At 56.8% G+C, this 102,934-nt stretch overlaps 2 protein-coding genes across 2 annotated transcripts; both read right to left on the bottom strand.

Annotated features, from left to right (window-relative positions):
• Positions 1 to 2,202: 2,202 nt before the first annotated feature.
• Scg5 (secretogranin V) lies at positions 2,203 to 45,257 on the bottom strand. Its single transcript, XM_048332473.1, has 6 exons — positions 45,222 to 45,257; positions 44,395 to 44,627; positions 13,671 to 13,820; positions 11,155 to 11,267; positions 5,344 to 5,397; positions 2,203 to 2,549 (listed from the first exon to the last, which is right to left on the bottom strand). The coding sequence occupies exons 2-6, from the start codon at positions 44,618 to 44,620 to the stop codon at positions 2,454 to 2,456; spliced, it is 639 nt and encodes a 212-aa protein (XP_048188430.1). The 5' UTR covers positions 44,621 to 44,627; positions 45,222 to 45,257; the 3' UTR covers positions 2,203 to 2,453.
• A 2,931-nt stretch (positions 45,258 to 48,188) lies between these two features.
• Positions 48,189 to 63,748, bottom strand: Arhgap11a (Rho GTPase activating protein 11A). Its single transcript, XM_048332472.1, has 12 exons — positions 63,570 to 63,748; positions 61,151 to 61,221; positions 59,355 to 59,451; positions 58,516 to 58,772; positions 57,582 to 57,745; positions 57,269 to 57,415; positions 56,510 to 56,584; positions 55,177 to 55,344; positions 52,178 to 52,307; positions 51,385 to 51,493; positions 50,618 to 50,756; positions 48,189 to 50,312 (listed from the first exon to the last, which is right to left on the bottom strand). Exons 1-12 carry the CDS (start codon positions 63,696 to 63,698, stop codon positions 48,739 to 48,741), a joined length of 3,060 nt encoding a protein of 1,019 aa, XP_048188429.1. The 5' UTR covers positions 63,699 to 63,748; the 3' UTR covers positions 48,189 to 48,738.
• Positions 63,749 to 102,934: the final 39,186 nt, after the last annotated feature.

The following is a 102,934-nucleotide window of genomic DNA, read 5'->3' as shown; positions in this document are numbered from 1 at the left end:
TGTGCACCCTCAGCTGTGTGACTGTGCACCCTCAGCTGTGTGACTGTGCACCCTCAGCTGTGTGACTGTGCACCCTCAGCTGTGTGACTGTGCACCCCCGCGCTGTGTGACTGTGCACCCCCGCGCTGTGTGACTGTGCACCCTCAGCTGTGTGACTGTGCACCCTCAGCTGTGTGACTGTGCACCCTCAGCTGTGTGACTGTGCACCCTCAGCTGTGTGACTGTGCACCTCCGCGCTGTGTGACTGTGCACCCTCAGCTGTGTGACTGTGCACCCTCAGCTGTGTGACTGTGCACCCTCAGCTGTGTGACTGTGCATCCCCACGCTGTGTGACTGTGCACCCTCAGCTGTGTGACTGTGCACCCTCAGCTGTGTGACTGCACCCTCAGCTGTGTGACTGTGCACCCTCAGCTGTGTGACTGTGCACCCTCAGCTGTGTGACTGCACCCTCAGCTGTGTGACTGTGCATCCCCACGCTGTGTGACTGTGCACCCTCAGCTGTGTGACTGTGCACCCTCAGCTGTGTGACTGTGCACCCCCGCGCTGTGTGACTGTGCTTCCCCACGCTGTGTGACTGTGCACCCCCACACTGTGACTGCGCACCCTCAGCTGTGTGACTGTGCACCTCCGCGCTGTGTGACTGCGCACCCCCATTCTCTGTCCATCTGCTCCGGGAGCCTCCCGCCCGCTGCCGTGCAGTGCGAGTGCATTCAGATTGGCGGCTGGTGGCGGCTCCCGGGCCTTATAGTCTCGCCGTGGTGCCTGGCATTCTTTTGTTCTTTTCACCACAGGTGCCAGGGTGGATGCATCCACCTTCCTGGTTTCGAGGCGCCCCGTCTGCCTCCTCAGGGAAGGACCCACGGGCTGAAATGGAGCCCCAGGAACTGCAGTGTCCCCGGTGTGGGTTTGGCTCGGCCCTCACCCACGAGGACTGGTCACAGCCCCACGTGTTCTCCACTCAGAGGGGCCTTGGCAGAGCCCCGCAGGCGCCCAGTCCAAGGTCTTCCTGCCCCGTCTGTCTTGCCCTGGCCATGGAGGTCACCCGCCCCCATCCAGATCCTGCCCATGAACCTGTGCTGCCCGCTTCTCCCCCAGTGCCAGGAAAGCGGTCCTCAGCCCCTCTGCAGCCCTGTCCACGCTTTCTACCCCCACCCCCCACGCCGTTTCCACAGCCTCTGCCCACCGTAACCCCCTTTACCGCGGAACCACGCTTGTGGTGCTCGTTTGGAAAGGTTCAGCTAGATGCAATCACAGACAGAAGGACTCCCACGGACTCACGGCCCAGCGGCCCCCCTCCCCCCCGCCCCGGGCCCAGTCCCGACGCACTGCGTCAGAGCCGCCGCCCTCCGCATCACTACCCATCCACGCTGACGCCACAGCCGAGCCATCGCGTCCTTCCACCTGCAGAGCGCGGTGCTCACCCTGAAGAGCTACGGGCGCTCAGCCATCCTAACACCCCGAAGCCAAGAGCCAGTCACGGCTCACACTTCCCCAGCTATCCAGTTAATGATACTTTTGTCCGGGTACGAATCTGACTGACGTACACACATTTTATTTGGCTCTTACGTCTCTTTAAAACCTGTTTTTCCCACCCATCGGCATATTGAAAGACTACTCACCCCGGTATCGCACTGGCCATCATCAGATCTGTGAGGCGGGCGTAACCCCGTCCCCATGTGCTATGCCGCTTTGCTGTCGAAATCAGAGACGGTCACGTGTGTCAAGCTCTTCCATTTAAAAAGAACTTGTAAGCCAGGTGCCAGTGGCTCACACCTACAACCCGAGCTACTCAAGCGGCTGAGCTCTGAGGATCACAGTTCAAAGCCAGCCCAGGCAGTGAAGTCCATGAGGCACTTATCTCTGATTAAATACCAAAAGCTAGAAGCGGCGCTGTGGCTCAAGTGGTACAGCACTAATTAGCCTTGAGCACAAAAGTTCAGAGACAGCGCCGAGGCCTTGACTTCAAGCCCCAAGACTGGTGTGCCTGCGTTCACGTGTGTGTACACACACACACACACACTGTATTTTATAATGCTCTTAAAGCCCTTAAATCCACTCATGCTTGTACCACAGTTATTAAGAAGCAGTCAGGTAAGATCTGTCAGCCTCCTCTTGAGCACAGACTTGGTAATCAAATCAAATGCCAGCTATTACACATTTGGCCCAAACACCATATTAAACTGCAAGCGAACCGAGCATTTTATACTGTTGGTTTTTATTGTGCCTGACATACACATTTTAATTTTAATGCTTACTGCAGACCCACATTTTTTTTGAGGAAAGACAAAAAAGAGCTCTTATTCTAAGTCAGCAGAGAGCAGAGTCACCGGCGGCAGGGAGGGTCGGGACAGCCGCGTTCCAGCCTTGGTCACGGCACGGAGGGTGCTGCTGTGCCCGTGGCTCTGCGGTACATGCAGGAGGGTACGGGGAGCCGGCCGGCCCGCCTCGCCGCTCTACTCCGGGTTTTTGTCCTCTTCTGAGAAGTGCGGGACGGACTTCTTGGCCACCACGTTGTCCAGCCTCTGCCCTTGTAGATAGGGATTGACGCTCTGGAAAACATTACGGCTTGGGGTTACACTGGCGTCAGAGATGGGCGTCTCTGGTGGGGTTCACGGCAAGGCAAGTGGAAGCTACCACCAGCAGGCAAGGCCCGCGGGACTCGAACTCACACAGCCCCGTGGAGACGTCACTAATTGTCCTTATCAATTCAACATGGTCTCCTAAAAAATGATTCTTTGGGGCATAAACATTTTGAGGGGGAGACAAACGGCTCCTACGCTCTTGCTGCTAACTTAGCTACCAGACCCCTGTGGCCTCATTCAGGCGGGAGAGAGAATGTGAAACGCACTGAATTATTTTACAAGCAGAATGTTGCCGGTGGAGTAGACAGGGAGGAACTGGCATCTCCGCGTGGCTGCGGCAGGGGCGTCCCTGCCCGTGTTCAGGGCTCTTGCAATCTTTCCCGGCTTCTCCTAGTGACACTCCAAAGCTGGGGAAGGGACGTGTCGGAAAGGACTCGCTGTGCTGCGGGTCAAAACTCTGCACTGTGCAATCTCTTTCATCCATGGATGTTCTGAATGACTCAAGGTTTTTCCATTCATTCTCTAAATGCGTATCTTTTTTTTTTTTTTTGAGGTTTGGATTTGAACTAGTAATTGGAACTTTCAGCATAGTCGTTAGCATGCAAAAAAAAAATTCAAGATATTGGAAGGCATTTGTTTACTGAAGTTGCCTTCCAGAAATAAGCACAAATACAAGGACTAAGCTGTGGTCATAAACGATGATGGGGCAGGCTCCCGAGTGGATGAGCTGAACCGGCTCCCAGCTTGGCCTCTCTGGGCCTTGGCACACGAGAGCCCAGGCTCCCTTCAAACGTGAGCAGACATCCTCCATGCGAGAAGGAATGGAACCTGTGCTGGGCATTTGTGAGCATCCTTTCTTATTCTGACGAGTAAAAATAGGAGCCATCACGAAAGATACACTGAGTGTTCTGCAAAACCTGCATCCCAAATAAGGTAAAAGTTGCAACAGCCTTACAGGCTATAAAAGTGACACATCACAAAAAGTAATGCTGAATATACTCAAAGTACTTTTCCTGCCGGGGAATGCCAGTGAGAGAGGCCTGGCCTACCCACTAGCACGCTGGGCTGGAGAGAGGAATGTGCTGGAAAGGTAGGGATCATCGGTATCACAAGTAGTTCTCTACTTAGTAGAGACAGTCATCTCAAACTCTAAAGTTGAAAGAGCATGTAAGATGTTCCTGTTTATCAACTGTGGGGTTGAAATGCCATAAACAGCATCTCAGATATTAGTAAGATACAACTTAAGAGTTAAAAATCTTGCAAAGTCATTCGAAAGTCATCTGGGGCCGGGAATGTGGCCTAGTGGCAAGAGTGCTCGCCTCGTATACGTGAAGCCCTGGGTTCGATTCCTCAGCACCACATATATAGAAAATGGCCAGAAGCGGCGCTGTGGCTCAGGTGGCAGAGTGCTAGCCTTGAGCAAAAAGAAGCCAGGGACAGTGCTCAGGCCCTGAGTCCAAGGCCCAGGACTGGCCAAAAAAAAAATTTAAATTAAAAAAACAGCCAACTGGTGTCCCCTCTTGGAGCACACAGGGGTTCACGTGGATTTGAGTAACTGAAAGACTGCGCACAGCCCGACCCGGGGTTCCTGCAGCCCGCTGGCCAGGGTTTCTGGGAGCGAGTCCTGCTCCCCCAGGCAGACCTGCCCACGGGGGCGGCGACTGGCGAGGACTCCGGAGCAGCGCTCAGCCGCCCAGGCCCCCGCTCTGTGGCAGCTCCGAGGGTGCCCTCTCCGGGGGGGGGGGGGGAAGAGGGGGGGCACAGCCGCCCAGGCCCCCTGCTCCGAGGGTGCCCTCTCCCGGGGGGCACAGCCGCCCAGGCCCCTTGCTCCGTGGGGAAACACTCACGCCGTCCTCCCCGGTCAGTTGTGTGCTCTGAGCTCCTAGCGGTCCTTCACGTTCTCTCATGAGCACGACACCCTCCGCTACCGTCCGCCACCGGAAGCCGTACTCACCGGGAACCCCGCGTAGCTCCGCGTGCCGCCCGAGGAGCTGCTGCTGACTGCCCGGGGCAGCGGCAAGGCTCTGGGACTCACTGGGGTCGGCACCGGGACCCTCAGGGGCCCTCGAGGTCGGCACCGGGACCCTCAGGGGCCTCACGACAGCACCGGGACCCTCAGGGGCCTCACGACAGCACCGGGACCCTCAGGGGCCTCATGACAGCACCGGGACCCTCAGGGGCCCTCGAGGTCGGCACCGGGATCTGCAAGCCCACCCCTCTCTGAGAGCTCTGACTAAACCGGGCACCGATATTGAGAATGGCTGCGCCTGGCGCTCTCGGAGCCCGCATCGCCCCGGGGCGCAGGGCGCGGCGTGGCCGGGGCTCGTCTGTCTGAAGGCGGCAGCTTCCGTGGGGCAGAGGGCGCCCCGTGCACTGCGTGGGAGGCGCCAGCGGGCGAGAAGGCCACACGAAGGTCGGCGTCCCCGAGCGGCGTGCACAGGGGCTGGGGGGGAGGCTGGCCGGGCTCCTCCCCTCCCCCCGCTCCTCCGCGGCTCCCCGTTCCTGTCTGCGGTGGACAGGGACTGATGCGGGCACGGGACTGTCACGGGCGACCCCTGCACCTCCACCCCAGGAGGGGCTGCAGGGGGGTGGGAGGAGGTCAGGGGTCACCACAAAGCTGGGGGAGGGGGGACAGAGTCCCGGGCTCCAAGCTTTCCCGACGCCATGGGGATCTCCTGAGCACGACCCGCGTCGCACACGCAGCCGAGGACTCCCGGCCCCCGCGTCCCCGACCCCCGACCCCGCGGCCCGGCCGCCTTACCCTCCGCCTCCGCCTCTGTCCGCCCTTCATCTTCTCCAGCAGGAGCTTCTTGTTCTACAGAGGGGAGGAGAGACACACACGCACGAGGATGCAGCGAATTCGGAGAGCGTTTTGAAAGCAACCCAGGCTGTGTCTCCTGGATATTTGCATATTTTGGAAACGCAGCTGCATGAAAGGAATGTGGTGTCAGGGACGCGAACCACAAGGACCAAGACGCGCTGCCGGCGCTTCAGCGAGCCCCTGCGAGGACGGCCAACGCCAGCGCTCACAGACACCGGCACGCGGGGACCTGAGCCCACAGACACCGGCACGCGGGGACCTGAGCCCACAGACACCGGCATGCGGGGACCTGAGCCCACAGACACCGGCACGCGGGGACCTGAGCCCACAGACACCGGCACGCGGGGACCTGAGCCCACAGACACCGGCACGCGGGGGACCTGAGCCCACAGACACCGGCACGCGGGGACCTGAGCTCACAGACACCGGCACGCGGGGACCTGAGCTCCCCACAGACACCGGCACGCGGGGACCTGAGCTCCCCACAGACACCGGCACGCGGGGACCTGAGCCCACAGACACCGGCACGCGGGGACCTGAGCCCACAGACACCGGCACGCGGGGACCTGAGCTCACGGGGACACCGGCATGCGGGGACCTGAGCTCCCCACAGACACCGGCACGCGGGGACCTGAGCCCACAGACACCGGCACGCGGGGACCTGAGCTCACGGGGACACCGGCATGCGGGGACCTGAGCTCACGGGGACACCGGCACGCGGGGACCTGAGCTCACGGGGACACCGGCACGCGGGGACCTGAGCTCCCCACAGACACCGGCACGCGGGGACCTGAGCTCCCCACAGACACCGGCACGCGGGGACCTGAGCTCCCCACAGACACCGGCACGCGGGGACCTGAGCCCACAGACACCGGCACGCGGGGACCTGAGCTCACAGACACCGGCACGCGGGGACCTGAGCTCACGGGGACACCGGCACGCGGGGACCTGAGCCCACGGGGACACCGGCACGCGGGGACCTGAGCTCCCCACAGACACCGGCACGCGGGGACCTGAGCCCACGGGGACACCGGCACGCGGGGACCTGAGCTCCCCACAGACACCGGCACGCGGGGACCTGAGCTCACTGGGGACACCGGCACGCGGGGGACCTGCGCCCACAGACACCGGCACGCGGGGACCTGAGCTCACGGGGACACCGGCACGCGGGGACCTGAGCTCACAGACACCAGCACGCGGGGACCTGAGCTCACAGACACCGGCACGCGGGGACCTGAGCCCACAGACACCGGCACGCGGGGACCTGAGCTCCCCACAGACACCGGCACGCGGGGACCTGAGCCCACAGACACGGCACGCGGGGACCTGAGCTCACGGGGACACCGGCACGCGGGGACCTGAGCCCACAGACACCGGCACGCGGGACCTGAGCCCACAGACACCGGCACGCGGGGACCTGAGCTCACAGACACCGGCACGCGGGGGACCTGAGCCCACAGACACCGGCACGCGGGGACCTGAGCTCACAGGGACACCGGCACGCGGGGACCTGAGCTCACAGGGACACCGGCACGCGGGGACCTGAGCCCACAGACACCGGCACGCGGGGACCTGAGCCCACGGACACCGGCACGCGGGGACCTGAGCCCACAGACACCGGCACGCGGGGACCTGAGCCCACAGACACCGGCACGCGGGGACCTGAGCTCACGGGGACACCGGCACGCGGGGACCTGAGCCCACAGACACCGGCACGCGGGGGACCTGAGCCCACGGACACCGGCACGCGGGGACCTGAGCCCACGGACACCGGCACGCGGGGGACCTGAGCTCACGGGGACACCGGCATGCGGGGACCTGAGCCCACAGACACCGGCACGCGGGGACCTGAGCTCACGGGGACACCGGCATGCGGGGACTGAGCCCACAGACACCGGCACGCGGGGACCTGAGCTCACGGGGACACCGCACGTGGGACCTGAGCCCACAGACACCGGCACGCGGGGACCTGAGCTCACGGGGACACCGGCATGCGGGGACCTGAGCTCACGGGGACACCCGGCACGCGGGGACCTGAGCTCACGGGGACACCGGCACGCGGGGACCTGAGCTCACGGGGACACCGGCATGCGGGACCTGAGCTCACAGACACCAGCACGCGGGGACCTGAGCCCACAGACACCGGCACGCGGGGACCTGAGCTCACGGGACACCGGCATGCGGGGACCTGAGCTCACAGACACCGGCACGCGGGGACCTGAGCTCACAGACACCGGCACGCGGGGACCTGAGCTCACGGGGACACCGGCACGCGGGGACCTGAGCTCTTCTTCCAAGTATGAAAAGCTGGAAGGAGACGAACTTCAAGACATGAAAGAAGAACAGCCCGGATAAAACAGAAGGGGAACAGAATACGGGGAGGAAACGCAGAAGCGCAGGGAGCCCAGGGGCACCGCTTACGGGGCTGCCGAGCCGGGAGGACGATCCCACCGACGAGCTGTGGACGTGGGACGGGGGGTGGGCGACGCTTTGACACCAGGAACACGCGGACAGGAGCGCGCGCAGGGCCAGCAGGACCTGGAGGACCTGGAGGACGGGAGGAGGGCCGGGCACGGGGCTCGGGGAGGGACAGCCCTGCCCGGCAGCACGGGGGGGGGGGCACAGGAGTGCTGGGCGCGCGGGTCTGTGTCCACGGGCCACGCCACGCCTCCCAAACTCAGCGACGGTCAGGCCTCATCACGCGGACTCCCGAGAGACGCCCACCCTGAAGCGCACGCGACCCTTCCGACGGGCCGCAGAGGCGGGCAGGGGAGCGCGCGGCCGTCGGCTCTCCCGCCGCGGGCCGGGCTTGACCGAGGGCCGGCGACAAGACCGCACCGCCCTGGAGAAGAAGCGACTTCTCCCGGAGAGCCCCCTCCTCGGCAGTGAGCGTGCGAGGGGAGGACGGAGACCACAGGGGGCCAGCACTTTGCACACTACGCGTGTAAGGGGAGGGCCGAGGTCACGGGTCAGCACGGGGTCACCCGCCCCCCGGGAGCACAGTCCTCTCCACACACCGTCTACACGCCCCCCGTCTTCCATGGGACCTGACAGGACCCGTGTGGGGACACCGACACGTTCGCTCCTTCCTCGGGGAACTCGGGTCAGGTGTGGGGTTCAGCGCCCCGCCCCACGGCAGCGGCCACCGTCTCTGTGGGCTTGGCCCCCTCCTGGAATGGCGCGGCGAGGAGGGGCGGGCTGAGGGACGCCATCGGGGGGAGGCTTCGCCCGGGGCCTGGAGCACAGCGCGCACAGCAAAACAGTGCGACTGGTGACCGAGTTCTACGGCACGGTGAGCACCGTCCATCGGTGCAGTCCCTTCCCAAGCACGGGGCCCAGAAAGCACGGGACCCACATTTCATAAGTGTTCTGATGCAATGAGAGAGAGAGAGAGAGAGATGCAGGGAGCAAGACAGACACTGGTATCTGTAGCATGTGAATCACGGCTACAGATGCAGCTCAGCTCCCGCTGACCCTGGCCCGGGAGGACGAGGCCCACGTGTGCAGCTCCCCTGGGGGCCCGTGTGTGTGTGTGTGTGTGTGCGTGTGTGTGTGCGTGTTTGCACGCAGCTCCCTGGGGGATGAGTGGCAACTGCTTTGCAGGCTTAAGGACAGAGCTGCGGACCAGCCTGGGGGACTCCTGGGACCCCCGCTATGTAAACACCAGGAAAGTTTGTGGATCCTGGCTTGGAAGAGCAAGACTCCTCCATTCACACTTCCCTGTGAAGATCAAGCAAATCCTGTTTTACTGCCAGTGGTAATGGAAAATCAGCAAGGGAACCTACACTTAAACCAACACCTGATCGCCGCTGATAAAAGGCAAGTCAACACAGTTGCTGGCCATTGATCTGCGATAGCACCTCTGTCCCTCACAGATGGGGAGCGCTGATGCGGAGGAGGGCAGGGCAGGCGGAGCCCGGGAGGAGGGGCAGAGACGGGGGGGGGGGGGGGGGGGGGGGGGGGGGGGGGGGGGGGGGGGGGGGGGGGGGGGGGGGGGGGGGGGGGGGGGGGGGGGGGGGAGAGGCCTGTGAGGATGTCGAGGAGGTAAAGGAAAAAGGAGAGCTGCAAAGGAAAAAGCTGACCCCCCCCGCCACCACACACGGACGGGGCGCTGCCTTCCTGGCGCCTCGACTCGCATCCGTGTCTCCATCGGCCACGCTGGCCCTCGGCGTGGTCCCTGCCGGCTCCTTTTCCAGCCGCTGCCCCTGGGACGGGAGGCCGGGGATGCCAGGGTGAGCCAAGTTTCCTTTGGCGCCACTCATCGCCGCGGCACGACCGCGAGCTCTTGGAAGACGCTCTGTGCCCGGAGCCCCTCGCGCGTCCTCCCCTCGGCAATGCCGGGCGCGCCTCCCTTCCCGGGGCGCCTTCCCTGCCTTGCTGTGCCTCTGGTCGAAGTTCACACACATCCCTGTCACTCGGTTTCTCTCCTCCTCACGCTGCTCCTGTCGACGTGACACTTCTAGCCCCCCCCCCCCCCAGATGCGCCTCCCGCCCTTCCTCCCTGAGTCCGGACCTCGCTGCTCCTCCCTCGGGGTTACTCCGCGGCCACCATGTCGCTGCCGCAGCGTCTCACAGCCGCCACCTCCCGGCCAGGCACTTAGGGCTGTTTTCCTGTGCGGTGTGACGTGCTTCAACTCTGCGAGGAGGCGTGAAGACACTTCCACACCTCTCCTCCCCAGCCGGCTGCTTGTTAGGGAGGAGGCGGGGGGGGGGGGGGGGGGGGGGGGTCTGCAAGCTGGAGATGTGCAACTCGGCCGCAGTGCCGGGGCCGCGGGCACCGAAGGCCGCGACTCCCGGGCTGCTCTGCCGCCCGTCCTCCCCGGGCCGCGAGCCCGCGGAGGCCCGGGAGGCGGGAAGGCCGCGTGTGCGCCGGTGTGTGAACCGACTCCGTGCTATCGGCGCGTGCCGGGCGCGTGTGCAGACGTGGATGGTAGGAATGGAGTGAGGCGGCACTGGGCATGAGGCTCCCGCCCCCCTGCTGCGGTGACGGTCTGCTCCTGAGGCCGTCTCCCCCCTCTCCCCCCCCTCCCCCCCCCCCAGATCGCGGGAGATCCCGTCAAACACTGCTGAACCCCCGGGGCGGGCCTCGCCCCTCACGGCCCCCCAGTCCGGCATGTGGGGCACCCGGAGACCTCAGGCACGCGGGAGGCGGCACCTGGCGTGACCACGCGGCCGCCCTGCCCGCGCGACCGCCCCGCCCACGCGACCGCCCCGCCCACGTGACCGCCCCGCCCACGCGGCCGCCCTGCCCACGCGGCCGCCCTGCCCACAAGGCCACCCTGCCCACGCGAGCGCCCTGCCCACGCGGCCGCCCCGCCCACGCGGCCGCCCCGCCCACGCGAGCGCCCTGCCCACAAGGCCGCCCCGCCCACCCGAGCGCCCTGCCCGCGCGGCCCCCCCTGCCCGCGCGAGCGCCCCCGCCCACAAGGCCCCCCTGCCCACCCGAGCGCCCTGCCCACGCGGCCCCCCTGCCCGCGCGAGCGCCCCGCCCACAAGGCCCCCCTGCCCACCCAGCGCCCTGCCCGCGCGGCCCCCCTGCCCACCCGAGCGCCCTGCCCGCGCGGCCCCCCCTGCCCACCCGAGCGCCCTGCCCACGCGGCCCCCCTGCCCACCCGAGCGCCCCGCCCACGCGGCACCGGCACTCGCTCAGAGCTCCCCGCCGCGGGCTCTCGGTCCTCCCCATCGGCGCCGCTGCGCTCCGTCTACCCGGGGACGGCGCCCCGCCCGGCGTGGCGGGGAGGGTGGACTTACCCACTTGCCCAGGCCGGGGTAGTCGTGCTCCGGGTCGAACAGGTGCTGGTGCAGCTGGAACTCGCGGCTGAACTCGGCCGTGTCCGGGGCGTTCTCCAGGCAGCCGTCCTCGGCTGCAAACGCAACGGGCACAGCGCTGACCCACGCGGCCACGCCCCTGGCGGCGTGGGGCCGCGGGCCCGAGTCCCGAGCAGAGCCCCGCCCGCGGCCAGGTCACCCAGCCCGCCTCCCCTCGCTCCCGCTCTGCGAGCGGGGAAAGGGGCGCCCGCACCCCCAGACCCTCTGCAGGCTGCCGACCCTGGGCGCCCAGCAGGCCCAGGGGCAGGCCCGGCGCGGGCCCCGCCCAGCCCGGGCCCCGCCCCCGCCCAGCCCAGGCCCCACCCCGGCCTGGACCAGGCCCCACCCCCGCCGGGCCCCGCCCCGCCCGGGCCCCGCCCTACCCCACCCCGGTCCCGCCCAGCCCCCGCCCCACCCAGCCCCCGCCCGGCACCGCCCCACCCAGCCCACGCCCCGCCCCGGGCACCGCCCAGCCCGCCCCGGCCCCGCCCCAGCCCCGTCCAGGCCCCGCCCCGCCCCGCCAGGCACAGCCCCGCCCCTGGCCCCGCCCCGCGTCCCGCCCCCCACCCTGCCAGGCCCCGCCCCACCCCGCCCAGGCCCCGCCCAGGCCCCCGTTACAGGCACGCGCCCCACCGCAGCTGCTGGGGCCGCTCTCTACAGTGTGCAAGCCGTGTTTCTTCTGTGTCTAATGTGTTTTTGGACATCTTTCACAGTGGGGGGGCGGGGGCTGGTTCAGTGCTAGAGGGCCTCTGAGGGGGCGGGGGGGGGGCCGGGGGGCGGCCCTGGCTTGAACCCCCGCACAGCGGAGGCAGTGAGGGGAGAGAAGTTTCCTCAGAGAGGGGAAGAAGGAGGAACACTGACCCACCCACGTGGACGGTGTGGACGGTGTGGCGGGGCCTGCCGTCCACCAGCCGGGCCACGTGGCTCTGGGGACGGAGGGGGGGCCTCCGGTCTAGCCGATTCAAGGAAGTCGGTGTGGACGCGGAGCCTGCCGAGCCACCCCCGACTGGAAAGGGCTGCCAGCCATGGGGCAGTGTCAAGTGCGCGCTGATCACACACGTGGGATCTTGGCTCCCGCGTACTTCCGCGCGGACACCGGTGAGGATGTGGAGAGGAAGCTACACCAAACCACCGGGAGCCACTCGAGCTCCCTGCCCTGCGACCCGGGGCGTGGAACGGAGGCCTGGAATCCACCGCCTGCCCCCCAGGGGTGCACGCGCGGGCGCTGCGGGGGGCAGGGGGGCAGGCCAGTTCCCAGCGCGTGGAGGAAGGTGTGACGGGAGAGGGACGTCAGTCTTTCCTTCTCCCGCTGCTCTGCCGTGCCGCCTGTGTCCTTTGCGGGGAGGCCATCAAGCAGCTTCTCAAACAGTGGCCAGACCTGGCGCCTGATATCGCTTTCAGATGACAAACCGTGACAGAGCGAGAAGCCCACGCGCTCCGACACCGGCATCCGGGGTGGGGCACCTCTCGTGGCTCACTTGGTTCTCTAAGCACTGGGCTTGGTTTCACATTTTGTTTTGTTTTGCAGGACAAGTCGGACAGACACTGTGTCTCTTTCAGGCATGGTCTATGACCGACACTGTGTCTCTTTCAGGCATGGTCTGTGCCGTGCTTTTACAGGAGACGAGAGCAAAGCCACACAGGCAGAGGACTGGCTCTGCCGACAGGAGCTTTTGTGTCTCCATTCTTCTGACAGCAGCCTGCAAAGCTGCCGACTCCACAGACGCTGCACCCCGGCCCGGAGTTTCCGGGGCAGAGCCTGGGCCCTTCCGTTCCCACGAAGCCCACACGTGCTACGGGTGCTGCTGGTTTTCAGACCCACTGTGCTAGTGGACGGCAGCAGCTCACACCTGTCACCCCAGCCACGTGGCGGACAGAGACTGTGAGGGTCACAGTCTTAGAGCAGCCCAGGCGGAAAACTCTGGGAGACTCGACTCAATGAAAGAAGTAGGGGTGCTGGCGCACGGCGCCTGCCTGGCGTCTCCCCTATGGCTGGAAGCAGAGAACAAGATGGAGGTCCAGGCACATGCCCGCACGGGAAGCACCACCCTACCTCAGAAGTGCCCCGTGCAAAAACCAAGGGGCAGCTGGAGGGGTGGCTCCGGAGGATAGTAAGCACGGGCCCTGAGTTCAAACCTCAGCGCTGCCACGTGGAGGGGGGAGGAGGGAAGAAGGGAAGGAGGGCTCCGGCACCCCGCCACACTGGAGGAGGGAATCCCTTCAGCCTGTCCTGATGTGCGTGTGGGGGGGGACGGGGGGGAACAGCGTTGTCCGCCTCTCTGCCAGTCCTCCTGCCTATCCACCTGCAATCCCACAGACAACTGACAGGAAGCTGAAGTGGCTGGCGCCAGGCAGGCGGGCCACCCCAGGAGGAAAGCATCCTCCCGAGAGCGCCAGGTGACGGGTGTTAGAATCCCAGTGTCTGCGCCCTCCCCCCCCCCCCGCCCCACGCTCATTACCTGTCTTCCCAACAGGGCAGGGGTTGGGCGGGTCCGGGTAGCCCTGGTCCTCGCTGAAGTCCTTGGGGACGTGGTCTCCCGTCAGCTCTGCCACGATGTTGGGGATGTTGCCCAAGGGCCCCAAGTGCTGCAGCCCTTCATGCGCTCCACCTGCGGAGCAGTTAGATCACGTTGGCCGGGAAGACGGCGCCCCGTGCCCCACCCCTCCGTGAGAGAGGAGTGAGGATCCCGCGGGGCCCACCGATGCTGAGGAGGGAGCCGTTCTGCTTCCTCACGGAAAGGCTGGGGAGGGGGGCGATGGACTCGTGGAGGGCAGAGCGCTCTGGAGCACGCGGGGGGGGGGGGGGGTTCTCGCCAGGCTGGTGGGATGGGGGGGCTCCCTGGCGGCGCTTGCGGGGCGCGGACGGGTGGGCAGGACCCCGGAAGCTGGCAGGGAGTGTGGGGAGGGAGAGTCGCTACCCGGCGGGCTGAAGCAGCATTGCGCACAACGCAGTGACACAGGCCAGGACCCTCTGCCCCGCCAGCCCCGCCCCGGCCCTCCTCTTCAAGTCCTTCTGAACACCCCATTCCACACTCCATCGCCAGCGCCTTTCCGTGTGTCCAGAGCACTCTGCTCCCGTCACTACCCACGGCCACGGCTGCGCGGGGGACGTATGACCATTCCCCAACTGCGAGACGCCGTGTTGCCCAACTTAGGCCTTTAATCTTTTCCATATTTTGGATTAATTTTCTCCAGGATAAATTCCCAGAAGTCAAATGACTGGGTCAGAGACTATAAACATTTTTATGCTTATGATCTTGGACTGCCAAGTGTTTTCCAAAAAGGAGGTACTAATTTACAAAATGTCACCAAGCCAGCACCATTTTTACAACATCCTCACCAGCACTGGGTTCCATAAACATAAAATTTTATATTCTCTTTGCTATTTTAAGTTTAGCGAAAAGCTCAGCGTCTTTGTTTACCAGCTCCAGCATGCTAGCCCAGGTGCGTCGACTAGCTCCCGTTTCCTGTTGCTTATCATCTTGGATGGGTCTCGCCACACAGCTCCGCTGGCTGAACTGGGGGACCCGCTGGCTGAACCGGGGGGACCCCCGGCCTCGGCTCAGCTCACAGGCACAGATGCGCTGCTACATCTGCTTGACTTATTTTTTTATGACTGGTCTGTTTGTACTCAGAAGTAGAATGTTTCTCTGATCAATTTGTACCAACGTTTTACATAATAAAGATATCAGGCCTTGGCTGTCACATTGTCTGCAAATATGTCCCTCCGTTGTCTGTCTGTGAATTCTTGCTGACACCGTAGTCTTTTTCTAGCATAAGTTTTCATATTTGTGCAAGCCAGATTTTCCTGTCTTCATTCTCCTCTCCAACTTCTCCTTGCACGGTTGTTGCCCTTTCAGAAGTTGGTACCAACCTTTGCATTATTTTGTTGTGGGTTGTGGGGCTTGAACTCTGGGCCTGGGTGCTGTCCCTGAGCTCTTCCGCTCAAGGCTGGCACTCTACCACGTGAGCCACAGCGCCGCTTCCGGTTTCCTGGTGGTTCATTGGAGATGAGTCTCATGACTTTCCTGCCTGGGCTGGCTTTGAACCTCGATCCTCAGATCTCAGTCTCCTGAGTAGCTGGGAAGACAGGCGTGAGCCACCAGTGCCTGGTTACATTTTTTTCCCCTAATAAACAGTCTAATCTATAGCTTACTTCCTTTTATGTAAAACAGTGAATTTATGACCCGATGTTTGTTCAGTGATTGAGTCCTTTCCCCGCCCCCACAGCAACCTTCTAAGCGCCTTCCACAGGCCCGGGCGACTGCGGGGAAACAAGAGCAACCAGCACTGCGCAGCCTGCTGCACTGCAGAGGTCCACGCGAGTCCCTTCCGGACTCTTCTCTACCTGTCTCGCTTTATCATTTCAGGGCAAGGGTAAACACGCTTCGCTGCCACTGTGTTGGGGATCGGTGGCTACACAAAAGCTAAATCCCGAGTCTCGCGTCCATCCCCCGTTCCCCTGGGGCTCCAGTGCCTCTTTCCGCCGTGCTGCCCTCATCGCTGGGCCGGCTGCTCTCAGAGCCCGCTCTGGGGGCGCACAGTCGCGACCCCCCGTTAACGCCAAAAGCACACGGCTGCCGGGGCGCGCCTGGTGTGCACGCACGGCAAGCGCCCGGGCCGCCACGGCGCTGCCGGAGGGCACGCTCGCCGGTGTGCCACACCGCACACGTCTCCAGGGGCCTTAGGTGCCAGGAATACCCAACTTGGCCCCAGGGGACGTGCGTCTCAGTGCTCCGTCCGCAATTAACGAAGGAGGCACACGCGGCTTCCTTCTAGAAGGTCTGCAGGGCTCCGCTTGCCACTGAGCCAGCGCCAGGTAGATGAGCACAGCACTCGCCAGCCAGCCAGCAGCAGAGGGGGAGGCCCGACGGAGGGGGGCGCGCAGGCGGAGGGGGGGCGCCAAGCTCTTCCAAACATCATCCTCCGTTAGGGGCCGTGGAGGTAAAAATGCAGAAGGCGTCCTTCTGGCCCTCTAGCTGGTCCTGCGGTTGACTAACATGCGAAGCAGGTGCTACTGACAAGATACTTTCCCCAGAACCACGTAGCAGGGTGTAGACAGTCTGTGAGGATGGCTAACACCCAGCAAGGAGGCGATGAGGCCGGGGCTAGGTGGGGGCCACCTGAGCAGAAGCAAGAATCTAGCGTGGGCATGGGAGGTGAGTCGGGCAGTCCAGGGGTGGTTCCCTCCCCCTACAGGCCCCTCCCCCTACAGATGCGATTTCATTCAGAATAAGCACGTCCCGTAGGAGATTTCAGTTATCTGCTCCCTCCATGGCCATAGCATCCTACAAATGTCTCTAACGAGAAAACGTCATCAGACTGAGCCTTATGCCTGTTTTGCTTTTATAAACAACGTATCGGGAAACAGTGCACTCCACACTCACTGGTACACTTTCTTGGGTGGTTGTGGGAACGGAATTGGACTCGCTTGCAATGCTCAGAGGCAGTGGGGCAGCGGTGGGGGTGGAGGAGAAGGAAACGGATTCCTGAGCCGCTGTAACCTGGTCAGAGCCCTTGATCCCCTTTTCCTAATGACGCATGGCGCCTAAGGAAAATACAAGCCAGCCTCGGGCCGGCCTGCCCTCCTCCCGTGCGCTGTACCGCAGACTCGGGGTGACTGGGGGAAGTGCAGATTGTGACGGCTCTGGTCTGCAGCTCCAGCACTCGGAGGCAGAGACCGAGGCGGGTTCACAGCCAGCCGGGACCCCCACGCGCGAGCAGATCGTCCGCGGGGGAGGCAGAGACCGAGGCGGGTTCACAGCCAGCCGGGACCCCCCACACGCGAGCAGATCGTCCGCGGGGGAGGCAGAGACCGAGGCGGGTTCACAGCCAGCCGGGACCCCCACGCGTGAGCAGATCGTCCGCGGGAGGGCAGGGGGTCCTCCCGAGCGCTCACAACCGCCCTGCCCGCTCGCACTCCAGCACGGCCGGCTTTCCCACAGCGCCACAGAACACAAGGCTCCGTCGGCTCCGATGCCAGGGGGCGTGGCTCTGGCTCTGTGGTGTGGTGTGGTGTGGTGTGGTGTGGGGAGCGTGGCTCTGGCTCTGTGGAGGGCATGGTGTGGTGTGGTGTGGTGTGGTGTGGAGGGTGTGGTGTGGTGTGGTGTGGAGGGTGTGGTGTGGTGTGGTGTGGTGTGGTGTGGTGTGGAGGGTGTGGTGTGGTGTGGTCTGGTGTGGTGTGGTGTGGTGTAGTGTGGTGTGGTGTGGTGTGGTCTGGTGTGGAGGGTGTGGTGTGGTGTGGTGTGGAGGGTGTGGTCTGGTGTGGTGTGGTGTGGTGTGGTGTGGTGTGGTGTGGAGGGTGTGGTGTGGTGTGGTGTGGTGTGGAGGGTGTGGTGTGGAGGGTGTGGTGTGGAGGGTGTGGTGTGGTGTGGTGTGGAGGGTGTGGTGTGGAGGGTGTGGTGTGGTGTGGTGTGGTGTGGAGGGTGTGGTGTGGTGTGGAGGGTGTGGTGTGGCGTGGTGTGGTGTGTGGTGTGGTGTGGTGTGGGGAGCGTGGCTCTGGCTCTGGCTCTGTGGTGTGGTGTGGTGTGGTGTGGTGTGGAGGGTATGGTGTGGTGTGGTGTGGTGTGGAGGGTGTGGTGTGGTGTGGTGTGGTGTGGTGTGGAGGGTGTGGTGTGGTGTGGTGTGGTGTGGTGTGGTGTGGAGGGTGTGGTGTGGTGTGGTGTGGTGTGGAGGGTGTGGTGTGGTGTGGTGTGGTGTGGAGGGTGTGGTGTGGTGTGGTGTGGTGTGGAGGGTGTGGTGTGGAGGGTGTGGTGTGGTGTGGTGTGGAGGATGTGGTGTGGAGGGTGTGGTGTGGTGTGGTGTGGTGTGGAGGGTGTGGTGTGGTGTGGAGGGTGTGGTGTGGCGTGGTGTGGTGTGTGGTGTGGTGTGGTGTGGGGAGCGTGGCTCTGGCTCTGGCTCTGTGGTGTGGTGTGGTGTGGTGTGGTGTGGAGGGTGTGGTGTGGTGTGGTGTGGTGTGGAGGGTGTGTGTGTGGTGTGGTGTGGTGTGGTGTGGAGGGTGTGGTGTAGTGTGGTGTGGAGGGTGTGGTGTGGTGTGGTGTGGAGGGTGTGGTGTGGTGTGGTGTGGTGTGGAGGGTGTGGTGTGGAGGGTGTGGTGTGGTGTGGAGGGTGTGGTGTGGAGGGTGTGGTGTGGTGTGGTGTGGGTGTGGAGGGTGTGGTGTGGTGTGGAGGGTGTGGTGTGGCGTGGTGTGGTGTGTGGTGTGGTGTGGTGTGGGGAGCGTGGCTCTGGCTCTGGCTCTGTGGTGTGGTGTGGTGTGGTCTGGTGTGGAGGGTGTGGTGTGGTGTGGTGTGGTGTGGAGGGTGTGGTCTGGTGTGGTGTGGTGTGGTGTGGAGGGTGTGGTGTGGAGGGTGTGGTGTGGAGGGTGTGGTGTGGTGTGGTGTGGAGGGTGTGGTGTGGTGTGGAGGGTGTGGTGTGGCGTGGTGTGGTGTGGTGTGTGGTGTGGTGTGGGGAGCGTGGCTCTGGCTCTGGCTCTGTGGTGTGGTGTGGTGTGGTGTGGTGTGGAGGGTGTGGTGTGGTGTGGTGTGGTGTGGTGTGGAGGGTGTGGTGTGGTGTGGTGTGGTGTGGTGTGGAGGGTGTGGTGTGGTGTGGTGTGGAGGGTGTGGTGTGGTGTGGTGTGGTGTGGAGGGTGTGGTGTGGTGTGGAGGGTGTGGTGTGGCGTGGTGTGGTGTGTGGTGTGGTGTGGTGTGGGGAGCGTTGCTCTGGCTCTGGCTCTGTGGTGTGGTGTGGTGTGGTCTGGTGTGGAGGGTGTGGTGTGGTGTGGTGTGGTGTGGAGGGTGTGGTCTGGTGTGGTGTGGTGTGGTGTGGAGGGTGTGGTGTGGAGGGTGTGGTGTGGAGGGTGTGGTGTGGTGTGGTGTGGAGGGTGTGGTGTGGTGTGGAGGGTGTGGTGTGGCGTGGTGTGGTGTGTGGTGTGGTGTGGTGTGGGGAGCGTGGCTCTGGCTCTGGCTCTGTGGTGTGGTGTGGTGTGGTGTGGTGTGGAGGGTGTGGTGTGGTGTGGTGTGGTGTGGAGGGTGTGGTGTGGTGTGGTGTGGTGTGGTGTGGTGTGGTGTGGAGGGTGTGGTGTGGTGTGGTGTGGAGGGTGTGGTGTGGTGTGGTGTGGTGTGGAGGGTGTGGTGTGGTGTGGAGGGTGTGGTGTGGCGTGGTGTGGTGTGTGGTGTGGTGTGGTGTGGGGAGCGTTGCTCTGGCTCTGGCTCTGTGGTGTGGTGTGGTGTGGTCTGGTGAGGAGGGTGTGGTGTGGTGTGGTGTGGTGTGGAGGGTGTGGTCTGGTGTGGTGTGGTGTGGTGTGGAGGGTGTGGTGTGGAGGGTGTGGTGTTGAGGTGTGGTGTGGTGTGGTGTGGAGGGTGTGGTGTGGTGTGGAGGGTGTGGTGTGGCGTGGTGTGGTGTGTGGTGTGGTGTGGTGTGGGGAGCGTGGCTCTGGCTCTGGCTCTGTGGTGTGGTGTGGTGTGGTGTGGTGTGGAGGGTGTGGTGTGGTGTGGTGTGGTGTGGAGGGTGTGGTGTGGTGTGGTGTGGAGGGTGTGGTGTGGAGGGTGTGGTGTGGTGTGGTGTGGAGGGTGTGGTGTGGTGTGGTGTGGTGTGGTGTGCAGGGTGTGGTGTGGTGTGGTGTGGTGTGGAGGGTGTGGTGTGGTGTGGTGTGGTGTGGAGGGTGTGGTGTGGAGGGTGTGGTGTGGTGTGGTGTGGAGGGTGTGGTGTGGTGTGGTGTGGTGTGGAGGGTGTGGTGTGGTGTGGAGGGTGTGGTGTGGAGGGTGTGGTGTGGAGGGTGTGGTGTGGTGTAGTGTGGAGGGTGTGGTGTGGTGTGGTGTGGTGTGGAGGGTGTGGTGTGGTGTGGAGGGTGTGGTGTGGTGTGGAGGGTGTGGTGTGGTGTGGTGTGGTGTGGAGGGTGTGGTGTGGTGTGGAGGGTGTGGTGTGGTGTGGTGTGGTGTGGAGGGTGTGGTGTGGTGTGGTGTGGTGTGGAGGGTGTGGTGTGGTGTGGTGTGGTGTGGAGGGTGTGGTGTGGTGTGGAGGGTGTGGTGTGGTGTGGTGTGGTGTGGAGGGTGTGGTGTGGTGTGGTGTGGTGTGGTGTGGAGGGTGTGGTGTGGTGTGGTGTGGTGTGGAGGGTGTGGTGTGGAGGGTGTGGTGTGGTGTGGTGTGGAGGGTGTGGTGTGGAGGGTGTGGTGTGGTGTGGTGTGGAGGGTGTGGTGTGGTGTGGAGGGTGTGGTGTGGCGTGGTGTGGTGTGTGGTGTGGTGTGGTGTGGGGAGCGTGGCTCTGGCTCTGGCTCTGTGGTGTGGTGTGGTGTGGTGTGGTGTGGAGGGTGTGGTGTGGTGTGGTGTGGTGTGGAGGGTGTGGTGTGGTGTGGTGTGGTGTGGTGTGGAGGGTGTGGTGTGTGTGGTGTGGAGGGTGTGGTGTGGTGTGGTGTGGAGGGTGTGGTGTGGTGTGGTGTGGTGTGGAGGGTGTGGTGTGGAGGGTGTGGTGTGGTGTGGAGGGTGTGGTGTGGAGGGTGTGGTGTGGTGTGGTGTGGTGTGGAGGGTGTGGTGTGGTGTGGAGGGTGTGGTGTGGCGTGGTGTGGTGTGTGGTGTGGTGTGGGGAGCGTGGCTCTGGCTCTGGCTCTGTGGTGTGGTGTGGTGTGGTGTGGTGTGGAGGGTGTGGTGTGGTGTGGTGTGGTGTGGTGTGGAGGGTGTGGTGTGGTGTGGTGTGGTGTGGTGTGGTGTGGAGGGTGTGGTGTGGTGTGGTGTGGAGGGTGTGGTGTGGTGTGGTGTGGTGTGGAGGGTGTGGTGTGGTGTGGAGGGTGTGGTGTGGCGTAGGTGTGGTGTGTGGTGTGGTGTGGTGTGGGGAGCGTTGCTCTGGCTCTGGCTCTGTGGTGTGGTGTGGTGTGGTCTGGTGTGGAGGGTGTGGTGTGGTGTGGTGTGGTGTGGAGGGTGTGGTCTGGTGTGGTGTGGTGTGGTGTGGAGGGTGTGGTGTGGAGGGTGTGGTGTGGAGGGTGTGGTGTGGTGTGGTGTGGAGGGTGTGGTGTGGTGTGGAGGGTGTGGTGTGGCGTGGTGTGGTGTGTGGTGTGGTGTGGTGTGGGGAGCGTGGCTCTGGCTCTGGCTCTGTGGTGTGGTGTGGTGTGGTGTGGTGTGGAGGGTGTGGTGTGGTGTGGTGTGGTGTGGAGGGTGTGGTGTGGTGTGGTGTGGTGTGGTGTGGTGTGGTGTGGAGGGTGTGGTGTGGTGTGGTGTGGAGGGTGTGGTGTGGTGTGGTGTGGTGTGGAGGGTGTGGTGTGGTGTGGAGGGTGTGGTGTGGCGTGGTGTGGTGTGTGGTGTGGTGTGGTGTGGGGAGCGTGCTCTGGCTCTGGCTCTGTGGTGTGGTGTGGTGTGGTCTGGTGAGGAGGGTGTGGTGTGGTGTGGTGTGGTGTGGAGGGTGTGGTCTGGTGTGGTGTGGTGTGGTGTGGAGGGTGTGGTGTGGAGGGTGTGGTGTGGAGGGTGTGGTGTGGTGTGGTGTGGAGGGTGTGGTGTGGTGTGGAGGGTGTGGTGTGGCGTGGTGTGGTGTGTGGTGTGGTGTGGTGTGGGGAGCGTGGCTCTGGCTCTGGCTCTGTGGTGTGGTGTGGTGTGGTGTGGTGTGGAGGGTGTGGTGTGGTGTGGTGTGGTGTGGTGTGGAGGGTGTGGTGTGGTGTGGTGTGGTGTGGTGTGGTGTGGTGTGGAGGGTGTGGTGTGGTGTGGTGTGGAGGGTGTGGTGTGGTGTGGTGTGGTGTGGAGGGTGTGGTGTGGTGTGGTGTGGAGGGTGTGGTGTGGAGGGTGTGGTGTGTTGTGGTGTGGAGGGTGTGTGGTGTGGTGTGGTGTGGTGTGCAGGGTGGTGTGGTGTGGTGTGGTGTGGTGTGGAGGGTGTGGTGTGGTGTGGTGTGGTGTGGAGGGTGTGGTGTGGAGGGTGTGGTGTGGTATGGTGTGGAGGGTGTGGTGTGGTGTGGTGTGGTGTGGAGGGTGTGGTGTGGAGGGTGTGGTGTGGAGGGTGTGGTGTGGTGTGTGTGGAGGGTGTGGTGTGGAGGGTGTGGTGTGGTGTGGTGTGGTGTGGAGGGTGTGGTGTGGTGTGGAGGGTGTGGTGTGGCGTGGTGTGGTGTGTGGTGTGGTGTGGTGTGGGGAGCGTGGCTCTGGCTCTGGCTCTGTGGTGTGGTGTGGTGTGGTGTGGTGTGGAGGGTGTGGTGTGGTGTGGTGTGGTGTGGAGGGTGTGGTGGGGTGTGGTGTGGTGTGGTGTGGAGGGTGTGGTGTGGTGTGGTGTGGTGTGGTGTGGAGGGTGTGGTGTGGTGTGGTGTGGAGGGTGTGGTGTGGTGTGGTGTGGTGTGGTGTGGAGGGTGTGGTGTGGTGTGGTGTGGTGTGGAGGGTGTGGTGTGGAGGGTGTGGTGTGGTGTGGTGTGGAGGGTGTGGTGTGGAGGGTGTGGTGTGGTGTGGTGTGGTGTGGAGGGTGTGGTGTGGTGTGGAGGGTGTGGTGTGGCGTGGTGTGGTGTGTGGTGTGGTGTGGTGTGGGGAGCGTGGCTCTGGCTCTGGCTCTGTGGTGTGGTGTGGTGTGGTGTGGTGTGGAGGGTGTGGTGTGGTGTGGTGTGGTGTGGAGGGTGTGGTGTGGTGTGGTGTGGTGTGGTGTGGAGGGTGTGGTGTGGTGTGGTGTGGAGGGTGTGGTGTGGTGTGGTGTGGTGTGGAGGGTGTGGTGTGGAGGGTGTGGTGTGGTGTGGTGTGGAGGGTGTGGTGTGGAGGGTGTGGTGTGGTGTGGTGTGGTGTGGAGGGTGTGGTGTGGTGTGGAGGGTGTGGTGTGGCGTGGTGTGGTGTGTGGTGTGGTGTGGTGTGGGGAGCGTGGCTCTGGCTCTGGCTCTGTGGTGTGGTGTGGTGTGGTGTGGTGTGGAGGGTGTGGTGTGGTGTGGTGTGGTGTGGTGTGGAGGGTGTGGTGTGGTGTGGTGTGGTGTGGTGTGGTGTGGTGTGGAGGGTGTGGTGTGGTGTGGTGTGGAGGGTGTGGTGTGGTGTGGTGTGGTGTGGAGGGTGTGGTGTGGTGTGGAGGGTGTGGTGTGGTGTGGTGTGGTGTGGAGGGTGTGGTGTGGTGTGGAGGGTGTGGTGTGGCGTGGTGTGGTGTGTGGTGTGGTATGGTGTGGGGAGCGTTGCTCTGGCTCTGGCTCTGTGGTGTGGTGTGGTGTGGTGTGGTGTGGAGGGTGTGGTGTGGTGTGGTGTGGTGTGGAGGCTGTGGTGTGGTGTGGTGTGGTGTGGTGTGGTGTGGTGTGGTGTGGTGTGGTGTGGAGGGTGTGGTGTGGTGTGGTGTGGTGTGGAGGGTGTGTGTGGAGTGTGGTGTGGTGTGGTGTGGAGGGTGTGGTGTGGAGGGTGTGGTGTGGTGTGGTGTGGTGTGGTGTGGAGGGTGTGGTGTGGTGTGGAGGGTGTGGTGTGGCGTGGTGTGGTGTGTGGTGTGGTGTGGTGTGGGGAGCGTTGCTCTGGCTCTGGCTCTGTGGTGTGGTGTGTGTGGTGTGGTGTGGTGGGAGGGTGTGGTGTGGTGTGGTGTGGTGTGGAGGGTGTGGTCTGGTGTGGTGTGGTGTGGTGTGGAGGGTGTGGTGTGGAGGGTGTGGTGTGGAGGGTGTGGTGTGGTGTGGAGGGTGTGGTGTGGTGTGGAGGGTGTGGTGTGGCGTGGTGTGGTGTGTGGTGTGGTGTGGTGTGGGGAGCGTGGCTCTGGCTCTGGCTCTGTGGTGTGGTGTGGTGTGGTGTGGTGTGGAGGGTGTGGTGTGGTGTGGTGTGGTGTGGAGGGTGTGGTGTGGTGTGGTGTGGTGGTGTGGTGTGGAGGGTGTGGTGTGGTGTGGTGTGGAGGGTGTGGTGTGGTGTGGTGTGGTGTGGAGGGTTTGGTGTGGTGTGGAGGGTGTGGTGTGGCGTGGTGTGGTGTGTGGTGTGGTGTGGTGTGGGGAGCGTTGCTCTGGCTCTGGCTCTGTGGTGTGGTGTGGTGTGGTCTGGTGTGGAGGGTGTGGTGTGGTGTGGTGTGGTGTGGAGGGTGTGGTCTGGTGTGGTGTGGTGTGGTGTGGAGGGTGTGGTGTGGAGGGTGTGGTGTGGAGGGTGTGGTGTGGTGTGGTGTGGAGGGTGTGGTGTGGTGTGGAGGGTGTGGTGTGGCGTGGTGTGGTGTGTGGTGTGGTGTGGTGTGGGGAGCGTGGCTCTGGCTCTGGCTCTGTGGTGTGGTGTGGTGTGGTGTGGTGTGGAGGGTGTGGTGTGGTGTGGTGTGGAGGGTGTGGTGTGGTGTGGTGTGGTGTGGAGGGTGTGGTGTGGTGTGGTGTGGTGTGGAGGGTGTGGTGTGGAGGGTGTGGTGTGGTGTGGTGTGGAGGGTGTGGTGTGGAGTGTGTGGTGTGGTGTGGTGTGGAGGGTGTGGTGTGGTGTGGTGTGGTGTGGTGTGGAGGGTGTGGTGTGGTGTGGTGTGGTGTGGAGGGTGTGGTGTGGCGTGGTGTGGTGTGTGGTGTGGTGTGGTGTGGGGAGCGTGGCTCTGGCTCTGGCTCTGTGGTGTGGTGTGGTGTGGTGTGGTGTGGAGGGTGTGGTGTGGTGTGGTGTGGTGTGGAGGGTGTGGTGTGGCGTGGTGTGGTGTGTGGTGTGGTGTGGTGTGGGGAGCGTGGCTCTGGCTCTGGCTCTGTGGTGTGGTGTGGTGTGGTGTGGTGTGGAGGGTGTGGTGTGGTGTGGTGTGGTGTGGAGGGTGTGGTGTGGTGTGGTGTGGTGTGGAGGGTGTGGTGTGGTGTGGTGTGGAGGGTGTGGTGTGGTGTGGAGGGTGTGGTGTGGCGTGGTGTGGTGTGTGGTGTGGTGTGGTGTGGGGAGCGTGGCTCTGGCTCTGGCTCTGTGGTGTGGTGTGGTGTGGTGTGGTGTGGAGGGTGTGGTGTGGTGTGGTGTGGTGTGGAGGGTGTGGTGTGGTGTGGTGTGGTGTGGTGTGGAGGGTGTGGTGTGGTGTGGTGTGGAGGGTGTGGTGTGGTGTGGTGTGGTGTGGAGGGTGTGGTGTGGAGGGTGTGGTGTGGTGTGGTGTGGAGGGTGTGGTGTGGAGGGTGTGGTGTGGTGTGGTGTGGTGTGGAGGGTGTGGTGTGGTGTGAAGGGTGTGGTGTGGCGTGGTGTGGTGTGTGGTGTGGTGTGGTGTGGTGTGAGCGTGGCTCTGGCTCTGGCTCTGTGGTGTGGTGTGGTGTGGTGTGGTGTGGAGGGTGTGGTGTGGTGTGGTGTGGTGTGGTGTGGTGTGGAGGGTGTGGTGTGGTGTGGTGTGGTGTGGTGTGGAGGGTGTGGTGTGGTGTGGTGTGGAGGGTGTGGTGTGGTGTGGTGTGGTGTGGAGGGTGTGGTGTGGTGTGGAGGGTGTGGTGTGGCGTGGTGTGGTGTGTGGTGTGGTGTGGTGTGGGGAGCGTTGCTCTGGCTCTGGCTCTGTGGTGTGGTGTGGTGTGGTCTGGTGTGGAGGGTGTGGTGTGGTGTGGTGTGGTGTGGAGGGTGTGGTGTGGTGTGGTGTGGTGTGGTGTGGAGGGTGTGGTGTGGTGTGGTGTGGTGTGGTGTGGAGGGTGTGGTGTGGTGTGGTGTGGTGTGGAGGGTGTGGTGTGGAGGGTGTGGTGTGGTGTGGTGTGGAGGGTGTGGTGTGGAGGGTGTGGTGTGGTGTGGTGTGGTGTGGTGTGGAGGGTGTGGTGTGGTGTGGAGGGTGTGGTGTGGCGTGGTGTGGTGTGTGGTGTGGTGTGGTGTGGGGAGCGTTGCTCTGGCTCTGGCTCTGTGGTGTGGTGTGGTGTGGTCTGGTGTGGAGGGTGTGGTGTGGTGTGGTGTGGTGTGGAGGGTGTGGTCTGGTGTGGTGTGGTGTGGTGTGGAGTGTGTGGTGTGGAGGGTGTGGTGTGGAGGGTGTGGTGTGGTGTGGTGTGGAGGGTGTGGTGTGGTGTGGAGGGTGTGGTGTGGCGTGGTGTGGTGTGTGGTGTGGTGTGGTGTGGGGAGCGTGGCTCTGGCTCTGGCTCTGTGGTGTGGTGTGGTGTGGTGTGGTGTGGAGGGTGTGGTGTGGTGTGGTGTGGTGTGGTGTGGTGTGGAGGGTGTGGTGTGGTGTGGTGTGGTGTGGTGTGGTGTGGAGGGTGTGGTGTGGTGTGGTGTGGAGGGTGTGGTGTGGTGTGGTGTGGTGTGGTGTGGAGGGTGTGGTGTGGTGTGGTGTGGTGTGGTGTGGAGGGTGTGGTGTGGCGTGGTGTGGTGTGTGGTGTGGTGTGGTGTGGGGAGCGTTGCTCTGGCTCTGGCTCTGTGGTGTGGTGTGGTGTGGTGTGGTGTGGAGGGTGTGGTGTGGTGTGGTGTGGTGTGGAGGGTGTGGTGTGGTGTGGTGTGGTGTGGTGTGGAGGGTGTGGTGTGGTGTGGTGTGGAGGGTGTGGTGTGGTGTGGTGTGGTGTGGAGGGTGTGGTGTGGAGGGTGTGGTGTGGTGTGGTGTGGAGGGTGTGGTGTGGAGGGTGTGGTGTGGTGTGGTGTGGTATGGAGGGTGTGGTGTGGTGTGGAGGGTGTGGTGTGGCGTGGTGTGGTGTGTGGTGTGGTGTGGTGTGGGGAGCGTGGCTCTGGCTCTGGCTCTGTGGTGTGGTGTGGTGTGGTGTGGTGTGGAGGGTGTGGTGTGGTGTGGTGTGGTGTGGTGTGGAGGGTGTGGTGTGGTGTGGTGTGGTGTGGTGTGGTGTGGTGTGGTGTGGAGGGTGTGGTGTGGTGTGGTGTGGAGGGTGTGGTGTGGTGTGGTGTGGTGTGGAGGGTGTGGTGTGGTGTGGAGGGTGTGGTGTGGCGTGGTGTGGTGTGTGGTGTGGTGTGGTGTGGGGAGCGTTGCTCTGGCTCTGGCTCTGTGGTGTGGTGTGGTGTGGTCTGGTGTGGAGGGTGTGGTGTGGTGTGGTGTGGTGTGGAGGGTGTGGTGTGGTGTGGTGTGGTGTGGTGTGGAGGGTGTGGTGTGGTGTGGTGTGGTGTGGTGTGGAGGGTGTGGTGTGGTGTGGTGTGGTGTGGAGGGTGTGGTGTGGAGGGTGTGGTGTGGTGTGGTGTGGAGGGTGTGGTGTGGAGGGTGTGGTGTGGTGTGGTGTGGTGTGGAGGGTGTGGTGTGGTGTGGAGGGTGTGGTGTGGCGTGGTGTGGTGTGTGGTGTGGTGTGGTGTGGGGAGCGTTGCTCTGGCTCTGGCTCTGTGGTGTGGTGTGGTGTGGTCTGGTGTGGAGGGTGTGGTGTGGTGTGGTGTGGTGTGGAGGGTGTGGTCTGGTGTGGTGTGGTGTGGTGTGGAGGGTGTGGTGTGGAGGGTGTGGTGTGGAGGGTGTGGTGTGGTGTGGTGTGGAGGGTGTGGTGTGGTGTGGAGGGTGTGGTGTGGCGTGGTGTGGTGTGTGGTGTGGTGTGGTGTGGGGAGCGTGGCTCTGGCTCTGGCTCTGTGGTGTGGTGTGGTGTGGTGTGGTGTGGAGGGTGTGGTGTGGTGTGGTGTGGTGTGGTGTGGTGTGGTGTGGAGGGTGTGGTGTGGTGTGGTGTGGTGTGGTGTGGTGTGGAGGGTGTGGTGTGGTGTGGTGTGGAGGGTGTGGTGTGGTGTGGTGTGGTGTGGTGTGGTGTGGTGTGGAGGGTGTGGTGTGGTGTGGAGGGTGTGGTGTGGCGTGGTGTGGTGTGTGGTGTGGTGTGGTGTGGGGAGCGTTGCTCTGGCTCTGGCTCTGTGGTGTGGTGTGGTGTGGTCTGGTGTGGAGGGTGTGGTGTGGTGTGGTGTGGTGTGGAGGGTGTGGTCTGGTGTGGTGTGGTGTGGTGTGGAGGGTGTGGTGTGGAGGGTGTGGTGTGGAGGGTGTGGTGTGGTGTGGTGTGGAGGGTGTGGTGTGGTGTGGAGGGTGTGGTGTGGCGTGGTGTGGTGTGTGGTGTGGTGTGGTGTGGGGAGCGTGGCTCTGGCTCTGGCTCTGTGGTGTGGTGTGGTGTGGTGTGGTGTGGAGGGTGTGGTGTGGTGTGGTGTGGTGTGGAGGGTGTGGTGTGGTGTGGTGTGGTGTGGTGTGGTGTGGAGGGTGTGGTGTGGTGTGGAGGGTGTGGTGTGGTGTGGTGTGGTGTGGTGTGGTGTGGAGGGTGTGGTGTGGTGTGGTGTGGTGTGGTGTGGAGGGTGTGGTGTGGTGTGGTGTGGTGTGGAGGGTGTGGTGTGGAGGGTGTGGTGTGGTGTGGTGTGGAGGGTGTGGTGTGGAGGGTGTGGTGTGGTGTGGTGTGGAGGGTGTGGTGTGGTGTGGTGTGGTGTGGTGTGGAGGGTGTGGTGTGGTGTGGTGTGGTGTGGAGGGTGTGGTGTGGCGTGGTGTGGTGTGTGGTGTGGTGTGGTGTGGGGAGCGTGGCTCTGGCTCTGGCTCTGTGGTGTGGTGTGGTGTGGTGTGGTGTGGAGGGTGTGGTGTGGTGTGGTGTGGTGTGGTGTGGAGGGTGTGGTGTGGCGTGGTGTGGTGTGTGGTGTGGTGTGGTGTGGGGAGCGTGGCTCTGGCTCTGGCTCTGTGGTGTGGTGTGGTGTGGTGTGGAGGGTGTGGTGTGGTGTGGTGTGGTGTGGAGGGTGTGGTGTGGTTTGGTGTGGTGTGGAGGGTGTGGTGTGGTGTGGTGTGGAGGGTGTGGTGTGGTGTGGAGGGTGTGGTGTGGCGTGGTGTGGTGTGTGGTGTGGTGTGGTGTGGGGAGCGTGGCTCTGGCTCTGGCTCTGTGGTGTGGTGTGGCGTGGTGTGGTGTGGAGGGTGTGGTGTGGTGTGGTGTGGTGTGGAGGGTGTGGTGTGGTGTGGTGTGGAGGGTGTGGTGTGGTGTGGTGTGGAGGGTGTGGTGTGGTGTGGTGTGGTGTGGTGTGGAGGGTGTGGTGTGGTGTGGTGTGGAGGGTGTGGTGTGGTGTGGTGTGGTGTGGAGGGTGTGGTGTGGTGTGGTGTGGTGTGGAGGGTGTGGTGTGGAGGGTGTGGTGTGGTGTGGTGTGGTGTGGAGGGTGTGGTGTGGTGTGGTGTGGTGTGGAGGGTGTGGTGTGGCGTGGTGTGGTGTGTGGTGTGGTGTGGTGTGGGGAGCGTGGCTCTGGCTCTGGCTCTGTGGTGTGGTGTGGTGTGGTGTGGTGTGGAGTGTGTGGTGTGGTGTGGTGTGGTGTGGAGGGTGTGGTGTGGTGTGGTGTGGTGTGGAGGGTGTGGTGTGGAGGGTGTGGTGTGGTGTGGTGTGGTGTGGAGGGTGTGGTGTGGTGTGGTGTGGTGTGGAGGGTGTGGTGTGGCGTGGTGTGGTGTGGTGTGGTGTGGTGTGGGGAGCGTGGCTCTGGCTCTGTGGTGTGGTGTGGTGTGGTGTGGTGTGGTGTGGAGGGTGTGGTGTGGTGTGGTGTGGTGTGGTGTGGAGGGTGTGGTGTGGTGTGGTGTGGTGTGGTGTGGTGTGGAGGGTGTGGTGTGGTGTGGTGTGGAGGGTGTGGTGGGGTGTGGTGTGGTGTGGAGGGTGTGGTGTGGTGTGGTGTGGTGTGGAGGGTGTGGTGTGGAGGGTGTGGTGTGGTGTGGTGTGGAGGGTGTGGTGTGGTGTGGTGTGGTGTGGTGTGGAGGGTGTGGTGTGGTGTGGTGTGGTGTGGAGGGTGTGGTGTGGTGTGGTGTGGTGTGGAGGGTGTGGTGTGGTGTGGTGTGGTGTCGAGGGTGTGGTGTGGAGGGTGTGGTGTGGTGTGGTGTGGAGGGTGTGGTGTGGTGTGGTGTGGTGTGGAGGGTGTGGTGTGGTGTGGAGGGTGTGGTGTGGAGGGTGTGGTGTGGAGGGTGTGGTGTGGTGTGGTGTGGAGGGTGTGGTGTGGAGGGTGTGGTGTGGTGTGGTGTGGTGTGGAGGGTGTGGTGTGGTGTGGAGGGTGTGGTGTGGCGTGGTGTGGTGTGTGGTGTGGTGTGGTGTGGGGAGCGTGGCTCTGGCTCTGGCTCTGTGGTGTGGTGTGGTGTGGTGTGGTGTGGAGGGTGTGGTGTGGTGTGGTGTGGTGTGGAGGGTGTGGTGTGGTGTGGTGTGGTGTGGAGGGTGTGGTGTGGCGTGGTGTGGTGTGTGGTGTGGTGTGGTGTGGGGAGCGTGGCTCTGGCTCTGGCTCTGTGGTGTGGTGTGGTGTGGTGTGGTGTGGAGGGTGTGGTGTGGTGTGGTGTGGTGTGGTGTGGTGTGGAGGGTGTGGTGTGGTGTGGTGTGGTGTGGTGTGGTGTGGAGGGTGTGGTGTGGTGTGGTGTGGAGGGTGTGGTGTGGTGTGGTGTGGTGTGGTGTGGAGGGTGTGGTGTGGTGTGGTGTGGTGTGGTGTGGAGGGTGTGGTGGGGTGTGGTGTGGTGTGGTGTGGAGGGTGTGGTGTGGTGTGGTGTGGTGTGGTGTGGTGTGGTGTGGTGTGGTGTGGAGGGTGTGGTGTGGTGTGGTGTGGTGTGGAGGGTGTGGTGTGGAGGGTGTGGTGTGGTGTGGTGTGGAGGGTGTGGTGTGGAGGGTGTGGTGTGGTGTGGTGTGGTGTGGAGGGTGTGGTGTGGTGTGGAGGGTGTGGTGTGGCGTGGTGTGGTGTGTGGTGTGGTGTGGTGTGGGGAGCGTGGCTCTGGCTCTGGCTCTGTGGTGTGGTGTGGTGTGGTGTGGTGTGGAGGGTGTGGTGTGGTGTGGTGTGGTGTGGAGGGTGTGGTGTGGTGTGGTGTGGAGGGTGTGGTGTGGAGGGTGTGGTGTGGTGTGGTGTGGTGTGGAGGGTGTGGTGTGGAGGGTGTGGTGTGGTGTGGTGTGGAGGGTGTGGTGTGGAGGGTGTGGTGTGGTGTGGTGTGGTGTGGTGTGGAGGGTGTGGTGTGGTGTGGAGGGTGTGGTGTGGCGTGGTGTGGTGTGTGGTGTGGTGTGGTGTGGGGAGCGTGGCTCTGGCTCTGGCTCTGTGGTGTGGTGTGGTGTGGTGTGGTGTGGAGGGTGTGGTGTGGTGTGGTGTGGTGTGGTGTGGTGTGGAGGGTGTGGTGTGGTGTGGTGTGGTGTGGTGTGGTGTGGAGGGTGTGGTGTGGTGTGGTGTGGAGGGTGTGGTGTGGTGTGGTGTGGTGTGGTGTGGAGGGTGTGGTGTGGTGTGGAGGGTGTGGTGTGGCGTGGTGTGGTGTGTGGTGTGGTGTGGTGTGGTGTGGTGTGGAGGGTGTGGTCTGGTGTGTTGTGGTGTGGTGTGGAGGGTGTGGTGTGGAGGGTGTGGTGTGGAGGGTGTGGTGTGGTGTGGTGTGGAGGGTGTGGTGTGGTGTGGAGGGTGTGGTGTGGCGTGGTGTGGTGTGTGGTGTGGTGTGGTGTGGGGAGCGTGGCTCTGGCTCTGGCTCTGTGGTGTGGTGTGGTGTGGTGTGGTGTGGAGGGTGTGGTGTGGTGTGGTGTGGTGTGGAGGGTGTGGTGTGGTGTGGTGTGGTGTGGTGTGGTGTGGTGTGGAGGGTGTGGTGTGGTGTGGTGTGGAGGGTGTGGTGTGGTGTGGTGTGGTGTGGAGGGTGTGGTGTGGTGTGGTGTGGTGTGGAGGGTGTGGTGTGGAGGGTGTGGTGTGGTGTGGTGTGGAGGGTGTGGTGTGGAGGGTGTGGTGTGGTGTGGTGTGGTGTGGAGGGTGTGGTGTGGTGTGGTGTGGTGTGGAGGGTGTGGTGTGGTGTGGTGTGGAGGGTGTGGTGTGGTGTGGTGTGGTGTGGTGTGGTGTGGAGGGTGTGGTGTGGTGTGGTGTGGTGTGGTGTGGTGTGGAGGGTGTGGTGTGGTGTGGTGTGGTGTGGAGGGTGTGGTGTGGTGTGGTGTGGTGTGGAGGGTGTGGTGTGGCGTGGTGTGGTGTGTGGTGTGGTGTGGTGTGGGGAGCGTGGCTCTGGCTCTGGCTCTGTGGTGTGGTGTGGTGTGGTGTGGTGTGGAGGGTGTGGTGTGGTGTGGTGTGGTGTGGAGGGTGTGGTGTGGAGGGTGTGGTGTGGTGTGGTGTGGCGTGGTGTGGTGTGTGGTGTGGTGTGGTGTGGTGTGGTGTGGTGTGGAGGGTGTGGTGTGGTCTGGTGTGGTGTGGTGTGGTGTGGAGGGTGTGGTGTGGAGGGTGTGGTGTGGAGGGTGTGGTGTGGTGTGGAGGGTGTGGTGTGGCGTGGTGTGGTGTGTGGTGTGGTGTGGTGTGGGGAGCGTGGCTCTGGCTCTGGCTCTGTGGTGTGGTGTGGTGTGGTGTGGTGTGGAGGGTGTGGTGTGGTGTGGTGTGGTGTGGTGTGGAGGGTGTGGTGTGGTGTGGTGTGGTGTGGTGTGTGGGGAGCGTGGCTCTGGCTCTGTGGTGTGGTGTGGTGTGGTGTGGTGTGGTGTGGTGTGGTCTGGTGTGGTGTGGTCTGGTGTGGTGTGGAGTGTGTGGTGTGGTGTGGTGTGGTGTGGAGAGTGTGGTGTGGCATGGTGTGGTGTGGTGTGTGGTGTGGTGTGGTGTGGGGAGCGTGGCTCTGGCTCTGGCTCTGTGGTGTGGTGTGGTGTGGTGTGGTGTGGTGTGGTGTGGTCTGGTGTGGTGTGGTGTGGTGTGTGGGGAGCGTGGCTCTGGCTCTGTGGAGTGTGGGGTGTACGGAGCTCTACGGGGAGCCCGGCGCGTCTCTACCAAAGGCCCCGAGGAGCCCGGGGCCCCGAGGCCGCCCTGCTGAGAGGCTCTCCCTCACGCTTCCCACCCAAGCACCCGGACACGCCACTGCCCATCCACACAGATCCCTCCGCGTGGACGTGGGGCCTGACCTGACCTCGTGGGCAGGCTGGGGTCCGCCACGCAGGGACGCCCCACAGAAGCCCCGCTGCTGGGGTGTGAAGGGCACTGTGAGCCCTGTGTTTCTGCGGCTGTGGCTCTAGGACTTTCAAGGAGCCCTGCTGTCCTCGTGGGAATGCTCGCGGGGCTCCGTGGGGTGCGCCTGTGAGCCCCCGGGCACGGCCAGTCCCACGCCTCCCCCCAAGCAGCATGCTGGGGCCCCACAGGCTGCCACGGCGCTGAGCCCACGGCTTCCCCAGCACACCCCCTCCCGCGGCCCCCGTGACCCCCTCCCCCCTTGCTCCCAGCCCGGCTCGCTCCACACCCGCTGCCCTGGGAGAGTAACGGGGGCTCACTCAGCAGGACCCACAGGGTCACAGCCCGGGGCCTGGCTACCGCGTGTCAGCCCCACGCCCACGGAGCCCACGGTGACACGCCAGCCCCCGTCCTCTGTCCCGTCCCAGCCCCGGGGGCCCGGCCTCCCCGCGGCCTCACCACCCGGCTACGCCCCGACACGCCACGGCCACGCAAGCCTGCGGCGGCCTCGCCTCGCGCAGCCTGGAGCCCAGGAGACGGCCAGCGCCCCGCGAAGCGGAGCCCTGCGAGGAGGGGGGCGGCCGTGGCACAGCCGGGACTGTCGAGGCCGGGTCGCCACCCGTGACGTGTGACCCCAGGGAACACAGCACCGGGTAACGGATGAGAGCAGTGCAATTCATTTACACGAATCAAAACAAAACACCAGGCGCGATTCTATCAGGCGGAGCTGGCTCGGTCCTTGCCTCGCCTCAAGGCAAAAGCTGGGCAGTTGGCTGGTTCGATCCTGAAGCCCTGGGTTCGAGTCCGACCCTTCGCCCGGAGCGCCACGGCCCCCGCCCGGGCCCCGCCCTGCACTCTGCGCCGGGACGCGCGGGCCCTCTTCAAAGCATTTGTTTCCATTCCCCGCCTGCCGTCCGCCGGTTCCCCTCGGGAGATCCGAGCGGCCGCTCCTTCCAGAGCCCTGGGCGGGCACGCGGCTGGCCGGGAAGGCGGCCCGGGAAGCCGGCCGGGCATCCGCAGCCTCCGCCGCCACATGTGGTCCCAATTGAGGATCACAGGCGGGCTGTTTATTTTAGAAAAGCTTTTTAGTTCACTTTTAAGGTATTTTGCTCAGGCACCGCTTGCTTTTCAAAAGAAGCAAATGTGTATTGTTTCCCCCAAAGTGTGTTTGTTTTGGCTGTTTACTTATTTGCAAAAGTTCACATTTGAGTCTATGAATTTAATTTTTCCTGCAGCCCCCTCGAGCCCTGCCCACTCATCCTCGGTGCGTGCGTGTGTGTGCGTGCGTGTGTGTGCATGCGTGTGTGTGTGCGTGCGTGTGCGTGTGTGTGCGTGCGTGTGTGTGTGTGCGTGAGCGTGCGTGTGCGTGTGCGTGCGTGTGCGTGTGTAGTTACTGGGGAGTGAGGCATTTTCAGGGTGATTCTGGTGGGCTTTGAAGATTGATTTTTCCCTGGTGATGGTGCTGGATTAGAACCCAGGCCTTTGTGCCTGCCCGGCAGAGGCCCTGCCATGCGAGCCCCGGCCCCGGCCTGCTTGCTTTGGTGGAGATGGGGCCCGGCTCTTCTTTTCCTTCTGTCCTCCCTGTCCCGCTGGCCGCGGCGGGGATGCCAGCGTGCGCCGCGGCACTGAGCTGTCCTTGGATGTCTGTGAACGTGGCGCCTGGCCGAGCTCGGGTCTGCACCTCCTCAGGAGCTGGGACTGGAGGGGGGAGTCCTCCCCACCTGGTGAGGAAGGCATCGGGGAGAGCCCAGTGCCCGGGCCCTGAGCGCCAGCCCCCGAGCCAGCACGAAAGAGACAGAGAAAGAAAGAGGGAAAGAAAGACCCGCGGAGGCTGCACACGTCGGAGAGAGGGGAGGGAGGGAGCTACATCCCGGCCAGACCCCATGACCATCTGCCCCGCGCCCGAAGCTCTTCCCAGCCGGCCTCCGGGTTGAGGGGGCGTGGGTGCAGAGGAGGCACCGCGGGGAGAGGCTGAGGTGCGGGGTGCCCGGGGGAGGGGCAGCCCACGCCTCCCGTCGGCCATGACGGGGACAGGGCTTGGGAACACGGCTTCGCTTCCTCCGCGCCCTTCGGGTGTCTGGAGCCTGGGCCGGCTTGGCGGGGGTCGGGAGGGCCGCTGGGCCGTCTTACCGGACCTTACAAACCGGCGCCTGCGTCAGCTCCCGTTGCTCCTCCTCCGGGCAAACTCGCCGTCCATCGCTCAGTGTCCTTTATAAACGGCGAGAGGGAACATTTGTTCTGAGCAAACAGAGCATTCTTTTCTGCTTCTGAGTTCCTAGCAGCTATTTTCTTTTCCTTTCTTTTCAATTCCAGCCTGAGGAAGAGCGGGCCTGTGGCCTGTGGGCCGGGGAGGAGAGGGGGTGCTCACAGTCAGCCCTCTGATAGACCTCGGGAACGGTTTGTCTAGCTCGTGGTTTTCCATCTCACACGAGTATTCCCAGCCTCTTCCTTGCGCGTCTATGTAACCTCTGCCCGGCAACAGGCGGGAGGAACCAAAGATGCCAGCTACGCCTCAGGGCATCTGCTCTCGTGGAGAGAGAGGTACATGGAGCTGGAGGCCTGTGAGACACTGCAGGAAAGGTCCGCAAGGGGCCAGGGAGCACGGTGGGCAGGGAGCACACTGCACGGGCGCGAGGAGAGCACCACGCAGGCAGAGGGTGCGCCCCATTCAAGTGGAAGGACATCTACGTACACAACTTGATGGGTATAGCACTCCATAGAGACCATGAGAAAACCACACAGAATTCCTTGGATCTGTTAAAATGGCAACGTCTCTTACCCCAAGATGAGAATGGGGTACAGAAGAATCGAGTAACCAAATTCATACATAACAGCACTTACATTTAAGGCTGGTGACAACCCTCCACCTGCGCCTGACCAATTCTTTGAACTAGTGATGAGAACCCATCACATCAGAGTGAACTTCAGGCCAGATTGTATCGCATATTCTAGAATAGTATATAAAAGTGCTATCCTGTGAGCCTCCTATCCGGTGCTAGACTGTCCTGCGGTCTCCTTCCAGGAAGTAGACACGGGCAGTGTTCAGTCCCCTGGTCAAGAAGTGGGACCTGGGGAAGGGAGCCCTACTTTGCTTATGGTGAGATTCAAAATCCCGAGTGCTGGCGACCTTGACGGCCTTCCTGCTCAGAAGCTTGTGTTTTCATTCTTAATGTGGCTCATGAAGGATTTTGGGAAGGAACACTTAACATTCTTAATTAAAACCTTGTTTCAAATACCCATCTGCTCCTCTGAGTGTCTGTTTATTTTCCCCCCTTAGGATCCACTGGTGAAGAGTTTCGGGATTGGCAGGGAAAGAACTTTTGAAGATGTTTGAAATCCATGATTCAAAACAGGGAAGGACTCGTGAGCGAGAGAGCCTGGGGCTATTGGCACCGGCACCCACGCCCAAACCGTGGGCTCTGGAACCTTCTGCCCCACACTTCAAGGACCGGGGGGTCCCCGGGGTTAACGCCCTCTGCGCCCCAAGGGCTCGGGGGCTCGTGTCCCAGCCACAGTGAACCTGCCCTGCCGAGCAGTGACTCAGATGCGCGGAGCCGGAGCCGGGCCTTCCCGCCGGCACCGCAGGGCGCACGGGTTACGGGACAGCGCTCGTTCTAACCAGCGGGGCTGAGGATTTCTCAGCCCTGGCCTCGTTCTTCTACCCAGGAATTCCATAAGATAAATGCGACAATAAAAAATGGAATCGTGGGCTGGGGATATAGCCTAGTGGCAAGAGTGCCTGCCTCGGATACACGAGGCCCTAGGTTCGATTCCCCAGCACCACATATACAGAAAACGGCCAGAGGCGGCGCTGTGGCTCAGGTGGCAGAGTGCTAGCCTTGAGCGGGAAGAAGCCAGGGACGGTGCTCGGGCCCTGAGTCCAAGGCCCAGGACTGGCCAAAAAAAAAAAAAAAAAAATGGAATCGAATTGGCAAATATAACCCCACTGCCCTTCTCTAGCACCAGCTGCCATCCACCAGAGCCTAGTTCTCCCTCTCTCCTCTCTTTCCCTCTCCCCCTCCTCTTTCTCTTACAACGTCTTTCGTTCGGAAAGTGGCAGGCAGGCCCTGTGAGGAAAGGCGGAGAGGCGCACCCGCTCATAGCTGGTCCAGGTAAAACGTCCGCAGGAAGCGAGCTCTCGGGACAGGCCGGGCCACTGGGGGCCAGGGTCCGAGGAAGGGAAGGAGCGGAGCAGGGCCAGGCTGATGCCGTGGAGGTGATAAAAATGTTCTGGAATGACTGAGCGAGGGGGCTCAAGCCTACAACCCTGGCTTCCAGGGAGGGGGTGGGCCAGGGACCAAGGTCACCACCGGGGCCACACAGGAAGCACAGGCCGCCGGGGCAGACCGGGGCAAGTGACAAAGAGCATGCTGGAGGCCTGGAGGCCTGGCCCACAGGGCAGAGCAGCGGCCAGCTGGGGGCCTGGGTTGCCAACGCCGGCACTGATACCCACAGCCCCGACCCTGCTTCCCCTCTCTGCGGCCTCGGCCAGTGGAGGTTCATTACGGACCACACCACACAGCCAAAGCTGGCCTCGGCACCAGAGAAACCCGACTGTCGCACGCCGATGTCGCCACCTGGTGGCCACCGCGGGGACCCCTGCCCGGGTCCCCTGGGGCCTCCTTGCCCCCCCCACGAATGTCCTGTGCAACCCCACGCTCGCGCTCGCTTAGGTAATCTCCACTTTCTAAGAATCCCCTTCCTTCCATTTCTTCCCCCACCTCCTGTCCCAAGCTGAAGGAACTTCAGTTACAAGTCTGCATAAGCAAAGGCAACGCAGGACAACCTTAGGGTAGCGAGAGACAAGGGGTCTGGTAAAAGAAGCATGTCAGAGATGAAGAGAAACTAATGGCCATAGAATAGAAGGTGACAAATTAAAACAATGAGGTGTTCTTTTCCCCTGGGTTGTCATGTGCAGATATGTACATTGCAGCCGTGTTTGTGATGGGAATAAACTGGAAAAACATTGTGTCTGACATTTCAGGCAAGCTTAAGTAAACTGTGGCAGACACATATAATAGGACCCAATACAGTTACTAAAAAAATAATCCCACGAGCTGGGCACCAGTGGGTCACGCCTGTAATCCTAGTTATTCAGAGGGCTGAGCTCTGAGGATCACGGTTCGAAGCCAGCCCAGGCAGAAAAGTCTCCATGAGACTCTGATCTCCAATGAACCACTCACAAGCCAGAAGTGGAGCCGTGGCTCGAAGAGGTGGAGTGATAGCCTTGAACAAAACAGCTCAGGGACAGTGCCCAGAGCCCTGAATTCAAGTCCCAAGACCAAAAGGAAAGGAAGAAGAGGAGGGGGAGGAGGAGGAGGAGGAGGAGGAGGGGAGGGGAGGGGAGGAAGAAGAGGAGGGCAGAGGAGGAGGAGGAGGGCAGAGGAGGAGGAGGAGGGGGAGGAAGAGGGGGAGGAAGGGAGGAGGAGGGGGAGGGGGAATGAGGAGGAGGAGGGGAGGAGGAGGGGAGGAGGAGGAAGAGGAGGAGGAGGAGGGGGAGGAGGAGGAAGGGAGGAGGAGGAGGAGGGGAAGAGGAGGAAGAGGAGGGGGAGGGGGAGGAGGAGGGGGAAGAGGAGGAAGAGGAGGGGGAGGGGGAGGAGGAGGAGGGGGAGGAGGAGGGGGAGGAAGGGGAGGAGGAGGAGGAGGGGGAGGAGGAGGAGGGGGAGGAGGAGGAGGGGGAGGAGGAGGGGGGAGGAGGAGAGGGAGGAGGAGGAGGGGGAGGAGGAGGGGGAGGAGGGGAGGAGGAGGGGAGGGGAGGAGGAGGAGGGGGAGGAGGAGGAGGAGGAGGGGGAGTAGGAGGAGGAGGGGAGGAAGAGGAAGAGGAGGGGGAGGAGGAGCAGGAGGAGGAGGAGGAGGAGGGGGGAGGAGGAGGGGGAGGAGGAGGAAGAGGAGGGGGAGGAGGAGGGGGAGGAGGGGAAGGAGGGGGAGGAGGGGGAGGAGGAGGAGGAGGAAGGGGAGGAGGAGGAGGAGGAGGAGGAGGGGCCTCTGTATATATATATATATATGTGTGTGTGTGTGTGTGTGTGTGTGTGCACTGGGGGGAAAGACATTGGAAGCCAAATTCAAAGTTACAAGTGGGTATGTACAGGTGGTAAAATGACAAACAATCTTTATGGCTTTGAAATGATTCATCTTGGCTTCTATCTCTTTTTATACTAAGAAAAATATATAAATATAATCCCCACTGTCCTTAAAGTTACAGCGTCTACCACCTGCCTTTCCTTCGAGATGTCCCCTCGGCGGCAGCTCCCGCTGGCACGTGTTCTTGCTCAGTGTTATCAGGGATGCGTTCCCCCCTCTCCGTTCCGCTTCTACTGTCCACTTCCGACAGACCTGTGAAGCCGGGCAAGCTCTGCCTACTCTCCCAAGGTTCCAGGGCTTGGATAAGGAAAGGAAAGAAGAAAGAAAGAGGGGAAGGAGGGAGAGGGAGGAAGGGAGGGAGGGAGGGAAGGAGGGAGGAAGGGAGGGGGGGAGGGAGGAAGGAAGGGAGGGAGGGAGGGAAGGGGGCATGTCCTGCCCGCCCATGTCTCAGACCCCAAGCGCCCAAACTCTGCACGTTAAGAAACAAACAAACAGACCGAACTAGAGCCGCAGCAGGCTACGTGCGCTGAATATGGACCTGGCTAAATGAAAGCCCCTGCCGAAAGGTCCACCCGCTGACCACAAGTTTAAAAACCTCCGCAGTGTGAGCAAAGTACCGCGTGTTGTCAGAACAGCGGCTTCTCCGCTCCTTCCGGATCATTCTAACCGCACCTAGCTCCTGCCGTGACTGTGCAATGACAACCAATGACAACTCAGCAAACGGCCCTGCTGAGCATTAAAACGAATGGCTAAGGAAAAGGGAAAAGGAGAAAGACAGAGAGAGCCGCTGGCTCCCCTCGGCAGCTGCCAGGGAGGGTTTTTCCTGTGCACAGCGCTTGTTGACACAGGCCTGCTGAGCTGACCTAGCCGAAGGCGGTGTCAGGAAGGAGCCCGGGGCCTGCACGCAGCTAATAGTAGCCCAACAGTGTGTTTCCTCTCATTTCTCCCTGTCTGAACCTGAATCTTCCTGGTGGTCACCGCACCGGCCCTTTCTCCAGGAAGCCCGGCTCACGTGGGGCGGATTGGACGCTCTTGCCGGGTCCGCGGCCCGGCGCTCTACAAGAGCTGCCTCCGCGGGGGCTTTGTTAGGAGCTGAGGGCCTGAGTCGGCCCGGGGTTCGGGGTTCTCGTGGCTAGCTGCCCTGCAGCGCTTGTAGCTGGGAGGCAGGCGATCTCAACTCACCTGCTGGGCCTTCAAGGGTCGGTTCCGTTTCAAGGAGCAAGTACGTCAGCTCTGGTGGCGTCTGTTATTTTCCTGGCTCTTTCTAAGCCATGTAGACACAGATAGGAAGCCAGGCCAGGTCTGGCAATGCCGAGTCGCACGCTGTCCATGAGCAACCAAGAACCTTCAGCGAGGCGCTCAGAGTGAGCCCGGGGCACCTCCAAAGAGAACCGCGGCCCACCGCGTGGCCTAGGCGCGACCCTGTCTCCATCGATGCAGAAGCGGGGGGTGGGCCGGGCAGCACAGGGCTAGCTCGGGCTCCGAGCCCCCGCACAGCGACTAGCCCTGCGGTGTGGGGGAACTCCCCGAGGTGATGGTATGAGCCCCGACACAGGGCCCGGACAGCGCAGCAAGGACAGAGGAGAACACACAGCCTACAAACCCACCGAAGGGAGATAACCTAGAGCCCGACCGCAGCCAAGACACCCACGCCACGCGAGAGCCAGCCCCCTTCCTTCCTCAACTACAGAAAGAGACCAGCCAGAAACAGAGTAAGGCTGGCTATTAACCTCTGCCTTCTCCCTGGCCGCCCTGCTCCAACAGGAAGCAGCCACTGCCACCTCGTGGCGGTGGGCGGCACTGCAGCGCCATTAGCCTGGCCCAGGGACTTTCTCTTACAAAGGACTTTGTCTTTGATACTTATCAGGAATGTAATTTTGGTTCTCTCCGTTTTGAAATTTTTAAAAATTGGAAGTCTCATATTTGGAATTACATATAAAAATAAAATAATGTTGGTATTTTTACGCTTGGCGATACAGGTTTGGTTTTCGGCACCATCAAATGCTAATGTATACATTTCCACCTCGATGGTCATCTCAGTGTTCTGTATCTGGTGGCCTAGAAAGGAACAGCTGGCACTTAGCAGATCAACTTTTATTGGAGGCTGCCAGCATTCTGGAAACTAAAGCAGTTTTTCTGGTTGACTCATCTAAAGCAATTGGCAGGGTCAACAGATGGTCAGTTTTGTCTCCCGGGAGACCCCATCCCATAGCAAATGGCTCGCTGGGTCAGCCTGTTGTTAAGCTGGCAGCTTTCCTTGTGTCTGGGGATAAAATAACAGCAGCGGCCATTCAGCTCTGCCACGGGGTCAGTGAGCAGCCCTGAATTTGGGGGAAGATGGGCACTGCCGAAATCCAAGATGTACGTGTCACACAGTCCAGGCCGGGACAGGCAGCTCGGGAGTCATCGGTGCTGTTGCCCACAGAGCGGGAAACAGGCCCGGGAGCTGGTTATTACGCGCCCCAGGCAGACTGCGCGAGGCCAGGAAGGGTGGGCAGGAAGCCCCACCTGACAGCAGCGAGGGTACCCAGGCTCGCCCTGGCCGGCCCAGAGCGCGGGCGGGCGGCGGTGACGCTGACCCGGGGTCCTCGCCAGTGAAGCACACACGCATCTCTATATGGTTGCCGTGCTTTTGTTTTCTGTAGATGCTCCTCACACAGCAAGGGGTCCACAGGGAAGTGGGAAAATAGTCCCCAGCGCTCTCAAACAGGGGGTCTTTTTGCACTTCTAGAACAACACCGGCAGAGGGCTGGCTGGCCGGTTTTAGAGGAGTCCCCAGCAGCGTCTAGAGCTCGTGGCTCTCGCTGTTCCCTGGGACGCAATGTCAGCTATGGATTGAGAAAAGACTTCGTGAGCACCTGTGCCCAACTCCGCCATTCTCAGCCTCCCAAAGAGCCAAGCTTACAGGCCTGAGTTATTGCTACACAGGTGGGAACCTCCCTATTTAGTGATACATGACCTCACTGATCTAAGTGTCATTTATATTAGTCTATTTCCTACACCAAGATGCTAGTTTTTTTTTTTAATAACCCTATGTTTAAGAATGAGTCTATTTCAATAATGAGAATAAAGTCTATGGAACATACAATTAGTTAACCAGAATAGACAATATGAAACAGGTACCTTCCCTCATTTTTCTGTGTTTTGGTCAATAAACACCCTTTCCTGCAAGAAACAGTCTAAGATGATGACGACAATGATGAAAGTGGTGAAGATAGTGATGATTTGTGCAGTGATATACATCTAACTCTTTTTGCTTCTCTGCATGGGCATATTATCAGCTTATCGCTAGTTATATTTGAACTGCGCAGAAGCACAGAGGAGTTTGCATTACAACAGAGCAATAATGGGACAAGCCTCCCTCTGAAGAGACACGCTGACTCTGAAGAAGCTCCACGAGTTGTGTTGTTCCAAGAGCCCCAGCACGTGGCTTAGAGGGAAGCAAGGGTGCTCGCTAAGGGGTGAGAGGAGCCCCAGCTCACAGCCATCAAAAGACAAGGGGGTCTCGGTCCCACAACCGCAATGAACAGAATTCAGCCAAGAACCTCCATGACCTCAGAAAACCCTGGGGCCAGCTGAGACTGCCTCTCTGTTCAAGGCCTGAACACAACCTAGCAAGACTCGGAACAGAGTGTGCGGCTAACTCACGCCAAACTCCTGACCCAGAGTAACGGGTATTGTGTTAAGGGGCTCGACCTGTCATATCCTAACAGAGACTGAAACACCTGTGAAGACACAGAGAAGGGAGGCTTGAGATTGCTAACCGTAGCACATTACTGGAAACTGAGAGGGGTTAACCATGGAAACCAAGACTGTACTTCTGATGCCACTGGAGTTTAGGCTCAAGGCGTCCCACTTTCCAGGCGGGTGCTCTTCTACTTGAGCCAAGTTCCCACACGCCTTGCCTTTCCTTGCCTTTCCTTTCCTTTCCTTTCCTTTCCTTTCCTTTCCTTTCCTTTCCTTTCCCTTCCTTTCCTTTCCTTTCCCTTCCTTTCCTTTCCTTTGCAGACAGGCTCTTGTGCTTCCACTGGGTCAGGCCAGGCCTGGGACCCCCTCCATACATCTCCCAGGTGGCCGGGAGAACAGGTGCATGCCGCCACCCCTGTGACTTGGAACCGTCCATGCTACCATGCCTTGCGTGGGGGGTCCCTGGGGAGTCCCTGCGTGGATTCCAAAGCCCTGGTCCAATGTTGCTCCTTCAAAGAAGCATTTCCTGCCCAGCACCAGAGGCTCACACCTGTAACCCTAGTTACTTGCTGCTCGGGGGGGCTGAGATCTGAGGATGGTGGTTTGAAGCCAGCCCAGGCAGGAAAGACTCATCTCTAGTAAACTACTCAGAAAAAGCCAGAAATGGCGCTGTGGCCCAAGCGGTAGAGCACTAGCCTGGAGCAAAAAGAAGTCCAGGGACAGCGCCCAGGCCTTTAGTTCAAATGCAGGATCGGGGCATGTGCACACGTGCGCGCGCGCACACACACACACACACACACATTTCCTTAAAGCACCCCCCCCACAGTCTCCTCCGCAGTCTCTCGCTGTTTCCATGGCAGCAGCAGGTGCACACATACCACACGTCTGCGGGGGTGAACTGCAGACGCTTTCCACGATGAGGACACCCCTGCCTCCCACACCCAGACTTGACTCCTAGGTATCCTGCCCTGTCCCCAGCAGACCCCGTGCCGCAAACCGAGTGGACGGAACAAGGCCCTGGATAAACACAGGTGTTGACGTCGGCCAGTGGCCGTTCCTTTTCCAGCACAGCGGAGCAGGCCTGCGTGTTGATGGAAACTCGGGAGCCTTCTCCATGGCAACAGGGGTGCAGCTGTGCAAGGGCAGGTCTCTACTGTCTCCATCACACTGCTCTGACATGGACAGGTGTGCTCAGAACCCAGGCAGCCAACCAGTGCTGCCAAGGACTGGGATCCTCCCTAAGAGAACGGCAGGAAGCACTCTCTGGTGGGTCACGACCCCAGCGCTCGGCTAGGTCTGATGCCTGCTGACTCCAGATACAGTGGAGTGTCCTCCACTCCTGAAATCAAATGCCATCCTGAGTGCCTGGCGATCTCAGAGACCATGAGACTCAGTTATCAAACACAACGAGCCCACGAATCAGAAGTGACAACCGCACCGCAGTAATATTCATGGCCTTCACAGAATCCTGGGACAAGCTGCTTTTGGGAAATCACAGCCGGCAAGTTGCGTACAACCAATTCGCTTGGGCCACAAAGAGCATTTGGTAGGCGTGTATTTTGAGGAAATTCAGAGAAACGTTGCATTTTTCTTTACTTTTTCAAGCAAGTATTTTCTGCTAGTCACTCCCAGCGGCTAAATCCTCTTTATAAATTACTAAAAAAAAAAAATGAACAAGCATACTGCCAGAAACTTAGGAGCTAACTCAGGAGAGAGATGGCCTCTCCCCACCCCCCCACCCCCCCATGCGGGCACCTGCATGTACGTACCATGGAGCCAGACAAGAAGGAAAAATGAAGACAGCACCGGACTGATGGTTTAAGGCGGTGGGGGATCGGGGACACAGCGCGTACCTTCGATGCTCTGGGGACCCACGAGGTTCATGGCCTGGTGGGCCGCGTACTCCACGCGGGGCCTGGCGATGCCCAGCTGCTCCATGACGCCGTGAAGCAACCGCTGCACGTCCGTCTCCGAGACTCGGTCGGGGGTCCTCGGGCTGTAGGCCAGGGCCGGCGCATCTCCAAACGCCAGCCACAGCAGCAGCCCAGAAAGCACGGCGGAGGCCACCCGGGGGGCCATTCTCTACCTGGGGGGGGTGGCACGCGTGAGCCCGGGGGGGGGGCGCCCCCCCACCCCGGCCCCGTGCAGGCGGGACGGCCCCGGGAGGAGGTGGGGGAGCGCCCCCCCCCCCCGCGCTGGCTCGGCTTGCGGGGCGCCCTCCCCCCCCCCCCGTGCCCTGGAGGGCCTTGGGGGTGGGTGGAGTTCCATCGGGCCTGGGGGGTGGCGAGGGTGGAGGATAGGGGGGCGCTCGGCCCCGCCCCGCGAAGCGCGGTCCTCCCCGGCCTTGCGGGGCCGCACCCGTAAGGCGGCCCGGGGTGGGGGGGGGGGGTGGCTGCGCAGGGCCGGGCCCCGGGCTGGGGTGCGGAGCGGATGCCCGGCAGCCCCGGGCTGAGGGCGCGGCCGGGGCCGGGGCCGGGGCCGGGCCGCCCCCACGCGCCCCACGCGCCCCTCGGGCCCGGGGCCTGGCTCCGGTCGGCGGGGGACCGCGCCTCGCGCCCCGTATTCGCAGCCGCACCCGCTCCCCGCCACGCTCCCTCGTCCAGCCCCGGCCCAGGCTCTGCGACTCGGGGTGGGGGTAGCGGGGACGACGCCCCTCCAGCCCGGCACACTCCCCACTCACCGGCGCGGCGCGGGCCTCGGGCACAGGGCTGCAGGCCGAGCGGTGGACAGCTCCCGAGGCCCCGCCCTCCGCCCTCCAGGGCCCGCCCTCCCGCGGGGCCCGCCTCCGGCCCCGCCCCTCCGCGCCAGGCCCCGCCCCCCGCGCCGAGCCCCGCCCCCCGCGAGGCCGCCCGCCCCTCACCGCGCGTCCCCACGGCCGCCCCTTCCCGCCGGCAGCTCCGGCGTTGCTCCTGAGGCGGCGGCCAGGAGAGGCTGTGCAGGCGCACCCCACGCCGCGCGCGCACTCGGGACGTGCACCGGGCACGCGCGCGCACGCACACGCGCACACACACACGCACACACACCGCGCGCCTCCCCTCGCCTCAGCCGCCTCCCCGCGCGCCCTTTGTCTTCCCCGCAAGAACCGCTGTCAACACCCTGGTCCTCATCCATGTTTAATAGGCTTCGCCTTGATTGTCTGCTCTGCTGGCCGGCTGGGAGCCAGGGCCGCGCGGGGGGCCATCTGGACGCGGCCTGGAAACCAACGACGCGGGGACGACGGAGGGGCCGGGACGGGGGCAGCCACCTCGGCGCTGACCCGGCCCGGCCACCCCGGCCACCTCGGCGCTGACCCGGCCCGGCCACCTCGGCCACCTCGGCGCTGACCCGGCCCGGCCACCTCGGCCACCTCAGTGCTGATCCAACCCGGCCACCTCGGCGCTGACCCGGCCCGGCCACCTCAGCCACCTCGGCGCTGACCCGGCCCGGCCACCTCAGCGCTGACCCGGCCCGGCCACCTCGGCCACCTCGGCGCTGACCCGGCCCGGCCACCTCGGCCACCTCGGCGCTGACCCGGCCCGGCCACCCCGGCCACCTCGGCGCTGACCCGGCCCGGCCACCCCGGCCACCTCGGCGCTGACCCGGCCCGGCCACCTCGGCCACCTCGGCGCTGACCCGGCCCGGCCACCTCAGTGCTGATCCAGCCCGGCCACCTCAGCCACCTCGGCGCTGACCCGGCCCGGCCACCTCAGTGCTGATCCAGCCCGGCAGGTCCTCCTGAGCACCTTTCATGCCCAGCTACCCACCTCAGTGCGCGCTGCGCTGATCCGACCTGCAGGGTCTGGTCTCAGACAATCCCAGCGCTCATTTATTGATGGGTACCGAGCGTTTTCTATCTTCATTTTGTACTTAGAAAATGTAGTAGTTACATTTGTGTTGTGTGCAAAATGGACTGAAATACATCAAGATGTGTACATTTCCCATGAGCTTTTTTTAAGTCTGTAAAATGTTACTCACCTTTGGCCTACTGTGACAGGCTACCAGAGGACAGCAGCTTCAAAGCTTTCAGAAAACAGTCCTCAGCCACAGCGGGGCAGGTCTCAAAGGCTGGATGCAGAGAGGGCCACCCTGTGACCCACTTCCTCCAACTAGACTCCACCCCCTCAAGCTTCCAGAACCTTCCTAAACAGTGCCACCAGCTCAGATCAAACATCCAACACATGACCCTACTCAAACCAAAGCCTGCTGTCACTCAAGCTAGCTGGAACCTCTGGGCTCAAGCAATCCTACCTACATCCAGCTAAAATATACTCTTAAAAACAAAACGGGGCTGGGGATATAGCCTAGTGGCAAGAGCGCTTGCCTCCTATACACGAGGCCCTGGGTTCAATTCCCCAGCACCACATAGAAGGAAAACAGCCAGAAGTGGCGCTGTGGCTCAAGTTGCAGAGTGCTAGCCTTAAGCAAAAAGAAGCCAGGGACAGTGTTTAGGCCCTGAGTTCAAGGCCCAGGACTGGCCAAAAACAAAACAAAACAAAAACAGCATGTCTACCTGGACTCGATGACAATCAAAATCCTCTACTAAATGCTTAGCAATTGCAGGGGTTACCAAATTACATTACTTTTCATAACAACCCAATTAATAATATTTTACTTAATTTTTTAAAAAGTGAAAGTTGTTCATGCCAGAGGGCTGCACCCCCACCCATGAGACTAGTTTATAGTTTGGCATTTAAAAATGTGTAGCCCTTGTTCCTCTCTGTACCTAGGTAGCAGCCATAGTGACGGATTGTAAAAATGATCATAGTAGTACATTCTAGAAATAACCATGGTAGTAGTTACAGAAATGCCATGGCGACTGTCCAGTTGGTCCACTTATGATTGAGTACTGGATTGTTTTAGCCGGCTCATGCTTGCTTAGCTGATATTAGGGAAACATGGTAGTAACTGCTAAAGTTGATACTAGGTCAGCCTGACGCAAAATTCTGCTTGTGTGACGGGCTTGCTTAACCCGCTTGTGACTTGCTCTGACCCCCTGCATCTGTGCTATGTGACCACCTGCTGTAGAACGCACAGCTTCTGCCTTTAAAACCCCAGCCCTGCAGTGGCTCGCTGCTGTTCTTCACCATCTGGATGGTGGAGAGCAGACACGGTGCACAGCTAAATAAAGACTCCTCGTCGGATGGACTAAGTGCTGGTGATGTTCTTGTCATGGGTGCGAGTCCTGGATGGCCAGTTATAATATCAAACACGATAAGTAGTCAATACTTCTGAGAAGGTCAATTCCCACATAATGATAGAAAACAGGACACTGCTATAAAATAAAACCGATGTACTACCTCCAATTAGAATGTCAACGGAAACTTATGATGGTTATCTTGGTTGCTCAGAGTGGTTGCTTTGGATTCCATTAGTTTCAGGCAAGTCATTTTCCAGAAGTTATCTTTAATGTTTATGTTAAATAAATAACATTTACACACAAGATAAAACTATCAGTTTTTTATCTAAGCAAAATGTAGAGACATTCATCAACTATTCAAATCTTAAAATCAAGCATTTAATGGGGATAAAAAAAATCACCTTAACTTTTTAAGCCTATTCTTCCTTAATTTCATTTCTATATAGGATATAACAGACACAAATGTATTTGTGCAGATAACCTTTGAAGACATAGTATGGCTTCAAGAATCAATGACCTCTACATCTTAACATATGACATAGAGTCACTTATTCCTGATTCAACACTTGGCACAACTAGGGAAGAATGTACCAAACAAAAAGCATGAGGGGACCATCCAATCAAATCCATTTCTAAGAAGTTTGATATTCAAGAAACACTAATTCAAGACCTAAGATCGGCGAGGCTAATCCTCTTTCCCTTTATGTAGGAACATTTGTTATAGAAACCTTCTCTGACTTGGAAGAAAATCAAGTGATAGGCTTAATTGCTGCTCCATTCTTCCTATCATTTGTACAAAATAAGAATCATGATAGTTCCAGAGGTGTTTTGTTACTTTTATAATTCTAGCCAGTGATCTATTTAACACAGTAAAGGGTAACCTCTCCTTTAAGAGACTGCAGATAAATTTAAAGACTGCCATCATTAAGAAAAAAGTCATATGCACAAATATGAAAATTCAAACTGTTCATGTGGCAAAAATTAAGTTTCTGGGAAAATTTACTACTTAATTCGTCCTGAGCTACAAACTCGCAGGTGTACTGCCCTGCAAGTCACTCATTCTGTTTACACGGATGACGGATCACAAGTCCACAGGTCTACTTGTGGGTAACAGCTGAGCCTTCCCAATAGGATTTTTTGGAGATCCTTTGTACCAGATCCTTTCTCTTTCTGATGGTTTCCTAAGGACCCTTGTTTTCATCCCAGGAGAAAAGCCCTTGTTGTGTACAACAGATTTTGATATATCATGATTAGTCAGGTCATCCAAGGGAAGCTTCATTTGGCCATCAACTACAGCTTCCTGTTTACAGACTCTACCCGACTGAAGAGAAACATTTACAGACTCTGGGTGTCTCCTTAGTTTTGAGAAAGATCTGGAAGATAGCCCTGCGCTTGACTTTGAAATTCCATCAGCATCCGACTGTCCACACGATGAAGCCCTGTCCCCCTTAGGACCTGATCTGGACCGTGACATAGAGGACTCCACTGGCACCCTTCCCGTGTAGCAGGGAAGAGCACTGTCACAGCTCACTGACTTGACCAGGGGAGAAGCAGTGTCCAAAGGGATGACCAGCTTCTGCCTAACAGGCTGTCTGTTGTATTCTAATAGAGAATTAATTCTTCGAACAGACTGACGGACAGGTGTGCGCTGAAACTTCAGAGGTGACTTTACTTTTGTTCTATTCGGCTCATTTAAAGACAGCTTATTAAACCACTGTATGTGATCTGAAACCTTTCCAGGCTCTGCCATTTGTAAGCATTCAGAAGCAGTCTTATCACAGCTTTCTACCAGTACCTGCTCTTCAGCAACTCCCACAGGCCTAAGCTTTGACCGGCCTGATGCGCTCTGCTGTGAGGAAGAGGGCTTAGCCTCGGCTGGGCTGAGAGCTGTGTACTTCTTCTCTTCACCCTTGTCCTCAGTGTCCTTTGACTTCATTGTCACATTGTCCCCCGGGGACTGTTGTTCCTGGATCTGTCCATCATTGGGGAGTAGTTGGCTTAAGCCATCTTTGGGTGTATCTGAATGGACCTCATCTTCTACCCTCATCTGAGCTGAGTGACACTCTGCAGTTGCTTCTCTTCCAAGTGTGTCACTTGGGCGGAGTAAGACATCTCCTTCTGCAGAGTAAGTTTTGTCTTTACCACTGCAGTTTCCACGCTTTTCTTCTGACTCTCTCACGGGGACACCATCAGCTTCAAGCAGGCTTTCCTCGGGGTCACCTTCTAGGCACAATGGTTCAGTTACCTTTGCTTCCTCCTCAGTAGTCACTGATGACTGACTGTCACTTATCAGTGCATGAAGATGACTTCCGGACTCGGCGAATGCTCTTTGAACTTTCAACACCGTCTCTGAGGTGACACTATTTTCATCCCCACTGAGGGAGCCCCCCAGGGTGCTGCTGGGAGGCCGGCCCAGCAAAGTGGAAGAGCTGAGTTCACAGGATGGAGACGGAGCGGGTGACTTGTCAACCGTGATACTGGGCTCCAAAGAAAAGTTCTCCACCTCAAGATTTCCCATTATTGGAGACGCTTCATTTGCATCCATTTCTTGAAAGCTCAAATTACTGCGTTCTGTCCAAGACATTCGGTAACTTGGTCCATCCATTTGCTCTGGAGTTAGTAAGTTTTCCTCAGACTTACTGATCTTTTTAGGACCTAAAATGAAGTAGTTCAGTGCTTTTAATACTTTGTATCTGACCTAGTTTTGAAATACTATCCATACATGGCAAGTTAGAGTACTAAGCATTTACTTCAGAAAATTAACGTGTTAAGACATAATTTAACATAAAAATGTCAAACATTTACATTTATAAACATCCCAATTTTTGATTAGATAGATGTTGCCAATTCAAGTATTTTTCCCTATCAGCATGAACCTCTTTTAATTTTTAAAAACAGCAAATTATTTAACCATTAAAGGATCTGGGGGTAAAATTCTAACATATCATATACGAGGGTACCTTTCTTTGGTAATCTTTCACCAATATCTGGGCTAAAAAGTAGACCTGTTTTTACAGATTCGATCCCAGTTTCTACACTCTGCTGATTTGCAAGTCGCCGACCAACATGCTCGGATCTATTAACACCAGCACACCCATTCTGTGCAGAAAAAAAAAAATTGAAAACGTTTTAAGAAGAAATTCTAGTTAATTCAAAATTTTTAGACCAAATAAAATTCTGTGGGTTTTGAAAACAACAACTTGACATAAAAACATACATAACTGGGAAAACAGAGTAAACACAAATATTCCTATGATATTCTGAGATGTAACAAAAATAGCCTTGCATGTTTAGTTAAGAGAACAAGTTTTTGTGCTGTTTTTGCCAAGGCCACAGACAGTGTGGGGGGAAAGATGAGACTCTGATCTTGGTGTAATGGTGTAATTTTCATGCTGGATGAGGAGCTTCAGATGAAGAAGGCAGTGGTGAAGAGGCAAGGGAAGAACAGCGAAGAGGACCGAGGACCAAGTGACTGGCGGTGCTGGATGCTGTTAGCAGGTCAGATCCACGAAGGACTAGTATATGCCTGCTGTTTTGAGCAACTCTGGATTCATGGGCCACCTAGACAACGGCAGTTCTAGTGCAGTGCTGGGAAAGGAGTATGGCTATGAAGAGTGGAGACAGGACAGTAACTAGTTGAAAGGGCCTTTTAGTAACAAGCCTACTGCTCTATGGTAATATAGCACAGATTGTGCAGGCGGATCTATCTACGAGGGATAACACTTACTGCATCTCTGCTACTTTTCCCCAGGCTAAATTTCAAACGAAGAGATCTTCGAACTTTTTCCTTACGGTTGATTTTAGGAGAGAAACAGCCTGCTTTTCCAGATTCTACCCTAAAAAGAGTGGAATTTAAAATGTTAGTTTATAGCATATACAAGCATATTATAAAGTGAAATTTGAGAAAGTCCATAGCAAATCATATTGCTGCTAAAAACTGAGTGATGTTCTTTTTCAGTACTGGGGTTTGAACTCAGGGCTTCACACTTGCTGGGCAGAAACTCTACTATTTGATCATACCTTCAGCACTATTTTTTTTTGGTTTGGCCATTCGTGGGGCTTCAACTCAGGGCTTGGGCACTTTCTCTGAGCTCTTTTGCTCAAGGCTAGCACTCTACCACTTTGAGCCACAGCGCCACTTCTGGTTTTCTGCTGGTTAGTTAGAGGTAAGAGTCTTGTAGATTTTCCTGCCCTGGCTCGCTTTGAACTGTGATTCTCAGATCTCAGTCCCCTGAGTAGCTAGGATTACAAAATGTGTGAGCCACCAGTACCTGGCCAGAAAGCACAGTCACCTTTTAAACTATTAATGAGTATATTACGTTTGCATATAAAATGGTTTGTATAAAAGTGAATCACTTAAGTGGTCACTTATAGAACTGCTTTTAAAAATAGCAGTAAAATTTAAAGTTACATCAACAATATGTAGACTTTAACTAGGCAAAATAGACTTAAATGATGATTCAACCTGATTCTTGGTAGCATGACCTCAATATGTAAGTATGTATCTATAGATAGATTACCTGTAAAGTCTTTTGTTTGCAATCCTTTTACTCCGTCTCAGCACATCTGTATTGACCAAACCATTGCCACTCATGGCTACAGGGGAGAAGGAACTCTGAGACGACCCCTCTGGGCTAGTATCAAAGTGAACTATAAAAACAAAACAAAACAAAACACCATAGATATGACTGTACCTACTGTCAAAGTGTAAATCATAATTTCTGGTCAAAGGCTGAGGTCAAATAACAGTCAACTAAAGAAAGTACTGATTTCTTACTTTTTAATTACCAAATAAAGGTTGTGTAAGCAGGCAGTAATGTGCTTAGACCCTTGTAGTCATTTGAAGGAGAAGAGAACATGCTCAAACACACTGGAGAAATTGTCTTATACTCTGAAAACAGATATCCTGATGAACATAAATATCATTGTGAATATATACGATATCCCTAGCACATTATCTGGTATAATAAATATATAATATATATTATATATATGGTAAAATAAATATATAATAAATAATAAATATATAATAAATAATAAATGCTATTATAGAAAGTTAACTGACAAAGTTGGCATCTGATTATTCAAAATGTAGTGGCTAGTCAACATGTCCACCTGACTCTAAAATACATACATACATATATATATATTTTTTGTCAAACAAAACTATCTGTAAGAATGATTAGTAATCATTTTCAACTTTGCAACTGCCACATAGTTTCAAGAGAGCAAAATTAAATTGTTTAACAGCATTGATAACATGAAATCAACTACAGCAAATTAGTATGCAAAAAGTGAAAAGTTATGAACAAAGGCTTGCTCCATTCCCACTATTCACGCAACAAATACCAACAGTCCATCAGTGATTAATAAAGAACTCACAAAGCTCTTCAAATAGATATTCTTGGGTATTTCAGGTCATGAAAACAGAAAAAAAAAAATAAGACATCAAAATGACTTCTGGGTTTACTTGGTTAAAGAAAACTTGAGAGACAACATAACACACCGGACATGGCTCATCGTCTTGAGAATGTATCATAAAGAGGTACAGTCAGAAAATAAAGACTGATACATTTGTCACACAAATAAGAAAACTATAAATAGCTACATGGTAACTGATTAGTCTTGCTGCCTTTATAAACTGAGAAAGTAGTAATAACTCAAACTTAATCTATTTTCAGTCTTACAGATAGAATGTTATGAATGACAAAGGTCAAATAAAAATGATTAATTAAAAATACTGGAACTATGGCTGAACTTTTTTATAATAAAATTCACTCACTGTGAAAGAGAAGGAAGCAAAGAGAAGGAAGCAAAAGTTCATTCTTTGTTATAATGCTAACAAGCAAAGGCAGGTAAAATGTTCTAAATTGTAACAACACTATTAGGAAGTACTGGGAAACCACTGTTACTTTTAGGGAGTTTAAGTCTAAGAAGCTCACTGACAGAACTATAGTTTTTGTTTTGTTTTTTGCCAGTCCTGGGGCTTGGACTCCGGGACCTGAGCACTCTTCCTGGCTTCTTTTTGCTCTACCTCTGAGCCACAGAGCCATTTCCGGCTTTTTCTGTTTATGTGGTGCTGAGGAATTGAACCCAGGGCTTCATGCATGCTAGGCAAGCACTCTGCCACTAAGCCACCTTCCCAGCCACCAGAACGTCAGTGAGTGCGAAGCACCAGTGAAGGATTTTTCCTCTGGATAAGCACAGCTGTGGTTCAGGTCAGCTTCAACAAGAAGCACTAGCCTTCAAATAACAGGCAAAAGAAAACACTTTGGGGGGACTGGGAATATGGCCTAGTGGCAAGAGTACATGCCTCGTATACATGAAGCCCTGGGTTCGATTCCCCAGCACCACATATATAGAAAAAGCCAGAAGTGGCGCTGTGGCTCAATTGGGAGAGTGCTAGCCTTGAGCGGAAAGAAGCCAGGGACAGTGCTCAGGCCCTGAGTCCAGCCCCAGGACTGGCAAAAAAAAAAACACACAACCCACTTTGGGGAAGAAGAGGTCACAGGCTCAGCACTGGGCTCAAAATAAAACTTCCAGTACTACCTGAGATAAACATTACCTGACACACAAACAGGCTGGAAACAATCAGAAATCACATTTTGATTAATGTGATATGAGATGGAAAGACCTTGGGCTTAGTCAGATTTTCATGTTTAATCAAAGTTTATATGGGCAATTGGCATAAACCGTACATGCTAAGAGAATCAATTAAATCTAAGCGTACAGTAACAAAACTGTGTATTTAACTGCTAATGGGGCAGGGCACTGGTGGCTCACCCCTGTAAGTCCACTCACTCAGGAGGCTGAGATCTGAGGATCACGGTTCAAAGCCAGTCCAGATAGGCATGTTTGTGAGAGTTTTATTTCCAATTAACCACCAAGAAAGCCAGAAGTGGAGCTGTGGTTCAAGTGGTAGAACACGAGTCTTGAGCACAAAAACTCAGTGATAATGTCCAGGCCCTGAGTTCAAGCTCCAGGACCAGCAACAAAAACAAGTAAATAAATAAAAATAGCTAATGGAGAGGGTTTTAAATAGTCCCAAAACCAAGAACTGGGAAATGTCAGGAATAACACGCAACTTCCTGCACTAGCCAAATGTACACATAGTGAAAGAACACAACTGTTTCCCATAAATATGTGGTTATCACACACAGCCAACTAAAACTAAAAACTGTAACAGGGGTAACAACCACTTTGTCCAGCAGTGGTCATTTATGGGTCCAGAAGTAACGAAAGTAGGACTCAAGATTCCAGTAACACAAAGCCTGAGTGCCGCTGCTATCTGTAGAAGACCAAACGCTCATGAGTTATTTTGCCACTTTCAATAGCCGTGGCTAACACAGACACATTAAAACGGTATCTTCATTAAAGGCAGTAGATCTTACAGATTTGATAAAAACACAGAATAAAAAGCTGGTTCTTAAGAGTGGTAATAATTTGAAATAGCTCATTGCTAAGAAGAGAAATTCATTATTAGTGTTTATGACTCCATTTCTTAAGTTCTGTTTGCTACCTGATACTGGTGTAGAACTGCTACTGAAGAGATTGCTCGGCAACAGCTCAAAGTTAAAACTGTGCTTGACAGACTTCCTTTTCTTACTTGAACAGCAATGAGAAGAATCTACTGGCAATTTACGCTTAGCATTGGGTGTAAAAATCACTGGTGATACAGACAGCTGAGCTGAAAACAAAGAAAAAACAATCCTTATTTCTCCCAGAGTTGATTACAAAAGCTTTTCTCAAATATAAAGCTATTATTTAGAGATAACAAAAATGCAAGAGATATATTTTCATTGTAAAATATGTCATATGACTAAATACTCTTCAATTATTTAAGATTAAAGAATACTAACATGAGGAAATTATACTCAAGATGTTGCTTCTCATCACAACTGAGACTTAGTTCATTTCTTTACTACAGAATAAAAATGAGGTCTTGTTGTCTGATAGCCTGACAGGCACAGGATAAAATAGAACATGTAACAAGAAATTCCTGGTTCTAAAACAAATGAGGTTATTATTACAAGTTCAACAGCATCCAAATTACATCCAAACTGAAGATCATGACTAAGAAAATTTTAAATGTGCACAACTAAAGATAATGATAAGAATTTAAGGGCTGGGAATATGGCCTAGTGGTAAAGTGCTCACCTCGTATACATGAAGCCCTGGGTTCGATTCCCCAGCACCACATATATAGAAAAAGCCAGAAGTGGCGCTGTGGCTCAAGTGGCAGAGTGCTAGCCTTGAGCAAAAAGAAGCCAGGGACAGTGCTCAGGCCCTGAGTCCAAGCCCCAGGACTGGCAAAACAAAACAAAACAAAACAAAACAAATAAAGTGGATAGTTTTGTTTTTAAAAAAGAATTTAAGGGGCTGGGGATATGGCCTAGTGGCGAGAGAGCTTGCCTCGTATACATGAGGCCCTGGGTTCGATTCCCCAGCACCACATATACAGTAAACGGCCAGAAGTGGCACTGTAGCTCAAGTGGCAGTGTGCTAGCCTTGAGCAAAAAGGAAGCCAGGAACAGTGCTCAGGCCCTGAGTCCAAGGCCCAGGACTGGCAAAAAAATAAATTAATTAAATTAAATTAAATTAAAATATGACAAAAGACTAAAAGAATGTTTTATAGGTTCACCTTAAACAAGGTAATTAGCAATATCACAATACAGTATATACACAGTACAATAGCTCCATGGAAAATAACAGGCTTTGATTAAACTTGGTTAACTAATGTCAGGTATTTATTGTTGTAATTTTTTTTATACATTGCTATAGTTAACTTTCTTTGAATTAGATGTACTGAATACATATGCCACATAATAACACATACATACAATAACACATACCATTTCTATCCTGTTGAGGTGTAACAGAAGGTGTTCTGTTATATTTAAGTTTATTGAGGGCTCCATTAACAAAATCTGAAATGCAAGGTACATATAATCACATAAGCAATTAAAATATAATCTTGGGCTGGGGATATGGTTTAGTGGTGCGAGTGCTTGCCTGGCATACATAAACATGAAGCCCTAAGTTCGATTCCTCAGCACCACATATATAGAAAAAAATAGAAGTGGCGCTGTGGCTCAAGTGGCAGAGTGCTAGCCTTGAGCAAAAAGAAGCCAGAGACAGTGCCCAGGGCAAAAGTAAATAATGAACATTTACCTTTCAATGCTATTAATTGTCCTTTAACCTCTAGATCAGCTTAAGATGTTTTTGTATGTATGTGCTGGTCCCAGAGTTTGAACTCCAGGTCTGGGCACAGCTTTTGTGCTCAAGGCTAGCACTCTTACCACCTGGGCCACAGTTGCCCTTCCAACTTTTCAGTGGTTAACTGGAGATAAGAGTCTCACAGATTTTCCTGCTCTGGCTGGATGTGAACCCAGATCCTCAGATCTCTGCCTTCTGAATACAGGAATTACAGGTATGGGCCACAGGCATCAACTCATTATTAGAATCTTTTAACATGCCCATATCTGTTTTTTCTAACTAGGCCATGAGCCTCCAAAGACACACACCACAGCTATGGTTATTTATGCTTAAAGACAGGCTCGATGAAAGCAAATCAACAACCCCCCACCCCCTGAGGTGAGACAGCCACATACCCCCCACACTCTGTCTCCTTTTCCTCTTGCATTCACCAGGAGTTTCACTTTCAACTTCTTCAAAGCCTTCCAGTGATGGAGTAGCATACAGACCATCAATTCCCAACATGGCCGGCATCTTTTCCAAGATGAAGTCTGGTACACGTCCTTAATAAAAAGCATCATAAGACAACTATTATCCCTCCTCATTCCCCTCAAAGTGTACAGACAGTAATATTCCAACTTTCTAACAGCTGTTTTCACAGTTCATTTGCAGCTGGGATTGCCCTCATTCCAATAAATCCCACTACTCAATAGTGTAGCTACATCTTACCAATGTCAGGCGCATAATCAATAAGCGTCTGTACTACTGCAACCTGTAGTCGTAGCTTTTTTCCCGTGTTAGCAGACATCTTCTCGTGTCCCTCATTTGTCTGAAGAAGATTTGGTGCAAATATTACAGCAAGGTTGCTGCTATCCATCTTATTCTCACTGGCTCTTCAATTAATAAGGGATTATTAGGTAGAGAAAAGGTAAAAGCACAGAAAGTTAAAATAACACTATCAAGCACATTATCGAGACACTTTTATCAGTAGCATACAAGTCAAAATCATTTATCTCTTCATCAGTTCATCTACACAATTAGCTTGAATATTAAAAAAAGGCAAAAAAATAAAAACACTAGGGGTGAAGCTCAGTAGAACTTGCCTACAATGCACAGTCCTGGTTTGAGCCCCAGCAATACAGATCAAAATAACAGAAAAAATGTCAGAACCAAAAACACATGGCCTCTCTAAGCTTAAGTATGATCCACAAAAAAACTATGCCAAGGGAAGTTCACATGGGCTCCTCCACACAAACTGAACATGTACCAGGTTCTTAAAGTCACACATAGAAAACTGTAACCATGAGAAGGTAGCAAGTATAGTAAAAGCAAGTGTGCTCATTAATAGCAAAAACATAAAAACCAAAACACAGTGACCAGCAGCTGCCCAGTGGGTAGTCCAATTTATAAATTATGTCATTAAGGCATTGGTACACGAACTCCAAGATAGCAAAAAGACATTAAATAACTTGCTTCTTAAATTACATAAACAAAATATACAGGCTAGCATTCTTATATATAGTAAGAAAGTAACTCCTTAGAAAAACTTCCATTCCAAATAAATTTCATTTATACATGGCATGAATAATTTCATATAGCAGTATACCTTTAGGCAGTTGAGAAAATTAAACTCTCATTCTTAAGACTTTGAATTACCACTTACCTAAGAGAAACATTCCTGAGAAAGTTGAAGAAGTATCTTAGGATATCAACTGTATGGTCAGTCATAAGACAGGAGAGCAACAATGTAGCTTTAGTCTTCTCCTCCGTTTGTAGCTGTTGAGCTCTGAAAAGTGCTTCATGCAGATCAGCTGGGAGAATGGGCTCTGGCAATTCCCTGAGGAACTGCTTAAGAAGCCCTGCAAGGTCACACGGAAGTGCAGAAGACAGGCAGCCTGCATCGCCACAATCCACTTTGTTCTGAAATGAATATGATAACCTTGAGCATGCCCCTCAGGCATAAGCTCACTACAGAGTAACCAAGAGCATCGGTAATTAACAAGCTTTCTTAAGCTCCTCTTCACTTTGCTTTTCTAGAAGGCTACAACTAAAAAATTTAATTCCTAACTTTATAGAGATGAGAACACTGAACCTTAAAAGTTCTCTGCAAACTTTGAAAGCAGTATATAAATGATATACAATTTCTAAAAGAAAAAAGAAAGATTGTTCTACCAGGAATAACAGCTACTTTTGCAAATTCAATTTCTATCAACTAAGTTCTAAATATCTGTCATCAAGAACCCAACCAGATAGGGCTGGGGATATGGCCTAGTGGCAAAAGTGCTTGTCTCGCATAAATGAAGCCCTGGGTTCGATTCCCCAGCACCACATATATAGAAAACGGCCAGAAGTGGCGCTGTGGCTCAAGTGGCAGAGCAAAAAGAAGCCAGGGACAGTGCTCAGGCCCTGAGTTCAAGCCCCAGGACTGGCCAACAACAAAAAAAAAAACAACCAACCAGAAAATGGTACAAATAAAGTATGTAAGTCCAGGGAAATGCTTACCTTTAGTGCCTTTAGACGAATAACAGATCCTGATTTCCTGAACAATCCTTCGGTGTGAATGTGGGCTTCCAAAGAAGTGCAGACATCCACAAGAAAGCTGCAAGAGAAACCTCTGCCTGTAGCAGGCCAAACACTGACCACATACCCATGATCCTGTCAGAAAGAAGCCTTTTCCCCAGTCCCTTTAACCCTTTTGATAGGTTGCATTCAGTGTCCTCCTGGCTCCTAACTTCTTCTCTGAGATCCATCTTTCTCTAGTGCCAACTTCAATGCACTGGATTCAATACTACTCCTCATTCTGCTTCCTGTCACAGCACTATGCCAAATCTATGGTTAATTCGTTGTCTGTACGAAGTCTGACCCATCAGCATTTGACACATCTGACCTAGTCTACCAGCTGCCTACCTCCCTAACAGCTCCTTCCCAAGCTCCTGCTCTGGCTTCTCACACTTAGGGGGGTACAAACTCCTTTTTCTTTTCTTTTTTTTTTTTTTTTTTTTTGCCAGTCCTGGGCCTTGGACTCAGGGCCTGAGCACTGTCCCTGGCTTCTTCCCGCTCAAGGCTAGCACTCTGCCACTTGAGCCACAGCGCCGCTTCTGGCCGTTTTCTGTATATGTGGTGCTGGGGAATTGAACCTAGGGCCTCGTGTATCTGAGGCAGGCACTCTTGCCACTAGGCTATATCCCCAGCACTCCTTTTTCTTATTCTAAACAATAACCTCAACCAACGTTAGCTTTAGAGCCTTATACATTTAACATCTTGTACAAAAAAATTAGAATGTATGTCAGGTAAAAACAAATGTAAGCTCTATCGGTGCATAGTAGCTAAATGTCAAGCCAAGCTTACACACAGTTGGGGTGTTGTGTGTGTGTGTGTGTGTCTTGCACAGCAGTCCTGGGGCTTGAACTCAGGGCCTGAGTGCTGTCCTTGAGCTACTTTTTTTTTTTTTTGCTAGTCCCAGGGCTTGGCCTCAGAGCCTGAGCACTGTCCCTGGCTTCTTTTGTTCAAGGCCAGCACTCTACCACTTGAGCCATAGAGCCACTTCTGGCCGTTTTCTATATATGTGGTGCTGAGGAATAGAACCCAGGGCTTCATGTATGTGAGGCAAGCACTCTTGCCACTAGGCCATATTCCCAGCCCTGTCCTTGAGCTACTTTGCTCAAGGCTAGTGCTCTACCACTTAAGTCACAGCCCCTCTTCCAAGGGTGATTAATAGAGATAAGATTCTCTTGGACTTTCCTGCTCAGGCTGGCTTTGAACAATGATCCTTTTATCTTAGCCTTCTGAATAGCTAGGACTTAGGGGCATGAGCTACTAACACCCAGCCATTTTATATAAAGAGATCAAGAAATAATAACAAAGATTGTCATTCCTAGTTTTAAGATTTTGTGATTCCTAACGTTGAAGTTAATATAGGTTGGTTTCCATTATGGGAAAATCAAGCCGTTTTTAGGTTATATAAAAAGTAAAAATCAGTAGCTAGGCTCATACCTGAAATCCTACTACTTAGGAGGCTTAGCTACGAGGATCACTGTTTAAAGCCAGCCCAGGCAGGAAAGTTGGTGAGACTCTTATCTCCAATCAAGTACCAAAAAAGCCAGAAGTGCAGCTGTGGTTGCAGCACAAGTTATATACTTAAATTATGTAAAAGTCCTAGTTTGTATTTTTACATTAGCTAATGTTAAGAAATAGATTAATTTGCTAGTTTGGAACACGTGTGTGAATCTGCTAATGATTTATTTCTAAGTCCCCTAAAGCAAGGCTGACAGGCTTCATTCATTTCCAGCTCTGCTTACCTTGGAATATTTCCGTATTCCGGTACAACAGAATGAGGCAAGGCACGAACAGGAACTCCAAATATTTTACCCTGAAAATGACAAACTCAGTATTGTACCAGTTTAGACTGGCAGCACTGGACAAGTTAAAATACTAGAAATAAAAAACTCAGAGCTTCATGCTTGCTGAGTGCTCTACCACTTCAGCCACGGTCCTTGTGTAATACTTTTGCTTTTAGTGTGTTTCCTGGATAAGTTCTTGCACCAACTCTGGATGAACTTTTGCCTCTTGAGTAGCTGGGATAACAGGCATGCACCACGATGCCCAGCCATTCCGTCATTATTATGTAATCTCATAAATTCATGTCAAATTTTATGTACTAGAAAAGCACAATTCGTTATTTTTAGAGCTTTCTAATACTTTCAATCCAGGCAGAAAAACCCTCCGGGCCTAGAGTTTAAAGCCCCAGGACCAGCACCAAAAACAGCCCCTCAAGAATGACTGTTGGCTAACAAACACCAGACCTAATTAGCCATTTCCAGTAAGGCATCTGTGGCTCACACATACAATCCTTACTACAAGAGGCTGAGGTCCGGGGATATGTGGTTTGAAGTCAGCGCAGGCAGAAAGAAAAGCCCATGAGATTCCATCTCCAAAATAATCAGCAAAAAACAGGAATGAGGACATAACTCATGTGGTAGGGGTGCCAGTCAAGCAAGTAAGCAAGCCCAGCAAGTACAAGACCCTAAGTTCAAACCCTAGTACTACCAAAAATAAAATAAACCCATCTTCAAATGACTAGACCTGATGTGTTGTAAATCCCCTACAAAATCCTAGGAATGATAACATCAATACCACTTTCACTTTATACTTATGGCAGTGGGGCCTTACACACACTAGCCAATCACTCTACCCCTGAACTACATCCCCAAAGCTTAAATATCACTTTATAGAAAGGAACACTGGGGCTGGGGATATAGCCTAGTGGCAAGAGTGCCTGCCTCGGATACACGAGGCCCTAGGTTCGATTCCCCAGCACCACATATACAGAAAACGGCCAGAAGCGGCGCTGTGGCTCAAGTGGCAGAGTGCTAGCCTTGAGCGGGAAGAAGCCAGGGACAGTGCTCAGGCCCTGAGTCCAAGGCCCAGGACTGGCCAAAAAAAAAAAAGAAAGGAACACTGAAGCTTTGTGAAGTGGAGTAAGCAATTGAGGCTTAAAAAGTAAATGTTAGAACACAATTGAAACTGAAGTTTGGATGTCTCTAAATCCATCCAAGTGTTAGTTTTTCTGGTTAAGAGGTTTAAAAAAAAAATCTACATGTAGATTCTTCCATCTACTTAAATGCTAGACATGGGAAACCCAGTTTTACACTGAGAATTACCCACAGTAATGTTTAAGCATAAAATAAATGCATATTATTAGTTTGCAAACAAAATTCCTCCAGAATTTACAAGCTGTCAAATGTCGGGCAATTATTTTAAGTAGTTTTCATCACCAAAACCTTTTTATTTTTCCAGAAAGTATAGACTATGAAGAGCTATGCAAGCTAAATTTTATTAGTTTCTGTCTCCAAGTATCAATAAAGTAAGCACATACATTTAAAACAAGGTGCCTGTTAGTCAACTTATTTTTCACAATCACATGCTTGGTTATGCAAATACGGTATTAAAATCATCCTCCAAATCCTCTTATCTCCACCACCAACACATCACCAAAAGCTTTTAAGTGTTCCATTCTAGCCTCTCAACTTTCTCATTTTTTTTTTAAAGGAGTGTGTCAGCTAAAGATTTATTTAGGTCAGTAGCAGACGCCTGCCTGCCAGGCAAAGCCCTAGGCAAGGCCCCAGGCTGGTCCCCAGCACTGCGGAAGGGGGTGGGGAGGCCCTGTCTCCTAAGTTTAACGTGGTCAGGCAGCAGGCTGGCGCTCTCAGACTGGTGAGTAGAGTGCTTACTTGCTGACTCGTTTAGAAATGCACAGGTCCCCCTGGTCTCTTGCAAAACCAGGTAGGGCAGAGCCTGGTTCCCTCTCCGCATACTACTTGCTCAAAGCCAGAGACTGTTCCACCCCTAGCTAACTGGCACCATCTGGACACCTACCTCACTATCCTAACTGGGAGATGCAGCTACACGGGAAGACACTGGAATGCTTCTGAGCATCTTTCAATTCACAGAACCGCCCCTCTACCTTAGAAACAACTACCTGGTCCACACTTTCAGTAATGCTGAGATTGGAAAATCCTGCAGCTTTCGAGGGCCAACAAGCCCCCGGCAATTAAAAAGTCGAAGCGCTTTAAACATCAACCAACAAGCGCTCGCAAGGACGGCATCTCTTTCTGACGCCCCCGGGGGGTGGGGGGCAGTTTAGCACGCCCTGGTCAGAGACTGAAAGGGTCGGGGATGAGAACCTGGCCCGGGAACAGCCCCTTCCCCAGCACTTACCCCCGTTCCCGCGGCTGCCGCGTCTCGCCGCCTGCGGTCGCCCGGCCCGCGGCCACCCTTGACCTTGATGCCGTAGACGGCCCGCAGCTGCTGCGACAAGGCCAGCCTGACCAGCCTCGGATCCCACATCCTGGACACGTCGCCCCCGCTCCGGGGCCGGCTCCGCGTCCCGACCCGCGTCCGCCCGCCCGTCCGCCGCGCCCGGCCTTCCCCACGCCCTCTTCCCACCTGCACAGACCCTCGGCCCCACGCCCTCGCCGGCCCCGCCTCAGCCCGCTCTCACGCTCCCGCCGCCGCCGCCTTCCCGCCGCCCGGCCCCTCCTCCTCCGCCGCCGCCGCCGCCCTTCCGGCCTCGCCCTTCCCGTTCCCACCGCCCCGGGGACCTCTTTTCCAGTCCGCCCCCGGGGGTTACCGAGGCCGACGCCTCAGCACTTCCGGCCGCCTCCCACCATCCTCCTCCCGCGCGGCCCCGGCCCACGCGCCGAGGCGCCGACGCCCCTTCCCCGGCGGCCCGCCGCCGGTCCAGCCGGCGGCCCGGCCCGCTCCCGGCCCCGACCCCGGCCCGGGCTGGTGGCCGCCGTCACCCCGCCTCACGGGCCGCGGCCCGCGCAGCCCGGGGACGCGCCGCAGACCCCGAGCCGCCCCGGCCCGGCTCCCGCACGGACCCCGAGCCGCCCCGCCCCGGCCCGGCTCGCTCACGGACACCCGGCCGCGCGCCGGCACCGACTACACACAGTCAAACGGCAGCGCCAACCAGCGCTCCGCGTCGGATTGGTCCGCTGCTCTTTTCAAAATTAGGACCCGCCCGGGGCTGTCCGGAGGCCGCCTGACGGCGAGCCGCGGGAGGATGGGAGCCCGGAGGGCGCGGCGGGAGCCCTGAGACGGGGGCGGCGAGGAGCGTGCTTCGCTCGCCCTGCGCCGTGCTCGAGAGCCCGGGTCACGGCGGGCTGGGCCGCGCCCCTCAGACAACGCGCTCAGGCAAATGCGACGGACACTCGCGTCATTTTCCCCTCCGCAGGCGGAAGCCGAAGGCCCCCCAGCGGCCCAGCGCCGCCTACGGACGCCGAGGAGAGACACGTCCGGCCGGGCGCCGCGCGCCGCGTGGTCACCGCCACTCACATCGCTGGAGCCCACGGACGACACCGGCCGTCGCCGCGCGGGGCCCCGCCGTGTGGGACGCCCGCGGGCGCGTGGAGCGGGCCTCCAGGGGGAGGCTTCCCGGGCTCCGAGCGGCCTGCGGAGCCGGGACAGCCCCGCCACCGGGGGGGACCCGGGCTGGGCCGCCGTCCGAGACGCGCCTCCACCCCCCCGCCCGCAGCCGGGGGGGACCCGAAGCCACTGGATCGAGTGTGCCGTGGTCGGGCCGCACACCCCGACGTGGCTGTTGGGAGTCGGAGGGGCGGAGAAAACGGTTCGCCACCCCCACCCCACCCCGTCACGGTAAGCGGCCGCCGCGGGGCCCCGCTCAGGCCCGGGCGTGAAGCCGGCCCGGGGGGGGGGGGCTCCGATGGGGGCTCCGGGAGGCCGGCCCCTCCCCACGCGGGAAGCCTCACTCGAGTGTGCCCCCCGAGGACCCGGTAGCTGGGGCTTTGACTCCCCGAGAGTCAAAGCTATCAGCGGTTTCAGGCCCGTTCTTTCCTGTTTTTCGTTGTGGGTCCCGAGGCCTGCACGAAGCTAGCGCACCACCACCTGAGCCGCAGCGCCACTTCTGGGTTTCTGGTGGTTAAGGGGGGGGGGGGGGGCTTTCCTGCCCCTGCCTGGGGCTTCAGGCGCTTTATCTTCTACAAAGAACCTGGCTCTATCAGATGATGGGTTAGCTGAGGAAAAGAGAGGTGATCGCACCGAAAGGGGACAGCAGATAACATGAATCTCAGAATTTTCCTTCAGGCTTATTCCAGTGACTGTTTGGGCATTTTAGGAAGAATAAGTTGTAGATTGTAGACTGTGCCTCCCTGTGTTGAGGGAGAAAAGGGACAAATGGAAAGTCTTGATATAAATGAGGTAAGTAGGGTAATAGTTCAGTTTGTAAGGTAACTTAGTTCTTACGATGAAATAAATCTACTTTCTGTTCCACCTAGCCCCATTCTTTTCATCGTGCATCCAATGCAAGTTGAAGCAGGAGACCAAGACAGTATCTGGACACAAAATGCATATGCCGTTGACCTGCTCTAAAAATAACTATTTAAAAATTTTCAGAAATAAATGTGTTCCAGGAAAAGCCTGAATATATCCTCAATATATTCAATCTTATTTTCTTCTATATTTTAACAAATCAAATTGGTGTTTTCATCACTGACCTAAAAATAATTAAGAATTATATTAGAGTTTGCCAGCAGAGGGGAGTAAAGGAACACAAAGCAGGATTAATTTGTGCCTAAGTAGAGCAACTAGGTCCTAAAATCTGTACTTTTAAAAAAATTAGCCAATTGGATATCACCGTAATAACTTTTATCAACTGCTCAATGAATAACAGAGGCAAAAAAAAAGGCTTTACTAATTATACAAAATGAAGTGTTTTTGCTTTTGTTTGTTTCAGACATTGTCTTGCTATGTAGCTCAAGCTAGCCTTGAACTTGGGACTTTCATGCCTTGCCTTCAGGAGTACTGGTATTGCAGGCAGATGCAAGCTACCACTCTGGGTCTTTCAATTTCATTTTTTGTACAGTCATGTTTCCCCAATTTGCATTTTATTTTCATATTTCTTGAAACTATAATGAAATCAGTTTTCTGTACTGAAATTTCTTTCTGAAGAAAGAATATTGAAATCTATTTCTAGAATAAATTTGGTTTGTACACCAGTTTTTCTTTCTTTTTTTCTTTTTGGTGCCAGTACTTGGGCTCAAACTCAGGGCCTTGGCTTTTTTGCTCAAGGCTGGCACTTTACTCCTTGCGTCACAGGCTCAGGTTCCTGCCACAGAACCTCTAGGTCTGAGGGCAGGGGACTTTAGCCGCCTCTCTCGGTGCCCCCTTCCCCCACCACCACTCTGTTTTCTGTCTCCAGTGACTACTTGAGTCACATCATATGAATCACATAAGTAGAATCCCGCAACGATCACCTTTTGTGACCACTGTATTTCCTTGGACATTTTATGTCCCCAAGGTTCATAGTGGTATAGCAACTGGGCAGCTCGCTGCCTCTGCCCAGCATCTTGGAGTAGTATGTTACTACATATTGCTAGTCTGGAGAAAGATCAAAATTTTAAGCACAGCTTCTTCTGAATGTGGGTGACTTTTGCACCCACCCCCATATAGCCAAAAAAAATTGAACATCAGACTTTTATTTTAAGTCAGAAGCCGGATGTGTGCCCCAAACCCCATGTCCTCTGTGGTTATGCTTTCAGCAGACACAAGAGAAGTCATCTGAAAAGCTTCCCGAGCTGACCAATGTGGTCATGCATACCTTTAATGTCAGCACTTGGGAGCTTGAAGCAGGAGCATTGTGAGTTCAAGGCCAGCATCAACTACACAGAAAGAAGCCTGTCTCTAAAACAAAGCAACAGAGCCAAAACAACTTGCAGTTCCTCTAAGAATGCATAGGAAAGCGCTTGTATACTTGTGCGTAAGCACACATGCGTGTGCGCGCTAGGGCGCATAAGAATTTTTGAATCAGGTTTTTAAATATTGAAGTAATGTTGAGAAAATTAAATAATTCCCTGGAAGGTTTCTATTGAGAAGATGTTTCTAAAGAAAGTGGCAGGGAGGAAACACGGAGTCTATTGATCTTCACTAACTTTTAAAATTTGACTTAAATCCAAATAACAATCACCATTCATGTGATAAAGGGACCTGAATTTGAGCCAATTCTTTGGTCTTTTACAGCAGGAAACATCTCAAATCCTTCCCCAAGGGCTTCGGAAATTTCCTTTTTTCACTTTAATCTCTCCCGTGGTGAGCATAAACACCAGGAGTGAAATGGAATTGGGGTTTTTCAGCGATTCCCTCTCCTAATAAGCCTCATTTTCCATCATTGCCCCTTGGTGGTTACTTCAATAGAAAAGCCTCTTAACCACTAAAAATGGAGCCATTGATTCCAGATGGGAACCCGGACAAGAACAGGGCCTGGCAATGGCCACTTGCCTGGGGTTGCGGGGAGAGGACCTCCCTGGGGTTCCCTTCTCCTCTGCCTGCCTCTGGGGACAGCCCCATCCCCAGCCTGGCTCCTGGTCCCTCCTCAGTCCTGAGCCCTGCCGTTTCCGAGTTGCCTTGCAGCTATGGGAGACATCATTAACTCAGTCTGTGTTACTCTGAAATGCTGCAAGGAAACGCAGCAGCATCGGGGAGGCCACTTCCCGAGACCCCTGTTGTTTCATATAAAGGTTGTATTTTTCCTTGAGCTGCTATTGCTTTCTGACCATCTTCCTCAGGACTGCGGCGCTTGTAAAATCTCCTTGTCCATCCAGATCTGGCTGTCAGTGACTTGCCGGGGAGAGGCGAGTCTTGTGTTTCCTTCGATGCAGAAGCAGGGGATGAGAGAGTGTGTCCATCACACTGTGCATCCCTTCTCCGGGCATCAGAGGGGGTTTGCGCGGCACCCGGTAAGAGTGAAGTCCTTAAAAAGTCAGTGTTTCCTAGGAAAGGGAACTAAGCAACTCATGGGCAGGAATGGGAAGGAAGGAAGGAGTGAAGGAGGGAACAGAGCTGCCAAACAAAAGGACCGTAATGTACAAACCACTCAGAATGGATAAAGTGATTTTATTGTGTAGAATGACAGTTTTTCATCATTTTGAAAGTTAAAGTGTATACTGTGAAAAATACGTAATAACAAACCCAATAAAAAATAAAAATTTTAAAAAGTCAGTGTTTGTGGGAGAAATTGCAGAGGCTCCAGCCTTTGGAAGAATCTGCTGGAAGAGGCCAAGGATGTTAGCAACTCTGGTCTCAGGGAGCGTGTTTGTGTGCAAGACAAATGCCTGTGCCAATCACGAAATCTCACACAGTGAGAAAGGGGGTGTCACATGACTGCCAGGACCCAGGCTTGGCCTAGTTCAGGACCTCACAGGACGGGTGGCAGGTGCCCCCTCCCCCCAGGCCCTGGAAACAAGCATCAAACCGTGAGATCACCACAGCATTGTTTTATGCTCCATTAAAAAACAAAAGGCCTGTTCATTGCATGCTTGCTTCCTGTCCACACTTGCCTGTCTTGGTCTCTCCTGCATCTCACCCCTCCTGGCTGCACCCCTGCCATCTCTCCCCTCATGGAACATCCCCCTTCAGACTCCTGCCCACCAGTTCCCACTGAAGGCAGCGTGATGGAGCATGGGACAGTGACATGCCCAGGACCCTGCATACCCAGGGAAGAGCACGGAGCATGGGTGCAAGAACTGAAGAACAGGGCTGGGGATATAGCCTAGTGGCAAGAGTGCCTGCCTCGGATACACGAGGCCCTAGGTTCGATTCCCCAGCACCACATATACAGAAAAACGGCCAGAAGCGGCGCTGTGGCTCAAGTGGCAGAGTGCTAGCCTTGAGTGGGAAGAAGCCAGGGACAGTGCTCAGGCCCTGAGTCCAAGGCCCAGGACTGGCCAAAAAAAAAAAGAACTGAAGAACAGGCACTGTCCTGGATGGACTAGACTATGACGTCAGAGCCTAGAACGCAAACCTGTCCTAGTCCTGAGTGCTCAGGATGATTCCGTGGGGCAGCGATGTGCTGGGGCTTGAAGAAAGGATCTTCCGGGTCCGGAAAGACTGAGCGCAAATGACTTAGGAAGAGAAATAAGAATGGAGGATGGGACTCAGTGATACATACTGTCAGAAAACGTTATCGAAAGAGAAGTGACTGGAAGAGTAGTGGGAGGCAGACAGGAGACTTGGGAGTGTGACACTGGCTTTGAAGGTCCTGTCACGTGCGGGCCGTGTAGCTGTCGGCCTGAGGGAGGAGAGGGATCTCTTACTGTGGTTCGGTGGAAAGAAAACGTGGCCCCGCTAGGCTGCTGGTTGGCCGTGGCGGGGAGTGTGTTTGAAGAATCTCCTTGGCACAGGAAAAACAATCCCACCGCAGTGTTAACTCTGGGTCTGTCTTCCCCCACACTTGCGTATCCACCAGGTGCACTTTCTGATCTAGCTCTGAAAACACCTGTGCCGGCGGCTGCGTGGCTTCTCCTTACTTGCTCTTGCCTTCCCTGAGGAGGGGTGCACCGGTTCTGCCTCACGAGACCACCCCCCCCCCCCATACACACACAGCCTGCGGATTCTGCCGACTTTCCACCTCCTCTCAAGCGGGGCCTTTCTAGACACTTGTGCCATTCTTCTGTTTCCTTCCATGCACTCACCTCCCAACTTCTAGAGGTGACCATATGCTATATAAACTGTGCCCATTCAAAGAGGGGGACACAAAGGAACAGCTGGTTGTGTTTTCTAAGGGGGAAGCTAACCTGGGAGAGAGGTTTGGGGCCAGGTCCAGACAGGCAGTGTGGAGGATGCTGCCCGCTCACTGCTGAAGAGAGCTGGGGACAGGCGTGCAGGCGGAGAGCGTGACTGGCGGTGAAATGCGTCAAGTGCGAGCAGAGATGGAATTCACCTAGCAATCAGCAGTCGATGTGGGCGGATGTCAGGTGGCGACTGAAGTGATGAGGGAGCCCCAGGCAGGTACCCCAGGCCGCGGGAGCCTAGATGCATAGCTAGTGTGTCAGCTGCGCGTTCCCCCGGGGGGCTGCAGGAGCTGCTGGTGACATCTCACTCTGTATGAAAGGCGGCGTCCTAGCTTTCCCTGACACAAAAGTGAGCCGGAGGAAGAGAAAATTTGTAAAGATTCGGGAAAAGTAATTTCGCTTTCAGGGTAAGCAGCATTTATGAGCTAAAGGTAATTCAGTCTAGCGATAAAGGTCATCACAACTGGAGAGACACCCCGAGGCTGAGCTCACCTCTGTGGACTGAAGAAGGGCTCTGCAGAACCGTGGCCGGCACAGCGATGGACTAAGGGACCACTGTGGCCAGCTCGGGTTAGTGGGGCGGAGTTCCCCACCCGCACGGGGGAGGAGGTGCAGGTAGGGATTGTGTTGCACCAAGGAAAGGTGTGTAAGAGGCACAAGCCAGGGTGCAGAGGGAAGGACCTGGGATTGAGCGATTTGAAGAAGAGTTCTAGATTTTTCTTTCAAACTACAAAGAGGCAGATTCAGGGCTAAAAAGCTGGAAACAGATTATCAAGTGTCTTTCAAGCCCCCCACCCCCAATAAAACAGACACCAAAGAAATGGACGGGAGTTTGGGAGCTGTGAGTGTAAACCCACTGGTGACGTCAGCAGCTGCACTCAGGCAGATGTGTCCTGCGTGTCCATGTGGGAGGAAGAGTTACATTGCCTGCTGAGCAGCCGACTGCCCAGCAAAGACAAGAGGGCCTGCTTTCTTTTTGTTTTTAAACTTACTTTTATTGCCAGTCCTGGGGCTTGGACTCGGCCTGGGTGTCGTCCCTGCGCTTCTCTGTCTCAAGGCTAGCTAGCACGTTACCACATGAGCCACAATGCCACTTCTGAAGGGCCGACTTCCTTCCCTAGAGTCGGATCCCGTTTAAGAGCCTGGCCCATCTCCTGGCGTCAGCAGAACCGGGCCTCCCCTTGCTGAACATCTCTCCCCTTCTTCACACTCCCGGAGTACTCCCCCCACACACAGCCCAGGCGCTGCTCGCAGCGAAACCCACGGGCACACCACCCAAAGCCGAGCACTGGCTCCTCCGTGCTCACATGCCTTCACGGGACTGTGCCTCACATGATTCCAGACAACACTTTTTCTCTCAGATTAAGACATTGCCCTCCCCCCAACCCCCAGGCTGGGACTGTGGCTCTAGTGGTAGAGTGCTTGCCTAGCATGCACAAAGCCCTGGGGTTCAATTCCTCAGTACCATAGAGTGCTAGCCTTGGGCAAAAGAGGTCAAGGACAGTGCTCAGGCCCCGAGTCCAAGCCCCAGGACTGGCAATAAATAAATAAATAAATAAATAAATAAATAAATAAATAAATAATGTCCCCGGTTTGGACCTCTCACGTGGCATAGGTTCTGAACAGTTTGGCATCCCTGCAGAATGCCCCAACCCGGAGCTGCCAGCCCAGGTCAGTTCAGAAGTGGTGACGGGAGCGAAGCGAAGACCAAGAACTGAGGACCCAATGAAGAGTCACTCCCGAGTCCCCACATTCAATGAAAAGAGAAAGAGTTCAGCTCACGCTCCTCATTAGAGAAATGGCCTTTGACCTGACTTCGCTTTACCTGAGGTCTTTAACCCACGGAGCTTTGTTGTTTCCCACAAAGGTTATCTCCCTAGCAACCATCTCGAGTGTGTTACTTCTGTACCGAAGAAGATATCCTTTACAGTTACAAACCAGTCCCAATAGAACACGCATTTTTCAAAGCAAATGAGTCAAGTGTAATTTTAGCACCAAAACCCTATGGATGAAATTGCTGTGAAGTATCTACAAAATGGCCAAAAGTTAGACTCCAAGGAAAGGCAGACAGAGAAACAATAGCTGGCCACTCCAGTAATGGCTCTGTGAATTTTCTGGAGAGCTCAGTCTTGACATTGCGGAGTTTCGTGTCTGCTGTAAACGGAGGTACTTTCTTCTGAGAATGGAGATGCCTCTACCTCTCCTTCCTCTCGGTGTTGCTCTGAATGCAAGCTCTAGGAGCCGACATCACACACCTCAAGGCTTACAGTTGTGGATGGGAGTGGAGCTGAGTTCCATCTTCCAGCTCATTACCACATGGTGTCTGTGGCTCTGGGTAATTGAGCAAATAATGCCCTCGACAACCATTCCCCTCTTTAACTCCCAAGCAAAGTAATTAATTAAGGCCGAAGGGGATTGCTAACATCTGTTAATGAACCACACTAGTGGGAATTACTGGGACGAGCATCCCTAGAGCCCAGAGAAGTTGCACAGCGAGGCCTGGGTGCCGGTGGTCCCCGCTGCTCCCTCACTTGAGTCTAGGAGGGAATTCCCATGGCATGGTTCTGCCCACCTATGCTTGGGTGACTTTGATAACCAGAGCCCACTCAGCACGGGGCTATATAGAGTGGGTGTCGTAGGCACACACCCAAAAGGATGCAGGACGCACTCTTCTCTAACCAAGTTACCATCTTGGAGGAGCCGTGTGATGCGAGCAGAAAAGACATGGCCACCACTGGGACCTGGCAGCCAGTGGCCACTTCCTACACTGTGTGGTGGGAGACAGTGGCAGAATGAATAAAAATAGACTTTGTCAGGCGGGTCTGAGAGGGCAGGCCTGCGATCCCAGTGCTTAGGAAGCGGAGGCAGATAGATTACAAGGCCAGTGTAGGATGCAAAGCACAAGCCATTCTCAGCTAGAGCACTGGGCCCTGAAGGAATCGCAGTCCTCCCAGAGCAGCAGGGCGGCACAGTCCTTCTCTGATAGAAAAGAATTTCATGGGGCTGGGAACGTGGCTTAGCTGTGGAGTGCTGGCCTCGCGTACATGAAGCCCTGGGTTCGATTCCTCGGCGCCACATACACAGAAAAGGCCAGAAGCGGCGCTGTGGCTCAAGTGGCAGAGTGCTAGCCTTGAGCAAAAAGAAGCCAGGGACAGTGCTCAGGCCCTGAGTCCAAGCCCCAGGACTGGCAAAAAAAGGAAAGCTTTTCATGTCAGGACCAACAGAATCATCTTCCTTCTTCCTCCCCTTCTGAAGCTTAAAGGGACTACGGTTCTTGAAATCACTATGTGCACATGCAGATACACACACACACACACACACACACACACACACACTTGCACATAGCAGCATCAGGAGATAGGACCAAAAGGCTCATGTAAGTCTCTAGTGTCAGATCATGGAACTAGACTTGGACAAATAAGAGTGAATCCATTTAACACTGGTGTCCAAAGTCTGTCTTGCCAGCATCACACAGGTGAGCCAGCCAGGTCGCCAAGAGTCTAAAAGTCAGACAGATGCGCGCAGGCCAATGGTGTGGTAGACAGAAGGCTCGGGAGGGAAGTGCACCATAGAGGAAGTGTGGGGGATAACTCTTTTCACAAGGCTCGGGTTTATTAGCAGTTTGTGCCGGGCTCTGCGAAGAATCTCACGCCAGTATTGTCATCCGAGGCTCACCGCAGCTCTCTTGAGTGGTGAGAAGGTGAACTTGCAGCTCAAGGTGAGAAGACAGGCTTTGAGAAATTACCTCCCTTGTCCAAGACAAGTCAGGGTGGGACCAGAAGTTCTCAGATCCGGTTTCCAAAGAATTATGGCTTCTGGCCTCCTATGTGAGCCTTGCCTGGCGCTTTTACCACTTTTTAAATTTTTCCCCAAGCATTCACGGAACAGTGGTTCTCTGCAGGAAATGAGCTCTCCCCCCAGTTTTGGCACTATCTGGAAACAATTTTTGCTGTCACACTGGGAAGAAAATGCTGTTGGCATGAGGGGAGAGAAGCGAGGACGCTGCTGAGGACCGGCGACGCGCGGGCAGCCTCTCCCAGCCGGGCGAACGGGGCAGAGCTGCTCCGAAGAATCTGGAAAAACTCGGTGGGTACCTGTTCTATCAGAAGTTGTTGCTGCTGCTGTTTGGTGGTGGCGGCGTGTGCGTGCGTGTGTGCGCGCACGCGTGTGCGTGCCAGTCCCGCCGTGCCCGTCCAGTCGCTGGGACGTTTCCTGTAGACCACCGCCTTGGCTGCGTCCCGTTGGTTCTCCTCTCCCCAGGCAGCCGGGACACCCTCAGGGGCAGCAAGCACGTCAGAGCACCAGGAAGAGGTGTTGGCCTTTCCACTCGAGATACTTTGGGATCTTGACCTGTGACATTTTTTTTTCCTCTGCACAGATAATCGCACACGCGTCGTCTCCACCGTGCTCGGAAGCGCCGCCCTCCCAGGCTTCTGGAGGCGGACAGGCTTCGGCTGTTTGTTTCCGTTACTGTTATCTCACTGTTGTGGCTTAGGCTCGTCGCGCTTGCAGGCCGTTCACAGTGTCCTCTGCCCGCCCTCCCGGTAGCCCCCGACTCCCGGTGGCGGGGATTTCACCCCTGTGGCCTTCTCTCTCTATTTTCCTGGGGAGTCAGTCACACCCTCCAATGGGACCACATGCTTTTTACACCTGCGTTAAGCACACCACCAACATGGTTTCCATTTACACTTCTCCCTCCCACTGTCTCCTGTCTGTGTCTCCCTCCCTCCCCGCCCTCTCCCGCGCTCTTTCTGTCACTTTGAGGCCAATGGAACTGAGCGCCGACCGATGTGGAAGATGAGGCCGGGTGGTTTGGTGGGGGACGGTCCGGGCAGCAGCAGGAAAGCAGGGGCGCCCGCGATGCCGCGCAAGGCGGCGTCCTTCTGGTCAGCCCCTCCCCCGCCCCCTGTCCCTGCTCGCTCTTGCCCGCCCGTGGCCCACAGTGGGCTCCCGTCCACCTCACGCGCTCTTGTGTTTGATCCCTATTCTGTAGGGGTCTGGGTGGACCAGTGGGCGGCTCCACAGCCCTCCACTCCATTCCTCCACTGCTTGAACCCGGTTGCCAGCCATCTCGAAGGCATTTGTGGGGAGGGTGTGCAGACAGCCCAAGACCAAACGGTGAGGCAAGATGCTGGTCCTCATGGCCCCCACCTCTCCCTCTGGCTGTGCCCCATGCCATCGCACCCGCCACAAAGCCGCCACTGGGCTTGAGCCTGGAATCCTAGACACTTAGGAAGCTGGGATGGGGGCTCCAGGCCAACCCCGACGAAAAAGAAGTTGACAGAACCCCATCTGCACCAGTGCCTGGGTGTGGCGGCAGGCCCCCATTATTCCAGCTTGCGTGACACCCGTGGGTGCACCCCCGGAGCTGCCTGCCATCCCAGAAACACGACGATCCAGGCAGAGGGCTACAACCCAGGCCGTTCAAGACGAATCCAGACGCTACCTCCAAGACACAGAATGCAGAAGGCCAAGGCTCAGGCAGCGGAGCACCTGCCTTGAAGCCTGAGGCCTGAGTTCAGGAAACTCTACGGATGCCTTCGTGCTGTGGAAGACATCTAATACAGAGATGTCTAGGAAGTTGCCAGTGTTTGGCAGCATCTGAAACAGTGCTTCTCTAAGGAATATTTATTTTTTGAGATATAACAATTCTGTGGCTTAAGCAAATGGGAAGGGAATTGGGGTACACATTCCAAATTAGTGGAGGGGCATTTTAGAACAGAAAAACTTAGGAGCAGCCGGTGCTACAAACTGTGGGTGACGGCCTGCAAGGGGCGGGCCGGGTGGGGGTGGGGGTCTCAAGGCAGAGTGCTGGAAAGTTCCTCTGAAACACAGAGCAAGTGTTCTGCACAGAACTGGCAAGGCAGGGACGGCCAAGAGACAGCGACGGGGAAATATTTCCAGTCCTGGAAACGGGGGCTGAAGTCCGTGTCTCTGCAGATCACGTTTCTAAGAGGCAGGCAGGGAGGTGAGTGGGTAGGGAGCTCCACAGTACGTCCACTTCTTGACCTCCACTGTGGCAGTCAGGGCACGTGTGTGCGTGGCTCCGTAGGCACGGGGGAAGGATGTGACAAAAGCGAATCTTGGCAGCTTACGAAGCATCCTCACGCGGGATCTCAGGTTCTTACAGCCCTAGGTCACAGAAGGGCGTGGGGGGGTGGTGCTGCAGAGAGCCATGTGATCCAGATTCACTCGGGTGGTGCCTGCTGAATGTTCTAGGTGGATAAAAGGAGAAGGCTTTGTGGCAGACTTGCTGGTGAGCCTGCGAGCCCTCGGCCTGGGCCGGGCTGCGGGCTGTGGTGTCCCTTGTCTCCAGTGCTGTGTGTTGCTCTGAGTCTTCCTGCCGTGAGCAGGCTGGGGGAAGGCCAGCTGCAGCCCCCATCCCCGGCCCCCAGCCTCACTCTTGCGACCGGCTTTGCTCTTGCAGCGTGAGGGCCCCACGCACAGACTCCTCGGGCTGACATGGAGTTAGCCTTAATCTGCCGACTCACACTGATGAGATTGCTTTGGAAGTCGCTCCAAAGTCACCAAGGCTAAAAGGGAAGCCGCTGTTAAGACAGAAATGCATTTCCATTAATACCTCCACTGCACAGAGCTAAGCCAGTGCCAGCCCTAATTCCTAAAGGAAAACAAATCCACAATAATCCATCTTCTAATTCTGTGCAGACTGGCGCCACACCAGATCATATGGGGTGAGTCCCCTTTCTTCACGCCGAGCCGGGAAAGCCGCACAGGAAGAAGCGTGTGGGCCAGGGCTCCCCACCCTGTGTCAGAAACAGCAGCATCTGCTCTCAGCAGAGAAACCAACGCGTTCTCTCTCTCTGAAAGATAACTAGAGGTGAGCAGCAGGCCAAGTACAAACCTATCTGTACGTCCTGGGGCTTGAACTCAGGGCCTGGGCACGGTCCCTCAGATTTGTTTTGTTTTGTTTTGTTTTGCTCAAGGCCAGTGTTCTACCACTTGAGCCATACCTTCAAGTTTGGCTTTTTAGTGGTTAATTGGGACTTTCTTGCCCAGGCTGTCTTTGAACTGTGATCTGCAGACCTCAGCCTCCTGAGTAGCTAGGATTACAGACATGAGTCACTGGCACCCAGCCTTAAAAGATAAACTTTAAGAGATAAGTCACAGCTCACCTATAAGATGAACGTAGGTCAGAGTCTGTTGTGCTCATTCCAAAGGAAATGGGTATGCCACCGCAAAGGGCCAGAAAATGAACCCACAGGAGCGCCCAAGTGGATTTGCTTAGTAGCTCCAAACCTGGTCAGTGTTGACAAGGTGTGTCAGATGCAAATTCCACTTTCATGACAAGAAGCATTTGCATTCCTATCAGGTCTTGCTTTGTAGCCCAGGCTGGCTTCGAACTCCAGATTCTCCTGCCTCAGCCCCCTGGTTACCAAGATTACAGATGTACACAAAAATACCTTGTGTTTCCTATCTTGTTTCCTGTGGCCTTGAATGCTCAGTAACTTTCTAGTCCATATGCGTTGATAAAAATTTGTGATGATACACTGCAATGATGGGACCAATGAAAACGATCTTCTAAAGTCACTGGTCAGCAGAGCTGGGAGAGTACTTAGGCTTCCGCTTTGGAACCGTGCTGTAAGTTGTTTCTGTTTTGCTAGTGAGAACCTCATCGAGCCTATATGCAGCCTTGCATCTATACAACTTTTTTTTTCTTAGTACTTAATAGTTTTACTTCTTGTGCCTAGGGAAATGGAGCCCTAGGCAAAAACTGAAAGAGGGTTGGTTGTCTTGCTTTGGTTTTTGTCCTTGAACTGCAAAACCCTGTCAGATGCTACAGTGGGGGGCCACCATACCCCTTCTGCTTCCCAGCCCAGAGCGCGGGGTGGGGCAGGAACCGCTGGCAAGCTAACTGTGACAGAGCCACGGGGCCGAGGCCCTGAAACGACACTGCTTACAGAGCTCAGGTCAGAGGGCTCTAGATGGTTTTGAAATAATACCAATAGCAAATGAAGTTCTTTCTTTCTTTCTTTCTTTTCTTTCTTTTTTTTTTTTTTTTTTTTTGCCAGTCCTGAGCCTTGGACTCAGGGCCTGAGCACTGTCCCTGGCTTCTTCCCACTCAAGGCTAGCACTCTGCCACCTGAGCCACAGCGCCCCCTCTGGCCATTTTCCATATATGTGGTGCTGGGGAATCGAACCAAGAGCTTCATGTGTAGGAGGCAAGCACTCTTGCCACTAGGCCATGTTCCCAGCCCCTCAAGGTACTCTTGATCCAAACAGTTGACATGACACCTGTTTTTCCTGCGGCAGTGCAGGGGGCTGAGGGCCACAGGAGGAGGACAGAGACCACCCCGGCACCCCGGCGGGGCACCCCTATACCCCGGTGGGGCGGGGTGGAGGGGCTGCTGCTCCAGCTGGTGGCCCAGGGGCCCTGGCTGCAGAGGGAGGCACTGCTCTACCCTCTGGATCTTTCCTCTCTCCCTCAGCGGAACAGGATGCGCACTCTCTGTGCCTTCTACAACCTGGCTGTGGCTTGATGGTAGAACATCGGCTTAGTACACGCGGGGTCCTGGATTAAGTCTCTAGAACCAAAAGGATGGAAGAGGAGGAGGAGGAGGAGGAGGAGGAAGAGGAGGAGGAGGAGGAGGAGGAGGAGGAGGAGGAGGAGGAGGAGGAGGAGGAGGAGGAGGAGGAGGGGGAAGGGGAGGAGGAGGAGGAGGAGGAGGAGGAGGAGGAGTAAGGAGGGAGGAGAAAGAGGCTGAGGAGGGGAGGAAGGGGACGGGGAGGAGGGCAGGGGGAAGCCCTGAGCAGGAGATGACCGTTGGAACGTGGGTGTGGTGCTGGGCTCACTGACGTCTTGATCGCTTGGGACCTGCAGCAGAAACCATGGCAACCGTGCTGGCTGCGAGAAACCACTGGCTTAGATCAACTTAGAGCTGAAATGTTGGGGTGAGTTCATATCACTTTTTTTTTTTTTACAGTGTCTAGCATTTGGAGGATTTTGCCAACCAGTTTATGACCTCTTAGACGACATTCACTCATCTAGCCCTCCAATGGCTCCTAACGCCTCTGCTTCGCCGCTGAGGAGCCAGAGCCCAGGTTTGGAGTGTTAGCACTGGAAACACTGCAGTGTCCGTAAGTAGCGACAAGTCCTCCTCTCAGAAGTTCCCAGATCGAGAGGGAGGGGACAGGGAAGAAATACACTCTTTACATTACTTCTGTAATGGCAACCCCTCTACATCACCTTTCTAATAACAATAACCAAATAAAGACATTTCCAGATGACTGATTCATAGGCCTAGCTGTCTGTTCTATCTATCTATCTGTCAATCAATCAATCTATCTATCTATCATCTGTGTATATGCATGCATGTATCTATATATCTATGTATCTTTCTGTGTATCTGTGTATGAATGTATGTATCTATGTATCTGCCTATGTATCTGTTTATATATCTATCACCTATGTGTGTATCTTTCTATGTGTCTGTGAATTGCTCTATGTATCTGTGTGTATGTAAATATCTGTGTGTATGCATGTATGTGTCTGTCTATCTATCTATCTATCTATCTATCTATCTATCTATCTATCTATCTATCTGATCTATCCTGTTGTAGTGATTCACTAATGCTTGAAAAGTACACACAGCCAGATATAGGAGATCACCTCTGTAATCTCAGCTACTCAGAAGGGTATCACAGTTCCAGGCCAGCCTGGACAAAAAGCTAGCAAGGTGCTACTGCCCCATCTCAACCAATAAGCTGGGCATAGTGCTTGTATCTGTAATCCCAACCAACTGTGCGGGGGAGCACACAGGATGATTTTGATCCCAGACTGGCTCTGGACACAAACTAAGAACATTTTTGAAGACAACACCCCCACCCCAAGCAAAAAGAACTGAGGGCACGGCTAAGTGATAGAGCACTTGCTTAGCAAGCCCTGAGTTCAAACCTCTATTGAAGTTTGGTTTCACACCCAAATGACCACAGTACCCCTCACTTCCTGGGCTCATTGTGTTCTGTGCTGAGTGCGGAAACCTGGGGGCATGGAGTCTCAGCACGTGTGAGCAGAATGGGGCCACATCAATGTCCTCCGAGAGACGTGAAAAGCAGGCAGCGTTAGGGGCTGCATCTCCTCCTCGAGCTCAGGGGCGGGGGGGGGAGGGACAGTCAGCTCCTGCCCGTGCACACAGCTCGCCTCGATCACCATCCGGCGTGGTTCATTCGCCCATCTTGGTCCCAACTGCTTGCTTTCAGCAACGCTGCCGCTCCCAACGCTGCCCCCAGAGCCCAACGCTGCCCCCAGAGCCCAACGCTGACCCCAACGCTGACCCCAGAGCCCAACGCTGCCCCTAGAGCCCAACGCTGCCCCCAGAGCCCAACGCTGCCCCCAGAGCCCAACGCTGCCCCAGAGCCCAATGCTGCTGCCCCCAACGCTGACCCCAGAGCCCAATGCTGACCCCAGAGCCCAACGCTGACCCCAACGCTGACCCCAGAGCCCAACGCTGCCCCTAGAGCCCAACGCTGCCCCTAGAGCCCAACGCTGCCCCTAGAGCCCAACGCTGCTGCCCCCAGAGCCCAACGCTGCTGCCCCCAGAGCCCAACGCTGCCCCCAGAGCCCAATGCTGCTGCCCCCAACGCTGACCCCAGATCCCAACGCTGACCCCAGAGCCCAACGCTGACCCCAGAGCCCAACGCTGACCCCAAAGCCCAACGCTGATCCCAACGCTGACCCCAGAGCCCAACGCTGACCCCAACGCTGACCCCAGAGCCCAACGCTGACCCCAGAGCCCAACGCTGACCCCAAAGCCCAACGCTGATCCCAACGCTGACCCCAGAGCCCAACGCTGCCCCCAGAGCCCAATGCTGACCCCAAAGCCCAACGCTGATCCCAACGCTGACCCCAGAGCCCAACGCTGACCCCAACGCTGACCCCAGAGCCCAGCGCTGACCCCAGAGCCCAACGCTGACCCCAGAGCCCAACGCTGACCCCAACGCTGACCCCAGAGCCCAACGCTGACCCCAGAGCCCAATGCTGCTGCCCCCAACGCTGACCCCAGAGCCCAACGCTGCTGCCCCCAGCACTGCTGCCCCCAATGCTGACCCCAGAGCCCAACGCTGACCCCAGAGCCCAGCGCTGCTGCCCCCAGCGCTGACCCCAGAGCCCAACACTGACCCCAGAGCCCAACGCTGACCCCAGAGCCCAACGCTGCCGCCCCCAGCACTGCCCAGGAGGAGGCTGATTGGGGCCGCTGGCCCATTAGACATCAGAGCACGCAGGGAAGCGCGCCCTCCCCCTCCCCCGGCCGGGGCCTGGGCAGCCACGGGGGTCGGCAGCTGGGGGTGCTGGGTGGGCAGTGGGAGGGGTGCTGGCTGGTGGCCCCCATCCTCCTGCAGCTGCCGCTGAGCCCACCCAGGGGACGCGGAAATTCTCCGGCTCTGCTCCCCTCTGATGAGAGTTGCCATGGCAATCTCTGCTTATCAGAGCCGCGGGTTTTTGCTATTTCCTATTATGACTTGAGATACTCAGGGATGAGATTCCATCCATTCCTACAGACTCTCCAAGTCTCAGAGGCTACGATTCCTAATGACACCGAAAGCGTGGCTCCTGGAGTCCCGCTGCACCTGGTACCCGCGCCCCCCCTCACCCCGGGACCCCTGGGTACTAACAGCCTCTGGTTGCTATTTGAGCGGGGCTCTGGAAGACGAAGCCAGTTCCCCAGCGCTGGGTGTGGCCCCCTGCAGTGTAATGACGGGCACCCCACCCGGAGGAAGGAGGGCGCGAAGGGACGTGCTGGTATTGGAAAGCAGCACTCGTGGTTAGGAGCCAGCCACAACACGGGGCGTCGGAGGGCGTCTTCTCCACAGCCCTCACACCCCGAGGAAGGATTCGAGGGGCACACGCCAAGCCAACGAGGGCCTGCTGGGAGGAGTTCGTGAGCAAATGTTGGAGGACCCTGGAACTGCACTGTGTTGGGTCATTCTGGGGCCTTTATAGCACTGCCAAACTGCACAACAGCATCCTGGCCAAAATGAACTATTTATACAGCTTTAGATAGACAGTTCCAAGCGGGATTAGCGGGAGTGGTTGGAGGAGTAGGGGGTACCGGACAGCAACGTGTAAAAAGAATTTACACCAGGACCAAGTGGGGTTCATTCCAAGTATGCAAAATTGAGCCAAACTTCAAGAAAATCAATGTGAATTGAACAGAGGGGTAAATTTTATGGAGCACATTTTATCAAAATTTAGAAAGTCAACTTAATTCTTCACATTCACAAGGCAAAGAAGACCCAGCAATCCCATGACTCATCTGTAAAAAGCAGGGACAAATTCAACACCCACTTAAAATTCTCGGGAAAATGCAGAGGAAGCCAGGTGCAGTGGCTCACATCTGGAATCCCAGCTACTCCAGAAGTGGTGGTTGGGAAGATCGCATTCCAGGGAAGCCAGGGGAAAGCATTAGAAAGCCAGGCACGGCGGCACGGCCGAAGCAGGAGAGCACTTGCCTAGCAAAAACAAGGCCCAGCGTCAGATCCCAATACCATCAAAAAAAGAAAGAAAAGAAAGACATGGGGGAGGGGGAATGAGGGAGGAGAGTCAAACTTCTTTAACTCAGTAAAGGACATCTACAAAATATTTCCAGCTAGCATCTCACTTGATTGTGGAAGAATGAATATTTTCTAAGAGTAAGATAAGAGCCTGCCGTTGTCAGTGTGATTCAACATCTCGCTGAAAGTTCTAGAATAAGCAATATGCAAGAGACCAGAGAGCAAGAAAATACAAGGAAATGAGCCATCCTCCATGGAAAAGCACCCTGCAGTCTCCCAAACCCACCAGGATGAAGTCACAGCTAACCTGTACATGCGCAGTTGCATTTGTTTACTAACACTAAGCACAGTGGAACCCAAATAAGAAGCACAACACCATTTCCAGTCTTTCTAAGCAAAATTAAATACTGCTTTTGCACTTCTTACAGTTCTATATGAATCAAATATATATATATATAATGTGTATGTATATATATATATTTTTTTGCCAGTCACTAGTGGATCAGGCCTGTAATCCTAATCACTCAGGAGACTGACATCTGAGGATTGTGGTTCAAAGTCAGCCTGGGAAGGAAGGTCCTTGAGTCTCTTAGCTCCAATTAACCAACAAAAAGCCAGAAATGAAGTTGTGGCTCAAGTGGAAGAGCTCGAAGCTCGGGGACAGCGCCGAGACCCTGAAATCAAGCCCCAGGACCAGTACACACACACACACACACACACACACAGTCTTTTGAATGAACTTCTTTCAGTTGGCATAATTATTTTAAGATGTAAATTATGTCAGTGGTTTTCTTCTTTTTAATTGCTGAGTAGCATTCCACTGTGGGCATAGCTAGATCACAGTTTCCTTATTCATGTACCGAATTCATATTCGAATTATTTCCACCTTTGGCTGTTACAAACATAGCTGCTTTGGTGGTTCCTATTCAAGTGTTTGTAGAAGACCTGCTTTTATTTCTCTTGGGCAAATACCGAGGGGTTGGCTTGTATAGGTCTATATCCACCTATGCACGGGTATATGTGCACACATGCATATACATATATGTGTGTTTAGCCAAAATAAACATTGCGGTGGCCATCTTGATTCCTCTGTTCAGCTCCTCAGCCTTGCTTTGGTGGTGTCAGATAGCGGAGCCCCTGCTGGAATGCTGCAAGGGTTTCTAGCCAGGTAAACCCGCGTCCAGGCCAGGCCCCCGGTCTCCTGCTCTAGGAAGGGGACGATGTGCCGTCGGTCCCAGCAAGTTCTCTGCTCCCCTCGGAACCGCCCTTGTAACCTCGAAACCTTCCAGCCCCTTGCTCTCCTACACTCCGGGATTTTCGGTTGTGACGGTGCAAGGTCTGAGGCCAGAAGCCGGGAAGGAGCCCTGCAGATGCGTGGAAACCGTGTTCCACTGCTATAAATAAAAACCGGAAACCTGTCACAGTCAGTCAGTGTCACCCCTGTGAGGAGCTGTGGACGGAGAGAAAAGAGGCAAAACCAGAACATCTGTTGCTCTCTATACAGACGGAGCACGCGCCGGGGAAACAGACCATCCGCCAAGGGAGGCTTCGGACTCCTCCCTTCCCCGCGGAACGTGGGCGCGGGCACCGCGTGCGAACTCCAGCGAGCCCCCGGCCCTCGGGACCCACGGGTGCAGGAGGAGACTCCGGGAGGGCTCTTCCTCCACGACTCGGCACCTAGCACCCAGGGGAGACCCCGCGCCAGGCAAGCAGCACCCAGCCCACGCCCGCTTCTCAGCAATGCCTGCAAACCCAGGCGCCGGCTGGGCGGGGAGGTGTGCGCGTCCAGACGCAGCGGGTGCAGGGGGAGGGGGAGGCGCCGAGGGAGCCCCAAACGCGCCCATCGGGGGCTCTGCGCCACGCGCCCTGGACTGGGCGGTGCTTCCGGGGTCGCTCCTGCCAGGCACCGTGACCTCACCCGGGCGCACCGTGACCTCGCCCGGGCGCACCGTGACCTCACCCGGGGGCCCCGTGACCTCACCCCGGGCGCCCCGTGACCCTCGCCGTCTCTACCAGCCGTGGCGCGCTCCCCTGTGCCCACGGGCCGCACTCACGTCAACCCACGCACGGGAAGGAAGGATGATGAAAGATGGAAGACGGGGGCCTTTTCACACCAATGCAACGGGGACGACGTGAACCCCCCCCCCCCCCCCCCGCCGGTGGCCGGGGCCTGGACTCCCCCAGCCCCACGCACGTGGATGGACGGAGGGACCCCAAGCCCTGAATGCACACCGCAGACTCAGGGCAACAGTCACTGCTGAAGACACGGAGGGCAAGTGCCACGCCCACTGCAGGTGCCCCCGGCCGGCCGCCCCTCCTGCCCCCTGGCCCCCTCCTGCCCCCTCGCCCCCCTCCTGCCCCCTCGCCCCCCTTGCTGCCCCCTCGCCCCCCCTCCTGCCCCCTCGCCCCTCCTGCCCCCTCGCCCCCCCTCCTGTCCCCTCGACCCCCTTGCTGCCCCCTCGCCCCCCTCCTGCCCCCTCGCCCCCCTCCTGCCCCCTGGCCCCTCCTGCCCCCTCGCCCCTCCTGCCCCCTCGCCCCTCCTGCCCCCTCGCCCCTCCTGCCCCCTCGCCCCCCTCTGCTGCCCCCCTCGCCCCCCTCCTGCCCCCTCGCCCCCCTCCTGCCCCCTCGCCCCCCCTCCTGTCCCCTCGCCCCCTCCTGCCCCCTCACTCCCTCCTGCCCCCTGGCCCCTCCTGCCCCCTCGCCCCCCCTCCTGCCCCCTGGCCCCTCCTGCCCCCTCGCCCCCTCCTGCCCCCTCACCCCCCTTGCTGCCCCCTCGCCCCCCTCCTGCCCCCTGGCCCCTCCTGCCCCCTCGCCCCTCCTGCCCCCTGGCCCCTCCTGCCCCCTCGCCCCCCTTGCTGCCCCCTCGCCCCCCTCCTGCCCCCTCGCCCCCCTCCTGCCCCCTCGCCCCCCCCTCCTGTCCCCTCGCCCCCTCCTGCCCCCTCGCCCCCCCTCCTGTCCCCTCGCCCCCTCCTGCCCCCTGGCCCCTCCTGCCCCCTCACCCCCCCCTCCTACCCCCTCGCCCCCCTCCTGCCCCCTCGCCCCCTCCTGCCCCCTCGTTCCCCCCTCCTGCCCCCTGCCCCCTCCTGCCCCCTGGCCCCTCCTGCCCCCTGGCCCCTCCTGCCCCTCGACCCCTCCTGCCCCTCCTGCCCCCTCGCCCCCTCCTGCCCCCTCGCCCCCTCCTGCCCCCCTCGCCCCCTCCTGCTCCCTGGACGGCAGGGCCGTGTCTTTACAGGGATTCTCCAGAGCCCTGCTCCGGCCTCCCCTGCAGGAAGGGGGTTCCCTGCCGTCCTCCTCGCCTGGGCTCCCGGCCCTGCTCCTTTGCTCTCTCCGCTTCCCTGTCTCTCTCCCTCGCCTCTGTCCCTCTCGGCCGTCCTTCGGTCTGTCTTCTCCCCCTTGTCATCCAACTCGTCGCTCTGTGAGTCACGGCTGAGCTGGACGCCGTCGGGTAAGTCTCAGCCCTTCCCTCCCACACTGACGAGAGGCTCATCTCATCTCCAAACGTGTCCCGCCAGGAGAGCGCGAGCTCGTGCGCTCTCCAGCACGGACGCCGGGGGAGGGGGGGGGGGACGCGGGGACAGACGTGTGCTCTATAAACCTGACCGCACGGACGCCAGGCGGGGGGGGGGACGCGGGGACAGACGTGTGCTCTATAAACCTGACCGCACGGACGCCAGGCGGGGGGGGGGGGGACGCGGGGACAGACGTGTGCTCTATAAACCTGACCGCACGGACGCCAGGCGGGGGGGGGGGGGGGGACGACCGCGGGGACAGACGTGTGCTCTATAAACCTGACCGCACGGACGACGTGCACGCAGAGACGCAGGCCGCACGCCCAGCCGCTGCCTGCCTCCCACGATGCCTCTGTCTCTGCCGCCTGCACCGGGAGCTCCTGGCCTCGTGGCCGGCACCACCACGGCTCCAGATGGAACCTTGTTAAAGGCACCGGCGGGTCCTGCCCTAGAGACACCTGCCGTGCTTTGGTCGAGGCGCCTTCTTTAGAAATGCTTCTTAATGCGTGCCGATGATACAGAACAGCAGAGTTTGCCGTTTCCTACAAGACTCTAACACGCGTGACCATGCTCCTCCACTCAAGTCCCTCCAGGACCTGGCCGCGTCGCCCCTCCAGAGCCCCGGGCCTGCCCTCCCCGCGCCCGCCCCGCCGGGGCTGCTCTCCTTCTCCCCGCGCTTCCCTGCCCTCCACGGCTTAGCTCACGCCAGCCTCCCCCCCCCCCCCCCGCTGCCTCGGCCCCCTCCCCGGCACGCCGCAGCAGTCTGTGCGCGGTTACATCCCGCCACCCGTCTCCCCCATGAGGCTGCAGCCCCCCGCGCGCTCCCTGGCCGGCCTCCCTCTCCTGGGAGCCCTGCACACGTGCAGACAGATGTGCGCAGGAGGACTGGACCGAGCCGCCCCAGCTGGGCCCGGCAGAACAGGGCCAGGGGCGTCAGCCGGCCTCCCGCTGTCCACAGGCTTCGGGGTGGCTTGACACGGGGGCGCCGAACTAGCGAGCGAACAGCCCCCGGAGCAGCTGCTCCTGCCCCCAGCGGTGCGGGCGGGGAGGGGGTGCAGGGGAAACATGAGCCTGGAGACCCCAACACCAGCCCTACCTGGGTTCGGGGGACCTCTGAGCACAGGTCCCTCCACTAGAGGCCTTCTGCCATTACCAGCGCCAACAAATCCTGTGTTACATTGAAAAAGAAAAAAAACTAGCCCCGCCTCCCACTGGGAGGTGTGCAGTGCGGGGGGTGGGGTGGGTGGGGGGCAGCAGGGGCAGCCTGGACAGGAATCGGGGGAGGGGCAGGGCCACCCGAGAGGCTCAGAGCACCGCACGCCATGGCAGCCTCCGCTGTATCTCGTCTGATCCCCTTCGTTTCTCCAGTCCACGTCGTGCACTCTGGCCACGGGATAAGTCATCGCTCCCTCTTGCTGCTCTGCTCTTTTCCTGGTGATTTAAAAATAGTGACCTTATTTCCCTGCCAAGTGGCCACTGGCTTCACCTAGTGGTGCTGGAGAGGGAAGCTCTGGAGACGTCCCGCCACCCTGAGATGCTAGAGCTCTTCTCTGGCTAAAACTCTAGTGAGGGGGGAGTTGAACTTGGCCTTGTAACCCACCCACCCCCGTGGGGTCTGGGAAAGTCCTTGGCCACGGGAAAGGGCGCTGCTCAGGGTTGCCCTGACCTTTCCTTGGGTGCATGGGTCCCACACTCTCTAGAACGGGGTAACTTTTCTGAGCTAGCAAGGGCTTTAGAGATGGCCCCCATTGGACTATTGCACGGCACAGAGAAGGAAATGGAGGGCCGGAGCCAAGGAAGACTTAACTTGACTGCAAGGGTACCCAGCAGGCGACCAGCCATGATGGGAAGGGAGGGGATGCAAGAATGCAGTGGAGTGGGCATGCAATGGAGAGAGAGCCATGGGGGATGGGATGGAGAGAGAGCCATGGGGGATGGAGCAGAGAGCCATGGGGGATGGAGAGAGAGCCATGGGGGATGGGATGGAGAGAGAGCCATGGGGGATGGAGAGAGAGCCATGGGGGATGGGATGGAGAGAGAGCCATGGGGGATGGAGAGAGAGCCATGGGGGATGGGATGGAGAGAGAGCCATGGGGGATGGAGAGAGAGCCATGGGGGGATGGAGAGAGAGCCATGGGGGATGGGATGGAGAGAGAGCCATGGGGGATGGAGAGAGAGCCATGGGGGATGGGATGGAGAGAGAGCCATGGGGGATGGGATGGAGAGAGAGCCATGGGGGATGGGATGGAGAGAGAACCATGGGGGATGGAGAGAGAGCCATGGGGGATGGGATGGAGAGAGAGCCATGGGGGATGGGATGGAGAGAGAGCCATGGGGGATGGGATGGAGAGAGAGCCATGGGGGATGGGATGGAGAGAGAGCCATGGGGAGGGGGGATGCGGAACACAGATGTGCACAGAAGCCAAGGGAAGTTATCCAAGAAAAATTTCACTCTGAAAAATGTATTTGTCCCTTCAGCACTTCATCTTTTTGTTGTTGCTGTGGGTCGTGGGTTTGAACTCGGGGCCTGGGCTGTCCCTGAGCTCTTCAGCTCAAGGGAGCGCTCTACCACTTAGGCCACAGCACCACTTCCAGTCTCCTGGTGGTTGACTGGAGATAAGAGTCTCACAGACTTTCCTGCCCGGGCTGGCTTTGAACCGCGATCCTCAGGCCTCAGCCTCCTGAGTAGCCAGCGTTACAGGTGTGAGCCACTGGCGCCCGGCAACGTTTATCGTTTTAAATGCATTTTGTTTTCCGTTAGCATGAAATCAGTTTGGAATGCTGAAGCCACGGGCTCGGGCCAGCACGCCAGGCTCTTCATCTGCTTCTGCACCTCGTGTGGTCGTGAATTCGTGCTGCACAGGCGTGGTTCGGGGGTGGATGGCAGACCCGGTGGCCGGGTCACGATGGGGTGTTTCCTCGCACTGAAGGAGCGTGTGTCGGCTGGGATGTCCTCACAATGGCAGGACCGCTCCACCGTGCATTTCTCAGAACTTGCACCAGCGTTCAGCAACACAAGAATGTATTTAGAAGTAACCCACCGAATGAAAGGGTGTCAGCATTAAAAAAAACGACGAAAGCAAGGGAGCGTGGGTTGGGGGGAGGGGAGGTGGGAGAAAAATAAGGAAGAGGGACACAAGCATGACAAGAAGTGTATACACATTCCTTAAGTGTGTAACTGTGAAAGCAGCCGTGTGAAAGCGTTCAGGGGCAGGGGACAAGGACCCCCAGGAAGGACAGACAGCCCGGGGACAGCGACGCAAGATGGTTTCATAGTAAAAATATGTGGACAGCCTGGCTTGGAGCTCCAGCTTTGCACTTGCCAGCCGAGTTATCAAAGGCAAATTGAAGTTCCCTGTTCACGCTCAGGTTTCCTCGTTTAGACCTTGGTCATGACGGTTCCTACGTTACTCATTGGCTGCCTCGGCTGGTGGGACTCGTGTTAGCACCAGTAATTAATACATAAAGTGCTGGGACGTGCAAGAAACGCACGTGCTGAGTAGGACTTAGAGCCGCACCTAACAAGTCCTAAATTCTTAGAAGTCAAAGTAAGCAGCGCTGGGCTTTGTTAAAGAGGATGTTTGCCGGCACGTGGCACAGACATTCTCCTCCCGAAGAGAACGAACATAATGCGGACACGATTTTGGCTGTGCCAATTTCTCGTTCCCAGGGCCCCGCAGCTACCGCCACCTCCTCCCTTGCCCTGCCCCTGGCCCCGGCCCTGCCCTGCACCGCAGTCCATCCCTGCCTGGCTCCCAGGCAACTCTTGCGCAGATGCTGCACCATCATTGAGGCAAGTCCTCACGGGGTGGGCTTGTGTTTCAGGGGAAACCAGGCCTCCGAAGTCTGAAGAACAGGCTGGGGCTGACATTTTGTGGCCAAGAGCTTTTCCTAGCGGCGACAGCCACTACCCGTGGGGCCTCCAGAGCACGCCCCTTAACCCAGTTTCTGTTGTAATAGAAGCCCAGAATACCACAGACTGGGCAACTTATAAAGCAAAGACATTCCTTTTTGACAGTACCGAGGCATGGAAGGCCAAGATTGAAGGATGCTGGGCTGGAGGCATGGTTCAAGTGGTAGGTAGAGCAGTAAGAAAGGCCCAGCGCGGGAGGCCCTGAGCTCAAGCCCTGGGACTGGCAGATGCAAAGCTGCATCTTGTGAAGACGTTCTGGTCGCATTGTACCAAGGCAGAAGGGGTCACATAGAAAGTATGGAGAAGGGAGTGGGGCGGGTGGGGGGGGTGGGCGGGGAGGACAGGGGACCTGAACTTACAACAGACAGAGTGGCATTACTTCATCCTTGGGGACAGACTCCCTCATGACAACACCCCCCTTCCAGATCCACCCATTCCTAATGTTACAGATGCGAACGTCACGGAGGGGGCGTCCAAACTGTGGGGAGACAGACAGAGCCCCCCCCGCAGGCCGCCCTCCCCCACCCCGCCAGCACACGCCCAGCCTTCCGTCCTCATCCCCACTCCCCGAAGACAGAGCTCCTCAGAGCAAAGCCCAGCTCACCTTGTCCTTAATATAAATAGCACCTTCCTCAACGACCTCAATAATTTAGAGCTCATGAATAAGTCATTTGCCCCAGAGCCTAGCCAGGGCCTCTATTCTTGCCTACTGTCCCTCATGGGACAGGGCGGCCTCTCCGGGGAGCCCACAGTGACACCGTTGAGCTCCTCAAGGGCAATGGTGGCCTCAGAAGGTGAGCGAGCGAAGGAGGACCTGCTCAGACACCTCTGCCGAGAGCTCCCGGGGCTGCCGGTTCCTGCTGCAGGGCAGGCGAGGTTCTCTTCTGAGGGCTTCTTTCCGAGATGGCAGCGTTTGCACCCTGAATCTCACCCGCCGAGCCCCATGGAATCTTGGGTCCGGAATCCTGCACACACATCTCGTCCTCTCCCCTCCAGCTCCACACCCATGCCCTCAGCTCTGCTCACTGAGAGGACTCCGGCTCTGGTTTTACGGCCATGAGTCTATACGTGTAGGTCTGATCTCTCCCCTCCTCCCCCGCCCCCGATATTCTCACACCCAGGAATTCCCCTAGCCCCCCTCCTTCAAAGTCCTACAGGACTCCCAGCCCTCCCTCCCGCCTCTGCCGCGCTTCTATTCCCACCTAGCGGGCAGCTCCATCCAACCCCTAGTATCCAAGGGTTCACAAACCAATTAATAAGTAATACCCATCCTGCTGAACCTTGGTGGGCTCTGTTTGAAAATGCCGTTATGCACGCTCACAATCACAGTGAATTGTAATAACACCACCTGTCGAGTCAGTCTTCCCTTATCTTCAAAGACTGAAACTGGAGTCATTCGGGGCCCGCGGTTCTTTAGAGCCTCCCTAGCCTTTAGTTTTGACTCATGAATATGTTTTGTATAGGTATGACCGAGGAAACAATCTCAGTTTGGCACTGGTAGGTCACGTCTGTAATGCTAGCTGCTCAGGAGGCTGAGATCTGAAGATCACTATTTGAAGCCAGCCAGGAAAGTCCATGAGACTCTTATCTCCAATTAGCCACCAAAAAAAAAAAAAAAAAAAAAAAAACAAGAATAGAAGTGGAGCTATTTCTCAAAGTGGTAGAGAACTAGCCTTGAGCAAAAGAGCTTAAGGACAGCACCCAACCCTGAGTTCAAGCCCCAAGGCTGAGAAAAAAAAAAAGAAGAAAAGATAAGGGACAGTGCCTAGGTGCAATACTGGCACACACACACACGCGCGCGCGTGCTAATCCCTGCTAGTGTTTCTTAGAGAAGCATAGTTCTTTGACAAACATTAAAGCACATGCCATCAGAAGTGGGTCCAGGAAAACTCACTGGATTCTGCAGTGGGAACCGGGAGACTGGATTTCAACACCGCAGTCTTGCGCGGCGGTGGGAAGGACCGTGGCTCGGCGGGTGTGGGCGGGGTCTGTGTGGACAAGAACGGGAGATCTTTGGGGAAGGGTGGAAGCGCAGATAGACAGGTGCACCGAGCCCGGTTACCCATCACCTTGAAAGTGGCAGAGGCGTTCCAGCTTGGTGCTACAAAGAGAAAGCCAATGCCATGGATCGGAGCTGGGGAGCACAGTGAAGAAGACGGGATAGGGAATAGCCATGTCCTCTGTGAATCTGACGAGCACTTCCAGTCAGAGTCAGCAAGCACCCTCCCCATGGCCTAGATGCACCGTGCCGGGGCAGGAGCAGGACCGCAGACAGCCACGCCCCTTTCACAGCTCCCATGTTCTCTGTAACCCCGATGCGATGATGCGATGCGGGCTGCTAGCTGTTCCAAGGCTGCTAATAAGATGCAGCTATAATGTATTCACTTCATAGCCTTTGCTAGGAACCAGACTACCCCCACACTGCATGTCTGGGGCGCCCACGGGGGGCTGCCCAGGGAGGTCCGAGGGGTCATCTCGCCTCCGGTGCGTGCTCACACATGCGCGTGCACGCGTGCACACACACACACACACACGCACAATGAGCAGGAAGGAGGCAGGAGGGCCTGAAGACAGAAATAGTTTGAGAACCAAAGCAAAAGGAGAGACTGAAGTCCACAGGGGCACGTGACCTACACAAGGACCAGAAATCCTGCTCTGGCTCACGGAGGACAGCGGGAGACGCGGTGGACAAGCTGGCCACCTTCCCGGGGAGGGGGGGAAACTCGCTTCTGAGGAACGGGCCCAGGGCTGCAGCACGCCCGCAGGACGGCCCCCCAACAGGCCTTGTCAGCCCGCGCCCCTGTGTGGGAAGGGGCACAGGAGCGGGGCCTGGGGAGGGAGCTCTGGCAATGACCCGGGGAGGGGGGGGCGCCTATCTTGCGGTCCTCAGCCTCCCGCGGTCAGCCTCACTGTGGGCGAGCTGAAAGAAGAGGGAGCCTCTCGGGCTAGAGGGAGGGAGCGGAAATGCGCAGCCCTTGGAGGATTCTGCTGACAGCACGCGAGTGGAGCTGAGGTCGCGGAACCCTGGGCCGGCGCAGCATGGCCATGCAAGGCAGCTGATCTGCTCATCCAGATTGAAAAGACTTCTCCCCCCGCCGCCTCCCCGCCTCTCTCCCCGGCAGTGATAATTGCAAAGCCACGCGGGCGGCCGCGGGAAGGGGCTGGGCGTCGTCCTTGCTGGCACGCTGCAATTATCACTGGAGATGGCTCTGGTGACAGCATAATACATGTGGTGTTTTGTGTTTAAAAAGCCAATGCCCCGGGCTGGGGGAGCAGAATTCCCAGAGGCCCTCGCCAGCCTCGGCTCCCCGCGGGATCTTCATGGATCCCCCAGCGTGATGGCCTTTCTTTCTTGGCCTTCACGATTCCTGCAGAGCCGCGCGGGGACCCGGTCCACGGGAAGGGCTGAGGACCCAGCCATCTCCTCCATTCAGGAATCCCCCCGCGCCCCGCAGACCAGCCAGAGGGGCTTCCTGAAGGGCCTGGCTCAGTCCAGAACGGAGCGGAAACCGTTCGCTCACAACGGGACTTTAGGAACGCCTGATTCCGGAGTGTGCAGTTCTGTGCTTTGGTGACTTTGGGGATTTTATTTAGCCTTTTTGACTTTCATTAAAGAAAAAAAAATGTATGATACTCTTCTTCCAAACTTGCCAGGGGTACGTGACTAGAGAAAAACTCTTAGCATGAAGCTTGGCCCAATGCAAAGGTAGTTTTCCTGGTTGTTACGTAGGCCATTCGAGTCTTCAGGCAAACAGCCCTTAGGAAATATTATTCTGTATGTTTGCTAAATCCTGTGCCAAACTCTATATACTCTATTCCTAAGCATGCTCACCGTATTCTTTTTAGCACCGACCAAACATCATGATTATCATACAGCTAATAAGAATCATGACACTAGTTGTAAGTATCAGAAGGCGTATGTGAGAAAGTTGAGCAACTAGTACTCAATGAGAACGGCTGGGAATACACTCTTCTACCACAGAGATCTGTAAACACAAAGCTCTCTTCAAGACACCAACACGTTCACTTAATGCTCTTGTTAGGAAATTTTAAAACAAGTCTAATACAGTATATGGGGTGTAATACTGACATTGTTCTAACAAAAACTATAGGTTAATTTTTATCTTACTGAACCATCTGCAAGAAGCTAGCTTTCACATTACATGACTTTCTTAAGATGTAATCATCAACTGCCAACCCAAAAAGGGCTTCTGCGGTGTTCACTGTTCGACACTTGGTAGCTGTTTTGCACTCCCACGCACGTCCCTCGTGGATACACGCTTCCTCGGGCCCCGTGGCCAGGGTCATGCCATCCCTGGTCGACCAGGTTTGGGTTGAGTGGTAGCTTCCCATTCTCCCCAGATAAAGCAGAGGTGCATGGACTGAGGGGAGGGCGGGGCGGGGCGGAGGAGGCCAAGGGCTCCCCAAAGGGAATACCGGGTGGTTTTCAGCAGAAAAGAGGAAGGGGTGCTGTCGAGGCAGAAAGGATCTGCATCAGGGACTCCACCTGCGGACGGGCTGGCACGAATCGGGTGACTCCTGGCAGCCTTAGCGACTCACTCGCGAAACACCCCCTGCCTCCCACGGCCCCGCTCACTTTTCCCATAACCCAGGGCCATGACCGTGCAGCTTGACTTAGCCTGCCGCTTGAATTTTGTAGTTCAGAAAAGTAAAGGGCAGACACGTCGTTCCTTACAGAAAGGCAAGATGGTTTTCATCGCTTCCCGTGAGTTAAAATAGAGCACGGCGAAGGGTATTTACCACGCGGTCCAGGGTCGTCATCTTCCCCGCTAGCCAATGTCAGTACCGACAAGGTCATGGTCCCGTTTACAAACTGGCACAAAATCTGGTTTTCCTTGATGATCACTTTGGGTAGAATGAGCTTATTCTGTACTTGAACAACAAGGAAAAAAAAAAAAAAAAAGGAAAATCATCCAGGCACTAGTGGCTCACACCTGTAGGCCTAGCTATTCAGGACTGAGATCTGAAGATTACCGTTTGAAGCCAGCCTGGGCAGGAAAGTCCATGAGTCTCTTATCTCCAATTAACCACCAGAAAACCCGAAGTGGAGCTGTGGCTCAAGTGGGTAGAGTCCGGCCTTGATCAAAAAGAGCTCAGGGACAGCGCTCAGGTCCTGAGTTCTAGCCCCGTGGCTAGCGCGCGCGCACACACACACACACACACACACACACACTTCACAAGTATATTATTTATCACTGAGAAGAAATAATGTTTTCATATCTATCATTTCCTGTCATCTTTTCATCTTCTTGGTAACATAAGAGTAGGAATAAGGAATCAAATCAATATATGCCCAATTAAATCAGTACAAAAAGACACAACAAAAGATCACAATGTACCATTCAGAGTGGATATTCTCAAATGTTCATTGTATAATTTCACACACACTACTGAAAGAAATTGTAAAAGCTTCGTAACCTGCTTCTTATCAAGATAGCCCCAGCATCTTATAACATGAAAATCTACTCCATTTTAATCCTTCCATCGTATTTCATTGCATGGAGGTATTTCCTTCAGCCCAGTCTTCGATGAATGTTTAGATCATTGCCAACATTTTTGTAACGAAGGAGTCATGAACAAAAATTTGAGCAACTATTTGATTATTTTCTTAATAGGTCCTCTGGATCATTTACACTCCGTTAGGAACTATATAGCTAAATCATCTTCCAGAGAAGCTTTAAAGGGACAGAATTACTTTCTTCTCTATACCAAGGCATCTGGAGACTCCGTCGTTTCTCGAGCACAAACGCACTTTTCATTGAGATGTCGCGTATCTGCCTGCTTGAAGACCTTCACTGTGATTTCTTTTTCGAGCTGCAGAGACCCCCCCCTGATATCACTTGACCCTAGCATCCTAATTGACCAGTACATTGGGAAGGGGAGGCACAAAAATGTTGAGTCCAGGGGTCTGTCTGTCTGTCTGGCCGTCCTTCCTCGAATTGGAAGACAGCACCGGCAAGCTGACCCAGATCCGTGCTGTGGGGTCAGCACTGTGAGCTCTAAAGCTTCTGTTCAGGGTCCTCTCCAGCCCAGCCAGGGTGCACAGAAGGCCTCCGGTCTGGGGTCTTACAACACGCCCCTTTAGTTGGGAAGGGCTCTCTGCTGAGTCCCTTCTAGAGCTAGGGCGTGGCCATACACCCCAGGACCTTCTCCTCCGCGGACGGCGGCAAGCTCACCCCGGCCGCCACTAGGCGGCAGGCTCTCCTGGCTCTCCCCGCAGGGTGCTGCAGGCCCCCGGAATGAACTCACCCGCTCAGTCCCGAGCTCCTCATTCAAAGGGCTCTTGGTCAGTGCGTGAACAGGGTCACCGGGAGGCAGAGCCCTAGTGGGCTTCAAGGGCACCGCTGAAGTCTGGCGTCCCTCAGTCCCTGGCTTTTGCCACAGATCTCTCCATTGGCCTTAAAGCGAGGAGGAGATAGAAGCAAAACCTAGCTTTCCCCATTCCCAAGTGGAACCACAGAATACAGCGGCATTCCCTCTGTAAAGAGGGACAGACCACCACCAACCATTTATTCCCTGTCTGCTGCCCCCAGGACACTGCGCTTGGAGCCCGGACAGGGGACTAGTACATTCAGTTGATACACTTTCCAGCAAACATTTTTTGCACACCCGGTAGGCACTGTGGGTCCCTTAATAAAGAAAATGACATGGGGTTACAAATAAAACATCTTAGGCCTACTGGCAGTAATAATCTTCCCTCTGTGGAACTAACACAGAGTCGTTCTCGTCCCTCGCGCTTTATTTGAAGTTTTAAAAGTATACCAACATCGACAATCGCACCCACGATAATCAGAAGCCTCCTATTTCGTGAGTCTTGGGCCTGCCTTTTAAATATGTATTTCTAGACCCCCAACCAATCCCACTCCAGAATCTTCTCCCCCTTTGTAAGAACTGCCCGAGGTAGCTCTGAGAGTCACATTTCTTTCCTTTCACCACAGCACCTCAAAGGGGACAGGACGGCAGTGCCGCACCCAGCCAACCTTGCCGGCGCCTGGCAGGGCAGCCCCGCCCCTCAGCTTGACCCCTGACCCCTAGTGCTGTCCTCCCTCCTCCCCTCCCCCTCCCCCTCCCCCCCCCACCCGGCAACCCCACTAGATTCCACTGACACACGAGACACGGCGTGCTTTCCACCGGGGCGAGGGGGGGGGCTCCCGGGAAACAGGGGCCTTGGGGCCACGCAGGAGCCTGGAAGCCGTGGGCGCGGGGGAAGCCTGTGCGGCTTCGGTTCCCGACTGTGGGCCACGCAGCCCACCGGAGCCGCAGAAGGCCTGGAAGGGGAGCTCGGACGCGACACGGGAAGGCGGGCCTGGGCCCGGGGGGGGGGGGGGGGGGGAGCCCAGCTGGACCCCGGACGCCACCGCGTCCCTGAACCCGTGGTCTCGGGGCGTGTCCTCATTCGGCCCCGGCACCGGGCCTTCTGACCCCGGGGAAGGTCGCCGCCCCTCAGATGGTGGCCGTGTTTGTTCTGGACGCTGAGCGTGCGGTGCCCGGGGCGCACGCGGCAGATGGTGCGGTGCCGGGGAGGTGGCAGGGGCTGATAGGGACGAGATGCTGGTTATTCCCGTGACGCCTTGCGCCCCGACCGCCTCCGCACCCCCACCCCGACACCAGCAAGCCGCGCTCACCTGGCTGGAGAGAGAGAGGCCCGGCAGTCACGCAGCCGCCTCCAGAGGCTCGTGAATCACCTATCCCAAAGCCCTTCAGAAAGCACCGCGTCCGGGCGCACACACGCTAGACAAACCCAGCCCTCGTTCCCCACTGCCGGCTGGCACAGGTTCAAAGTCCCCCCCCACCCCGTATTGTTAATGAAGTCCCTCCACGGGGGTCTTTTCTATTTCCCTCCCTCCCTCCTTCTATGATCCATGATCCCTCGCTGAGATACCGTGGCCGGCGGATTTGCTGGCGGTGAGCACAAGAGTGACTCCTTCAACGCAAACGGTTTCTGTCAAATAAAAATGAGGTGCACGAGCTAGCTCTCCTTGCAGTCTCACCCAGAGGTGGGACGGTGCGTGAAATCTCAGTCCTGGACGCCCTGGGGCCAGATGGCACCGGGAGGACCCACGGCACAGACCCGCGTTTTCTACCCCGACGGGCACCGTGGCAATGGGCTGCCCCGAAGCCGAGGAGCAGCCTGGAGACGGACTCCGAAGCCATGAGAGGGCCCGGGCCTCCGAGAGGACGGTGACTGTGGGTGGCCGGATGAGGCTGTGCCGGGCTTATCTGTACAAGGATACAGTCAAAGCACGGATGCAGTTTTTCTCCTCTGAAATCCAGAAGGACTTCCGAGCAAATTCTAGAACCTCTCGGGCTCTCCCAGGCAAACCTTCGGTGTGTCTCATAGATTTCCATACTCCTTGCCGATAGGGTGTGTGGGGGGGGGGCCCTGAGCACCGGTCCCACCCGGTCCCACCCATCCACCTCGGGGACAGCACGAAGCCAACACGATGACCAGGCACAGGAGGAAGAGTTGGTTATACCAGCGCGCCGGCGGGCTGACACGGGGCGAGTGTCTGCTCCGGAGAGGGTTACCCTGGAGATCCAACAACAAGCTCACTTGGGTTTTTTTTTTACCCCATCAGTTGACCAATTATTCTGCCAGGCTTTGGGTACACCACGATTGAGCAAAGCACGTGAAAGATAGGTCGGGGTGTCGTTGGTGTCACCCCAGACCCCTTCCCACCACACCCAGGTGCCGGTTGCTCCAGCCTCTGCTTTCGAAGAGCCTGTGTGGCCAGGCTGGAAGCCAGGGCCCATCGCGCCCCCCCGGGAAGCCACCACCCGGGAGACCTTGGTTTTGACGTCCTGAGAGACCCCCACCTCGCCTTCCCCGCCGGGAGCGCCCCTGGGTGAGGGGCTTGGCTCACATCCGTCACACAGAGCGGCGGAGGGGGGCAGCTCGGCGCCCTGCGTCAGCGCCGCCCGGGAACACGTCCGCCACCGGGACACGGCCCGGCTCCCGGCGGTCTGCCGTGGCAGCGGCGGGACAGGAAGGGCAACCCTGCGGGCAGAGAGGCGACTGTCAGCAGCCGCTCACCGACAGCGGGACACGGGCAGGGGAGTGTGAGCCGAGGGGGGAAGGCCGTGTCCCTCCCCGGACCGCCCCCCACCCTGTCGCCACGCTGGAAGGAAGGCGGGCGTGTGTGCAGCCACGCATCGTCCACACAGCTGCGGAGGCTCAGAGCGGGGGCAGGGACGTGCCCCGCAGCCTCCGGCCCTCCCTGCCCTGCCCAGCTGCCAGGGCCAGGGCGGCCGGGACAGAGACAGCGAAGAACAGGGTGTCTCCTGCCCTTGGGCTCTCCCGGGTGACCACACTGTCCTTCACCGGCGGCGCGGGCATGGAGCAAAGGCATTGCGGGCCAGCACGCAAGCCAGTCCCAGGGCCTCCTGTTAACCCTTAGCATCGCAGTCGGCGTGCTGGCAGTGACAACAGCCTGTTGGTATAGCCTGTCTTTGGAGGCTGGTTTTCTTTACATTGTATTATTATTATCTTTAAACAGTTGTGCAAAGGGGCTTTAATTCAACAAGATGATGAGTACGATGCATCTCGATTATGTCACCCCTTCCCCCATCCTCCTCCAGGACCCTCGATTCCGACGGCACCTCTGAACGCCTCCAAACCATTGCTAGAAGGTGGAAGGCACTCGGGGTGTTCCAAGGATGCCTGCAGTGTGTGTGTGTGAGTACACACGTACTGCACACGTGTGCGCACTCGTGCACAGACCTGTGCACAGCCCCTCGGCCTGTGCAGTCCCTCCTCCCTCGGCGGAGGTGGCTGTCCCAAGGGCTCCGAATTGGCTGGGCCTGAAACTTTGCAATTGTTAATTGGCTATAAATAAATACACTGAGCAAAGGGAGTCACTTGGCAGACTCCCCACCCCAAATGTCCTAGGTGAAAACTGACCCCTGTTTGACACCTCAGCTATTTTAAAGCGGCACGTACAAATTCCTCGGCTCTGCTAATCTGCGAAGGCTAAAATGCCCTTGCTGCCAGCCTCCGCGGGACCCTCCTGACAAGGGGAGGTGGCGTCAGGGAGTAATTAGGTTCTGTACGAGAGGGGGGAGGTAAATGTCAAGAGCTTATTATTTCTGGTCACCTTGCTAGACATTTATATTGAAATACTGCAGAAAATAACACACACACGCACACGCACACACACACGCTGAACGTTGAACTCCATGAGAATGATTGTGTTGGCTAGAAGAAATGAATTCACTTCTTTTCAAAGCACTTCGCTATGAAGTTTCAGGGTAGGACTCAAGGGAAACAGACACAGACCTCATCCCTCTTTCTTGTAGAGGACTGGAACCAAATAGTCTCATTGCATGAAGGACAAACGGATGAGGTTTGTCCATCAGTGACACCCCTCGTCCTACTCCCACAAAGATCCGAACGTCCGGGTCATTGGGAAGATGCGTGAATGTTCCGGAATGAGTGAGAGCTGGCTGGTGATCGGCTCGGGGGAAGCCATTATTTTTGCCTAGGTCAAGAACAGAACCATCAAGTATTTTCCGATCCAGGTTCCAAAGCGTGTAGCCTTTGGTTACCGGAGTTGGAGATGAATCATTCGGTGAGACTGTGGGGTTCACTTTCCCGCGGAGGGTGTAGTCGGGAGAGGATGGGAAGAGGAAACGCTACGAGAGCGAGCAGGAGAGGAGCCTGCACCACGGACGCGTGGGGGGGGGGGGGACCCGGGCTTCCTCTTCCACGGGGCGCTGTCCACCCTGGACTCACCTGGTCAGTGCGTGAGCGTTGGCGCTTCGCTCCCCTCTCTTTCTCCCTCCCTCTCTTGTGTTCGCCCCCGCCCCCTATTCTCTCCCCCCAACTATTCTTTGTGTAGCTGAGTCTCTGGTCATCATTATCGCTCCTGATTTATGCTCAGAGAACTGGAGACCCGTCGAGGTTAGATGATTGGTTGAAGGTCACTGGCACGAGAGCTGGGATGGGAAACGACGACTTCTGAATTCTCCGGGCACGGAGCCAGCGTGCCTCGCCCCACCTTAGCTTCCGTGTCAAACGCCTTCACGTGAATTCCCTGGTGTTTCACGCGCACGCGGACCGGCGGGGCGAGCTCGGGCTGCGTGCCCTGTGTCTCACCTGTGTGCTCACGGCTGTGTGCTGACAGGCTGGCCCCGGGGGCCGGGGAGGGTGTGCGTGTGATAGCGTGCAAGTGTGTGGGGTGAGCAGGCATGTCGGGGGCCCCCCCCCGTGAAGGCCACATTATTACGCTGCACTCTGGGGCAGCTAGAGTCGCAGCTGGACGGACGGGCGTCATTTCCCCAGTTCTTCCTTGCTTCCTGCCTCCTCCCCACCTCGCAGCCCCAGGAGGAGTCTCGAAAGGAGCCCCGGGCTGATCAGGAGAAGACACATCGCCGACGTTTGGGCTCCCTCAGCAGACCGTGCCCGTCCCGGGTACCGTCGAGGTACAGCCGCTCAGCCGTGACGAAACCCACAACACCCACTCTGTGGCAGAGAGGGCTCAAGTCAGCAGGAGGGGGGCAAAGCCCAGGGTACACGGTGACCCCCCCCGACCTTTTGCCGTGGATCTTCAGGGCTCCGGCTCATCCTTTCCCTCCCGGCCTCCCCAGGCACCACGTTGGCCGTCTGCTGGGCCTTTCCACGTCTGCGGCTCCCCGTCACTCAGCTCCTCTCTCCCGGGCCTCCTGAGCCAGGGCCAAAGGTCGCTTAAGGTCCTGGAAACTTAGCTTTCGTCTCTCAGAAGGTGAACTGTTGCTTTCTGATGCAGCCGATGAGCCTGTGAAAATACTCCGCACAAAAATAGCCTCCTGTTTACCGCGCTAGACTCGGAGAGTCACGGAGCGCTCAGCCCCCGGCGGCTGCCCGGCCTTCTCCCCTTGCTGGCTCTCCCTCCTTCCCGGGCCTTTCCAGAGACATCTCCAGGGTGGCTCCGACCTAGGTACCGGTGTGATGATCCCGAAGACTCGCAGTCGCTGGGTCGGGAACACTTGCTGACAGCTCGGGGCTGGCTCCCCGCTCCTGGTGGGGTCTGGGTGGGGGGACGTGGATCGCACGGAGATGATGGAATGAAGACCGGGGCAGCGGCTGGCCGCTACAGGAAATGGCGGGGTGGGTCACCCCCACCCTCCCCGGCGCCGCCTCCTCCCAAGCCATCTTGGGAGCCTGGCACCAATGGATCGTGAGTGGAAACGCAAGGTTCTGAGCTCTGGGCCTCACCCGTCGAGGACCTGCTGCCCTGGCCCTGGCGGCTCTCCCCCCGCCCCGGCTCTCGGGGTAGCCTTGCCCAATCCTTCAGGATGACCCGTCCGTGGCCAGTGGCCAGGACCACCCCGTGTGGTGCCTGACGGTCTCCACGCTCATCCCTGCGTGGGGAAGGGCGTCTCTAAAGGCCAGGATTCACCTCAGGACACCCCACTTTCCAGTGAGCGCAGCCATCTACTCCCCGTGGCCCCCGGTGTGGTATGAAGGGAGGGGACCCCACGTTTGGACAAGGGCCTCTGTTCTAGAGATAATACATGGACTTGAGTATTAACCAGATGACGTCGAAAATAGTGTGTGTGTCACAGGCGAACGAGGATAATAGAGCCGAGGGTACATGTGCATTGCGCCCGTGACACACCTGACAGGAGAGACCTCGAGGGGCCCAGCACCGGGGCGCAGCCATTCCTGCCGTGCTCGAAGCTTCCCCGTGCCCCCCCGGAAGGCCTCGCCCGCGGGAGGACGGCGCCTCTCGCCCCCCCCCCTCCCCACCGGGCAGGCAGAACAGCCACCGTCCTTCTCCGTGCCGCCCACTTCCTGGCACCTCACGCGAGCGGAGCCGCCGCGGATGTGTCCTTCTGTGAAAGCCCATGTATGTGCTGGGTGTACGCGAGCCCCTGTCCTCTCTGTGTGCCAGCGAGGGGACTGAACCGCACCGAGGGCGGGTGGCTGGGGCCAGCCGGGGAAGGAAGCGCCGGCCTCCCTTCGGCGCTCTGCCCCCAGCGGGGCAGGGGCCGCTCCCGCGGAAGCCGCCGGGCCCAGAGGCCGCCCGTCCGCCCGTCTCGGGCTCCGCAGCAGGCCCGGCAGCC

Source organism: Perognathus longimembris, chromosome 23 (genome assembly GCF_023159225.1).
Source record: "Perognathus longimembris pacificus isolate PPM17 chromosome 23, ASM2315922v1, whole genome shotgun sequence".
Taxonomy (NCBI): domain Eukaryota; kingdom Metazoa; phylum Chordata; class Mammalia; order Rodentia; family Heteromyidae; genus Perognathus; species Perognathus longimembris.
This window is presented reverse-complemented; position numbering and strand designations above follow the sequence as displayed.

What these genes read in the sequence shown, in the direction of transcription:
- Arhgap11a (XM_048332472.1), bottom strand. Translation starts at nt 63,698, where the DNA reads ATGTGGGATCCGAGGCTGGTCAGGCTGGCCTTGTCGCAGCAGCTGCGG. An exon ending in AAGGAGACAGAGTGTGGGGG is followed by an intron (nt 56,585 to 57,268) that starts GTATGTGGCTGT and finishes CTTGCATTTCAG; the next exon opens with ATTTTGTTAATGGAGCCCTC. An exon ending in ACCTCAACAGGATAGAAATG is followed by an intron (nt 55,345 to 56,509) that starts GTATGTGTTATT and finishes CTTTGTTTTCAG; the next exon opens with CTCAGCTGTCTGTATCACCA.
- Scg5 (XM_048332473.1), bottom strand. Translation starts at nt 44,620, where the DNA reads ATGGCCCCCCGGGTGGCCTCCGCCGTGCTTTCTGGGCTGCTGCTGTGG. An exon ending in CTGCCCTGTTGGGAAGACAG is followed by an intron (nt 11,268 to 13,670) that starts GTAATGAGCGTG and finishes TTGCGTTTGCAG; the next exon opens with CCGAGGACGGCTGCCTGGAG. An exon ending in GACAGAGGCGGAGGCGGAGG is followed by an intron (nt 2,550 to 5,343) that starts GTAAGGCGGCCG and finishes AATGTTTTCCAG; the next exon opens with AGCGTCAATCCCTATCTACA.